We start from the raw sequence: 144179 nt of genomic DNA on the forward strand, positions 1-144179 counted from the left end.
TGAAATTGTCAGAGATACATATTTAGACTGCTCAACAAATTTTAATACCTGCAAAGGCTAGCCAATGCCACCTGCCTTTTGTATCCTTGAAAGTGCTGTTAAAAACAATTAATCAACTTTGCAAATTGTGCATTTTCTTTCTATTTAAGAGCAACGAAGTTAAAGGGTCCACACATATGGAGATTGAAGGTCTGAAGAGAGGATTGAATCACATTATTAATGATAATGGTTTGACCATTAAAGTCCTTGTTACAGATCGGCACAGAATGGTGTAGAAATATATGAGAGAGCAGCGAGCAGATATGAAACACTATTTTGATGTATGGCACTAGGCAAAAGGTACATAATTGAATTTAACTGAAAACATTGTCATTTTCTTACGGATGCTATTCTCATGCAAAATTATGCCTTTGTTTGAATGCATGCTTTTTCATTTTCAGGCATCTCCAAGAAGCTGGAGGCAGCTGCAAAAAAGGATGGTGAATTGATTCGACCGTGGATCAAGTCTACAGTGAACCATGCCTACTGGGTTGCAGCTTTTTGTGAGGACAATGGTAAACTTAAAGTTGCCAAATGGGAATCACTGATGAACCACATCACAAACGAGCACGCGGACCATTCTACCATCTTCTGCAAATGTGAACATGGTCCCATTTTGGAAGAAAGACAGTGGTTGAAGAATGGTATGTTTACAATTAGAATGTGTATAGAAAAGTATACATATGCTTACATTGCTCTATTTCAATATCCAGTTACTGATACTAGCTGTGTACACACGTGAGCTACCGGTATAACCAAACGAGAATGAGATTTGGCCATAATTTTATCACGATTTTTTATAATCAGAGATTTTTATGTGTGTGTGTGTGTGTGTGTATATATATATATATATATATATATATATATATATATATATATATATATATGGTTGGGAAACACAGTGCTATTTATATTGTGGGATTATTCTAAATTTGAATTTTTTCTGGTGCCCTTGTTGGGCTGGTGCCTTAAACATGCCCTTAGTGTGCTTAATGTGTAATCCAGCACTGCAAGTAATTAGAAGAAATAAAGTAATCTCTAGTAAAATCTGAAATGTAAATAAAATAATTAAATACATTTATAGTTCATGGAATAAATTTTATTAAAGTTCATTATGTTGGGACACAGGATATTCTATCGTTAGGAAAATATAACAGTTCAAAATTAAAAAAGTTTATTGATTTCATATCTTGGTGCATTTTTATTCTTTAAGGTTACATTGCACTCCTGAAGCAGGCATTGCTGGACTTGAGGCAGGACTTGCCTACATACACAGAAGCATACATGTTCATGAAAGGGGCATCTCAGTATCCACCACCACTCACAGCACCATACAAACAATTTTCAAAAGATGAACTCATCATGCAGCACAAATTACGCTTTATGAAATCCTAGAATTTTTATGGTGCAGCATATCTGAAGCCAACATATTCCTCTGAGGGAAAAGTTTCTCTGATTTTTGAAACAACACAGGATGGAAGCACTTTACAGCTGTGTCTGCCTAGTCGATGCCAAATCCATGTGACAAAATGCCGATATGCTATATGCCTGTATGTTCTGAAAATAAATATAGAATGCCTGTAAGAGTAAATTCATACAAGAGTTAGTTATTTCTTCTTTGGTAAATCATGCTGAATTGTACTTTTAGTACTTCAGGTGAATTACGCTTGATATGTTTATTTTTTTTCTTCAAATTATTAATCTTCTTTGAATACATATAGATTTGATACAAGACATCATACACGTGAAATGACTCATATCATTATAAAATTGTTCTATTTATTTGTTGTTTGTTTATTGTGTTCTTGAAGACTCATTAAACCTAGTTGATAAGCAAAAAATATTTGTTGTCATGATTGTTATTAGAATTTATAACAAACCTGCTATTCTTTTCTCAAAACAAGCGTATATATATATATATATATATATATATATATATATATATATATATATATATATATATATATATATAATCTTAATGGCACATGAGCACAATCCAGGCTGTATAATGTAAAAAAAAGTTTAGATATCATTCCAAAGAAAAGACAAGAGAAAATGGTAAAGTCTTTAAAGGAGAAAGCTACATTTTGTTCTTAAAAACTGCATTCTTTTCATAAGTTCAAGACCATCACAGCTTGAACATCATAATGGAATGCATCCCTCTGCAATAAATGTTGCCTCCATGAGTTGTAAGATGAAAACACTTTGAAGTAAGAAAATCTTGCAAATAGTTTGTTTTGTAAAATGTGTCCCAAACATTGTCACAAGTGTAGGAAAATCTGATTAAACAGGAACTTTGAAGAAATTTGTATAAGATTGGAAAAATTACTCATGTATTGGTTCATTATCATCCAAAGGTCCATGATGTTCCAGGTATTCATACAGGGATACTTCCAGCACATGTCTGTTTAAGCAGTTTGCAATGAAACTTTCATGGAGGGTTATACATGTCAGGTCACCCTTCTTTTTCTCAATTACCTCTACCTCTTCTCAGCATAAGCACTCAATTGCTGAGTTCATCATTTGGCAATATCCACAATCACACCTGTAAGGAAAGAGCACAACATAATTTTGACCATTCAAGAATGTTTAAAAATCACTTTCAACATTTTATAAGCATTGAAAAGGAAAGATGCGGATTAGAAATAGTGAAAAGGAAAGATGCGGATTAGAAATAGCATGTTGATTCTGCATTTGAAATAAAGTTTGACAAAACAACATTAGTTCTCAGTATGTTGCCTTTCAAAATTTAGAGTAAGCATGATCAAGTCAATGTGATATTATGAGTCGAATTGTATTTAATAGGTTAATATTCAGTGCAACTTATGATATCGTTTGACCTGTGATTTTTGTGTTTATAGATTACAGAAGGAGTTAATCTTTGGTGTGTACTGACATTCGTTATCATAGTCATGTATTCTGTGTGGGCTTTTGTTCTTTATTTGAAAAAGAAAACATATACTTCACTGTGTGAAGGAGTAAACGTAGTTGAAGTTTAAAATAATGAACAACAAAAAAATCTGTTTACAGTGTACAGCACATCATTATTTCCACTAGAATCAGTGCTCTGAAACAATGCAGCAATTATAAATTTACAAAATCTACATATGGCTTTCATTGCTTTAAAAATTATGAAAACTTTGCTACTTAATATCGAAAATGTTTTATTTAGCAAGACATAAACACTAGAATACAGCTTTACAAGCATCTACTTTGATAACTCGCACTATCGGTATAATTTAAAAGTTTCAGGCAATCGAGGGAGGATTATCGAAATTTGGGTCCACCAAAACTAACAGATTTATACACACAGGAGTTGACAAAGTTCCAGTTTCTTTTAATGAAATGTAACGTGCGTTCTGCTCATTTTTTTTAATATGAAATGCATGCTATAAATCGGTACAAACCATTGTGTGTTCTTGAGTCGTCCTTCTTCACTCGGCAAAATATCCTCATCATTCGAAGAACATGACGTGTCATCACTACCCTCTTCGTTGTTAGTCTTCAAAAGTGACTCAAACTGATACGGTAAAATGTCCACGCTTATTGAGAAGTCGGGGATGTCGTTCTCGCAATTTTCCAAGATGCAAAAGGGAAAAGAAATTATCTGAATCACGCTAGCAATCTTCGTAGCTAGCTCGGTTGGGTGGTAGCAATAGATCCTATGACGTCACTACCGGCCACGTGATACGTATCTAATTATCTTTCAAGGCACTTGCGCGGATAACCGAAATATTTCCTTGTAGTAACTAAAGGGCCTGAGAACGGTGTACGGGAATAAGATAAAATATAATTTTGCACTACAGGCAATCAAATAATATAAAACCAACATGTACGTTCCCTATTCCTTTAAGTGAGAGCGTTTCCTTTCAGTGTTGTCTCTGTTTCTCATCTGTCAATCACTGTCCGCCTGTTGTTTCTCTCTGGTACTTCCGGTACCCTTGGCTACGTGCTCTCCTGGTACTTCCAGATCCGTCCTTACGAAGCTTCCGGTACTCTCGATCACGTGCTCCTTCCGGCACTACGCCTCCACACAAACTGCTGATGTCACGATAACGCCTACCACGTGCTCTCCACGTGTCTTCCCTCTCTCCGATCCTCGGATGTTGACTCTAACACCCACCCAGAAAGCTTCCTGTGGAATTAGAAGAGACGTATATTCTTGTCTCCTTAATCTAATCTCAGGAGAATTAAACGCACTTTCACTGACCTTTCATCGGAATAACGGCGAATAAATTAACAGGTCAACTCACCCACTCACATCTACATATTCCATACACGCTTTATTCTATAATAATTGTTCTATAACAATAGCATTATTAACAAGATCTAACACAATCCTCTAATAAATTCATTTATGCATTACGATGCAACACAGTAGCCAATTACACTATCCACTTCGATTCCAGTCAAACAATCTACATACGTTAATCTTGCATGTTAATAATTCGCTATATGCTACGTTACGATATGTTGATAATTCAGATGCACATGGAAGATTCCATTTCTAATAAATTAGCTGTACATAATAATGTATCAATCTTACAACACCTGGTTATGAAAGTAAGACAAATTCGGGCGAAAATATGTCACCACAAGAAGCCTTTGTTTGCAAATCCAAACCCAGAATTTCACTAGAATTACTTTCCGCCTTTTAACAAGCGCACAGCTCGGAGTACAGTCGAATGCCTCTCAACTTCTCTATGATCCACTCCTGGCGAGGTTCACTCATGTACTGACTGAACTTGAAGAAAGGGGTCTTCTAAATATCACATATGCTAATGCTGAAGATTACAATAAACATTTCACTCTCAGAGAGCAACAAGACTCTCTTGACACTTCAGCAGGAGCAGATTGCATCCATCATAAACGTTTGAAACACTATACGTACACAGCTCTAAATACACATCTTAACACATTCAATCACATATGGAAAGCTGGTGCCTTCCTGCAGTCTTGGCGAAACACAAAGTTGATAACAGGACCCAAACCCTGACAGGAAAAATCCGATCCAACCAGTTATCGTGTCAAAACATTAACAGCCTGTATTTGTAAAACCATAGAATGTATGATGAATGAAGATTTGGCGAAACTTTCGTGCTGAGGTGTCGTAAAACACTACATACATACATACATACATACATACATACACCCCTACCCGAACCAAAAGTAATGGCTGGTTCATAACTCATAACGTGCGTGTGCCTGTTATGGTAGGTACAACTTTTAATTGAGCAAGCAATTAAATACATGCTACTTTCCATAAGCTTCAGCAAAAGTTGACCAAGTCCAAACAAATTACATCCAAATTTTAACTGATCCATTCAGCACCCATCCATCCATCCATCCATCCATCTTCTGTCCAGCTTTGCACCACATACATTACTACTTGAGATTGGGTAAAGGTCATTTGGATTGCGGAGTAAACGACATTTGACCGTCAACTAATTGCAGACAAGTGGAGCTTGGGGATGCGTTTATTAATCAAAACTTATCTAAAATCATGTCATAAAGTTATCCGCCTCTACTGTTTAAAGGACATACCTCTTCCGTGTGTGTGTGTGTGTGTGTGTGTGTGTTAGACAAGATTTATATGCTCACTTTTATATTCATTTTCTTAAGATAAGCAAAAACATTATCCCGGCAACCGTATCCCCCCCCCACCCCCATACAACAGAAATTATAGTTGGTTCCTAAGGTTCATGTGCCTACGTTGGACATTACATCAGGTATTTTGTGCATCTGACTTAAATTAGCGCATAAGAAGCCACAGAATAAGTTTAAACTGGTGCATTACATAATGATAAATTACTGTGATTACAAAATATGTACAAATATAAAAACCAACTACTGTTAGAACAAACAATTCATTATTTGAATTAATCCCTTAAACATGTGATTGTAAAGTTGATGTTGCGTTACTTTCCCGTAACATAAGGAATACAGTGTTTGAAAGACCTATACGCATGCGCCCTCGTATACCCATTGTTTCAAAGACGTCTGCGCATGTGCCCTCGCGTACGTATGGCTTCAAAGATGTGGGCGCATGTGTCCATGCGTAGGAGTTGTTTCAAAATCTCATTAAAATGCTTTAGACTTTCTTGTTTTCAGTGACGTATTGAATCATAAAAGAAAACTATATTGTTCGTCCTCGTGGCAGTTGCTTCTTATAATCAGAATAATGTAATTTAGATACGCATGTAAGTTATAATTAATTACAATGTAAAGTTACTGTAAGTATTCATCGAAGTTTCAATCAATTACAAAATATAGTTTCAGTTATGCGTGTTGTGCAGCCATAAGTTCCAAGTGCGTGATGTAATGACCGAAATAGTTACGTGCATCATAATGGGAACGTCATGTATTGGTACGTTTTATATTTTATAATGGAAATATTTTATCATAAAGAAAACGTCAAATATTGGTACGTTTTACATTTCACGATGGAAATATTTTAAACTGCGTTTTTTTAGATTTCAGAGAAAATATTAACAACAATTATCATATTTTCAATGAAAACTTTAAAATATATCTTCCATATTTTGCAGAGAGGTTGATAAAGTAAGCTTTTCAAATTTCGAATATAAATTTAAGAATATCAGTGTCAGTAAATTTGTCAAACTAATGGTCTATTTGTAGATTATTCATGTTATGATCAAGAACAACGCATGCGCTAGATGCATCATGTTTTTTGCTGACAGTACGACGTGAATATTTTAATAATTCAAAGTCCGAATATCATGAAGTACACAAAATGCCAATGTAGAATTATGCAAAATACCAATGTAGAATTCTGCTAAATATTGTTACATGATATATAAGTATGTCTGAAAAGGAATAAATCGCAACTGAAATTTCTTCTTACGTGTGTATAAAAAAAGGGTTACAAAATTACCATGACAGACACATATATTTTAAAGAATGCATATTTCACCTTTCTGTGACATTGATCTTTTCAATGAAGCATTGGAATGTGATACGCAACACAATAGATGCAGGACATGTACCTGATAAAATTCCGTGTAAGAAAATATCTTCGTCAGATAAATAAACACATAGCAAGCCATTAAAATGAAAACGAAATAAAGAAAGAAATAATGTTCCATGTTTGTTGTGATCTTAGCATCTTATCCACGGGTCTGACGTTTGTACGTTTCACGCCTCATTGGATCGCATGTGCCTGTTCAGATGTGTAACAATAACATAGATAATATGTTCGAATGTGTAACAATAACATAGATAATATGTTCGAATGTGTAACAATAACATAGATAATATGTTCAAACTTGTAACACTAGCATGGATAATATGTTCAAATGTGTAACAATAACATAGATAATATGTTCAAATGTGTAACAATAACATAGATAATATGTTCAAACTTGTAACAATAACATAGATAATATGCTCAAATGTGTAACAATAACATAGATAATATGTTTGAAATAATTGGTGTTTGGTACATAGCCAGTTGTTAGTATACATTACAGCACACTAAATTTCCCATTTTGATGGGACCAATACCATTTGTTGTAGCAAAACTATGTTGTCTGTCAATGTCAATAATCATTAAAGGCGACAACGTAACAATAAAATACATCCCCAGGGAGGCTCTACCTTACTGAACAATAGTACTCTCATGAAGACCTAAGCAGTGAGGTACCATATATAAGTACGGTAGTATGAAATAATCATTGTAACTTATGAAGGGTACATTGGACATGTCGTAATGAGACCTTGATATTACATCTGACTGCTGGAGAGCTTCCAAACTAATCCTATTCTTAAACCTTGCTCCAAATAGCAGGCTAGACCTGAACGATATAACTTGTTTTGCTTAATCTTACGTATCAGTAAGATGTAGGTAAATGAAGTGAAAATGTGCCAAATATGGAGATTTAAAAATTACATTAAGGGCGAAAGCACAGGGAGAGAAAAACAAAACATTCAACATGACACAGTGATAATCAAAAATGTGAAACTATATGCATGTTTTAAAGTGACCATTAATATTAAAAGCATATCAAGTTTCTAGTACGTTTTTTAGATTATCTTCAGCTATTTTACAAGCTAAATAACTGAAAAGGTAAACAGGGTATCATGAAGTTTAAGGTAAGGTAGGAATGGTTAGGTTTGATCATTGGTACAACAATTAGTACATTCCAGCATACAGGGAAGTGAAGAGACAAAGTACTAAATCAAAAACTAATACCATTAAGTAATAATAATAATAATAATAATGAGGACTTTGTATAGCGCCTAATCTTTAGAAGCTCTAAGCGCTTTACAACATTAGACAACACCTATAAGATAAAAAAATATATATAATGATATGATTACAAAAACAAACACCATGAAATTAGAAAACATTAAAAAAACATGCTGAGAATATTTCAGGTAGGAAACATTATTAGGTCTTTAAGTTTGTTTTTGCAGTCGAAATAAGTGAGTTTTGAGAGCCCTCTTGAATGTGATCACTGTGTCTTTTATGTCTAAGTTCAGTGGGCAATTCATTCCACGTTGCTGGGCCCTGGTATGCAAAAGAACGCTGTCCATATGACTTTGTTTTCATAGTGGGAATAATGAGTATAATATTGTCAGAAAAGGAGCGTAAGTATCTTGCTGGTGTGTACACATGGGTAAGGTCGGATAGGTATGTTGGACTAGAGTCCGACAGTGAAACGTAGCACAGAGAACAAATTTTGTGTTTGATTCTGGATCGAATGGATAGCCAGTGTAGGGTACAGAGCAGCGGGGATGTGCTGCTCTGATCGTGATACTCTAAGGATGATATGAGCAGATGTGTTTTGAACTTTTTGAAGTTTCTGGAGTAGATACTGAGACGAACCAGACATAATTGAGTTACAATAGTCCAGTCTTGAACGTACTAAAGAACACACAAGTATTTTAGTGACATAAACTGAAAGATATTTGCGAATTGAGCTGATGCGTCTCAGCTCAAGATATGCAGCCTTGCATATGTTCATGACATGTTGGTGCAATGTGAGAGTACTGTCCAGAGTAACACCTAGGTTTCCTACTGATTGTGTGAATTTAATGTTGGCGTTGCTGATATTTATTCTTTGAGGTAAAGGATGTGAATGAGAATGTCTTTGTGTTGTGATCAGAATGGCTTTAGTTTTATCATTATTCATCTGCAGCTTGTTACATGTCATCCATGATTTCACATCAGAAATGGACCTCTCTACACCTTGGATGGTAGCATCAACTTCAGTTGGGTGGCTAGATTTGTATATTTGGGTGTCATCAGCGTACAAATGGTGAGATACTGGATGATGATCTATAACACGTGAGAGCGACTGAGTGTAGAGAATGAAGAGCACAGGTCCAAGAACAGACCCCTTTTCTAAGATTTTTTATATGAATGGGAGATTAGAAACTGGGCGGTAGTTCTTTAAATCGTTATGGTCTAGTGTTTGTTTCTTCAGCAGAGGCTTTACCATGGCAGTTTTGAAAAATGATGGGAATTCCCCGATGAGAGAGATGTGTTAATAACATCAGTTAGTGAAGGCAATACTGGATCTAAGCACTCAAGCAGCAGTGATGTTGGAAATTGATCAAGTTCACATGACTTTGGTGCACTCTTCATCAAGACTGTACGTACGAAATCTATAGAGACAGGTTCAAATGCTGCTAATGGTTGCCGCTGAAATTATGTATCCCAACTGTATGGTGACGACGAGTCAATTGAAATTGTGATGTCAAACTTTACTATAATGGTTTGTACTTTGTCACGGAAGAAATTTGCAAACATGTCCAAAAGGGCGACTGGAGAGAAGGTAGTTGGAAGTGGTGGTGATTTGTTCCTTGACATTAGCTTGTTAGTAATCTCGAAGAGCTCTTTGCAGCTAGAACTTTCCATGATCTTAGTAGTGTAGTGGGTTGATGTCTTTAATTCATGATAAAAGTACATGTTTTGTTGATATTCCAAGCTTTTAAAGTCACGTATGTGCCTCACATATCAACTATAGGTGCCAAAATCATATAAACTAATTTTGAAATTCTAATCCCCAAAACAAGAATGGACATTGGCATAGTTTGGACAGGTACCATATACGTATTAAGATAAATTGTGAAAACTAAATTCAAATGATCAGTTTGATCATTTCTAGAGCAGTTTTAAGAGTGTCCGCTAACAATTATTATGTAGAATGGTTCATTCCGCTGTGACATGAGCTGATGTTACAAAACAGCACCCTGTCAAAGTACTAAATAAAAACATACTACCATACAAAAGCACATTCGTGATGGAAACAGCATTTTAGGATATGTCAAGTGCTTAGAGTCGATGATGTGTCAATTGATCAACCTATAGGTACATCTAAATTATATGTCATATACCTAATGTGAAATTCTGATCCCAAATATTGTAAATAATATGGATATTTGTTAATGTGGGACGTATAACCATGCAAGGATCAGTTGTACACAGTTAATTCAAATACTCTGTGATGTAATGTCTAGAGTATCAGTTAACAGTTGTTATTATTAGTAATGTATAATGCATGAAGTAAAATGGTTCATTAGAATGGGATATTAGCTCATTCCACGGTGCCGTACTGTGTCAGTCAATGTCAAACTTAACAATGCAACGGATTGCATTTTGAGTTGGACTTGTTTCCATTTTACCGTTTTCATGCATTAAAAGTAAACAGACCTGGAGAAAATACAATTTATCTGTTTGATCTCTATTTATTTTGACCTTTTGCATTCTCTGCCAGTTTAAAATGGCTTACTAGACAATGTGCTCAGTCTCTGCAGTAGAGTTTTCAACTCCATTATGTCATTACGAGCTATGTACCTATCTTTATAAGGAAATGCTGAAAACTACTTACAAGCATATATGACACACACCTATAATCATCGAATCATAAACACATAATCTTTTTGGACCAATAACAAATAGTGTACATGACATAAGAGCACAATATCAGCTAGAAAGATGTCTTTATGTGTTCTCCATATAGGACCCATAGCAGCAGGGAAGTTGTACAGACCAGACTGTCAGACCAAAATAAAGCCTCCTACGAGAACTTTCTCCGTAGAAGCCTCAGATTTCAAAAATAAGCCTTCCCACGAAAAATAATTTGCGTAAATTCGTCACCGATTGCAATTTTTTGTGTACAAAATCAATGATTCTGGACAAAGATTTGGGGGGGGGGGGAATTTATTCCGTCGACGAAGTTTGCGAAGATTTGGCTGCTGATCCTAATTTTACCTCGCATTAAACAATATAGTTGAAAATAATATGAGTCGGAAAGCTAGTAGAGTTGGAGAGCCTCATTCTGCAAGATTAGCGCGAGAGCAATTAGCGGCAGTGAAGAAACTTATCCCGGTAAAACAATTATTTAAGAAAAAAGTTCGTGATTACGAAGATTCTCAGTATGGAATTACCGAGATATCGTCAAAGTTGTTGAGTCCAGTCACTGGAGCAATCGAGCAAGTCGCATACGGCGATAAAAGGGAAGATAAGGAACTCAGGAAGAAGGGGCTTATTCCTATGACGAGAGACATTGAGCAACACACTCGATTATTGCCGGAGCGAATAGTACATACACAAACACGAGCACAAGCACAAGCACAAGCACGAGCACGAGCACAAGCACAAGCACAAGCACAAGCACAACAAGAACAAGCACAAGCACAAGCACGAGCACAAGCAGAATTGAGGACGGGGCAAATTCCTGAAGAATTAGATGAAGATCAAAAATTACGGCAAGAACAAGCGCAAGAAGAAGAACAAGCGCAAGAAGAAGAACAAGAGCAAGAGGAAGAAGAAGAAGAAAAAAAAGAGGAAGATAAAGATATTCAACCTCGAGATATAATAAAAAAAAAATTTACCAAGAGTGGTTGGGAAACAATGGAAAAACAATTTGACCTTTTTGGCAAAGATATTAAAATATTTGCTATATTTGCCGAAGATTCCTTTGACAATAGAAAAGTTTTTTTAACGGAAGACGGATTGAAAAAAATTAAATCGCGGGATGTTTGGTATAATAATTTATTTCGAGCCAAATATAATTTACCTGAGGCGAAGAAAACAAGCTTTCTTTACAGTGATTTTCTGGACTACACAAAAGCAAGAAAAGAGGAAAAAAAATCTTCGGGGATATCGCAAAAATCAACTCAACAAGAGAAAGAAACTGCGAAGTCCGACTATGAAAATCTTCATAAAGCTATCGGAAATGTTTTTACCCGTGATGTGCATGAACAAATCGCAAGGGGAGAAAATTTAGTAGATATCGCCGTGGATTATGATGATAGGGATAAATATTTTAACCCCAGTGTTCGTGGAAAACCTCTTGAAAAAAGCAAATATATCGAATGGATATATTTTGCTAGTAAAAAACCTCCTTACAAACGTGATGACGAATATTTTAAATTTATGGAAAAAAAAAACAAAAAGAAATAGAAAAGGAAGATAAGGACGTGTTAACGGAGTGGTTTAACGAACCATCAACACAAAAACCAAAGACAGGAAGCGGATATACCGTTTGCCCTGATAGTGTTGTCAACGACGTATCTCGCCTCGAGGTCTTAATCGGAGGAAAACGAGCCGGAAATAACTCTCGCGAAATAATCAACGAAGCCTCAGATATTTGTCAGCGATTATTCCGCGGTGGTGTCATCGACTCTCACATTTACAAGGAACTTGTCGATGAGCTCATCGATTAAAACAACACAATTGAAATAACATGATTGTTCACAAACATCAGCGCAGACCCAAACAGGTCCGCATAGTAAACTCTAGATTGCCCGTGTACAAATATATACACGGCAATGGATTCGGCGATATTATTGGAAGTCTTTTTACGCGAATAATACCTAAAATTGGACCCGTGATCAAACAGCTCGGGTTAAAAGCAATAGGAAAAATCGGCGAGACTGCCATTTCTGGTATCAGTAATTTGGCTAGTAAAGGCTTCAATGTTGTCAAAAATAAAATATTAAATTTAATGCGCAAAAAACAACCCGTCAAATTGCCTATCACCAGAGAAATGCCACCCGAAATCAGCAAAGTCATAAACGACGCGGCAAATAAAAAAATAAACGATCTAGCGCAGGAAGTTGCTAAGACAAATTTAGCGCAGGAAGTCGCTAAGACAAATTTAGCGCAGGAAGTCGCTAACACAAATCTAGCAAAGGAAATTGCTAAGACAAATCTAGCAAATACAAGCTTCATTTCAGGTAGCGGTCTTCGTTTTAGATGATATTCTTAATAATAAATGTTCGCACAAGTGTCAAATGAAGTGTTTGACATGGACGAGCCTGTAGGCAGAGACACATCCGTGCGGGATTTCCAGTATTTCTCGTACGAAGCAGTTGACCCAAATACATCTAATCGCTTGGAAATTCAAGTCCACGATACAACAAGATATTTTCTTCCATCTGAGGCATATATCGAGGTTGTTGGGAGAATTGTGAAAGAAGAAAATACTAACTATGCCGATGGTCTTGGTGTTGGGTTTGTCAACAACGGCATCATGGCATTATTCAAGAGCGCCACTTACATGATCGACGGAAGAGAGATCGAATCAATTACGGACAATGTTGATATAGCAACGACGATTATAGGCCTAGCGAGATACTCGGATGATTTTACCAGGTCAGCCGGTCCTAGTATGATGTTCGCCAAAGATAACTCCTATGACCCTGAACATTTACCGTATGATATCGGCAGACCGTTAAACCCCGCTGGTGATGCTCCCGCTGCAGTTCGTTCAGTGATGATCGCCCCAAATAACAATTACAATCTTGGATTTGCCACGAGAAGAGCTATGTTAAGGGGAGTTGAACGAAGATTTTCCTGTGCAATTCCGCTATCTCACATTTTTGGATTTTGCAGACATTTCAGGAAAGTTATTTACGGAGCAAAACACACGATAACTTTCGTTCGAGACGCTGCTGGCAGTGACAAAGCCATCTGGCGAAATCCTGGTGATGCAGGCAAGGTAATCCTAAACAAATTTACCTTGTGGATGCCAGCAATAGTTCCATCGATGCTCGAGGAAGAAAAATTATTATCATTCATGAATCAAGGCGGAAAATCCGTTATGTCCTGGTTGACAACGATGACCGACTCCTGCGATGTTAATATCAATGGAATATTTACCTGGCGAATTGCGTCACAACAGGGCGCTTCGGCACCTAGGCATATATTTGTTGCTCTTCAAGCCGCAAACAGATACGATCAACTTCACAGTCACATGATATTTGATCAATTCGATGCAACAAACGTTTCACTAAGGATAAACGGGCAGCAAGAACCATCGGAGGAAATATCGATTGATTTTGAAAATTTTTCGACGGCCCGCGCGTATCATCGCTTGCTAAGTTTCATGGGCCGCGATCAAAATATCGATACCGGATTGCAAATATCACAGCTAGATTTTAATACTCGCTATCCTATCTATTACTTTTCCCTGGAGCATCTCGATTTGGTAAAACAATCCGTTGTCGATATCCATTTCAAAGCCAGAATTAACACAGCCGGAGCAGCAAGAGCCATCGCGGTAATCCTCAGCGATAGAACAATGATCTTGGAAGGCATCAGCGGCAGAATGAGAGTCACCGATGCTCCTGTCGAGAACATGTGACAAATTCCAAATTTAGATTAAGCGATTATTAATATGCCATACGAACACGTCAGTGTAACTCTGACCCCAGGTCAGATGAAAAAGCTCCAATCAGCGATATCAAAGCGATGCGGTATGAAATTAACTTTGAAAAATGATCAAATTCACGGTGGACCTAACAAACTATCGCTAACTAGAGGTCAGCGTGAACGATTTTCCAAGGCCAAATCAGCGAATTCCGGTGTTCATGTGAGTCTCTCCATAGGCGCCATCAGAGACATGGTCAAAACGGGCGGCATTTTCCCGTTAGCTGCTCTTCCGGGACTGCTAGCTGGGATTCTTCCGACAGTAGCAAAAACAGTAGGATTAGGCGCGCTCTCAGGTGTAGGTTCCCAAATAGGTTCCACAATAACAAGAAAAATTACCGGAGGAAGATACCGTAAAAAAAAGGGAGGGTTACTTCCCGTCCTCTCTCCCTTAATCGCGAAAATGTTGCAAAAACAACAAAAAGGATCCGGCCTTTATCTAAGACGCCCCCCATACGGATCCGGTCTAAGATTAGCACGGCCTATTCAAATTTAGATCTAATCAACGAAGCAAAGAAAAAAAAAAAAAAATTTTTCAGAGGCGTATTTATGCGAGATCAACTACCAAACAAACCAAACCCTACCGAGACGGGAATAATTAATCTCGATAAAAATACCGGCCCTGGCACACACTGGGTTGCATACGCGATTAATCCTCGCGAAGTCGTTTATTTTGACTCTTATGGATTAGCACCGCCAAATGAATTTATCAGCTATGTGTCAAAACTAAATCTTCCGGTTTGGTATTCGACACTTCCAACGCAGACATTAGCGGATCCGCCAATATGCGGCCCTGAATCAATTAACGTCCTCGATGCAATTTCAAAATCATCCGGTCCGTATCACAAAATTGTATTTGAATACGCCGTAGATAAATATCATGGTTGATATTTACGGTAGATTTATCTACAGGAAGGAAAAGGCAGAAGTGACTGACGTCGATCTATCAAAGTTTGCAACCAAGAGCGATATTAACAATCTTCTATCGCTGTCAGAGGTGGACCCTGGCGAAGTTGCTGTTTTTCAAAATACCGAAGGAAGATTACAAACCAGCAACGTGAAAATAACTGATATAATCAAGCGAGACGAATACCGCGATCATATCAGTCAGTTTACTCGCCAATCGGAGATGGTATTAAAATCTATTGCTGATATTACCGATATTATCGCGGTATTACCACTAAAGGCCAATATCGCGGATGTGGAAAAATCCGACAAAGAGTTATCAGCAACGTTGCTTCTGAAGGCTGATAAAGCATTACACGACGATCTTCAGGACAGAGTGACAAAAAGATTTACCAAGCTAACTAACGATCTTAAAAAACTAGACGATACATCAAAAAATCTCAGTAAAAAACTCGACGAGGATATAAAAAAATTCATCGAAACTTCCTCAATTACACACGGCGATCTCATCGAGAAAACAAAGAAAATAAACGAAGATATCGCCCAAATCAACAGAGAGATTGAATCGGCACGTGCATTAATATTTCAAAAAGCCGATAGAACATCACATAACGATCTCAGCGAGAAAGTAAAATCCATCAACGAGGAAATTACCAAAATAAATACCGCGATGGGTCAGAAAATCGATAGAACATCACACAGCGATCTTACCGAGAAAACAAAGAAAATAAACGAAGATATCGCCCAAATCAACAAAGATATTGAAGCGGCACGTGCATTAATATTTCAAAAAGCCGATAGAACATCACATAACGATCTTTCCGAGAAAACAAGAAAAATCAACGAAGATATCGCCCAAATCAACAAAGATATTGAATCGGCACGTGCACTAATATTTCAAAAAACCGATAGAACATCACATAACGATCTCAGCGAGAAAACAAGAAAAATCAACGAGGATATTACTAAAATCAGCGTAGATATTGATGTGATGCGTGAATTAGTAAGTCAAAAAGTTGATAAAACATCACACGACGAGAAAACAAAATCCATCAACGATGATATTAATTCGGTACGCCAAATCGTAAATGAAAAAGTCGATAAAACATCATATGACGAAAACGTTATAGAAATTGACAATAGGGTTACCACGGTGGTTGGTCTAGTAAATCAAAAAGTCGATACAACAGTATACGACGGAGAAATTCAAAATATCAACACGAAACTTCTCGAAGCAACTACAAAAATTAACGATATTAACTTACAAATACACTGGACAACAAATTTTTACAAAAGTCATGTTACTGAAATAAAATTAGTCAATTCTTATCAATTTTTATGTGCTGAACACGAATATGACAGTCAAATTGCAAAATTGGCTCTAGTTTTTTTGTAATCTGCAAGAAATTAATGTTTACATAACGAAATGCATTCCAATAGTAAAAGGTCAACTGTAATAGCCTACCTATAAAAAATCAAGTCATTGACTACATCTTAGATTTCTTCGCCTGTCTCTTGTACAGCTGTTCGGGAGCATCTCTGAGGAGTGTCCAGCAGTAGTCAGCCAGCATTGTAGTGGACCATTTTCCCTGGTATCTTTGTTCCATTGTTGCGATATCTTGATGAAAACGTTCGCCGTGTTCATCACTAACAATACCACAGTTGCTAGGAAAGAAATCCAAATGGGAATGAAGGAAGTGAATCTTTAGAGACATATTGCAGCCAAGTTTCTTATACTTCATCAACATGTCTTCTACTAGTTCCTTATAGTTTTCTGCCCAAACATTTCCGAGGAAGTTTGTAGAAACTAGGCGAAAAGCATTCCATGCTTGTTTCGCGTCACCTTCCAGCAAGTTGTTGAACCGGTCATCTTTGAAAAGCTCTCGAATCTGAGGACCCACAAAAACTCCCTCTTTAATCTTTGCTTCGCTGAGTCGAGGGAATTTTTCATGCAGGTATCGGAATGCTGGCAAAGTCCGGTCAATGGCTTTCACGAAGTTCTTCATCAAACCTAGTTTGATGTGAAGGGGTGGTAGCAAGATTTTCTGAGCCTCAACCAGAGCTGGGTGTTGGATATTCTTCTCTCCAATGGCTACATTCTGCCTGTGAGTCCATTCCTTCCTCATGTAGTGCATTTCCCTTGCTCGGCTATCCCACTCGCATAAGAAACACATGTATTTTGTATATCCTTGCTGCAGTCCCATTAAAAGGGCAACTACCTTCAAATCACCACAGAGGTGCCAGCTGTACTTGTTATACTCAATGGAATTCAGTAGCTGCCTTAAGTTATCGTATGTCTCTTTCATGTGGACAGCATACGCTACTGGAATAGATGGAAGAATGTTTCCATTGTGCAAAAGCACAGCCTTGAGACTCAGTTTCGAAGAGTCCACAAATAGTCTCCATTCTTGTGGGTCATGAGTGATTTTTAAAGCATTCATGAGGCCCTCAATATCGGAACAGAATATCAGATTACTTTCCTTTCTGAAGAAAGGCTCCAATTGCTGGTGGCGCTTTCGATATGCAGTAATTGTGACATCTTCTTCTAGAAGATTCCATTGTTGGAGTCTTGATCCTAGCAATTCTGCCTTGTTCTTTGATAAGTCCAAATCACGAATCAGGTCATTTAGTTCTTCCTGTGTTATTCTGTGTGGGGTTGATGATGCACCACAGTGAAAATCTGGATCACTGCATGCTGATGGACCAGGAGAAGAACAGGTCGACTCACCTTTGTCTTCGTCAGATGAATCAAGAGAATATTCTGCTGGAGGTTCTGGAATAGGAAGTCCCTCACCATGTGGAACTGGTCTCAATGCAGACGGAATGTTTGGGTAGACTATTCTCGACTTCTTTCGCTTTGTTATTCCGCCGGAAAGAGGAGGAACCAAGCAGAAGTAACAGTCATTTAGGTGGTTGCTTGGCTCTCTCCACACCATTGGGACTGCAAACGGCATTGATGACCTTTTGCAATTCAACCACTGTGAAAGCTGTGTTGTACATGTAGCACAGCATATATGCGGAGCCCAAGGCTTGTCTTGGTCACCAACCTTGCATCCGAAGTAAAGATGATATGCCTTCTTCACTTGAGAATTGATACTTTTCTTCTGGTTGGCAAACGTCACTTCCCCACAAATATAGCAAAAATTGTCCGCGGTATTAACACACTTTCGAGGCATTACTGTTCTTTATTGTACGTAAATGGATAAAATAATAAGATTTATGTAACAGTAGCTTGAACTGTCTCGCACAACGTCTAAAATATTTTAAATGCTGAACCTATCTGATTGGGCTTTATATAGTACACTGCTTACGTCAGCTTCAGCAGCCGCCTGGCATTAGTATAATAGGCCTACACATGTATAGTACACTGCTGACGTCAACTTACTTCAGCAGCCGCATGGCATTAGTATTGCATTGCATCAGAAAATGATGCAATCAACTGTGGATGATGTGAGCATGATGGTATTATGCAATGTTACATCATTATTCCGGATGTTGCTGCAGTCCTACTGGAGAAATTTACACAGTGAAACATAGAAAATGAGGTATATGAATATCTTCAAAACGAGAGCCAATACAAATTTTTCACGGTTATATTCGTGTTCGGCACACCAAAATACTACAGATTAGGGCCTTTTCAAGTCAGTAATGATTTCACTGTTGACCAGTGATATCATTGTTGGATATTCCTGCGTTGACGCGTATTTTGATACCGGATGAGGCGGTAACAAATAATTTATACTGCTCTATGATACTTCTTGCTAGATCATTAAATCCCATTTGGACCCCCGATAATGATTCTTTTAAATTTACCGCGTCAATGTCTGGTATATATCGAGTTTATGTTATATCCAAGATAAAATTCAATATAAAATCGACTTTTTATGAAATTTATGAATTTTACCCGGGAATTTTCTTTATTATGTTAGATGATGGTAACATCGCAAATTTCACACTAGAACCGCTAGACAGAACCAACATGGGACCAGAGTATTATTTTGTAATTTTCGAATATTTACCCACTAGGGGTACAATCGGTCAACCCAAGCCGGTCGCAGTTGACGAGGAAGAGAATCACGAGTCAGTTTAAAACGGAAAACCTCGATTTTACAAAGAATTGGCTAGATAAATAACTAATAAATGACCGCATCGGATTACCGTTACAATCAGGCGCGATCATGGCAGGATTCGCTAAAAAAACTCCTCGACGAATATCAAACAAAAATAAAAAAATACCAGCGTAGATTAGTTACCATTGACGTCGCCGTGTACGCGGTATACGCGGTAGTCGCTGCTGCTGAAATAATTTTATCCGCGGTAACAACAATCGCGCCGATCGTAGCAACGATAATAATCTCGTCAACAACGACAATCGCTGGTGTTCTCAATATCGTAGCGAAAAAAATCTCCTCGTGCACGAGTGAAAAGTTATCATTGTACAAAAACAAACTAACTAAAATCAATGACGCGTATTCGAAATTATCATCGTTGCTTTCCGAGAGTCTCAATGACGGCGTTATCTCCGATCCAGAATTTTCGGTAATGATCAGTATTTACTCGGAGATTGAACAAATGAATATTAATAATGTCCGAACTAGCCCAGATCGTGACAAACACGACACCGCCGACAACAACGTTAATATCGTTAAGCTCAACTAAGCCAGAATTTAGCATCAATTTTCCAACACCAATCAGCGTCAAAGAAATTGCGTTAACACAATTGCGTGTCTACAACAGCTGGCCTAATGTTAGATCGAAATCATTTGGCAGATTATTATCAAATAATTCACTTGTTTTTGCCAACAAAAACAAACCCGATGGAACGCCTGATTGGATCGTCGTTGGCATACCAACAGGCAGTTACGAAATTGATCAGCTGGATAAGGAATTTACCACCAGAATATCAAATATAACCGGCGATGCTACTCCGGGAATAAAAATATCTGCACATGAACCAACACTGTCATCGATGATAGAAGTGAAATCGCCGTACATGGTAGATATTTACCAATCATCGATTAGGACCATATTAGGTTGGCCTGAAATCGCACCTCTAGCAAAACCAAAAAAATCAGATTTTATTATTCCAGGTTGGTACGAGGAAGCTCCTCCAGAACTACCGGAACCAAAAAAAGAAGATTTTACCACCGACGAAGGATGGTATGGAGATATCAAACACAAACCTCTGATCGATAGCGCCATCAACCTCATGAATAACCACAAAATTAACCTGGTAATATTCGCTTTTACTTTTATTAACGAAAGAATTCTCTCGTGGTTGCCTCTTCCTAAAATTCCCCCCGGTGTGAAAATCTTCGACGCTACCCACATTTACAGGATAATAGCCCCCATAGATGGTATCTTGGTAAGAAGAACCCTCGACGAATTTATTCAAGAACATACAATACAATTAAATTTATTGCGGGAATCCTTTCATGAATGCATCTTAAATAAATCAGGCTCATGTAGCGAAATTATCAAACGCGTGAAGATTTTAAATCAACTCGCGAATGATGTTGAATATTATCATGGTATGTTTATTCAGGCGATAGTCGACGATATATCAATTGCCGATTATGTTCTTCCTATTAGCAAATTCGAGTTGATCAAAAATTCAGGAGAAAAACAAAAATTCATGAGAGTATTTGGTTTAACCGAGGAAACGCTACCAAATTTCAAATTTCCCGATTATGATGTTGATAAAATGAGAAAATCCGTCACTGATACCATCGATGATTTATTTCCGAAGTTACATGCCGCGTGGACTAAAAAAGTACAATTGGAATTGATTCTCAAACACAATAACGATCCCGCCGGGCAAGGGCGGCATATCTCGCCAGGTATCGTTAATATAACGGAAGTTATCGCGATTTATCTTCACGCGGATGTTGTCGAAGGCAGCTACAATGTTGATTCGTCAGAGTCAAATCAAGCGCAGCAGGGTTTTATCTTGTATTCGTTTTCACCTAGCGCCTCTCCTGGTTATTTGATAATAAAGGAGCCAGTGAATCCGTTTTACCTAAGATGTCATAATCGATTGTTGTCAAGGATAAATTTCAAACTAACGGATCAGAAAGGAAATTTGCTTGATATACGCGGGGAAACGATAAGTATCAATCTGCTGGTAAAATCGTAAATCCATCCGCCATGGAAAAACAGGCCAAAAAAAATAAATAAAATCCAGGGAAATTTTCAAAATTAATATATTTTTTTAATTTTTGGTTTTTTTTTGTTGTTTGCGGAAAATATTCAGGAAAATTCAAGAGTCTGCGATTTCCTTGGCCTTGCTCTCATCGACAAGTTTTTTCAGCTGTCTGATGCGTGAACTTGTAATTTTTTTTGACTCGTATGCTTCTGATAAAATCAACCTAGCTTTTTCCACCAGCGTCGATAATTTAACAAAATCCTCGACGCGATCATCGCTGACTGTCGCAAGTGATTGATACATGGCAATTTGGATCTTTTTTATTAATTTGTATTCGGATGGTAGCGTGTATTTGTATTCGAGTTTCCCCTGAACAATCGCCTCGAATTCGGATCGGATTTTATTCGCGTCCAACTCCGAGGGAAGATTTATATTTTTATTTCTCAGGTCATCAATGGCTTCGATAATATTGCTTATGGTTTGTTCATTCATGTTATATTAATTTTGTAATATTCAATTATTCTTCGTCGAATATTATTGGGATATAGTAAAATTCGATCCATTCACCGAGGTCATATGAAAACGTCGCCCTGTATTTTTTTTCTGCTGCATGTCGTACCGATGCTGAATTAATTTTATAATATTTCGCAGCTGCGCTCATCGACGTGAATATCATCTCCTCGCCTGTTGCCTGATTTATCGATTTGACGGCCTTAGCTGATCGTGCGCCGCCGGTATTGCCGGATCTTAAATTTTCACTCTGAGACACTGCGCGTAGATTGGATAGTTTATTATTGAGTTTGTTTCCGTCGATGTGATCGATAACAAGTCCAATCTCTATTGGTCCGTGATAGCACTCGTATACAAACCTGTGATTGTAATAACTCGTTTTTCTCCTTTTTTTATTCTCGCCGACTGAAAATTTAAGATATCCACTGTTATCAACTCTACCAACAAGATTCTTCGTTCTAGCGTTTCTGACAACACCATCCGATGATGCCTCGTATCCCATGATCATAGGATGAGATTTATACTCGTATGTGATTGTCATTGCAGGAATCGTTGATTTCATTTCCATTATATAATAATTATCTGTCTAAATCATAATTTGCCTTGAATCGATTAATGTAATCCTCTTCGCATGTTATCACCGACGAGGATCTCTTTTCATAATATCGCCGTAATTCCCGATAATTTTTCCCTCCACAGGACAAACACAATCGGGTCTTTCCTCGCGTACCAACTTGGCAAACTAAACACCGTTGTGGTCCTTTACTGCCTCGTCGAATCGCATATATGTGAGCGCCACAATATTCGCCTCTGCAGGATTTGTCACATGATTTTGTTGATCCGATTGGTATCCACGAACATTTATTCATTATAATTTAAACATTTGTCTAAAATATAATAATGGATATTTTTGATCTTGATGAGGCAGAATATATCATTCCTGAGGTCGATCGCGCCAAAAAAGAATTTTTCGATGATGGGGGGATTCATGTTTGGTCGACATGGAAAACTAACGCTGTTGATGCTACGATGAATCTGGAACGGGCCAAGAAGATAATCGAGCATATAAAAAACTCGCATTCCGAGGAGCGATTTATCTTTGGAATAAAATTCATCGCACAAATGCCTGACGACACTTGGATTATTCGCGATAAACGAGATCCAATACGTGGCGGTAAGAAAAACGTCGTTCTTGATAAAAATTCGAAGCCAGGATTATTATTGGGAATTGACGGTCCTTATTATACCAGGGCATATCCATCTAGCGCTGTTGTTTATGGAATTTATCGGCTAAATAATAATCCTGACATGAAAAATCTACCTGCGATGAAAGAATCACCGATGATAAATTGCGCTGCCGAGCGCGTTATCGAGCATATGAAAAACGCCCGTCGTGGATCTGGATTGACTCAGTTGAGGTTGAATAAAATTAACGCGTGGGCGAAGACAGTTGTCGATGGCGCATCGATTGACGATGTTGCTGTGTTGAGCAAGAAACTTAAATTTCCTATCACGGTGAAAACGCTATCGGGAGAAATATTATACTCGTCGCCGTATAAATCTCGAGGAGTACCAATCGAGATTGTTGATCATAATTCACATGCGTGGTCGCAGTCGGTAATGATATTCCCGCGAGATCGCGCTGTTAAATTTTATCCCGTGGAAGACGCAAAAGACAATTCCGATGCCATGTTTCGATATATCAAAATATTAGCCGCATCTGATCCGATATCGGTTTGGTTATTCTCGAGCGAAGAAAAATATGATCAGTTTATCTTGCCTCGAGGGGATATTTATCGAGATGAAAAATTACATGAATCTATGAAAAATATCGCGGTGAAATATTCGTCAAATCCTGATCAATTACTGACAAATTGTTTTACTGTTCCATCTGTTGCCGCTCACGCTGCAAGAGAAAGAAACTCGTGGAAACCTACAAGGAACGAATTTCTCACTGATATTCAACTTAGCTGTATCGAATACGGCCATGGCGGATTGTGGAATACCAAATATTATTTCGAAGATATGATATCCGTTGACATGAGCGCGTGCTATCCTGGAAGTTTCCTCGGATACGGCGATTGTGCGGATTATTTTGCTAAATTTGGCCATCCCACCAGCGAGATGACGAGAGTTGCAATTAACGGACCGTTGCCAGATTTTATCATGACCGGATTCGCTTATGTTACTTCATTCGAGTTTGCTGAAAATTTACATAAAATTTGTTATATTTGGTTTGGTCGGCATTTATCGCAGCGTCGTTGGGTCCCTATAGTGTTGTTGAGGTATATGCTGGATTCATCAATGTTAGTATCGTTGACGGTGAGTGAGGCGATTATATCATACAGGAAACAAACTGAAGTGTGGTTGCCGACGGATTGTGAAAACGCGAAAGATATCGGAAGAAAAATAATTGGCAAATTTACTCAAGGAGGATCCGTTGATCATAAACACCGACACGCTAGGTTGTTTATCAACGATGCTGAGATGGACTTTATTATAGCCGATACGGTATCGCGAGGGATATTCTGCAACAGAGAGAATATTATTATTGACGGAGTAAAGTTAGGTACCGTAATTAGTTACCTTGACGGAGAATCAGCGCAGTATACGCATTTGAGATCATCGATGCTCGCTTATGTGAGCATAAATTTACTGTCGATGATAAATAAATTTTCTGATATCGCGGTAAGGGTCGCAACGGATTCGTTTTATCTCGATAAGAAATATCAGTATAGGCTGGATAATTTAATCGCTGATGGTTCTTGGGGCACTTGGAGGATAAAAAACGAAGATATCCTAGATTACTGTGAGGACGCCGATGTCGAAGATTGCGATAAATTTCATCGAGATAAATGCGAGGAAATATCGACGGCTGCATCCGCATTTGACCCGATTTCACGTAACAAATTTGTTTACCTAAATGGTCCTGGTGGTAGCGGTAAAACAACGCGAGCGATAAATTTATTTGCGAAATCTGATATGATAGTGTTGACTCCAACTCACAGATTAGCGCGAGAAATAAGGCAACGCGGCGTTGATTCTGGTACGTATCATAGTTATTTCAAATACAGCGGTGGATTGTGGGATTCGGCTCGTATGGGAAATAAATATATCAACAGAATTATAATATTCGATGAAATTTGCACAGTAAATTTAGTTGTATTAAAATCGTTCCTGATCTGGCTGGAGGGGAAAAATACCGCCGTGGTAATGTGCGGAGATCATGGCCAGCCTGATCCGATTGATGGTGAATCTCCTCACGAATGGCTCAGGAATTTCGTTGATTATTATGAGGAAATCGACGCCGATTATAGATCCGATGATATTTTACTGACTAAATTTAAGAAAATAATTCGATTACAACCGAATAAAATTCAATGCGATGTGATGAGAAGAATAATCGACGAGACTCCGATGGATATTTTTCTAAATTTGTGGCGTCCCGATCATCTGATTGTTGCTAGTAGGAAAATTGTTCGTGATGTTATTCAGGAAATGTTATTTAAGCTGCATTGCGAGAAATTTCCAACATTGCAGGTGCCGTTGTGTTACAGGCCCGCTGATACCAGAAAACAAAATATCAGTGTTACTTTACCCTGCGGAGAGGAAAAGATCCTGGTCTTGAACGATATTATTCTTGTTGATATTAATCTTGTTAATGACGCGATAAACGCAGAAAGATCGCCATGGAAATTAGGCTACGCAACAACGATACACTCATCGCAGGGATTGACCGTAGATGGTCAAGTTTGGATCGTCGATGATAGAATTTCCTGGTCAAATTTAGTTTATTTAGCCGTGTCGAGAGTAAGAAAATTATCTCAGTTAGGTAGAATTCGGTTTCACATTAATGACGCCGGCGGTAGTTGAGTATCTTTCGGTATTATTTGTAATTCCTCCTTGGTAAATCCGCGTTGTGGCGCTAGCGAATCTAGGAAATAAATTGCTGGTCTTCCCGATGATCTTGTTACGGCTGATATTTTGTGTGTTGTAACGCTCCAATTTGGATCAGTTGCTCTTTTTCTTCCTCCTTCGGCCTCGCCTTCTTTATATAAATACCTGACCGTGACGCTACCTAGCACAGGCGGAATTGTGGAATCTCGCTTTAGGGGTATATTTGGTTTTGTAATTGCAATTGCAGGTTTCATTGCTATTGTTCTCGTTGTCTCGTTATTTAGTGCGTTAATCACGTGAGGTAATCTTGTTACCCAATCATGAGATCGATTATCTTGAATAAATTCACGCGCGTATTGGTATCCGAATAATCGTTCCGCGAGAGTTTTATTGAATCTCTCAACGATAGCCTGATTGTGATGAACACCTACAATACCGCGACGGATTTTAACATTATTCTTTTTCATCAGTGAAGTAACCGCGCCAAGAAATTCTCGACCTGGATCAACCTGGAGAAGCTTCGGCCATGTTAATGGAGATCGTGAATAAATTTCGCTAAACGCCTTAGCGATCTCCGTTGCTGTTTTATTCGATAACGGTTCCGCTTCCTTGTATCTGCTAGCGATATCAACAATCGTCAACACATACTTGTATGTGACTCCGTCGACGGTATCGTAAGGAAGAAACATTAAATCAGCCTGATGGACTTCATTAGGGACACTGACGGTGAAACTTGCATATGGTATTTTCTTAGGCGGAGGAAGATATATTTGCCAGACTGCCTGTTTCGATAACCACGATTCAGCGGTGGATTGTTTTACTTTAGCGGCCTTGGCGAGTTTGGCTATTGCTGATTTTCCTCGCCAAAAACCTCGCGGAGAATAATATATCTGCTCCATTATTATTTACCAGCACCGAATACTAATTTACCTTTCATTGCGCCTTTTATCAACCAAGTTGCCAATTTTTCTTTGAAACTTTTGTCAGGAATCGCGTCTATTGCATGAATTAGCCTAATATCAGCGAGATGTCTTTGTTGTAAATCCCCGCTACGATACGCAAGATCGTGATAGTAACACGCGTTATCGATGGCGTTTACTGGATCTTCGCCGGGATTTGGTTGATTATTATCGTTGAGTCTTATATCGAGCCTTGTGCCGGGTCCGCAGTAATTGTATCCTGGCAGATGCTTTTCTCCGGGATATTTCGCCCAAGGCAACCCAGGTAGATTTTTCATGGAGGCGGTAATATCTCCTCCGGTTCTTCTATTTTTTTTTTTACAAATCTGAACTTGCGTGTCTTACAAACTTCGCATTCTCCTGCAATTGCGTTCCTGTTATTGCGTGTGACGATTTCGGTTGGATTTATCGTAGCTGTGCGCGTGCGACACTTAACACAATATAGATCCATGTATTCTAGTAACATGAATGTAATTGATTTTTCAGCCACGAAGCGACGCGAGCAAGTGAAACACAACGCGGTGTTACCGAATTCGATAAGGATGATAATTATTGGCCCGTCTGGTTCTGGAAAGACGCAGTTGTTGCTAAATTTGATAATGCGATGGCTAAAATGGGATAAGTTGTATTTGGTTGCGCCGTCCGTTGATGATCAGCGTTGTTATCAAGTGCTAAAGGAATTTAGCGACAATACTGACGAAGGCACAATCGAATTCATCACAGACATCAATGAAACTCCATCAGTGGAAAATTTAGACGGCGATGTTAATAATCTTGTTGTTTTCGATGATGTTATGCTGGATAAGCAAACTAATCCGGCTAGGATATTCTCGCGTGGCCGACACAAGAACACTGATGTGATTTACGTGACGCAGCGATATACACAAATTCCAAAGGTAATTAGGGACAATTGTAATATCTTATCAGTTTTCAATGGCGTCGATACTCACACGCTGAGAAATATTCATCAGACTTGGTGCAACGGCGATATGGACATAAACAAATTTAAAAATTTCTTCAGCCGCGCTCAGGCAATACCGCATGGTTTCATCACGATTAATCTTCATGATCCGCGTAGTAGATATCGAATCGGTCTTGATCAAATTTATTCATGAAAAGGCAGCCAAATCTTCGCAAACTTCGTCGACGGAATAAATTTCCCCCCCCCCTAAAATCTTTGTCCAGAATCATTGATTTTGTACACAAAAAATTGCAATCGGTGACGAATTTACGCAAATTATTTTTCGTGGGAAGGCTTATTTTTGAAATCTGAGGCTTCTACGGAGAAAGTTCTCGTAGGAGGCTTTATTTTGGTCTGACAGTCTGGTCTGTACAACTTCCCTGCTGCTGACCCATTCTAACTTTTCAAGACATGTTCCTTCAGAAAATTTGAACTTTATCCACATTCGAAACTGTATATGGTGTAGCAATACATGTATGATAATAATAATAATAATAATTATAATAATACCCCAAAGAGACTGTAAATATGAACATATTTGCAAAATTATAAAAATTAAAATTTTTTAGAGATAATTTTAAATGTGATGTTTAAACGTACCTTTCAAAAGAAACCAAAATAATATGCTAAGTGCCTTCATTTTCATACACTGCATGCCTATCAACCTTAGTTACAACAGTTACATGCTTTTACTTTTGGCATTCTTTCTTATTTTGCTTCTAGCGTAAAGAAATCGATTTAGTAACGCCAGCGTTCAGACTATTACTGATTTCCCAGATGATACGTTTGCGAGTATGGCGACCTCCTGTGTATAATGAAAGCCGTCGGAAAATGAAAGCGATAAATAAATCCCTACAATAGTTGTTAATGGTAAAACATATTTTAGATTTTCCAAAACCGGGTTGCCAGAAATGATTCATTTTCGCTTACTATCCTTTCAGGGTTTTTTTAATATGTATTTTAAATATCAAGCTTTTGTAATACTGAAAATTATCTGCGGTAAAACTCAATTTAAAATGTGTAATAATATCGCTAGAAATTAACAACATTCATTTTGATCAGTGTTTTAAGCAAATCTTGATAAATACCTCACCGATACGCTTAAAGGGTCTATATTTAGATACATTGATTATCTCCCTTTAGTGTATATAGACACCATTAATCTTTTCCGTGCCTTTGGAAATATGATTTTTTTTTATAGTTAGTAAAACTTTTGATAAATTTTCTGATAATAATTTAGCCCCCTGTTTATGTAGCTTTTGATAACTCTTGGGGTTTGGAAGTTTAGTTCATCTTCAACATCTACCAACTAATGTTTTTTTTTTTTTTCTTTCTAGGGTGTATTTTTGTACAGGAACCGGCGATATAACTGAATTACATTCATCAGCAGATGGTTAATTGGTTAAATATTTATTAAATATATTTGCTTTATCACGGTTAGAATGAACATATTGGGGATGTTGCTTTTATAAAGAAGTGGTAATCAGTGCTTTCATTCTGTCTGAGAAAGTCTTAGCACCGTGTGTCAGTACTGGATTGCATTTACCATTTTAATCTTGTTGAGTTCTTAGGTTTGCCTTTTCATAGCAATTGATAATATTGTAGCTGTAGAAATTAACTTTACTTTAATTTTCTACAGCCTCTGTTCTGGCCACGCTGTGACGGTCGAGAGTGGATTGTCTCTGGAATCGAGTAAAATCATACTTGTTCACTCCAAACACCCAAACGTTTCCGAAGTACAGTATAATAATTGTGAAAATTTGATAGCCGTAATGGTACGTTAAAGTAGAAAATAATACACTTTCAAACGGCGATATTGTTCAAGCACCAGATTATTTGTGTCAATTTATTTTCTTATTTGAAAAATATAACCTAAGCATAATATGGCGAAATTAACTGAATGGTATTTTTTCAGATTTAATATATCTTAAAATAGTACTATATATCTTAAAACAGTACTATATATCTTAAAACAGTACTTTATATCTTAAAACAGTACTTTTCTTTTGCTTTAAGAACTATGAGTGTATCTTTAAACTTTATTGACTTAGCAAACCGAAACAGGAATGACTAACTATATAGTTTGAAAATAGACATTTTAGAGGTAAAGGAAGGAAGAAAAAAAAAAGAAATTCCAATAGAATACGAATTACCAAAAATCAGGGTTACGACACATTTTGTAAAATATCTTGACACATAATTTTATTTTGGTGGAGGACATTTCAGCCGTCAGTAGTGGTTGTTCTTTCTTACGGCAAGACATTTTTCGTTATACTACAACAAAAAAATTCTTCTACTTGGGTTCCATAAAAGAAATTGTTTGGCTTCATGCCCTGAAGAATCATGGAATAAGAGAACATCTTTGCATGTGCCCTCGTGTTACAAAGACGTATGTGCAAGTGCCTTCACGTACCTGTGGTTTCAATAACATCTATGCGTGTGTCCATGTCTATGGGTTGTTTCAAAGATTATGTGCAAGTGCCCTCACGTACCTGTGGTTTCAATGACATCTGTGCGTGTGTCCATATCTAGGGGTTGTTTCAAAGACGTATGTGCAAGTGCCCTCACGTATCTGTAGTTTCAATGACAGCTGTACGTGTGTCCATGTCTATGGGTTGTTTCAAAGACGTATGTGCAAGTGCCCTCACGTACCTGTGGTTTCAATAACATCTGTGCTTGTGTCCATGTCTAGGGGTTGTTTCAAAGACGTATGTGCAAGTGCCCTCACGTACCTGTGGTTTCAATGACATCTGTGCTTGTGTCCATGTCTAGGGGTTGTTTCAAAGACGTATGTGCAAGTGCCTCACGTACCTGTGGTTTCAATGACATCTGTGCGTGTGTCCATGTCTAGGTGTTGTTTCAAAGACGTATGTGCAAGTGCCTCACGTACCTGTGGTTTCAATGACATCTGTGCGTGTGTCTATGTCTAGGGGTTGTTTCAAAGACGTATGTGCAAGTGCCCTCACATACCTGTGGTTTCAATGACATCTGTGCTTGTGTCCATGTCTAGGGGTTGTTTCAAAGACGTATGTGCAAGTGCCTCACGTACCTGTGGTTTCAATGACATCTGTGCGTGTGTCCATGTGTAAGGGTTGTTTCAAAGACGTATGTGCGAGTGCCCTCACGTACCTGTGGTTTCAATGACATCTGTGCGTGTGTCCATGTGTAAGGGTTGTTTCAAAGACGTATGTGCGAGTGCCCTCACGTACCTGTGGTTTCAATGACATCTGTGCGTGTGTCCATGTCTAGGGGTTGTTTCAAAGACGTATGTGCGAGTGCCCTCACGTACCTGTGGTTTCAATGACATCTGTACGTGTGTCTATGTCTAGGGGTTGTTTCAAAGACGTATGTGCAAGTGCCCTCACGTACCTGTGGTTTCAATGACATCTGTACGTGTGTCTATGTCTAGGGGTTGTTTCAAAGACGTATGTGCAAGTGCCCTCACGTACCTGTGGTTTCAATGACATCTGTACGTGTGTCTATGTCTAGGGGTTGTTTCAAAGACGTATGTGCAAGTGCCCTCACGTACCTATATATATATTATATGTTCAGTTGTGTACCTCCTTGTCTGTCTTTGATTTTCTTTTCCTTTTTTGTCTGTAATGCAAGGGTCGCAGGTTGGATATTGTCAAAGCCAGCTTCAATTGTGCCCCTGGGAAAAGCACATAGTTCCCATACGTGCGAAAGCCGATAATGTGTGAAAAGTGGCGATAAAACCAACAAAACAAAATAGCCCCGCCTTTTATCTTTGTTTTTTTTTGGGGGGGGGGAGGGCGGGAGGTCTAAGGCTCTCACCGTTACAGATTACTGACATCTCACCTCTGTTCGCATGCGTTCTTGTCTCGGTTCGGCCAACGTGGGTAGTTCTTTATCCACGAAACAAACTGGCCGTCATATATAGCCGATGATGTGCATTAAACCCACACAATCATCCACTGGTCTCTTTTTCTTGCCACTTTTCTCTCTCATACATTGTTATAATCTACGGGAAATCAAGACTAAAAAGTAGGTTATGAAACATTTATCGCCTGAAGCTATGTCTTTTGTCGTCTGGCTTGTAGGGCAACACGACCCACCCACCCCCAATGTATTAATATATATGTGTTCTGACACAGGCCTTTTGAAAAATATATCACTGCAGCAAGAACGTGTCAGAATACCTGCTAAAAAAGAGGATATAAACGCGCGCGTCTGTGTGTGTGTTTGTGTGTGAAAAATCACTGACAAACAGTGTAAAACTAGTGTGAAACCAGCCCAAGCGCTTTCAGAATCTACCTGTTCCTTTTGTTAAGAGAGCAAAGTCAGAAAATGCGATCAAACAAACGAAAGAAAGACAATGTACAAAAACGTAACGACAGATGATATACAACAAGATTTGTCCTCTGTTACCATGGAGATATGTACCGCCCTAAGAGCGGTTTATCATGATGCACCTTAAAAAGTTGCAGCGCTTAATCCCTTTATACCTTTCTCGGTTTATATATCATTTCATTATATCGTTTATGCAAATATATACAGCACATATCATCTAGATTCTGTATAGTAAGTACGTTTTTTTGTTCTTGTATATATATATATATATATATATATATATATATATATATATATATATATATATATATATATTCCTGATAAACTCAACCATTTCTGATCCAGTCTGTGGAAGTGATATGACTAAAATTGTTAAGGGTACGTTAAAAATCTAAAGCACACACACTCCTCTCTTCAAAGGCAAAGGCCTGTATTACAGATTAGTATCTACTTTCATCTGGCTGACCTAATGTATATGGGTGTTATATCATTGTTTTATCACTCGAGTTGACGCTACAGCACACTTAGAATACACCCCTCGGCTATATGTATATACATATGGTAGCTTAGCGGTGTGTCTTGGATATATACTGACTCTTTTACGTTTGGATAAAGCAAAACTTATTTCACTCAGCGTGTACACATGAGTCAGTCTTATTGTGTTTGACTTTATTTTCGATTTGAACTTCCTTGTGTCAATAATGGATCCGTTTTGCTAAATTTTTCAGTCACTTCATCCGGTACATACATTGTGATGTACTTTCCTGGTTCCATCTCCTGTATAACTGAGCTTACATATTGTTACATAAAGATGTTCACGAAAGTCACCAAAAGTATATAGTATTTTCCTTTACTTCTTTTTTTTAATATTCCTGGTACATCATACGTTTCGCTGTTACACCTTCCAAGGAAGCTCCCACTACTGCAGCTATTTTCTCTATCACCACTACTACTACTACAACAATGGCGACAACGACCACAGCAACTAGGTACATATACACTACTGCTGATGCTGTAATTACTTCTACTTGTTCTACTGCTACTACGACTACCTAACACTTCTACTACCACCAGCAACACCGCTCCTGCTGGTGTTTTTAAAATTATTTTGACTAATATTGCCACTACCATTACTGCTGATGTAACTACTGCTACTAGTACTACTACTTTGCTTCAGCCACAATCGCCATTACCACCACCCTGCTACAACTACGTCATTGAACCTAAACACTTTATATTTCATATAACTAATAGCCTTTCAGTCTTAAACTTCCTTCATCACACGAATCTAAAATAAATGTCCTGTTCCAGAACGTGTCCACAACTATTTATCCGTGTACACCGGTAAATTTTCGCCCTACCACTGGTCATTATCGCACTAACGCGCAGTTTATACTGTTTAAACACAAAGGTCCGAACCTAAGTCATAAATCTGGCAACTTTCACCTTAAGCTATGATGGGTATATAATCGCTCACCTTCGCGACAAGTGTGTCGGCTTCACAATTAACTCACCACAAAGAGAGGGACAGAGAGAGACAGAGACAGAGAGAGAAGTAGGATTCGGATTTCCTGCAACGGGGTGCCCATTATATAATTTCATGTGTGGGTTGGACATTCACTGGTAATTACTGCCATTGTTCCTCACCCAATGCATTTGACATCGACAATATACGTGAATATGTCTGCATCCATGCACACGTGCGTCTATACGCGTGTGCATACGTATATCATTGTTACTTACATACGTCTGATAAAATGAAGATAATCTCAGTTAGCTAGCTCCTAACTCCATGTATGACAGGAATATGTTAAATTACAATGTACATCGACAATATATCAAAATGTCAATTTACCTGTACCTATAACCTTCATATCATAAATAATTACATGTATTCTTTTTCCATTAAACGTTGAAACATTTTGTACTTTGCAAATTAATATACTTCGGTCTTGTGGACGAAAGTAATCGAAAAATGTTAAACCTTTGAACACTATATTTTCAATGAGGTGGCATAAGATTTTGCGGACGCGCTTTCCTCTCCCTGCCCTTTCGTTTTCTATTTCTTTTTGAGGGGAGGGGGTGGTTGGTGGTAAATTTAAAATACTGCATTTCATCCAATAGCACGATGTGTCTAATTGGAGCGAATCCTCTGGGAGACATCGTTAGCTCTCGTTGGTCGATCAAGAGCATAACGATTAAATTGCATGATCGCTTTTGAGGCTTTCCATTACGGCACCAGCGTATTCAGTTAACGACCATGTCGCATTTGCAGTAACTGTTCCTATCTGGATTGTTGATCTGATTTAAAAAGTAAATAATTGTTCACTGCTCAAAATGTACTTTTCTTAACGATCATTACTGACGGTAGTATAGGAACATAAATCTCATTCTACAGTGCATGCACAATAGCAAAGATGCTGGGATCGATTTCACTATCAAGATGAATCTACGGCTAGTTTTCATTATATATCTACTCTTGTCATTGTGAAACCAGCAACTTGATACAGTGTATTCGTACATATTCATGTACATTTGATGGCATTGTTACAGATACATAAATAGGAAATCCCTGCGATAAACCATGACGTCAGGACAATCATGTGATCTTCAAATACTACCTGTTGGTTGAACTTTACCTTACATATATGCACTTGGCACAGGTGTATACAATCAGTTACAGAGCGCCACGACCAGCTAAAAGGTAAAAGACCCGCATTTTCAGCCTCCGACCACGCTTGTTTAAAAGTGACTATCATCTTGAATGGATATTTATTGATATGACAGTATATCAAAAATAGGGGAATAAAGATAATTGTTTCTTTTCTTGGGCAATGATGCGTGACGCCAGTGAAATTGCAATGGATGACGATAAAAACGGACGAAGCAAGACAATTACATGTAGGAAAAGTGAACCCGATGATAATCCTCTTTTGCAAAGGTCAAAATCCGACTTTGCATTCCAGAATTTAACACGTATTGAAAAGAAATTTTCAAAGCTCGGTAACCAGGGATATAAGCAAAGAGATTTTTACGCGAGTGATGGACAGATAAATGGCATTCATATACAAGTCGAATCGTACGATGGACGGACGGACACCACGGCAGATAATGGGCTTGTTTTCTGTACAAATGGACATTCGGGCGAACCGTCAGGGAAACAGATTGTTAGCACCCGTGGGTCGATCCGAGGTATAAAGAATAGGGTGCGGGCATCTCTAGACGCATTCCTTGATTCCACCAACGGACAAACAGTACGTAATCAATGTTTTGCAATATTTATGGTCTCTTATTGATTTTTTTGCATCATCTTATAGGCATGTAATGTTAACCTTGATATTTTGCGTCTTCTTGAAGACATGTCATTTTGATATTTGACAGCTGTATGGATAGGTAGACAGTTGGTTGGGGTGGGGTAGATCCAGGACACAATTATCGTTTAAAGGTAGGGCGGGGAGGGGTATAAACAAGTATAAACAAATTTAGTTTTTCATAGAAATCATATTATTGCAGAAAGTGGTGCGAACTATTTTACATTTTTTTCCCCCACTTGCCAGGGTTTAAAAGATCTTTACACAGAATGACCATGTTCTCTCTCTCTCTCTCTCTCTCTCTCTCTCTCTCTCTCTCTCGCATACTTGATTGAACCAGATCTCTGCCTAACAGTATATATATATATGAATGTATGGATGGACAGACGTATGTAGATACACACACACGTGCGCATATATATATATATATATATATATATATATATATATATATATATATATATATATATATATAGATATATTGTGTGTTAACGAAACCAGAAGAAAACTACATAATACATATACACGTACACACAATGACTGATTTGCATTGTACTGCTATTTTGCATTAGGATAGGTACTCTGAGATAGAGGTTTCAACGATCTTCAAAAATTGAGTATATATATATATATATATATATATATATATATATATATATATATATATCTATTCTTCGTTGTGCCTAAGTCATAACCATAGTTCATTGGGTTATATGCATATTCTTCATTTTGCCAGAGTTATAACCATAGTTCATTGGACGTTATTTATATTTTCTTTCTCATGCTGGTATTCATCTATCAGATACTAAAACTTCCTTGTAAGATGACCTGGCTATGTGCGTGTTTTATGTTAGTCTGTATAATGTATCCGTATTCCATCCACCTTAGTATGTATGTATGTATGTATGCATGTATGTATGTATGTATGTGTGTGTGTATGTATGTATGTATGTATGTATGTATGTATGTATGTATGTGTGTGTGTGTGTGTGTGTGTGTGTGTGTGTGTGTGTGTGTATGTATGTGTGTGTGTGTGTATGTGACACAAGCTGCACAAGATGTCTGGTTTAATTCATGAGTTATGTGGTTATTTGCAAATTCACGGGAAAAAGAGAGTACCTGTATATTGTTATCTTTGTAATAAAAGGTTGCCCGTCTATTCCTCAAGGTTATAGGTATTCCCATGCTTTAGGATGCCTCTCCAGCCCCCGGAGAGCAGGTGTTTCATTCCCAGGGGGTAGACCTTTATCGTCCGCTTGTTTCTTGAAATATATTCAGTTTACGGGTTTCTTTTACATCAAATTAATCAAAATTCACCCTCGGCAAAATGATCCATTATGCTTCATAATAATATAGCGTGATTATGGCATAATCAACTGCCAATCAGTCTGTTTCACTACATGTCGGACAAAATACATTTGAATTGACAGTCTATTCTTTCCGGGGTCGTGTGTGTGTGTGTGAGAGAGAGAGAGAGAGAGAGAGAGACCCAAGGGAAAGCATTGGCAAGCTTTCTCAAATACTCAGCTGGCTGAACCGAGACTCAAATTCGGACAGAGGTGACATGTGCGAGTCGCCTGTCAAGGCGAACACCTTAGACTACTCAGCCGCCCCAATCCCTTAGTTGCTTATACCAATAGGGAACAATGAATATTTATTCTGTACTTACCTTCTACAACAATATAATGAATCGCGCTTGAGTGGAAAGTTTATTTTTTCTTCCTTTTTTTAAAAAAGAAAAGCAACAAAAATTGTTATGGTTACCAACATAATAACGTTTGATTTTGGGAAATGGAAGTGAATTAGAAAAGCAATATCAACACTATGACAAAGGACTTGGTTATATTTTCCACGACTTTGACATTTAAAGCAATATGTTAATCTTATCTTACCTACAAGGAAACAACGCAGCGATTTCGTGCTAGAGGGTATTTAGAAAACACAGACATTATGGTGGCATATGTATACAGTGTGTTTTAAGCATACAAGTTGTTTGTCCTGTGATATATCGTACCGTAACAAAACCAGACTAAACCAAACCATTTTGACGTGGTGTCTCGCACGCTGAAGCAAATATGGGAATAACTCCGCCGTATTTAAAGCGTAGGATACGTAAACCAACAATCGAGGGTTCGATACCTGCCCATAGCAGTCCTGATCGGCTACCTTATTGTGTCCTGGAAGGATACTGAGGTTCCTTTTCCTCGACAAGATTCAAAAAAGTGCCGTTAAAACCCGCAGCCAACCAGTCAACAAACCAACGGATCAGTCAACTACCATACATGTATTTACTTTGGTAGAAAAGGCACCCAACTTTTAAAAACGTTGATCAAGTCTGCCTAAAGTTAGTCACTAGGATAGGTCAGTCATACGATGGGAATCCCGTGCTGATGTAAACTTATCGTGTTTGAGACGATGCATCGTTTACAGAACTACGTTTAGCAATGAAGGCCATCGGACGGGCTCAGTGCAGGGCAGGAATTATTTCAGTGTGACATACTCGTTGAATTTTATCCATAAAAATGTGAAAACTTCACTCTGTAATGCAGACTTATTTATGTGAAAACTTCACTCTGTAATGCAGACTTATCTATTGATACGACTCTACCGATGGGAAGGAATGTGACGATTGTTCGTCCTTATCTTTACTTTATATAAAAATAGCGTATGATCAAGTAATTTTTTTATTTTATTGTAAAGGCTACCTAACGTCAATTTCCTGTGATTTTCAACTTCGACTTTTCAACGATTCTCTCGTGCCGACTCATAGTGTAAAGTGCGGGACTCTCGACCAGAACCGTACGGGTTCGAATCCTGTCTAGACCAGGCTGCAGTGAAAACTTCACCCAGAAATTGTTAGTTCCTCTCGAGTATACGCTGCATTTCTTACGCAGATTTCATTTGGAGGTAATTAGCATATAATTCACTCATTTCATAATCGGTCATCAAAGAATTACGATAATGTTGGGTTGGCTGTTCCCACCGTTTACCGATGCACACAGTAAAGACGTTTGAGCCTCGGGCTTAAATCCTTTCCAGCCCTCGTGCACCTGTAAATGTTTGTAGTCGCATTTTCATTATCAGATTCGTTTCTGTCCTAGCACGCATATCCATGATATTACATATTGTTCGTCATATGGTGTCATAGGTTTTAACGCCATTTTTCAGCACAAAAGAGGCTATACATTGCGAAATGTATAAATGGTGGAGGAAGAAGCCAGGAAAACCCCAGAAAGAACCACTGACCCACGAGAAGCTATTAGCAAGCTTTCTCACGTAACCACATTGTCCGAGCACGAGACTCGAACCCACGCAGACAGATGTGAAATGGCAGTGATCCGTAACGGTGAGCGCTTTAGACCACTTGGCCAGTCGGGGACCCTTTATAGAGAACTCGAACAGCGTAATATTACAGTTCCCTGGCATCTTTGAAAGATTTGAAAAGCAAGGAAACCGCATTTTGTAAGATTAGTTGCCCCCACCCCTAAAATTCCAAGGCTGGTGTGTTGCTTAAGCTTTCTCGTGTTTTCTCCCTCTTTATAAAATGATTCACGAGCCACCCGTATTCAGTTTCGAGTTGAAATTAATTACTAAAAATGTATAGGTAAAACGTTCATCTCAGGAAAAGGTGTGTAAATCGTAATTTCCTCGCTCGCACTGTGAAATACGAGACTATAATAAAAGCCCCAGTTTAAAAAAAAAAACAAAAAAACGCCTCCGCCTTTTATTTTGAAATTCGCCTAAAGTAACGAGGAAGAAAAAATAAATAAAAATAAAACATATTTCATGCTTATAGTAATTTATTTAGTCACATATGAACCAAACTGACAACAAACACATGGTGCAAGTGCAAACGTGTCATAGTAGTTTGGATACCTACGGTTCATTTCCTTACAGTTTAATCAAGACATATCAACCGTTTGGCACATTATATAACCCTTTCATGAATATATGATTTTACTTTTGTGCATTATTATTAAAACAAGATAAATGATATAAGATTGTGTATATTACGCTTGTTTTTCTTGTTGTTATTTTGTTGTAGGTTGCTTTGCTTGATTGTAATAGTTATTTTTTTGTGAGTATTGGCCTTTGACAAAGGAACCCATATGTCCATAAACGCAATGGCGAGTTTCATTAGTTTTGTAGTGTTTGTTGTCAGCTTGTCTCATATATGTAAATACTGTCTGGCAAACGTGATCTCCTGAGATCTAGTTCATCTGGAAGGACTGCTGTTTGCCGTACGATTTATTATTATTATTATTATTATTATTATTATTATTATTATTATTATTATTATTATTTCATTGAATTCATCAAAGTTTATGTAGGTATGGCTGTTAAATAAAAAAGTTATTGCAGTCCATCCTCAGTTTTTGATAAAAACCTTGCTTATTCTTTAAAGAGCAATACAAACAAAAACAACAACAAAAACAACAAAAGAAAAAAACACAAACAAACGAACAAAAACAAAGTATTGTCTTCCTGACCACCGTGAAAATTTAGGAATAGGGTGCTTTGGCACGACAAATCTTAGTTCTGTAAACGTCGTTCAATTAGCACCATGTATGGTACTTAAAGCTGGCCATGTAACCCCCATAAGGGAAACTCGACTAGGCTTAATCAGCTTAAGATCCGAAAAGACAGTCAAATATTAAGAGGTGCCAGCGTTAATAAACGTTGGGTCATATTTTTAAAAACTCTTTATAGCATGTGTTGAGCGAGAAGTTCATCTGTGGATTCTCACCGACTTAATCGTGACTTACGGACCCACTGGATAGCGCTTTGTCATCTCACCTCTGTCCGCGTTGGTTTGAATCTCAGGCTCGGCCAATGTGGGTATGTGAAAAAGCTTGCCAGTGGCTTACCGTGCGTGGATGCTTTATACCGGGATGTTCCTGGGTTCTTCTTCACCAGTTATAATGGACGCCATGCATGGCATATTGTGTGATGAACAATTGAGTTAAACTCAAAACAACAACAACAACTACTACTATTGCTACTTGCGGACTTGTGGCTTTACTTAAACCGTAAGTTGCCAAGTGTGATGAATATTTTTGCTGATTTGACTGAATCGTCAATGGATTGTTGCTCTAAGATACCATTCACAAGAACAAACGAGATAGCCGACCTGGACTGGCATCGAACCTGCGACCCTTGGAGTACAATTCCTATGATCTACCAGCTGAGCTTCCGCGCATACAAAGTAGCACTATAGTCAAAGACAGTCGGAGAATAGTATTCCTTGTAGGAGATTAATACTGCATATAACATGGGGTAGAAATTATCCACACACACACACACACACACATGTATATATATATATATATATATATATATATATATATATATATATATATATATATATATATATATATATATATATATATATTACCTCTGTCGCGCAAGATAGAGTCTCGGGCTCGGCCAGCTTGGGTACGTGAGTAAGCTTGCCAGTAGCTTCTCGTTGATTGGTGGTTCTTCCCGGGATTTTCAACACAACAACAACATTAGGTAGACGTTATTAGCAATATTACCTATTTTAGTTATTAAAGCTGTCACAGTAAGTTATTCCACATAACCTTCCTTATCCGAACGTTTCACAGAGAGCAGGTGACAAAAACAACTGCTGATGGCTAACTTCGGGATGAATGGTTGACTGGTATTAAGTTCAACTAGTTTATTGCTCGTGATTGTTGAGTTCCAGACAACCATTTCCCCGAGGGGAACGAAAACATATTTAACGCCATTCTTTGGAAAATTTGGAAGAGTTGTTCGTGTTTGAATAATTATTTATCTTAAAATACGGTTTTTCAGCTTGAGAAGAAATTAGTGGTGATTTTAATAATCGCCCAAGCACCCTCATTAACTGCATCGGGGGGGGGGGGCGTTGGGAACCATTCGTCGTGGAGGTCCAAACTTCTCATCAAAGAATTGTAGGTAAAAATCACATAGTACTTTTTTGTACAGTAACTTTTGTGAATTAAGACCAAATTTAAGCGTCCTTGTGAGAGATTTTCCTTCTATCTTACTTTGTAAAGAAGGCCGCTCCGGTGGTCTAGTGGTTAGAGCGTCCGCCTCGGAAGCGGGAGGTCGTGGGTTCGATCCCGGTCGAGTCATACCAAAGACTTACAACAATGGTACTAAACAGCTTCCTCGTTTGGCGCTGAGCATTAAGAGGTTAGTGTTAGTACTGGTCGGCCTGGTATCAGGATAATGTGAATGGGTGGGACATCATCATACACGTCTGCGGCATGATGCCCCCGTGATAGACATCACTATAAACTGCCACATTGCAGACATCGTAGCGATAGGACTATAGTTAAAAATCCTAATCACACACACACACACACACACACACACACACACACACACTCACACACACTTTGTAAAGATTGGTTTGTGTGATGGTTACATAGCCAGATTGAGAAGTTCAATGAAAGCCGGATTACAATTTCTCCCAGGCAATTAATTCACTTTGATTGAATGATATTACATGTATGTGATCTAACCCCATGTTTTTAATGTAAATTTTTTTAAATGTGGTTGAAAGCCTAAACATTGAACAACTATGAATAACGACAAAATAAGTTTGCTGTGTCAAGCAAGCTTTAGTATAAAGGTGTTGTATGCAAAGTCAGTACACAGCATAGTTATTGGACTTGTTTCACAATTACATCCTGGTATAGCGGGCAGACAGTGGATTAGTTTGCTTTGGCTTGTATGGGTTTAACGCCACATTTCAGTATATATGACGGCCAGTATATTTGGTGGAGGAAGAACAGGGCAAGAACTGGAAAGAACCAATGACCCATGGAAAGTTACTAGCAAGCTTTCTCACATACCCACGTCGAGACATGAACTCACATGGACAAAGGTGAGATGTCAGTGGTCTCTAAAGGCGAGCGCCGTAAACCACTCTGCCAGCAGAGGCCCCGACGTTAGGTAACACAAGGAAAATAAGGCCCTGTCTCAGCCATTAAAAAAATAATACATAATCATCCTCAGGTTGTCAAAGGTCGGGTGAGACTAATCATTCAACGCCATGAAAGCAGTTTAACGTCTCATTAAAGGGGGCTTCATTCTAAAGACAAGTTGTGTTTTCATTCAGGGTAGCATAATTAAATTGAGACATTGCAACAACCCTTGTATCTGTCCATCCGTGTGTTCGTCATCTAAAATCATGTAAAAGTTATACACAGTGTGTTGATAGAATTTAAACTATTATGCAAGTATAAAAGCACGCACATGCATACCTACTTCCCTACGTACGTACCTACCTAACTGCGTGCGTGCGTGCGTGCGTGCATGCATGCATGCATACATACATACATACATACATACAAGGGTTTGCTTGTTGTGATTGTCAATATATTGATGTGTCTATTGCATGATAATGCATTTCAGGATGATATATAATTAATCGTGTTTAAACTAAACTAATAAATGTTGAATGTATTCAGCTTTGATGTGGATTCGCGCATGAAGAACATTGTCCATTTTCTTTCTTTTTTACTCTTGCTTGACCAACTAAACTGCATATATAAGTCCATAGTCTGTACTTACAACCTTGCAAATGAAATTAGATCTCAAAGACAAATGTTAGCAAGGAATATTTATCAAAACCCGGACAACTGGAATATTCAGTAAAACATGGACAACTCGAGCATCAACCACTTAAACACTTAGAATTTCGTGAAATATTTATTCAGTCCATATGTAAAGTGGGCGTTTTTATTCTTTTTTTCTGTCACATCGGGGCCCCGAGTGGCCGAGTGGTCTAAAGCGCTCTCCGTTACGGATCACTGCCATCTCACCTCTGTCTGCGTGGGTTCGATCCTTCGGATTCGGCCAATGTGGGAATGTGAGAAAGCTTGCCAGTAGCTTCTCGTGGGTCGGTGGTTCTTTCCGGGGTTTACCCGGGTTCTTCCTCCACCAGTAATACTGGCCGCCATATATAGCCTATAGTGTGCTGAAAAGTGACGTTAAAACCCACAACAATTCTATCATATCGAAAACTCGAGCAATACGCCTCCTTGTGGATGTAATTATTCGTGATACGTTATTTATTGGATACTTGGCTGACAGGTGTCGCGTGTGTATCGTAGGACAATGACCCAATTATTAAAGTTCTAACAAGATGTAACTGTCAAAAGATGACCACAGTGTGTTTTGGCAGATGTTCTTATAATTTCATTAGACATTTCATTTCAAAACATAAAAAAATACACGACAACAGTAAATGACAAATTTTTGTTAAAAGAAAGTACCAGCAAGGAAAACTATCAAGGACATAGGTTACGTCCACATACATAAAACGGGCTGTCAGCAAGTTGAACTCGACAAAGCTATATCTTACATTCAATGTTCAGCATGAGATTTTATAGTGGGTATTGTGGTTGGACAACAAAACTTAATCGAAACCTCTTAGCAAACTATTATTTTGAAATTGATTCTTTAAGATCATTCGATGGTGATACATTTGAAGGGGTAAAATAGTGATTTCTTTTTTACTTGATAAATTTCACTGATACTTACTTTACTACTACAGTTCGAAGTACAAGCCGTTGTTCATTTATAATCTTTGTGTGAGAATATATATAGAGGATAAAATAATTTGTATGGTGGAGTTCGAGTTCGAAACTATGTTGGCAGATACGGAACCGATGCGTTAGTGATTGATTTACATGCAGCGAAAATTTGATAACTTTATGCCAGTGTATATCAGTCAGTCCGTGGCTCACCGTTTACACTAGCAGATTTTGCAGCGCAAAATCAATTACGTTTCTGTTGAGTATCCACGGTGACACCGCTTATACAAAGGCAGGACTATCTGCACCCGCCGCAGCGTGTTGACGGTGTTGTCTTCTACATTTCCAAAGAATTAGTGATTATATGATTATATTCCCAAAAATTAGTAATGGCTAGATCGTTTTACTCTAGCCGATTTTGCTACGCAAACTACTGGTAAAAATGAGTACAATCGTGGAGTATTGAACTAAATCAGCTACCGTAATCTAAATCGATCACCTGTTAGCTTTAGGCCCCATATAACTTTAATCCAGCCATGGTTAAAGGGACCATCTTTCCCATCATAAACTCTCTCATCAGCCATTGGCTGGATATAGTCAATTTTGTACGCTACAAATTACATAATATTATCTTTTTATCTGATGGGTTACAACAATTACCGTTGGTTAGAAAAGTATTGGCTCTTAGGCTATCAAGATCGAGTTTTTGCAAATTGTTTCATGCCGGTTTAGACAGAATTCGGTTAGTAATTTAATGACATTCATGCAGTTTTTATATTACTTGAAATTAAAATCAAACAGGAGACATTTAGAGCCTTTATAGCGTGATATATAGGCATAAGGATAAAATCGAAGAGTACACCAAATGCTACTTACTGGTTATATCGCTCTTTTTAAACATCACATCCAATGAACTGGTAAACTGACCGATCCTGCCCTTTAATAGAATAAAGGAATTTAAAGGACGTATTAAAAAGATACATCATGAAGTGTAGTAAAAGCAGGAGTTATCGTACATGTCACTGATATTCACAGTAATTTACGAACAATATTAATATTAATAAAATTTTAAAATTGCGTTAAATTTCCTTTCAGAGCACTACTAGCACACACACACACACACACACACACACACACACACATATATATATATATTGCTAACATTTCATAAAAAGGAAGAAATTTATTATGCTTGGATGGAATGCATAGGAAACAGAATGATTGCAACTTTACAAGTCAGTTGCTCCCACAATTCCTAAGTTATAAGGAACAGTACTACTACTGCTGCTGCTGCTAGTTCACTATGAAATAAGGTACCCTTTTGATCCTTTTTGGAGTTCAAAGCATCTTCTTTTGGAAGATAATTTCATGCCCTTTTTAGATCCTTGAGAAACACCAAGGAATAGAATTTGAAAGACTTGTGTTACGAATCTATGGTTATAAACTAAGTCACAAAATGAAGCAAAACCAGAAAGGTTGATAAATCTTTAAAATATTTTATGACAGTTATCAATGAAAATATTAAGAGAACTTACACTATTATGAAGTGAATCCAAAATAATCCTGAAAGAGTTCAATATAAGTTCAAAAGATCGGCAAATTTTGTATAAACTTAAAAAACTGGAAATGTACTGGTCTGCCAAAAATCGTGAGGTTGTCAAAATGGCGTTGTCCAGAACTCCTTTGAATAATTCACAGTAGTTCCAGAATAATATTATAGTCCAAAATACTGAATACTTTCTATTTCCACCGAGCAGTCCAACTTTTTTCCGCTCTCAAATAATATCTAAGTAGAGCATAAACACGTCTGCCGACTTCATGTTACACCAGGAACACAAGACATAAGAATGACTCCAAAATAGGGGTGAATTTTGATTGCTTGGTTCTCTTCTTATATACACCTATTACGATTCTATTTCACAACATTCTCCATCACGTGAGATATCATGATATTCAACAAATAGTTCGAAATGCCTTTATTTATGTGACCTTGCCCATCCAATGGGAAATTACTTAATTCTTTTAAAACCGTCCAGACTTCACTAGCCAATAAGAAATTAACTCGTCAACAAGTTTTATTAAGATTATTGTTAGTAATTTTCAACACACACGTAAACATCTAGTTATAGATCCTATGTGATTTTAAGTTCTTTATTTTCGTAAAACATACCCTGGTCACGTAGACTAAAGACAGTTACTACAATTTACAGCCATGAATAAAATGACAAAAAATTAGATAAAATCATGTACCAGAAGTTACACAAAATATTGATGTACATAACTCTTCAATCATGATAAACAGCTTTATCAATTGTTTTGCAATAATTGGTGATTCTATTTAAGGAATATTTTGTATGCAAGAAAATACGTATGGATAAAACATAAATTTTCGCAGTGTCGATATTGGTTTATTAGAATTCCCCTGCGTAGTTAGTACCCATATTCTACTAAGAACCAGATGTTTTCGATTTTGTCATTATGGTGTATGAAGGTTAAATCTAACGACTTTGTGTAGAACTATCTTCTTATGTAAAGAGGTACTTTTACTGATGATATTGTAGCAACCAAGTTATTCCTCTTTATTGTTAATGAATGTGAAAAGTATATATATTACGACACTACTTCTGTAAACCTGACTTCCATTAATGTGTTCTTACGACACAACTTCTTTAATCATGACTTCCATCATGTGTGCTACGACACGATTTCTGGTGTCATGACTTCAATTATGTGTGTTACAACACTGCTTCTCCAGTCCTGACTTCCGGTACCCGAGTAGCCTAGAACTGATTGTCAAACCGAAGATATCTGTCAAAGGCACGCAATGAACAAATGAACCCCAGAGGTCCGGATGAACCCCAAAGGTTTGGAGCTCACGGCGTTTCTTGCTATTTTTTGATGTTCATCAGTATTTTTTTTTTTTTTATGTGTCAGTGTCTCGATATAAATATGTTTACATTTATTTTACCTGCATAATGATCTCTGAAATACGGCATATAACTTCTTTGTTACGATGTCGTAGCCTCGACTTGGCTGAGGCTACAAAGTGATCCTATACCTTGCCAAGAAGCAGTTAGAGACAAGATGATATTGGTAAATCTCTGCTAGCTAAGTAGTGTTATGTTTTTCAGGAAGTTTGGCTAACGATAAAGTTTTTAAGCCTATATAAGGAAAAATGCACAGGTATGTTTACATTAACTGCTTTGACCACCGTGACAGATTATTCGAGATTTTCACAGTAATTCGCTCTCCTGATACAGCTTGTTAACCCATATTTTGATATAATACGATACGTTATTACATGCGCGCCATATTTACTTCGATCTGTTTTCATTTTCAAAGAAGAATGCACCGAAAGATGAGACTGAGAACGGAAATAGTTCTTAGATGAACTAATATGGCGGATGATCCAAAAGAGAATATAGTATGAAGAATAGAAATGCTATTTTATTCGTGTTTCTAAAGAGAAAATCCGCACTAGTGGTATTAAATAAGAAGACTACTTGATCTGTGTCAGGATATGTATGTATTAACGTCAAATTTTCTTGCGGTAGGCTGAATCACACTGCTCCATTGATACACATAGGATCATTATAGTACCCGTCCACAAAGTAGGGGTACTAATATAAGTACTAATAACTACTGGAAAAAAATCGAATGTTTACTGTTATTTATTTTAGTTGCTTCCTACTCAAACAAGGGTAAAAGGAGAATACAGTGTTTGTTTTCGGTAAAAGGAGAGTACAGTTCTTGTTTTCGGTAAATAGAGAGTACAGTGCTTGTTTTCGGAAAAAGGAGAGTACAGTGCTTGTTTTAGGTAAAATGAGAGTACAGTGCTTGCTTGCGGTAAAAGGTGAGTACAGTGCTTGCTTGCGGCAAAAGGAGAGTACAGTGCTTGTGTTAGGCAAAAAGAGAGTACAGTGCTTGCTTGCGGTAAAAGGAAAGTACAGTGCTTGTTTCCGGTAAATTGATGGTACAGTGCTTGAGCAGCAGAGGGGGCGAACAGACCGAAACTATTTTCACAATAAACCCCTCCAGGAAACTATTCCTCGATAGAAGGCTTATTTCGACGAAATAACCCTTCTATTCAGAATACAGGACAAAAAAAAATGTCCTTGAAAATGCTTTGTATTTCCGCTGATATAACGCGAGTTACTTCAATAAATCCGACTCCGCCGACATAATTTCCACGGTGAGGTATCATTGAAAATCAGGTGTAGTTTGCGCCCCCTCTGCTGCTCTACGAAATGAGTTTCCGAGCGCGTTAACGCGCCAAGAAAACATTTTTATGTTAACGGAATTAAATCATTGATAAATAAATAATGGCAAATATCGGAGAAGCATTCACAACTAGATTGGCACGACAACGACTAGCCGCGATTAAAAAATTTATTCCTGTCCGTGATTCCGTCAGAGAAAAATTAAAAGCAAGACAAGAAGCGCAGGTTGAGTTTGCAACATCTGCGGAGGAATTATTTAAGCCTATTACAGCAGCTACTGGTGAAGTTAAAACTGCAATTGTAGGAAAACCTGATCCTGCTGACCCTACCAAAACAAAACGAGGGTTACTTCAAGCAATAGAAGAACTTAAACAGCAACAGGCAGATGAAGGTGCTGTAGTTGATCCAGGTGCCGCCGGAGTAGTGACAGTTGCTAAGGAAACATTTATTAATAAATTTACCGAAGATGGTATTACTGATATAAAAAATATTCCACTTACTAACGTGGATGAACTTAAGGAATTTTCTGCTTGGATTGTTTTAAATTATCCTAACCGGCAAAATTTTCTAAAACCAGGAGCTGCTGCGGGCATAACCCAGGCTGATTGGAGGGATTATGTTTACAAAATAAACCGAGGTATTTCTCGAATATCTAGCACTGATGATACCTATAATTTTATAAAAACTGGCGTAATTGGGGTTAATAAGGAACTAAGAGACCAACGAATGAAGGCAAAGGAAAGGGAAAGACAGCTAAAAATACAGGAAAAGGAAATAAAAAAGCAGGAAGGGGATGAAAAAAAAAAAAAAATAAGTGAAATGAGGGAGAAATTAAAAATGGAAAGGGAGGAGGAAGAAGGGAAAAAAAAGGAAGATAAGGAAAAGAAAAAAAAGGAAGACACGGAAATGGAAAAAAAGACAAAAAGGTGGGAGAAGAAAGTATCAGATATTGGATCAGATCCGGTATTTGCATCGTCTGATCCAGTTGAAATCGAACGTGAGTTAGTAAAACAACTTCCACGTAGACCTCCCCATTTACGCCCTGCCTCTCCTTGGAGGGGGGAAGAATATTGGGATCGCCCTCCTACTCCTCCTCACCCTTCCCCTTCTTCGGTGGGAGCGGTGGAACACAAACTAGAAAAAATAAGAGATGGTATAAGAAAAAGATTGCAGGATTTAAAAAATAGAAGAGAGATATTAGAAGCGAGGACACAAGACTCGAAGACCATACGTGAGCTAGAAAAGATAGAAAAAGAGGAAAGAGACCTGGTTGGTGAATTTACTGAAGTAGTAAAAGAAATAGAGATAAGGAGAGAACAAAGGAAAAAAGAAGAAGAAGAGGAAGAAAGTCGCACTGGTAGCGGATATAACAACCACATTTGTCCTGATAATATCATTAATGATGTGTCCCGGTTAGAAGTTCTCATCGGAGGAAGACGTGCCGGAAACAACTCTCCGGAAATTATAAATGAAGCCGCAAATATCTGTCAGAGACTATTTCAGCGTGGCATCATGGATATCGGCGTTTACCGGGGACTCATTGATGAACTCGCAGACGGTTACCACAGCGACTAATAATTAAATTTGCTAGCAAATTCAGTTAGATAAACAATAATTAAATAAAATGATACTACACGATTCTTTTCGCAGACCAAGAAGTGTCAGAGTAGTAAACTCACGATTACCAGTATACGAGGTTGTTTACGGAGATGGAGTCGGTGATGTTGTTAGGGATTTAGTCACAAGAATCGCTCCGAAAGCTGGACCGTTAGTAAAACAATTCGCGATGAAAGCCGCTGATGTTGTCAAGGATAAAGCCATTGGCACTGTTGGTAGTCTTGCCGGGAAAGCATTTCAATCAATCAAGGATCGACTAGCACAGCTGATACGAAAAAAAAACCCAGTCGAGAGGTTGGTGCCAGTAAAACTACCATCCACTGAAGCTATGCCGGCAAATGTTAGTAGCGTAGTAAATAAGGCCGTAAATCAGAAATTAGCTGAGATCGCAACAGCAGGAATTACCTCCAAAGCGTTGCAAGATAGTGTAACTGCTAATTTGATAGCTGGTAGTGGTTTCCGGTGACGATAACATTTTAATTAGATCATCACGAATAATAATAATGTTTGTGCGAAAATCCAATGACGCGTTTGATATGTCTAAACCAATACTTAAAGATGATTCTGTACGTGATTTTCAATATTATTCTTATGAAGCACGTAATCCTAACCAACGGGGAAGAATTGAACTACAGGTCCAGGATACAAGTAGATACTTCTTGCCCGCTGAGGCCTTCATCGAAGTTGAAGGTAGGTTTTTAAAGAATGATAACACCGCCTACGGAATCGGCGACCGAGTTGGATTTGTTAACAACGGCATCATGGCGTTATTTAAATCCGCTATTTATATGATAGATGGAAAAGAAATTGAAACAATTCATGATAACGTCGACGTTGCCACAACAATTCTCGGGTTGGCGAGATACTCGGATGATTACACTAGATCAGCCGGACCATCAATGATGTTTGCAAAGGATATAACCGACCACCCCGAGAACAGGAATGTAACAATGAATGCTGGTGGTACCGAAGTTGCATCGATGAACGAAAATTTTAATTTGGGTTTTGCAACACGCAGATCGATGTTAAGTGGAGATGAAGAGTTCTCAGGTGTGATTCCATTATCTCACATTTTTGGATTCTGCAGAGATGTTCAAAAGGTTATATTCGGTGCCAAACACACAGTTATACTTGTGCGAAAACCTGATGATAATGACGCTATCTGGCGAGATGCTGCTGTTGCCGCTGGTCAGGTAATACTAACTAAACTGTGGTTGTGGATGCCAGTGTTGTCTCCGTCAATCACCGAAGAACAACGACTGTTGTCTTTTATGGACACGGGTGGTAAATCACTGCTATCCTGGAAAACAACAACCACAGACGTTATTCAAAGTGATCACGGCGGGTTGTTTACATGGCATATATCATCGCAACAAGGAGTATCAGCACCACGACATATTTTCATTGCATTTCAACTCCGTGCTAGAATAGATAATCAGGAAAGAAATCCAATGGTATTTGATACACTTGGAGTTTCTGAAGTTTCGTTGAGAATAAATGGGCATCAGGAGCCATCTGAGGATATATTAATAGATTTCGCACATCATCGTGTCGCACGCGCGTATCATCGTCTGATGTCATTTATGGGGCGCGACCTTAATGTAGACACTGGCCTGCAAATATCACAGCGAGACTTTATGAGTTTATATCCGATTTATTACTTTTCGCTGGAACATCTTGATCTGGTTAAACAATCTGTTGTCGACCTACATTTCCGAGCTCGTGTAGGTGCTCCTGCTGGTGGTTACAGAGCGATTGCTGTCATACTCTCCGATAAAGCAATGCTGCTTGAAGGTGTTGGCGGCCGAATGAGAGTTATTGACGCTCCAGTAGAAAACATGTAACAATTAGATTAGTTTCTGAAATATAATGTCATACAGTCATGTTAATGTCACCTTGACTTCCGGTCAAACGAAGAAATTGCAATCGAAGAACGCAAGCACATGCGGGACATCAATAACACTAAAACGAGATCAACTTGTTGGTGGTCCAAACAAATTGTCATTGACGGCCACTCAGCTTAAACATTTTAATAAGGCACTAACAGCAAAAACCGGTGTCCGACTTGATTTCTCTGCTGCAGCTATCAAGGACATGACTAAAACCGGTGGAATATTTCCTCTTCTCGCAGCAATACCGGCGTTGATTGCCGCGGCAGCACCAGCCGTAGCAAAAGCCGCAGCACTTGGTGCAGTTGGAACTGCAGCTGGAATGGCACTAAAGAAAGCAACCGGACACGGGTATAAGAAAAAAAAGGGGAGATCCACTCGCGGATCAGGGCTAAGACTACCAGGAACTCCACCATCATGGTATCCAAAAAAATTCTAACGCCGTTGAGCAATTTTGATTTACTCGATGCTGTTAAAAAATTGCGTATAAAACATTTCAGAGGAGTATTTATGCGAGATCAATTACCGACGCGGCCGAATAATCCAGAAACTGGCATTATCAATCTCGACAACAAAGATGGTCCGGGAACTCACTGGGTTGCTTACGCGATCGATCCACGTGGAATTATCTATTTCGATTCGTACGGTTTAGCACCGCCAGTTGAGTTTCTCAAGTATGTCCGCGGAGTGCCTCGCACTCTCAACAGCAGATTTTCTAAGAAATCCAAAGGATTTTCAATTCCAGTGTGGCAGTCGACGCTACCAACACAAACATTAATTGATCCGCCCATTTGTGGAAACGAGGTTTTAAATGTTCTTGATGCAATCTCAAGAAATCCAGCAACGTCTCCGCATCGAGTAGTGTATGAATATACCGCATCGAGAAATGCTTAGCATTTTCATGCTCGCATTTGAAAAACAGCAATAAGAATAATGGTGGATATTTACGGAAGACCTTTCACAAGAAAAGTCAAACCTGGCACAGATGCTGATCTCTCAAAATATGCGACCCGAGATGAAGTCGATAATCTTTTGAATATAGCTGGAGTTGACCCAGATGAAGTTGCTATTTTTCAGGACAAGCAGGGAAAACTAAGAACGAGCAACATTAGGTGGAATGATATAATTCGCAGAGTTCTTGGAGCTACCAAGGATAACTTCGCCGCATTTAGTGATGGCGGCCGGATCAAGGACTCGAATATATCAATCGCAAGCATCAAAGACAGTATTGATAAAGGTGTTGATAAATGTGTGAAAAAAGCCGGTGACACGATGACAGGCGAACTCAGCATGAATGGAAACAAAATAACCGTACTCAGAGATCCAGCCTCGAACGACGATGCAGCAAACAAACAATACGTCGACGCGCAGTACAAACTCGTTGTTGACCTAGTCAGCGATAAAGTAACAAAATCCGGCGACGTAATGACCGGCGGACTTGACATGAGCGGCAACAAAATAACCGCGTTAGCAAATCCCGAATCCGACCAGGATGCGTCAAACAAACAATACGTGGACATCGTCAACGGTAAACTAAATACGCTGCGTGCAGAGTATGATGTTCACGTGGGCGCGTTTACAAGACTTCGAAGAAACTTCTCAAAAACTGATGAGGCCGTGGATAAGTTCTTTGGGGATCCTCCAGTCGTCGACACGAAACTTTCTGAAATCATACCAAATCTTACTAATAACGCCAACGATATCAATAAGATTAATACCCGGTTAGGTGTAGTCAGAACGGAAAAAAGTTTTTCAGATCAAATTCAGATAATAGAAAATAACATTAACACGATCAAACAAACACAGCAGAATATAGTATCGGGTATTCCTGAGATCGTTAACAAAACCAGTTTGATTAAAGTCCCCACTGGAGTTACTTCCGGGCATATCACCAACATCGTATTCACGGTATCATCGGGATTCGCAACATGGTCACGACAAAATAACAACACTATCAAATATACAGCAACAGCCACCGGTGTTTACAGGTTGTCTGTGTTTTCAGCCGCTAAATTTGAAATCTTCACAACATATCCTTGGAGACATTCCACCGATAAGTATTCGGGGGTTTGCACTGTAATACTAAACAGCGGAACCGAGGAAACATTTATGCTTGAAGCCGCCGACGATACTTTAACAGCAACATCTTACTGGTGGTGTTTGGAATTCGTCGCTGCAACGCCTCAATTGGTTACCGCGTAATTGAAAATCGCCGGCGATTTTAAATAATAATGTCAACGTTGAAATCTGAAACATTTCCAGATGCTCAACAATATCGATATAATCAAGTCCGTGAGTGGCAATCTGAGTTAAAAACTGTCATCGAAGTAACCAGTCAAAAAGTAAAAAAATACCGCAGACGCATAACAGTGTTAGACGTTATGGTTTATTCAGTATCCGCCGTTGTTGCATCCGCGGGAGTAATACTATCAGCGGTCACTCCAGTGACTGCAGTAGTCGCTGCCACGATCTCTGTTTCCGCTGCTACAGCAACAGCAGGAGTTTTCGGCATCATAGCAAAAAAAATATCCTCGTGTGCTAACACAAAATTACACGATTACACGACAAAATTAAATACAGCCACGACCGCATATCAGAAATTATCATCGCTGATATCATCATCGTTAGACGCGCAATCCAGCGACGCTGCGTTGATATCAGATTCTGAATTCAAACTAATGTCAGATGTGTACAATGACTATTTGAAAACTAAACAAATAAATAATGTCACTGATGGCAACGCCACAGGAACTGCTTCAGCAAATAGTCACAAACACAACACCGGTAAGGACCACAATGATCTCAGTGTCCTCGACGACACCACAATTCAGCATTAATTTTCCAACTCCAATTGCCGTGAACGAAATCGCGTTGTCGAAGCTCAGTGCGTATCACAGCTGGCCTAATGTCAGAGCGGCATCATTTTCCGGTCAGCAGCCAAATAATTCGTTTGTGTTTTCGTGGAAAACCAAAGCCGACTCTGACGAATTCGACTGGGATACAATTACGCTACCCACTGGGAGTTATCAGATCGAAGAAATCAACAATGAGATACAACGCCAAATAAAACGAATCACCGGCAAGGAAGCCAAAATATCTATAGCCGCGCACGAACCAACGCTGTCTGCGGTCATTGAAATCTCAACACCGGGATACGCCGTGGATATTTATAGCAGCTCAATCCGAACAGTATTAGGATGGCCACAAAAACGACCCGAGGTCGAACCGGGTCCACCGCCACCATCGAAGTCGGATTTCGAGACCACGAAGGAAGAACTACACGACCTCGTGTACGGTGAGCATTTATTATTTCCAGATCAATTACGATCAGACCAAGCCCGGTTTTCAACATCAGATAGACTCCCCTTGGATATAATAGGGGTAGGTTTCGAAGACGGGAGATTCCGGAATTACCGGCCAGAAGACATAGAAGCTCATTTTTTTAATCCGATCAAACAAGCACATAAACAACAGCTAGACCTGTTGCGAGTATATTTTCAAGATTATATCTCTGATATAACAAAACCAGGAACTGCAAGCAGTTCTCGCACGAACATTATCACCACCATAGAAAAACTAAACAAACTCGCATCCACGATGGAATTTATGAATCAAAAAGTAATTCAACATCTACTGGATCTCAAGGGCGATTATGGAAACCGAAAAAGATCGAATTTTGCAACCCTATTTGGTATTCCCGTGAAGGATATTTCAGATTTTAAACTTCCTGGATATAACGTACACACACTAAGAAAATCAGTCTCTGATCTTATCGCGGAATCTTTCAAAGATATTCTTGCCGCGTATGCGAAAATAAAACCACAACCTGTTATTTTAAGACACGACAACAGTACAGCATCCGATGGCAGACACGTATCTCCGGGGATCGTAAATATCACAGATGTGGTCGCGGTCAATCTTGTATGTGACGTCATCGATGGCAGTTACAGCGCATCAGATACTACGACGGCGACGCAGGGGTTTATCCTGTATACGTTTACACCAAAAGACCCCCCTGGTTTTCTGATTGTGCAAGAACCAATCAATGTGGTCTATCTGCGGTGTAATAATCCGTGGTTGTCAACGATAAATTTTAAACTCACCGACCAACGGGGGGGGTTGTTGGACCTGCGTGGCGAGACAATCTCGGTGAACTTACTGGTGAAGTCCTGAAACTCTTCGAGGACAAGGACAAGTCAACGGATCCATAATAATAGTTTTTTTTCTGCAGTGGTCCACTTTCGTCATCGCGTGCAAATACCCCATCAAAACCGGCATCGTTGGAAATGCAAAGCATTTCTGGAAGAGTTTCTCTGGAAGTCCAAAGGACTTCTCATGCGAGTGCTTAGCACGCAGGCGCGCATTTAAAAAAAACGGTTGTGTATAATGTGTGAATACATTCACGCACGAGTTCATATTCATGATAAGCAAATTCTTCACGAGGCAATAAAAACCGCATTTCAAATACAGACATTCCCAGAACAGTATTTCCCCGTTAAAATAATCGTTGACGTGTACGGCGACGAAGACTTCTTGTTAACGTCGTCACAATTAACACAGCTACAGCAAAATCATATGATCACAGCTTGGTGTCAACGAGAACAGATTATGAACTATTCTCATTGTTGTATTGATGTTGAAACGCTTAAGCAAATCCTGGAAGTCTAAGGACTTCTCTGGAAATGCAAAGCATTTCTCATGTAAAACTCGAAGAGTTTCCACGCTCGGGCAAAAAAAATAATACACTTTTTTTTTACCGTGGAAATGTGCTTGTGAAATGCTCTGCATTTTCGCTTCCGCTTTGAGTTTCCACGCTAGCTCAGGTTCTACTTTCACTTTGTGCTGTGAGTCACACGCGGCGGTTTATACTTCCTTGTCGGCCTCGTAGTCACAAATACTAGTATTTTCAGGCATTTCCGTGTCCTTTATATAACCTTTTAACTGCCTCACCCTGGTGCTAATTAATTTTCGAGTCTCATACTCGCTTGACAATACAAGACGAATCTTCTCAACTGCACGGCACAGTGGAATAAATTCAGATACCTGATTTTCAGTTATCGTGGCAAGTGATCTGTAAATGCGATCTTGCAAACCCTTAATGAACCTATATCTCGCAGAGAGATTGTTCTTTCCCTGCCGTGATAGCTCATTCAAGGATTCAAAATCTGACATAATTGTTTCAGTGTCTAGTAAAATATTAAAACCTCGCTGTTGTAATTCTTTAATTTCAACAAGTATGGTATTTATATTTTCGTGATTCATATTATTATATATTTTCATATTTTTAAATGCATGAAAAATACTAGCATCGCCAAAAAACAAAACGAGACATCCTGGCTTCTAGGATCGAGTTTTCTAGCAAGCCCGGCAAACATTTATTTGACAACACAAACAACCTTTACCTCTGATTCGAGTGTCATAGCAGGCAAAGGCACAATGAACATGTAATCTTATCCTAACTTATCCTAACTTATCCTAAGACGACACAAACATGCAGGTGGGTCATTTTCTACGGTCAGCAGCAGAGCAAAACCATCCATTGAATCGACCATTGGATGGTGCACAAAAGACACCCGCCATTGGCGGATTAAATTTATGGTTTTGCTTGCGCTGCTGACTTTCGATCGACCCAAAGGTCTTAGGGAGCGATTTCGTATATAACCCAACTGTTACTTGCGAGATCCAAATTCGCTCTAGTAGTGGGCGGGACTTGTTTAAAATATTTTAATTGTATGTTTTCTTGAGCGCGGTCATATAACAAGCACAGAAGAGCAAAACAGTCGGATATATTCAGTAAAACGAGGATATTGTTTGTAAAAAAATATATATTCTACGGTAAATAAATGATTACATGTTATGAACTCGATAAAATATTTTATCAAGGTGGCTTTCTCAAGGGAGCAAATCCTCTGACGACGACAACTCTGCAGAGCGTTACACACTCGTGGAGGAGTTATCGTCGTTTGTGTCAGCGATAAGAGTTATATAGCAGAATGAAATCTTCTGTTTGAGCTTCTTTGAAAATGCTGTTTTGCGGATCCCATCTGCGACATACTGTACAGCAGGTGGAAAAATATCGAAATACCTACTGGCGGCGTTTATTGACTGGAATACAATTTCTTCACCGGTTGCGTTTATAGATTTAATAGCTCTTCTTGCAACTGTTTTACAACGCCCTGTGTTACCCAGTAGGCAGTTCTTGCTCTGAGTGACCACGCGAAGATTGTTTATAGAGTTATCAAGTATGTTACCGTTAATGTGATCAATGACAAAACCCTTAGGGATCACTCCAAAGAAACATTCGTAAATAAAACGATGACATAAATACCTCCCTTTGGTAACAGTAAATCTTAAATAACCAGCATTATCAACTGTACCAACTGGTCGTCTTCGCGTGCAGTGTCGTACTATGCCATCTCGGTTTGCCTCATAATTTGGAATAGTTGGATGTGCAACAAATTCTTGTTCGGGAACAAATTCTTGTTCGGGGACAAATTCTTGTTCGGGGACGAATTTTTGATTCATTATACTATAAGCAAATCATTTGTCTAATTCATAATTTGTCTGAAAACTTATTTATGTAATCACGCTCCGAGAACGTGTTCGAGTCTGGATTTTTTTTATCATAATACCGTTTTAGTTCTCGATAGCGTTTTCCCCCACACGCTGAACATAATTGAGTTTTTCCTCGTACTCCAATGCCGCATCTGATACACGGTATCGGTCCTAGACTCCCACCGCGGACCTGTTGAGCATGTTGTCCACAGTATTCGTGTCTGCATGGTTTGCTACACGGCGCTGATGAATTTAGTTTAATCCACTTGCATTGGTGCATATAATATATTTGTCTATTTAAATACTTGTCTTAATTATAATAATGAGTTTTGAAAGACTATCCAGAATAAAACCTGGAAATCTCCAATTTCCCCGAGGTCGATTCGATCTTGACCGGTTAACTTTTGATCGACGACGACGAGAACTCACACTCGTAATTGGTGTTATCAAGAACGCCAAAGAAGAGTTTCGTCGTGATGGTGCCGCACATGTGTGGTCTTCGTATAAAATCATTTCTGAAAATGCCATCATTGATGGTACCATCAACGATACAATCGCGTCGAACATAATTGGGTATCTCGATGATAAAAAATATTTCATTCAGATAAAATTTATCGTTGGCGTCGACGACACGGAAACAGGTGAAACAACATGGATTATCAGAGACAAACTAGACCCTATTCTTGATGCCCGACGGGGAAAAACCGTCGTCGTAACCAAAGACTCAAACCCGGGAGTACTTGTTGGGATTGATACACCGTATTATGCCAGAGCGTATCCTGTGACCGCAGTCATTTATGGAATTTATCCGATGAAGAAACCACGCGTTGATAAACTCGCCCCGATGAAGATGTCAGAGTCATTGATAAAATCCACAGGGTTGAATTGTGTAGCCGAGCGAGTAATGGAACATTTTAAAAATGCCGCGCGAGGAAACGGCCTAACACCGCTAAGACAGACTAAAATAGCAGCGTGGGCGGCAAAAGTAGTGGATGAAGGAGCGTCAATAAATGATGTTGCCGAGCTCGAACGATTACTAAAATTTCCTATAACGGTTTCATCGTTGACCGGTGAGGTATTGTACAAGAGTAAATATGATTCCCGTGGAGCACCAATAACTATTATCGATCATAACAGTCACGCCTGGACTGACTCGGTTAGGATATTTCCTCGAGATCGTGTTGTAAAGTATTATCCGGAATTGGAAAATGCTAGTGGTTCCACGAGCGGAAATGCCAGCATTGAAACTCGAAGAGTTTCCATGTTTGATTTTATTTATCAGATAAGTAAAACCGATCCAGTGTCGGTGTGGTTATTCCGAAGTGACCTCGAGGGAGAGTTTGATCAGTTTGTGAAACCCAACGGGGAGGTATACAGAACGGCGGCATTACATCACGAAATGAAAAAACTCGCAGAAAAATATCATGCGACGAACACTGATACGTTACTGACGCAGTGTTTTACTGTCCCGGGTGTTGTCACGCATATAGCCCGAGAACGAAATTCATGGAGACCAACCCCGAAGAGCTTTCTCGAGGATATTCAACAGAGCTGTATCGAATACGGGCACGGTGGTTTGTGGAATACCCAGTATGATCACCGCGATATGATATCCGTGGATATGACGGCGTGTTATCCAGGAAGTTTTCTTGGGCGTGGAGAATGCAGTGAGTATTTTGCGCGGTTTGGTCATCCTACAAGCTCGATGACAAGAGTATCCGTGAACGGACCATTACCTGATTTTGACCTGACCGGGTTTGCTTGTGTGTCGTCGTTTAAACTCGCTACGGGTTTACATCCTGTGTGTTATGCTTGGTTTGGTAAACATTTCGTTGAGAAGCGATGGGCCCCAATAGTGTTATTGCGATACATGCTTGACAGTCGAATACTGCTGTCGCTGACGGTCAGTGAAGCGATTATATGTTATTGTCGTCAAACCGAAGTTTGGTTGCCAACTCCGCAAGTCATCGAAGAAACTAATAATTTCCAGGAGTATCCAGAATCTTTTATCGACACTATCATCGAAAGAACTCCTAAAATTTCCCAAACTGATGAAAGCGCCGCAAAAGATCTAGGACGAAGAATAATAGGAAAATTTACTCAAGGTGGAGCGTATGATCATAAACTACATCATAGTCGATTAATCATGGACGAGGCCGAATTGGATCTTATTGTCGCTGATGCCGCCACGAATAATACGTTTTGTACCCGCGAAGATGTGTTTCTGTCAAACGGGGAAAAATTAGGAACTGTTTTTAGTTATATCGACGGAGAATCATCTCAGTACACACATTTGAGATCTTCGATGCTAGCTTATGTATCAATAAACCTATTGTCGATGATTAATAGGTTTCCCGTTGACGCAGTGAGAGTTGCAACGGATTCATTCTATATCGATAAAAAACACTTAGCGGCGTTGAATAAGGTTATACCGAATGATCCATCGTGGGGTTCATGGAGAATAAAAAATGAAATGTTGCATGGATATTGTGAATCGGCTGATGTTGAAATCGAGGATGAATATCGCGGCGCAGAAATATCTGGGAAATTTTCAATTTCTACGACAACTTCGCTGCCGCCGGTGCACGATCCTGTTGTGAGACATAGAACAGTTTATCTCAACGGGGCTGGTGGTTCCGGTAAGACAACTCGGGCGATTGAATTATTTCGCGGTTCTGACATGATTGTGCTGACTCCCACACACAGACTTGCCAGGGAGATGAGACAACGGAAAGTTAACGCGTGCACGTATCACAGTTTTTTCAAATACAGCGGCGGCACGTGGACACCTGAACGAATGGGTACGAAATATATCCCTGGAATAATAATCTGGGATGAGATAGACACTGTGCCGTTGGATACATTAAAACAGTTTCTGGATTGGTTGCTAAAGAAAAATACCGCAGTGGTGATGTGCGGCGATCATGGTCAACCACCACCATTTACAGGTGAATCTCCACACACGTGGTTGAAAACTTTTGTAGATTATTATGAGGAAATAACTAACGATGTTAGATCACTCGATGAAACGCTGAAAGAGTTTAAGGCGTTGATCAGGCTACAAACCAATAAAGTCCAATGTGAGATAATGCGTGAAATAATTCCAGAGACTTCGCTGAGCGACTTTTGGGAAACGTGGAAACCAGGTGATTTAATTGTGGCAAGTAGAAAGATAGTCAGGGACACACTTCAGCAGCGGTTATTTCAGTTACATCAGAAGAAATTTCCCATGTTGCCAGTGCCGTTGTGTTATAGACCAGCTGATACGCGATTGCAGAATACCGACGTTGATATACCTGGGAGATCGGAAAAACAGAATTTAGTATTAAATGATATTGTCACAGTTGATATTGATGCTGTTGAACAGGCACTGAAAATGAGCAAATCCCCGTGGACGCTAGGATACGCTATGACCATCCACAGTTCGCAGGGACTAACTATTTCAGATACAACAGTTTGGATTGTTGATGATCGCATCGAGTGGTCAAATTTAGTTTATTTAGCCGTGTCAAGAGTAAGAAGGATAGGTCAGTTACGAAGAATTGTATTAGATGATGTTATCAACGACAGCATCAACAGATCAATCGCTGATGATACAATAAGAAAGAAATTAGCCGGTTACAAACAGAGCGACAAAAAAAATGGCAACGAGTTTGATCTCGACGAAACATTTATTATACAATTACAACAACAGCAGAATAATCACTGCGCGAGTTGTAATTGTTTATTGCTGTGGCAGTATTCGAAAAATAATCCAAGGCAATTTACCGTAGATAGAATAGATAGTAATCGCGGTCATACGCGTGAAAATGTGATGTTGACCTGTCTTGAGTGTAATCGACGCAGAGGTGCTGCTGCAGTTATTTAAGTGATCGAGGTGGTAATTGTGTATCCGCGGGGATCACCTGAAGTTGCTCGCGTGTGAACCCACGCTGAGGAGCAGTTGAATCTAATCTGTAGATTGCGTTTCTCCCAGTTGATCTGGTTATGCTAGATATCTTGTGCGTGGTAACACTCCATGTGGGATCGGTTGCTCTTTTTTTTCCTCCTTCGAGTTCGCCGGGTTCGTATAAATACCTAACGGTGACATTACCCAGCAACGGGGACGCTAGCGTCGTTGGCTGCGTTGAAACACGTTCACTGACGCGGGGTATATATTTTTTTGTGATTGCATTTACAGGTCTCATGTTTGTTGTTCTGGTAATTTCATTATTCAGTGCGTGGATCACGTTTGGCAGTCTTGCAACCCATTCACGAGATCGTGTATCGTAAATGAATTCCCTCGCGTACTGGTATCCGAATAATCTCTCAGCGAGTGTTCTATTAAATCGCTCAACAATTGCCTGATCCCGATGAATTTCAGTATGTCCTCGTCGTATGGTAACGTTATGCTGCTTTGTCAGTGATGACACCGCGCCCTGAAATTCTTTACCAGGATCAACTTGTAATAATCGTGGCCAGTTTAGAGGTCCTCGCTGATAAATTCGCGAAAACGCAGAGGCGACTTCGGACGCTGTTTTAGTCGCTAACGGTTCTGCTTCTTTGTATCTACTAGCAACATCAACTACTGTTAGCGCGTATTTGTATATTTTTCTGCGGACAGTATCATGAGGCAGGAATAGTATGTCAGCCTGATGAACTTCATTGGGGGTACTAACATCAAAATGTGCAAAGTTGATTTGTCGAGGTGGTGGTAAGTAGATTTGCCATATTGCTTGTTTTGACAGCCATTTTTTGGCAACCTCGCGTGTTACTGATGCCGCGTTGGCGAGTTTATTAATTGCTGAGTTACCTCTCCAGTATCCGATTGGGGAATAATAAATCGCTTGCATGGAAACACTAGCGTTGGAAGTCCTTGGACTTGTCTGCATCGTTATTAATTATCCAGCGCCTAATGCTAATTTAGATTTCATCGCTGATCTTACTAACCAATTAGCGAGTGACTCCCTAAATGATTTATTTTTTATGGCGCTTAGTGCATGAATTAATTTCACATCCGCGATATGCCTGTCTTGTAGATCTTTACTTCGATAAGCAATATCATGTATGTGACACGCTGCGTCGATAGCGTTTATCGGATACTCGCCGGGTTTGGGCTGATCGTTGCTGTCAAGCCTGATATCTAGTCGTGTTCCCGGACCGCAGTAATTGTATCCTGGGAGATGTTTTTCTCCGGGATATTTAGCCCAAGGGGTACCTGGAAGTCGTCCGAGGGCGGCTGCAATGTCACCTCCGCTGACTTTGTCAGGCTTTTTTTTTGAAATCTAAATTTTTTTGTGCCACATCGCGCACACTTACCAGAAAGTGCTTGTCTGTTATTTTTTGTTGTAACCGTTGTTAGATCATTCGTAGGGGTTTGTGCCTTACACTTCACACAATATAGATCCATAATTATTATTCCTTATATACAAATGGAGATCACTGATTTTTCTGCGACGCGAAGGAAAGAACCAGTCAAGCATAATTCAGTGCTACCAAACTCTATTAGGATGATCATCATAGGACCGTCAGGATCAGGTAAAACACAGCTGTTGCTGAACCTGATTATGAAGTGGATGAAGTGGGATAAGCTGTATTTGGTAGCACCATCTGTAGACGATCAGCGATGCTATAATGTTATAAAAGATTTTAATGAGAGTGCAAAAACGCTGAGTGAAGACGGCGAGGATGTTGTTGAATTTATAACTGATATTGAAGAAGCTCCGTCCGTGGAAGACCTCGACGGGGGAATAAATAACCTAGTAGTGTACGATGATGTGATGCTGGACAAGCAAAAAAATCCTGCAAGAATATTTTCACGAGGTCGTCATAAAAACACCGATGTGATTTATGTTACTCAGCGTTACACACAAATTCCAAAAGTAATCAGGGATAACTGTAATCTTCTTGCTGTGTTTAATGGAGTTGATGTTCACACGCTGAGAAATATTCATCAGACATGGTGTAGCGGCGATATGGATATTAATAAGTTTAAGAATTTCTTTAGTCACGCTCGAAGAAACCAGCATGGATTTGTGACAATAAATTTACACGATCCCAGAACAAGATACCGTATCGGACTTGATACACTGTATGGTTAACATAAAAATGTTTTCTTGGCGCGTTAACGCGCTCGGAAACTCATTTCGTAGAGCAGCAGAGGGGGCGCAAACTACACCTGATTTTCAATGATACCTCACCGTGGAAATTATGTCGGCGGAGTCGGATTTATTGAAGTAACTCGCGTTATATCAGCGGAAATACAAAGCATTTTCAAGGACATTTTTTTTTGTCCTGTATTCTGAATAGAAGGGTTATTTCGTCGAAATAAGCCTTCTATCGAGGAATAGTTTCCTGGAGGGGTTTATTGTGAAAATAGTTTCGGTCTGTTCGCCCCCTCTGCTGCTGCTTGTTTTTGGTAAATAGAAAATACAGTGCTTGTTTGCAGTAAAAGGAGAGTACGGTGCTTGTTTTAGGTAAAAGGAGAGTACAGTGCGTGTTCACGGTAAATTTAGAGTACGGAGCTCGTTTACGGTTAAAGGAGAGTACAGTTTTTGTTTAGCTAAGTAGAGAGTACAGTGCTTGTTTAAGTAAAATGAGAGTACATTGCTTCTTTTAAGTAAGAAGACAGTACAGTGCTTGATTTCGGTAAAAAGAGAGTACAGTGCTTATTTGCTTAATAGGACAATTCTAATAACACTGTTAAACATTGAATCATTCGTTAGAAACGCTCTACATATATCTAAACATCTCTCTCTCTCTCTCTGAAAGAGCATAACAGGTCGAGACAGTATGGAATGAATTCCCTTGTCCCCGATGCGTTTCGTGAGCTGCAAAATGTTTCTCTTTTAAAATAGAAAAACGGATGTGTGCATTTCGATTGGTACATGTCAATTAAGCAGTCAGTACGTGTAGGGGAGCTGAGGAGGAGGGTATACTTGCGAACCATAGCGTATGGATATTCGACTGAACACACCGATAAACGCCATCAAACAAACTATCGTACCCTCTCAAATACATGTAACTGTACCATCATACACACACATACATATATACACGCCATCAAACAAACTATCGTACCCTCTCAAATACATGTAACTGTACCATCATAAACACATACATATATACACGCCATCAAACTATCATACCCTCTCAAATACATGTAACTGTACTATCACACACACACACACACACACACACACACACACACACACACATATATATATATATATATATATATATATATATATATATATATATATATATCTTACACACGGGAAGTCGACCTCTTTATATCTTTCATTTGGAGTTTACAAACGGGTTTTAGTTACGTGTAACACACACAATTTAAGTTTTACTTGTGTGTTACAAGTATATTAAGTGGAAAGAGAATTTATAAAAGGCAACAGGAGATAGAAGTTACGGAAAATGTCACTCGCCGTTATTACTTATGAGATGGGTACATTTGTTAATCACCCCAACCCATGACCGTTATGATAGGATCTTCTTTGTCATGTACTTACCTCATGAAACATGATACCTCTTTGTCAATCAGTGTAGACATAGCTAAGTGACAAGAAAAATAGATTACCTTTCAGACTGACGGAAGGACTGATGGATAGAAAGATACACGGGTGGATATGATTGGCCATATAGCGGAGAAAATGAAGCGCTTCACCATATATATATATATATATATATATATATATATATATATATATATATATATATATATATATATTGAACGTTAGCACTAATACCACCTTTAATCATTTCGCTAACATTGTCATAGTTTTGGTACGTCCTAATCAGACATAAACGGATCAGTATTCTAACCGTTCTATTCGCCTGCAATCCTAGAAGTTTACCTTTAAATATTACGGCATCCAGACACGTTAACAACGGGATGGTAATTAAAAATATACGTATTGATTCATCTTGAGCTATAACGTTTGAATCCGCCATACAGTTGAGACTGGACAGTATTGCGTCCTGTTCTTTGACTACAATAAAGTCACACGGATTACATGCACGAAATGAAGATCGTCATTGACTTACATGCTAGTTTGTGTTTGCAGGTCTTGTAAGTTATTTAAAGTATTTTCTTCGGGCAGCGATAATGAAAATGTTGAGCTAAGATCAAGATGCGTTTTGGCAGACTGATCAAACGACCCAGATTTTATGACTCAGGTTTATAAGGTAATTTTGCATCTGACTAGCTGAGCTTGTTACCACTCTGCAGAGAGAGTGTTGACAAGATTTTGTTCGAACTTGGTACCATTGTTTCAGATGGGCTTTGTACTAAGAGAGATCTATGCATATTAATGAGTGCAATCTGATTGTTTTGCCTCCTAGATGCAGAGACTTTGTTCCCCACACAATTTCGAGATTCGTACATGGCAGTATATGCGGATAAACAATTTCGAGAGTCGTACATGGCGGTATATGCTAATAAACAATTTCGAGAGTCGTACATGGCAGTATATGCCGATAAACAATTATAATCCAAACGAACGAATAATACATGGTTACGTCATCAAGATCTTGTATTAGCTGAATCAAGAGTAAGAAACTATGCCAATATCTATAAAATTATTTTTTTTAAAAAAAAAAAGATTATCGTAAATAGGTCAAATCAACTTGATACTTAGTTTTTACACCACCACATAATCCTGATTGGTAAAGTGTTGAACTGTTATGCCATACAGGTCAACAATATCAGATCCACCTGGGCCTCCTGTTTATTGTAAAAATTCATTTTGGTCATCATTTTCCAGAATATCCGCATGTTTAAATACGACAGGATTTCACCAGAGGAACCTTTGATGGCTATATTCGATACAAACCATATCTTTTTTGAGCAAATTTTTAACTGCACGAGCATGTTCATTCGACCAGCTAAAACAGAAAAAGGGGTGTATTGATCGGTTCTTACACTTCATCCTTCACCGCTCCAGTGGCCTAGTGGTTAGAGCGTCCGCCTCGGAAGTGGGAGTTCGTGGGTTCGAACCCCGGCCGAGTCATGCCAAAGATTACAAAAATGGTACTAACAGCTGCCTCGCTAGACGCTCAGCATTAAGAGGTTAGTGTTAGGACTGGTCGGCCTGGTGTCAGAATAATGTGACTGGGTGGGACATCATACTACATGTCTGCAGCATGATGCCCCAGTGCTAGACATCACTATAAACTGTCACACTGCAGACATCGTAGCGAAATGACTGAAACATTGTTAAAGCTACGTTAAAAATCCTAATCACACACACACACACACGTCATCCTTCTCTTTTTCATCAGCATGTACGATCATCATCATCATCATCTTTTTCTTCTTCTTTCTGGTGCTGAACACAATATATTTAATGACTGCATTTATATCTGCAGTGTATTTTACATATTCTAAGTGACAAGAACGCAACTGCAATTGCCAGGAAACTGTATTATGAAAGTAATCATATACCAAATTGCAAAAGAGATATCATTGTATTTATTGTATTTAACAAAGAGATAACATTCAAACGAGATACCGGGGCCCCGAGTGGCCGAGTGGTCTAAAGCGCTCTCCGTTACGGATCACTGCCATCTCACCTCTGTCTGCGTGGGTTCGAGTCTAGGATTCGGCCAATGTGGGTATGTGAGAAAGCTTGCCAGTAGCTTCTCGTGGGTCGGTGGTTCTTCCCGATGTTTTCCCGGGTTCTTCCTCCACCATTAATACTGGCCGCCATGTATAGCCTATCGTGTGCTGAAAAATGGCGTTAAACCCCACATCAGCATCAACATCAAAAGAGATACCATTGTGATTAACAAAGAGATGCTATTTAATTAACAAAGAGATACCATTGTGATTAACAAAGAGATACTATTTAATTAACAAAGAGATAACATTGTGATTAAGAAATACCATTGTGATTAACAAAGAGATAACATTTTAATTATCATAAAGAAATAGCAGTCACAATGCACACAAGTTTCTTATTGACAAAAGGAGAAAAACTGCAACAAGAAATATTTTTTTAACAAAACCCCGAAAATCATGACTGACTCTCGCTCTAGGAATCTTTACAACACCGGGGGGGGGGGGGGGGTCTAGCAAAACATTTGTCGTAGAAGGCTTCCTGCAGAGTAAATGAAGTCATGAAATACGTGTGAGACTGTACTTAATATCCATTTTCGTTGTCCAAGTAAAACATAATTGCACCTTTCAGGAAGTCATTTGCACGCGTTTTTAAGACCCCGTGTTAGTACATTTACCTGTGTGGAGGACAACCTGGTTCTATACTAGTAGACACAAAATAGGCACGATTTTCGACATAGCATATTGCGGTACAAACATTAATAAATCATTTATAAACAACCGAGGGAATGCTTGTTTCTCTTTGCAATGTTTGTTTTAGATTAAACGAATATAATTTCCCAATCATAAACTAGATCTAATCAATAAAAATATCTAACAGTTATAGTGCAGGTATGCCAAACGCGTCCTCGAAATGGGTATATGATAGATAATACATTGCATATTACGTTAGAGATTCGTCATTAATCTCTGTTGTGTTTTTTTAAAACACGAACATGCAGAATGTACAAGCATGTGAAATCTCTTGTTTGCACATCCATCTGATGGCTGGGACAAAGGAGGGATTGGTGTTTAAATGGTCTAATAAAGTACACTTGTTTGCACATTCGTCTTTTGGATGGGATAAAATAGGGATCAATATGGTCAAATCAAACACACTTCTGCTGTTTACTTCATGAAGTGTGTTCGTGCAGGAATGTGGTGACTTGGAAAGAATAGAATTGAAGATGTAGACAGAAAATTGTCGGTATAAATGCTCCATGAAGAGTTTCCTTTCCTGGAGATAGGTGTCGGTCACACACACACACACACACACACACAAACACACACGCACGCACGCACGAGGGTGTAGGCCGTATTTAATGATATCCGTCCTTGCTACGGATCTACTCAATACTGGTGGCCGACTCAATACATGACGCGTTTTGTGTATTTATGGCCCTGTTTACACTAGTCAAGAATCACACTTATTGAGCAGAGGTGGGAGCCTCCAAGATTTTTGTTTATTTCCAAAGATCAATAGTTGCATTCATCCATAGTACAATTAAGTGATCCCTAGTTCCATTAATCCATAGTACAATTAAGTGATCCCTAGTTTCATTAATCCATAGTACAATTAAGTTATCTATAATTGCATTACATTAATCCAATGTACAGGTAAGTAATCCATAGCTGCAATAATCCATAGTACAATTAAGTGATCCCTAGCTTCATTAATCCATAGGACAATTAAGTGATCTATAGTTGCATTCATCCATAGTACAATTAAGTGATCCCTAGCTTCATTAATCCATAGTACAATTAAGTGATCTATAGTTGCATTCATCCATAGTACAGTTAAGTGATCCCTAGTTTTATTAATCCATAGTAATATTAAGTGATCTATAGTTGCATTACATTAATCCAATCTACAGGTAAGTAATCTATAGCTGCAATAATCCATAGTACAATTAAGTGATCCCTAGCTTCATTAATCCATAGGACAATTAAGTGATCTATAGTTGCATTCATCCATAGTACAATTAAGTGATCCCTAGCTTCATTAATCCATAGTACAATTAAGTGATCTATAGTTGCATTCATCCATAGTACAGTTAAGTGATCCCTAGTTTCATTAATCCATAGTACAATTAAGTGATCTATAGTTGCATTCATCCATAGTACAGTTAAGTGATCCCTAGTTTTATTAATCCATAGCAATATTAAGTGATCTATAGTTGCATTACATTAATCCAATCTACAGGTAAGTAATCTGTAGCTGCAATAATCCATAGTACAATTAAGTGATCCCTAGCTTCATTAATCCATAGGACAATTAAGTGATCTATAGTTGCATTCATGCATAGTACAGTTAAGTGATCCCTAGTTTCATTAATCCATAGTACAATTAAGTGATCTATAGTTGCATTCATCCATAGTACAGTTAAGTGATCCCTAGTTTTATTAATCCATAGTAATATTAAGTGATCTATAGTTGCATTACATTAATCCAATCTACAGGTAAGTAATCTATAGCTGCAATAATCCATAGTACAATTAAGTGATCCCTAGCTTCATTAATCCATAGTACAATTAAGTGATCTATAGTTGCATTCATCCATAGTACAATTAAGTGATCCCTAGTTTCATTAATCCATAGTACAATTAAGTGATCTATAGTTGCATTCATCCATAGTACAGTTAAGTGATCCCTAGTTTCATTAATCCATAGTACAATTAAGTAATCTATAGTTGCATTAATCCATAGTACAATTAAGTAATCTGTAGTTGCATTCATCCATAGTATAATTAAGTGATCCCTAGTTTTAGTAACCCATAGTACAATTAAGTGATCAATAGTTGCATTACATTAATCCAATGTACAGGTAAGTAATCTATAGTTGTATTAATCCATAGTACAATTAAGTGATCCCTAGTTTCATTAATCCATAGTACAATTAAGTAATCTGTAGTTGCATTCATCCATAGTATAATTAAGTGATCCCTAGTTTTATTAATCCATAGTACAATTATGTGATCAATAATTGCATTACACTAATCCAATGTACAGGTAAGTAATCTATAGCTGCATTAATCCATAGTACGATTAAGTAAACTATAGTTGTATTAATCCATAGTACAATTAAGTGGCCTCCAGTTTCATTAATCCATAGTACAATTAAGTTATCTATAATTGCATTACATTAATCCAATGTACAGGTAAGTAATATATAGTTGCATTATTCCATAGTACAATTAAGTAATATAGTGTTGCATTAATCCATAGTATAATTAAAAAAGCCACATGAGGCTCTCCAGGTCAATAACTTTGAAAACAATATGATATTGGGGATATGTACCAGAGAGACACGCACCTTTTGCAAATTTACCAAATCTTATTTCTGTTGGTAAAGAGTTACAGCAGTTACTGCATTCCGTTAGTACTAGGGGCCCCGAGTGGCCGAGTGGTCTAAAGCGCTCTTCGTTACGGATCACTGCCATCTCACCTCTGTCTGCGGCGGTTCGAGTCTAAGATTCAGCCAATGTGGGTATGTGAGAAAGCTTGCCAGTAGCTTCTCGTGGGTCGGTGGTTCTTTCCGGGGTTTTCTCTGGTTCTTCCTCCACCATTAATACTGGCCGCCATGTATAGCCTATCATGTGCTGCAAAATGGCGTTAAACCCCTCAACAACAACAACAACCGTTAGTACTACATATACACAGAAGCAGTCTTAATATTCCTCCGTTTTGAAGTATATTTAGCATGACTACAATGCGCCTGCGGACTCGTTTCTTATGCGTGTATGTTTTTGTTTAATATAAATGCATCCTAGGGGAACCATAGGTTCTCATTTGAAGGTTCCATCAAAACTAATTGTGACAAATGAATCCTATGTAGACAGCGTTATTCAAGGACATCACTCCTCTCACAGACTACATTAACTGGGGGTCAACTTCGTTCAGCGTTGCTGTTTTTGTGATCAATAGTTGATCAATAGTCACACGGATTACATGCACGAAATGAAGACCGTCATTGACTTACATGCTAGTTTGTGTTTGCAGGTCTTGTAAGTTATTTAAAGTATTTTCTTCGGGCAGCGATAATGAAAATGTTGAGCTAAGATCAAGATGCGTTTTGGCAGACTGATCAAACGACCCAGATTTTATGACTCAGGTTTATAAGGTAATTTTGCATCTGACTAGCTGAGCTTGTTACCACTCTGCAGAGAGAGTGTTGACAAGATTTTGTTCGAACTAGGTACCATTGTTTCAGATGGGCTTTGTACTAAGAGAGATCTATGCATATTAATGAGTGCAATCTGATTGTTTTGCCTCCTAGATGCAGAGACTTTGTTCCCCACACAATTTCGAGATTCGTACATGGCAGTATATGCGGATAAACAATTTCGAGAGTCGTACATGGCGGTATATGCTAATAAACAATTTCGAGAGTCGTACATGGCAGTATATGCCGATAAACAATTATAATCCAAATAATACATGGTTACGTCATCAAGATCTTGTATTAGCTGAATCAAGAGTAACAAACTATGCCAATATCTTTAGAATTAATTTTTAAAAAAAAAGATTCTCGTAAATAGGTCAAATCAACTTGATACTTAATTTTTGCACCACCACATACTTCTGATTGGTAAAGTGTTAAACTGTTATGCCATACAGGTCAACAATATCAGATGCCACCTGGTCCTCCTGTTTATTGTACAATTTTATTTTGGTCATCATTTTCCAGAATATCCGAATGTTTAAATACGACAGGATTTCACCAGAGGAACCTTTGATGGCTATATTCGACACAAACCATATCTTTTTTGAGCAAATTTTTAACTTCACGAACATGTTCATTCGACCAGCTAAAACAGAAAAATGGGTGTATTGATCGGTTCTTACACTTCATCCTTCACCGCTCCAGTGGCCTAGTGGTTAGAGCGTCCGCCTTGGAAGTGGGAGGTCGTGGGTTCGAACCCCGGCCGAGTCATACCAAAGACTTACAAAAATGGTACTAACAGCTGCCTCGCTAGACGCTCAGCATTAAGAGGTTAGTGTTAGGACTGGTCGGCCTGGTGTCAGGATAATGTGACGGGTGGGACATCGTGCTACATGTCTGCAGCATGATGCCCCAGTGTTAGACATCACTATAAACTGTCACACTGCAGACATCGTAGCAATATGACTGAAACATTGTTAAAGCTACGTTAAAAGTCCTAATCACACACACACACAAACACACACACACACATCATCCTTCTCTTATTCATCAGCATGTACGATCATCATCATCATCATCTTTTTCTTCTTCTTTCTGGTGCTGAACACAATATATTTAATGATTGCATTTATATCTGCAGTGTATTTTACATATTCTAAGTGACAAGAACGCAACTGCAATTGCCAGGAAACTGTATTATGAAAGTAATCATACACCAAACTGCAAAAGAGATATCATTGTATTTATTGTATTTAACAAAGAGATAACATTCAAAAGAGATACCGTCGTGATTAAAAAAGAGATACTATTTAATTAACAAAGAGATAACATTGTGATTAAGAAAGACCATCGTGATTAACAAAGAGATAACATTTTAATTATCATAAAGAAATAGCAGCCACAATGCACACAAGTTTTCTTATTGACAAAAGAAGAAAAAGTGCAACAAGAAATATTTTTAAAAAAAACGAAAATAATGAATGACTCTCGCTCTAGGAATCTTTACAACACGGAGGGGGGGGAGGGCTAACAAAACATTTGTCGTAGAAGGCTTCTTGCAGAGTAAATGAAATACGTCATGAAATACGTGTGACACTGTACTTAATATGCATTTTCGTTGTCCAAGTAAAACATAATTGCACCTTTCAGGAAGTCATTTGCACGCGTTTTTAAGACCCCGTGTTAGTATATTTACCTTTGTGGTGGACAACCTGGTTCTATACTAGTAGACACAAAATAGGCACGATTTTCGACATAGCATATTGCGGTACAGACATTAATAAATCATTTATAAACAACCGAGGGAATGCTTGTTTCTCTTTGCAATGTTTGTTTTAGATTAAACGAATCTAATTTCCCAGTCATAAACTAGATCTAATCAATAAAAATATCTAACATTTATAGTGCAGGTATGCCAAACGCGTCCTCGAAATGGGTATATGATAGATAATACATTACATATTACGTTAGAGATTCGTCATCAATCTCTGTTGTGTTTTTTTAAAACACGAACATGCAGAATGTACAAGCATGTGAAATCTCTTGTTTGCACATCCATCTGATGGCTGGGACAAAGGAGGGATTGGTGTTTAAATGGTCTAATAAAGTACACTTGTTTGCACATTCGTCTTTTGGATGGGATAAAATAGGGATCAATATGGTCAAATCAAACACACTTCTGCTGTTTACTTCATGAAGTGTGTTCGTGCAGGAATGTGGTGACTTGGAAAGAATAGAATTGAAGATGTAGACAGAAAATTGTCGGTATAAATGCTCCATGAAGAGTTTCCTTTCCTGGAGATAGGTGTCGGTCACACACACACGCACGCACGCACGCACGCACGCACGAGGGTGTAGGCCGTATTTAATGATATCCGTCCTTGCTGCGGATCTACTCAATACTGGTGGCCGACTCAATACATGACGCGTTTTGTGTATTTATGGCCCTGTTTACACTAGTCAAGAATCACACTTACTGAGCAGAGGTGGGAGCCTCCAAGATTTTTGTTTATTTCCAAAGATCAATAGTAGCATATAATCCATAGTACAATTAAGTGATCTATAGTTACATTAATCGATAGTACAATTAAGTAATCTCTAGTTGCATTCATCCATAGTACAATTAAGTAATCTATAGTTTCATTAATCCATAGTACAATTAAGTAATCTATAGTTGCATTAATCCATAGTACAATTAAGTAATCTCTAGTTGCATTCATCCATAGTACAATTAAGTAATCTATAGTTGCATTAATCCATAGTACAATTAAGTAATCTATAGTTTCATTAATCCATAGTACAATTAAGTAATCTATAGTTGCATTAATCCATAGTACAATTAAGTGATCCCTAGTTTCATTAATCCATAGGACAATTAAGTGATCTATAGTTGCATTCATGCATAGTACAGTTAAGTGATCCCTAGTGTCATTAATCCATAGTACAATTAAGTGATCTATAGTTGCATTCATCCATAGTACAGTTAAGTGATCCCTAGTTTTATTAATCAATCCAATGTACAGGCAAGTAATCTATAGTTGCATTAATCCATAGTACAATTAAGTAATCTGTAATTGCATTCATCCATAGTATAATTAAGTGATCCCTAGTTTTATTAATCCATAGTACAATTAAGTAATCTGTAGTTGCATTCATCCATAGTATAATTAAGTGATCCCTAGTTTTATTAATCCATAGTACAATTAAGTGATCAATAGTTGCATTACATTAATCCAATGTACAGGTAAGTAATCTATAGCTGCATTAATCCATAGTACGATTAAGTAATCTATAGTTGTATTAATCCATAGTACAATTAAGTGATCCCTAGTTTCATTAATCAATAGTACAATTAAGTTATCTATAATTACATTACATTAATCCAATGTACAGGTAAGTAATATATAGTTGCATTAATCCATAGTACAATTAAGTAATCTATAGTTGCATTAATCCATAGTACAATTAAGTAATCTATAGTTACATTAATCCATAGTATAATTAAAAAAGCCACATGAGGCTCTCCAGGTCAATAACTTTGAAAACAATATGACATTGGGCATATGTACCAGAGAGACACGCACCTTTTGCAAATTTACCAAATCTTATTTCTGTTGGTAAAGAGTTACAGCAGTTACTGCATTCCATTAGTACTACATATACACAGAAGCAGTCTTAATATTCCTCCGTTTTGAAGTATATTTAGCATGACTACAATGCGCCTGCGGACTCATTTTTTATGCGTGTATGTTTTTGTTTAATATAAATGCATCCTAGGGGAACCATAAGTTCTCATTTGAAGGTTCCATCAAAACTAATTGTGACAAATGAATCCTATGTAGACAGCGTCATTCAAGGACATCACTCCTCTCACAGACTACATTAACTGGGGGTCAACTTCGTTCAGCGTTGCTATTTTTGTGATTAGTTTTAATGGACAAAAACAATGTGTATGTATCGAGAAAGAAGACAATGCTGTATATGTTGTTTTGAGAGGTAGATTCCGACTTTTATATGTTAGTTTAGCAACCACTTGAAAAACGCGGTGAAAAAGTTTTAGAAAAAAACGAGAAAGGGCATTTCTGTTTAGTTGGTTTTAACGACACTTCTAACACATCATTTGCTACATACATCATGCGGAGAAAATGGGATCTAAATGACTTTCTCAAGGACACCGAGTCTGCCGATCCAGGCTGACGACCTTAGATTAATAGCCAGACGCTCTAACAAGTGGGATGCCGCGGCTCCCGGGCATTTCTGCCAGATTCGTGAATAGAGTGTGGTGATCGTATCGTTTTTTTTTTTTTTAACAGGTTCATATTCGACAATTGACATTGAATTAACGAGTTTTTCACTCAGCCAAATCCTTATAAATACCGAATGTGCGAATGTCAAAACAATCTTCTTGAGCGCAAGATTAGAAGTGTGATATGAATCTTATAGGGAAAAAAATTGAAAACTTATTTTCTCGTCCTTTTTATGATAAAGTCGTATTGCATCATATTATGTTCAATTTCGTTCTTCAGTGTGAAGTATTGTCTGATACTAGCACCAGTAAATTACTCGTATGCCTGTTTTGTATTCCTTGTGTTTATTTAAGGAAGGGAAGAGACGTCCCTTTTATTGGTGAGACGGTATGTTATAATGCTCAGATATTTCTGTTTACTTCCTAGTTTGCAATTATTTACAGTGAAGAAATGGTACTCAGTCGAGTCCTGGGAACCTAAAGCTTTTCCATGTTATAGACGGTGTATATTAATTGACTTGACGGGCTACTGTTTTCACAAGAAGGCATCCACGAATGAGAGACGTATTAGACCACTTCTAAGTCTCTCAAGAAGTTTTATGTATCAGAGAAGAGTAAATATTACCGTCAAATGTTTACCTTCAGCCATATATATATATATATATATATATATATATATATATATATATATATATATATATATTTGTATTTGCCTTTTTTCAGATTAACAGTCGTATCTTTCCTTTTATAGAAATCACTGGTTAAAACACTTGAGTCTTTAAATCTAGAATCGATTGATTTAGAACTAATTACAGCACCAACTCTTTGAAAGATACCTGTAACGATATGTTAAATTCCTTATCAAAGACTATTATCATCTGTCTGTTGTATCAAAGACTCGGATAGGTTTACTCCATGGTATATATGTGTATGTATCATGCATGTATGATACGTTATTATACTATTGATGATACAGTATTATGATGTTGACGACTTGCATTATTTTGTTGTTGTTGTTGTTGTAGGGTTTAACGCCATTTTTCAGCACAAGATAGGCTATACATGGCAGCCAGTATTAATGGTGGAGGAAGAACCCGGAAAAAACCCGGAAAGAACCAACGACCCACGAGAAGCTATTGGCAAGCTTTCTCACATAACCACATTAGCCGAATCCGAGACTCGAACCGACGCAGACAGAGGTGAGATGGCAGTGATCCGTAACTGTGAGCGCTTTAGACCACTCGGCCACTCGGGGCCCCCGACTTGCATGAAAGGTGATGTATGTTCGTAAAGAGTTTAACGACACATCTGCACAAACCTGGCTATATAGTGCAGAATATATATTAAAAAACACCCTCACCCCAACAAGGCATGCAAAACAAAGGCAAATAAAGGGCCAAAGTCCCATTATTTTCGATGCAAACCGCTGTAGCTCAGTTGGTAAAGCGGAGAACTTGTTCTTCAAAGGGCCGCTGCTTCGGTGTATCTCTGGCAAGGGCACCAAGCTCCCATGTCATCGACATGATGTTGTTATTGTTGTAGTAGTAGGGTTTAACGCCATTTTCAGCACAAGATAGGTTACACATGGCAGCCAGTATAAATGGTGGAGGAAGAACCCGGGAAAACCCTAGAGAGAACCACCGACCCACGAGAAGCCACCGGCAAGCTTTCTCACATACCCACATTGGCTGAACCCGAGACTTGAACCCGCGCAGACAGGTGAGATGGCAACGGTGAGCGCTTTAGACCACTCGGCCACTCAGAGCCCCCTCGACGTAATGTAGCCAATTTTATATAAAAGTGTAGTTAAAAGTATCCAGCAACAATACAATCTATATAAAGTGTACTCTGTTATAAGTCCAAAATCTCACAGGACGCATCCCACCGCAAATATGAATTGCCCGCTACGACATATTGGAAACGCATTGAGTCTGTTCTGTATCTGTGAGCCATCAATGATCACCGTTAGCTTTGTACCAAGAAAAGTGTTTTATCTGTGTAGTGGTCTCCTTTATGTGCATGAAAAGACGTTTTTGTGTCTCTGTTGAGTGACATATGCAGTAGGAGAGATGATTAGAATTTTGGACCACTGTTTCAACAAGGGACATTCACTCCTCCTTTGAGATGTCTATGGCGAAAACAGGAAATACCAATAATTATTGCTTATAAGCAAAGCGACCTGCTAGGTGTACTGTCATAGCCATAGAAAATTATATTTTTATGTGGAGAAAAAGTGATGGAGGCCATTGACCACCAGATGAAGTCCAAGGCCGGTTACCATTGCCCTTTCCGTGGTGTGCGTATGCTTTATTTTTAGATGTACATTATAATTATGTAATTTCAAAATTTAATCAGATTAATATCAAATATTTATTGGATTTAAACCGAAATGGCAGGATTTCAATCAGAACTTTCTGACGTGGCGCTGAATTTTCAGCTTACGCCCCTGCTGCTATGTGAGGATCGTGCTCGAAAAACCAGAAGAGGAGGTCCACAAAGTGCAATCAGTAATGAGAGGAATACAAAAATACGGAAGACTTGTATTCGTGAACTTGCGTTTCGTCCCGAATGGATGTTAATTAGAGATATTCATTTCATTGTCATCAGTGATAATCAGATTAGTTATTTGCAAAAATGCTGAATTATTGGCCAAAACAATTGAATGCCTGGCCCATGCAATCACGCGTACAAAACTACGCGCAGAAGGAGTACGTAAGACTTAGGAAAGAGCTTGACGAATGAAGGCAGAGCAAAGATGAACACAGAAGATTTGACTACAGAGTAGAGTTAAATTAGAAGCAAATACTGTGACATTTTAGGGACATACGGACGCACATCAATCAAAAGCATATTGGATCAAAACGGCGTTACGTTTTAGATAGCTCATACAATGGCTTTTGCGAAAGGACAACCATGATGGAGCCAGGTGTTTACAGGACCAATATTGCGAAGATTCCAGATGCATTTAATGTGGCGTCTCTGTGGATAATCAAGCTTCTTGAAAAGTGCACAAATTTAAGTTCCGGATTAGTTGTTGGTCGCCTGGAGCTTCTTTGGCTGAATAGCTTTCGTTATCAGCCTCTATGCGATGGTTTATATATTAAAAAAATGGATAACCGGTACCTGTTCTGGGCAATGTGGTTAGCATTATTTCTGGCCGGGGACCACGTACACTTCGCAGGAAATTATCGCACCGATGACGGGTTAAATATTATAGGTAGTGGTAGGTACGCCCACTCCACTCGGATTGGTTGACAAAGTTGAGCAGTAGAATGGATATGCGCCCAACGAGTATGGATGGGAAAATATTGTCTACCATATTAGCAAAATGCACAACGATTTTCCACGCATCGACCTGCTACTTACTGATCATGAACAATGGCTAATGGCACTATTTTGAAGAAGAAGCCCAATGCTAACTCTAGACGAGAGCAACGCACACGCACAAAGGACACATCTCTACAAGGGCTACGATTGTTGATACTTTGTCTTGCGCTGTGGTGGCCATAGAAGGCCACGTGTGTTTATTTTGGGTATGATGCTGCGAAGACATTTCTTTACTGCTTGGCCAAGAAGGAAAATAAAATAAAACCTATCCATTACAGTAACGTGCGATGACATGCATGATCATTTCGCTACAAAATATCATGATGTCTGTAACAAACCATCTCATGGAGATAGTTTGCCGAACCACTTCCACATTTCAGGTAAGTATAGGAGCGCAGCTCACAGGTTCTGCAACGTAATGCTACCCGAAGACCACAACTATACCAGTCGCATTTCTAAACCTTCGCGGTTATGACACGCACCTGTTGATGCGGACTGTTGGCCAGACTGAAGGAAAAAATCATCTATTTTCCTAGTAACGTAGAAAAGTACTAGTATATCTCCTGCCTTATTCGCAAACTACAATTCATATATACCTTTCAGTTCATGTTATGCGCGCTTGGTATGTTTGTAGAAGCAAGCCTCAAGGGTGCCAAAGAGAACTTACACGTTAAAGAAAATGTTAAAGTCAGAAGAGCAAATGGTAAACTTTTCAGCTCTACTGCAAAAGAGCGTTTAGACGGGTTGGAAAGTTTTCAAGAGAGCCAGCTTTACTCTAATGATGGTTTTTATCACATATGGTGGCAGTTCCGATGCTGACTACGATCACGCACATACAGTGTGTTAAAGCTTTTGCTGACAAACTATGGGTGACTATTGCGACCTTTATCTGCGCAAACCGTCTGATGCTAACAGATGCATTTGAAACGATTCTTTCAACTTGTCTCAATCAGTACAACCTTGACCCAGCGCAGTGCTATACCAGCCTTGTTCTTGACTGCCTTGCACTGCTCAGAAAGACGCGGGTTGAGCTCAAGCTGCCTGAAAACTATAGCGTGTATAATGTTGTAAAGAAAGGCCTCCGAAGAGACATCTCAGTGGCGTCATGCCACTGTGCCAGTGCCAACAGTCCTTGCGTTGCAGGCAGTGATCCAGAAAAGCCATACAGCCATATTCTGCACCTCTTCCATCAACTTGCATTCTTGTGCGATGTCTCAATCACTTGCAACAGGCGGCTTTAAGTGGGTAGCTGTTCCAAATAAGGCGTAATATATAACTGCTCTCTCTCTCTCATTTATGAGGTTACATCTAATCCGGCAAACGCGAAAAATGACTACATTTTTGAAGTCGACCTCGAATATCCTCATGAAATAAAGAATATTCAAAATAATGTCTATTTGGAGCGTGTGCAAGTCCAGAAAGAGTGGACGTTTGATATTAAAAAAATATCTCTGAAGGAACCCTGCATCTGGACGAACACCTAGCTGTGAAAAAAGACCACAATATAAAAAGGTTGTTTCATTGCGGCCTTGACATGTTACGTAGCTTTGACCACCAGATTTATCAGAAAAGATGGATTTCGCCGGGTTGCATAGCAACGCTGGCATACGCAAATAAAGGAGGTTTTGGCTTGCAGATAGTTTGATGATATAATGGACGAATTGTTAGCGAAGCTAGAAAGCAGTGCATAGCGTATCGGTCATTCCAAATGTTTTAAACTCACTTTTTTCCTAGGATCAAAACTTAACAAAGAGCTTTGCAGAAGCATTAATCCCGTATGGACTTTAAAGACGCATCTGTTTTTGACTTATGAGCAGCTTGTTTTAACGCCTTTCCTTCAGTTTGTTCATGGCTGTGTTCACCGCCTTTCCTTCAGTTTGTTCACGGCTGTGTTCCACCGCCTTTCCAAGTGCGCTATACAGTACTTTTTAATACAGTTCTTTCCACACTTCTTTGAACTCCTCAGCTTCAGTTGAGGGGTGTATCTTTGTATTACCTCGTTGTATTCTATGCGGCAATGCACATTGCGTAAAGCAAATATATTTTTAGAAATGTGTCTTTTATAGCGGATTTTAATCGAAAGCTTTACAATAATACTGTATACTTTTTAGGATAGTTTAATCTTATAATTAAGTAGATAAAAGCTGTACAGTAAAAAAAATACATACACGACCCTTTCTGATCATGAAATTCGCTGAGGTATTGGAAACAACGGCTCCCGGTTGGCGTTAAACGGTCCCTGTTAACATCTGGATACCCTTGCCTATTCGAAATTGTAGGAATGTAACTCCCATTGGATGAATTGTGGTCACCTGAGTGTTATGTGTAGATTATAAATAGGGATGACTTGTTGAGGTACTGTCGGCAACATCAATAGGGCTGCCCTTTGTTCTTTGGCATTTATTGTGCACGTCATGAAGGCATTCCACCATGCACATGCTGTTCTTCACGTACTATTGGAGAGTTAGTGTGTCGTTATGACGCCAACGTTTATACTATTTAGGCAGCACCCTCGTGCAAGCCGACTTATGACTTTCCAGAACGTGGAGGTCCTTTTGTGATATTTAGTCGTCGCGAGTGCCACTTTACTCTAGCAGCCATTCTTCTGGGTGTCGTCTGTGCCGTTGTTTGCAACGACTGTAAAAAGCACGCGAACAAAGTCTGAAGAAACAAGTTCATAGAGAAATTGCCAGCCAAGTCATTGATAGTTGCATGCTGGATTGTTTGCTGTTGTTGTTGTTGTTCTAGGGTTTAACGCCATTTTCAGCACATGATAGGTTATACATGGCGGCCAGTATAACTGGTGGATGAACAACCCTGGAAAACCCAGGGAAGAACTACCGACCCACGAGAAGGTACTGGCAGGCTTTCCCACGTACCCACTCTAGCCGAGCCTTGGACTCGAACCCACGCAGACAGAGGTGAGATGGCAGTGATCCGGAACGGTGAGCTTTAGACCACTCGGCCCCCAGATTGTTTGCAAATGTTTTTATGTTGCGCCGATCCGCATATACTCTCTGTTCCGCAGGAGTGAGATATTTCAGCTCTTCTCAAGTTTATAAGGATTAGTATTGTTCTTGCATATGAATACATAGTGTTCATCCTCAGCATAAGATGCACAGTAAGTATTGCGCAAGTAATTCATCGCCGCACTTTGTGTACGGCCACGTGTCTGCACATTTCTTATCCGGAATGCATATCTTCTGCAGTTTTCTCTCGTACAGTTCCTGCAGATACAAAGCAATAGTCAAGCGCATTTATTTTTGCATCTGTATTTTGTATTTACAGATCAGTATAAAGATATAAATCACTACATTTAAAATTATAATGTGTACCCAAATAAACGTTTGAATGCATATATAAACACGAAACTTAACGGAACGCTGAACTTCATATCGTGGCAATGATAGCTGGCCAGGTCAGCTGTTGCGCTTTGCTTAATGGTATTTTCTGTTAGAAAAAGTAGTCCCGAACTTCCATCCTCTATATTATTAATGCATAAGTTTGTCAACTGAGTTGTGCTTGCTTGGACTACTGAGTATTATGATTATTAATCCTTAGATGGGTTACGTACGCTGCATTTTGCATTTGTCATTTGTTTAGGGCACGGGTCCTTACATATTCATTTTAAGTAGTATGCATGATCAGTCAAATGTGATGTCCAATTAGCGACCTTACCGGTTCTCGTGCCATGCGACAATCGTTAGATTATATATCCTGCTGACAGGCGTTCTATTAAGCTATGATATAAAGCATTAGTTGAGTGGCAGATTTATAAATGCAGTTCTTCTTTCATTACGGCAAATGTCAGCTGTTCATTAGGACGGTGTAAATTAAACTAAAGAATGTACAAAGCAGAAGAATCAATGTTTTATTTCAGCAAGTGCAAAATCATCGTGAATTAATATTGATGCGTGCATGTAAATAATACATTTTAAATACCCCTATTGGTTGCTTGTACGTGTGAGAATTCAATCTCTTTCTCTTAAAATCGGATGCAATTGAATGAGTTATATTTTACGCACAAACTGATAGTCATATGGTCAATACGGGTCACATTGTTTCATCATGAAATTCATATGGGTCACATTGTTTCATTATGAAGTTAATATGGGTAACATTGTTTCATCAAGTTAATGTGTGACATTGTTTCATCGTGCAGTTAATATTTGTCACATCGTTTCATCAAGTTAATATGGGCCACGTTGTTTCAATATCAGGTTAATATGGGTGACATCGTTTCATCATCACCTTAATATGGGTCACATTGTTTCATCGTCAGTATAATATGGGTCACATTGTTTCATCACCAAGTTAATATGGGTCACGTTGTTTCATCATGAAGTTAATATGGGTCACAGTTGCGTATATCTGATTTAATTTATATTTATTTTAATTTTATTGTTTGTGTTGTCAGCTTTAAATGTTTTATTCTATTACATGGTATTATAATATAATATTGCTTACGAGATTTGGAATTTTTTTCCATAAAATAGTTTGACCTTGACTGTTCATTTGTAAACACTTAAAGCTGACCTACTTCCCGACCTTAATTCAAAATTAGTAACAGCCACGTGAAAAAGTCTTTTTTTTAAAAAAATTATTTTTATTGTGGGAATAATATGCGTGAGATTGAGACTGTATTGGATATGTGACCCTGGACTTGTAAATAATTTTGTGAAGTAAACAACTTTTTAAAAATGTAGAGTAAAATGATTGGTTTTTGTCAGAGCCATGTTGAGAGTACGTGATGTAAACATGATCACGTGACCCTCATACGGGCACTTATTCTGCGTCTCAAAATTACTGTATTACCATTGTTTTAGAGAAATAATCTCAGGCTGGGCTCAAAACACTTGACGTCAAGTCGTTCTTCTGTTATGTTAATTTTCTTCAGATTATTTGGATTCTAAAAGATTAATTCGTTTATCTGGAAATATATGTGTGCTCATACAAAATTCTTGAACAATGACATTTCTTAAAAATTGTATTCGGATTTCCAACACCGGAGTGTTATTTTTTGTGTTTTTATAAGGAACAATAGACAACACCACTGTATCGGATACAACATACGTCATCGCCTTCCATCTTGGATTCTTCGTCGCGACTCGAACTTGAATTCATTAGAACATTTCATTATTAGGACTTCTAAAATTCAATTCGTGGATTATTCTTGGATTATTTTTTTGGGATTTGATTCTTAAAACCGTAAGTTCTTATTTTTTCATTTTTGCAGTATTTTTCCAGGGAAATTAATTATTTGTTAAATTTTTCAAAGCTTGTTGTTGTCAATCTTTCTTATGTTACTGTTTATTCGAGCCTAAACACGTAACATAAGAGTCACATTGTTTCATCAAGTTAATATGGGTCATGTTGCTTCATCATCAAGTTAACGTGGGTCACATTGTTTCATCATCAATATTAATATGGGTCACTTCGTTCCATCATCAGGTTATCATGGGTCACATTGTTTCATCATCAAGTTTATATAGGTTCGCATTGTTTTATCAAGTTAACACGGGTCACATTGTTTCATCACGAAGTTAATATGGGTCCATATTGTTTCATCATCACGTTTGTATGGGTCCGCATTGTGTTTTTCATTATTTTGTTAATATGGGCCCACGTTGTTTCATTATCAAGCTTGTATAGGTCTGCATTGTTTCATCTTCAAGTTAATATATACATTGTTTCATCTTCAAGCTGACGTAGGTTCACATCGTTTCGTCGTAGTTTGTATGGGTCACATTGAATAATGTTATCCTTCTTTTCTTTCTCGAGATGGAAAACAATCACGCAGCATTTAGTCTCATGGATCTGTCACAATTCATCTATTTGCTTAAGAATGTTTATTTTAATTGTGGCTATCTCGTTTTATGTGTGTGATCCTCATACGAACTTCGTGTAATTAAATAGTACAAGCAAAATGTTCGTTCACAGTACATTGTCGGTATTTGTATAGCAAATTTGTAACTCAGCGCCAGAATGGAGGCACACTATTGTTGGGAAAGGAAACTAATATTTGTCATGTTACTTGTACTAAAATGTAATATATAGACGCCCCAGACTCATTATTACGATTTCTTTTCCTTTACAACTACCGCTACAGTGGCCCAGTGGTTAGAGCGTCCGCCTTCGATGCGGGAGGTCGCGGGTTCGAACCTGGCTGAGTCATACCCAAGACTTACAGAAGTGGTACTAACAGCTGCCTCTTTATGCACTCAGCATTAAGAGCTTAATGTTAAGAGTGGTCAGCCTGGTGTCAGGATAACGTTACTGGGTGGAATATCTTGCTACATGTCTGCGGCATGATGTCCCAGTGCTAGACATCACCATAAACTGCCACACTGCAGACATCGTATCGATATGACTGAAAAATTGTTAAGGCTACGTTAAAAATCCGAATCTCACACACACACACACACACACACACACACAGACATATTATATATATTCCTTTAGAACTCGATAAATGCTTGTGTCGAATATACAGTGGATTGCTTTCATCATTCCATTATTATTATTATTATTATTATTATTATAGATTTTCGAGGAAGATGGAATATTGAAGGTGAGACGGCATGTTTGAGTGTTGTACAAATATCATTTACTTTTGTTGATATTAAATGTGCTGTGATTTGAAGCAAAATCTGTCAAAATCTTTCCCTGTGTCACGTTTTTAAAGTTATGATATATCATTATATGGATCATTTCTTATGTTTTGTTTTCCTTGTTTGCGGTACTTTTCGATTTTCCCTTAGTTTCGTCTTTTGTTCCGTTTACATTTCCGGAACAACTGTTTCCGTGTTTGTCCCGGTGCTCAATGTGTACATACTACCTTATTTCATTGTGCGGAAGGAACACATTATTTGACCTTTACTTAGGATATGTTGTTGTGTTAACACCAATTTTGAGCACACGATAGGCTATAAATGGCCTATATTAATGGTGGAGGAAGAACCCGGGAAAACCCCGGAAAAAAACACCGACCCACCAGAAGCTACTGGCAAGCTTTCTCACATACCCACATTGGCCGAGTCCGAAACTCAAACCCACGCAGACAGAGGTGAGATGGCAGTGATCCGTAACGGAGAGCGCTTTAGACCACTCGGCCACTCGGGGGACCTTCAGATTGATGTAACACCTGAATTAGGACAAGGCTGTTCACATTTACGTGCGCGTGGTTAGCTCATTTGATTGAATTGTGTCATCAGTACTGTCACTACAATATGCAAAAACTAATATAATGGATAAATACAAGGATGAAACCTGAAACCTTGTATAATACACACTTACCTAAACGTTCTAAAACATTTCAACATTAGCTCACCATTTGTTTATGATCTAACTATAGCTGTGCATCACATGCTTCGTCTCTCTACTATACATATCACGATTATTGGTCGGCGGTGCAATAAATATTACAATATCATACAGTTAGAAGGTGATACAGTACATATTGCGATACAGGAGTGACGATACTGTATGTATGAGGGTCCTCTATGGTCATGAACTAAGTTGTTGTTGTTGTTGTGGGGTTTAACGCCATTTTTCAGCACGATAGGCTATACATGGCGGCCAGTATTAATGGTGGAGGAAGAACCCGGAAAACCCCGGAAAGAACCACCGACCCACGAGAACATAAACTAAGTAAAAGAAATAAGCAGAACCATCAAGTTGTGCACAGCTTAACAAATAATTTATCTATCATAGTTATAAATGTTAATGTGAGAGGAACTTAGATATTATGAAGTGAATCCAAAATAATTATGAAAGAGTTACATGAAAGTCCAAAAGAATGAAACGTTCCGTATAAATTTCAGAACCGGAAATGTACTGGTCCACCAAGAATCGCGACGTCGTTAAAATGGTGTTGCCCAGTACTCCTTTGAATAATTTACAATAGTTCCGAAATAATGTCCAATTATCATTTTGTTTCCACTGAATAATCCAAACAACTGTTTATCCTCTCAAATAATATCTAAATACAGCGTAAAATACGTCTGCAAATTTGATGTTACAGCAAGAACACAAGAAATAACAATGACTCCAAAATAGGAATGATTCTGCCCAGTTTTCTACTTATATACACCTTCAGGAGTCTGTTACCACTACATGTGGCAATATATCCCACTTGAAAGATCTTACTACTCGATCTAATATTTCAAAATACCTATTCATGTGACGTAACTCATCCAATAGGAATGAACTGAATTCTTTTAAGATACCACGTGACCAACCTGTCTAGTGGGGGAAAAGCCTAATACTTGTAAATATACGTACTAATACTTCTATTATTAGTAACTGTCATGACTTACATACGCATCTGTTTATAGATCCTATGCAATTTTACGTTCTTGAATATCTTAAAATAGACCCTATGGACGTACACCAAAGATCAGCTATATACAATCACTACAGTTTACAGTCATGAATAAAAATTATACATAAAAATAGATAAAATCGTGTACCAGGAGTTACATAAAAACATAGATATACATCACAGATTTAACAGCTGAAAATAACAAGCACAATCGCGGTAATCAGATCTAGATTATCCAATTAATTTCGGTTTGCATTCAACACTTATCAATGTCCAAGTTCTCCATCGTTTACAAACACTATGGAGATGAGAGTTAAAATTGCTATTTAAACAATTTTATCATTATATTTTCTTAAAAATGAGTTTGACAGGTATACAATGCTGCATGGGTAACACTGGATAATGAATGGCAACATATCGTGCAAGTTCAGTCACGGGCAATTCGTATGGTTCATCGGAAATTAAGTATTAAAGAGAGAAAGAGAGAGAGAGAGAGAATGAATTAATGAATGAATGGCCATATTTTGATTATGAATATAAATATTTTGAAATACAAGTTAGAATATAATATAAAGGCAGATATATTTCCCAAATGGAAATGAGAAAGTAGTTCCAAAATTGGTTGCGCCATTGTGGCGTTATCATATTTATCTTATACTGATGGATTTCATTATATTGAATGGTATGTGAGAAAGCTTGCCAGTAGCTTCTCGTGGGTCGGTGGTTCTTTCCGGGGTTTTCCTGGTTCTTCCTCCACCATTAATACTGGCCGCCATGTATAGCCTATATTGTGCTGAAAAATTGGCGTTAAACCCTACAACAACAACAACATTATATTGAATGAAATATGTAGCAAACACGATTACGTCACTCAAACAAGTCAGAGTAAAACTACGCCACCAATCGATGTCATGCGATGTAATCGATGTCATGCGATGTAAGACTACCGTCATTGGATGCAGTAGACTATTGTCTACGAAAAGAATACGTATGCCACGAAGGATTCTGAATGAATTAAATGACGCTCATACGTTTAATCAAGAACTCAACGTGTTGTCCAAGTGCACACAAATCTTGGTATCGTTATATTGTCCTCGGTATGCATTCAAGAAGGTTATGGACTCAAAATGGCGAGCTTTCATTCAAATTAGATACAGTTCGCATCATAGATGTTCACATCATGAGCAATATCTTGTCTACGGTTAGTTTAGGGACTGTATTACTTTGTCTGAAAATTGATATGTATATAACAAAAATATAATTATCATTGTAGCTCCACCTTGATTGCTAAATCACGTCTTTTTGTCAGCATCAGGAAATCCGGATCATGGCTCAACGCTTTGTGCCTTGTAATGCTCAGTATTTTATTTTACTGACAACCAGACGTGATCTAGCAATCAACTTATGTCGCATTACTGTGATATTCCAGAATCATCAACTTTGCTGCTTGTTTATGGGGAAACATAAACCATTTGGAGTGTTTTTATATCGTCTCATTTGCATTTGTATGTTTTGTAGCCGACTTTCCAAAAGTTTCCTTTAAATGATTATCTTTTTTATATTCGAACTACCATGTCAGACTACCTTGTTTAGCTGTACCAATTCTTTGATCCGCGAGGAAAGGTATTTTTCTGGACAAAATGAATGAAATACAAACTTAAAGCTTCAATGGACTTTTTGTCTTAGTTCTGAACACTAAACTGTACAGATACACAAGTCAACACTAAACATATTCTTACAATAAGAATCGAGCGTATGCACGAAGAGACAAAAATTAAATCAGAAATAATATTCATTTCCACGTGTCGTCTTACTTTACATCAGTTGCATGTCAAAATACAGGACACTTTTTCTTGATTTATGCTTCATCATATCTTTGTTGTAATACGAGGACTCATTATACAATAAAGCGTCCCGAGTTTACGATTGTTACTTTGATAGGGGATAACCCTGACTATCATTGCATGTGGATAATTTTTCTCTTTTAAGAAGACTTTCGGTATTATACCTACGCATTTTCATGTTTGACATATTCTGATTTATATTGAAAGACTAAACTCTACAGCCATACAATACTAAGGTAACCTTTTGTGTTAACCCGATTACAATTTAAGAGTAAAAAAAAGACACGCTTCTCGAATGTCTATGCAAGAATATACTGCTGTTCAAGTCTACTCATTTTGTAACTGAAGTTAAAAGTTCACACAACAAAAACCACAGCGAATTGTTGTCCTATTTTACTTTTAGATATCACGCATAGCCGTTCTAATTTTTGCAGTCTTTTTTAGTAACAGTTTCGTTTTCATGGGAAGCTATTTACAAACTGGTTTCGTATTTTCTTTTCATATTTTTCATTAACATATGAAGCGTGCTATCTGTAGAATAATGGGAAAACCTATTTACGCAAATAGTATTTATCATCTGCATTGAACTCTAGAATTTTATGGAATTGCATCTTTGTTGTTGGAAATATCGGATCTTGCATGAATGATCATTTCATATGAAATTTACAAAACGATTATTGACGAGCAAAAGACTGAAATTTGGCCAGTTTCATAAATTTCACTTGAAATGGTCATAAATGTAAAATTCTAGTGCAGTGAACTGACGTAAATGATTTGGATGCCTCGTTAGTCATGCCTTTCCTTGACGTAGCGTTGTGATGTCATTTATGACGCCATGAGGTGATAGTACTTGTGTTTGATGTAGAGAAGATTTCAGATGGGTAATGCTTTTAATATTGAACTTATTAAACGAGTTGAATAATGTCCAGATTTTTCTAGCCTTGCCTTGGCGAGCAAAAGCTGGACATTATTCAACGTGTTTCCTAAATTCAGTATTAAATCATCACCCATTTGCGGTTATGTTTATCACATAGTTATTTATTTCAATGGAAATAGTTTGGAGAGAAGAAAAAATTATTTCGTTCATTCTGATTCAGACGCATCACCTTTCATTTTTTTTGCGCGTAAAACATATCCCTTGGCTCTAGTGGACTGTTTTGCAGTGCTACAACCATTAACATGTATAAGTAGAATTTATACGAAATATAATTCAAAGAGCAGATGTCAACCGAATAAATATATTTGACTCAGAAACAGAACACAGAGTTCACTTCCGGATTATCACAAAGGCCTTATTACTCACTGTGCACTGTCGCCGAAATACACAGGGATAACCACACCCTGAGCTCATATTCTCAAGAATAAACAATTACCTTTAAATCCCTACCAAACATGCATAAATAAAACTCTTCTATCACCACCAAAATGAGAGAGGAAAAATGTTCTAAAAATAGGTTAGAACTACATTCGTGGGTCCTGAACTGGAAGTGCTAATTGTGACCCGATTCCTTAAAAGGTGGATTTCATGTTGCAGGTATACCGCCCACCCCTCTCCCCACGCAATCGATTCTAAAAATGGCCGCCAAAATTTTGATAGTAATAGTAAAAACAAAAAGTTCTAGAATGTGGGGTATGGAAACTTTACACACGATTGTATCCAATCAGTATAGAGACTATTCCGCAAGAATTTCAAAGCTTATGTGGACCAATCAGAACCGCATCAAGTGATATTTTAACATGTTGTCACATCAAAAATATGAAACCTCACATACTATATGTAAAGTGTACCGACTATGTGATAAATAAAAATTATTATATGGATATGCTAACGCAGATAACACAGTAGCCATGTGTTTTGTGTACTGTGCGCTTGATCTTTGTCCGTAATTGAGGGTGGTGGTTTGGTCTACTTGACTGTTCTCATTTTGTGTCATGTTTGTAGGTTATAAACAAGTTGTTTACTGATGTTTGACTTCTAGGTCTAGCTTATTTACAAACTTAGAATGTTCTGGAACTGTCCTACATCTTGGTTATCTTATTGTGTCTTAGGCTTTATATAGGGTTGTTGTAAACAAATATTATCCATTCCCGTTTTAAGTTCAGTCTGTGGAATAATTTACCGTTGTGTTTCAGATATAGATTGACAGGAATCATTTATTGAAATTATTCATTCGAAGTACAAAGTGTACATTGATTCTTTGAACTAAAACCACTATTTGGGGATTATTGTGAATTCTTTCAAAGACATTCTGGATTATATCATTGTGAAACAGCAAGATTGTTGGTACATTAACCTATTCGAGACTATTAGCATATCAGCGCGTTCAATATTGGAATTAATTCGGAATATTCTATAATTTAGGACTTGCGATAGAACATTTAGGATTATTCGGGATTTAGTTCACAATTTTGAAAATTCCTCTGAAATATTCACTATTTAATTTAGAGAATTAAAACTTTTGTTGATCTTATTAAACTTATAGGTTTCGCTTCATTCTGCTACATAGTTTAAGACCGTAGAGTAGTAACTCGTGTGAAAAAAATTTTAATTACGTCTCGACATACTTTTTTTATTATACATTTTTAAAGAGTAATGCGACTTATGATTCTAACTACAGACGAACCTTACATTTGAAAGACCAAACGAAGAGGGAATATTTGAAGTCAAGTACAAACCCTCTTCCAAAACAGCACGATTCCTAAAGTGTATACCGACACTTTGATAAAGCAAGCAAGAAAAGAACTGAAATTTTGACAATTATAAAATGTTTTTGTTTTGTTTTGAGTAGAGTTGCAGGTGGTCAGTTTTTTTTTTTTTTGTTTTTTTTTTTGGTACTTTGACATCGAGTTGGAGTTCAATGCTCAAGAAGTATCGACAATACCAACTCCATATCTCCTTGTTTATTGTTCTTCTCATTGCAGAGGAATTACCGAGAGCTTGAGAAGGGAAAAGTGATTGTGTACACGACAACTATGACGGTGGTGCGCGAGACTGCTGACCGGTGTAACGCCATCAGGAAGATTTTACAGAATCATATGATACGATATGAAGAAAAGGATTTGTTTATGAGCAAAGAAAATCAAAAGGAATTAATGGAGAGACTAGGGCAACATGAAATCGGTGTGCCTCAAGTATTTCTCGACGGTATTCATCTAGGGGTAAGTATTGTAAACACGCATTGAAAATGTTTCCAAAATGTGAACGGTTAAGATTTGAATGGTAAAATTATAGCAATTAAAAATATTATTTTCACAAACTGACGACTCTTTAGGCTCCACAAGGTATATTGGCCGCCATGTGTATATCATGTGCTGAAAAATGTCCTGAAACCCCAATTAACACCAACGTATCAAATGATATATGTTTGTTTGATTACATGACCTTGACCAGATTTGCTATATAATGCTATTAACAAAATTCAAATTATTTTACTTTACTGTCGTTAAATCAGTTGTCGTGAAATTATCACTATGAACCAAAAATCACTCTTTAATAATGTTGTTCAATTTTATGAAGAAAATGTTTGAGTTTACAGAAAATGCTATCTTAATTAGTAGGCGTGGTTATCGATGCTGTCAATTCTACGATCGATGCTGTGTCAATTTGATGATCGATACTGTCAATTTTACGATCGACACTGTCAATTTTACTATCGACACGGTCAATTTGATGATCGATACTGTGTCAATTTGACGATTGATATTGTGTAAATTTGACGATTGATAGTGTCAATTTGACGATCAATACTGTGTCAGTTTGACGATTGATATTGAACAAAATGTGAATACGTGCAATTTAGGCTAACAAGATCAACCTCCTGGTTTTCCGCAGATCGACCACACATCAGCTTTACGCTTTTTTAAAAAAGAGACAACGAAACAAGAAAATAAAATGAAGCCATCATGTATAGACACCAATAAAGGCAACTTTTTTTAATAGATTCTGTTGAACAAAAAATATTTTGTACACAATATGATCATCCATTGAAGTATTTTTTAAGAAGACATCACAATTGTCAAAAACATGACTACGTCGAAACCATATACAGTGGTCAGTCCTATGGCTAGGATCAAACATGTCGCTTTGTAGCCAGATGTTTACACGTGCTCCAGTTATATTTTATCGTCTTCTAGCTTTTCGAAGAAAATTTGGAGACTTAGTAGCCGCGTTTCCGTTACCCGTCAAAACTATCGTTTTCGCTCTGTACCATTAAAGCCGTTTTAGATTAAGGATGAAACTTTGCCTACTGGTACCATCACTAAAAGGTGTGTCTCTTAGGACTATTGTTCCGTCAATGGTTATCATGGTAATTGGTACAGCCTTTCTTTTAACACATTAATGACCATATCATGGTTGGGAAATGCCTTTACGGAGCAGAGAGGTGAACTATCGTATCCAGTACCAGCCTTAGCAAACGCAAAGCCCGAATGGATCATTGTGGCGCCCCCCCCCCCACGGAAATAACGTGTGGCCCCGCCCCCTGTGTGTACGGCATTTTGAAATAAACTTTTAAAAGATTTTTTCAGTCGCTTTAAAGTTGCTTCTATCTATAGATAATAAAAAAAATTAAATTACTAACGCGCGGGGCTCCTGTGAGCGCGGTACAAATCGGTCCAATCGGCCTAAGGCCGGCCCTGATTGTATCCCACCTCCTCCGGCGTTGGAGTCCGCATAGATGAAAGCATTCATTTCTGTACGACCTCACTGAATGAAAAACTTTTTCCTAGGTCCTAGGCAGTAGGTTTTTTTTTGGGTAGGGGTCCATAGCACCAACCGTCTTAGAAAAGGGCAAACTTTATTAATTTAAGTACATTAGTTGTACATTCTTGTTTAAGTTTTTGCGTTTAGCTCCTTTTTTCACACCATATAAACACCGTTATACCTGGAGCCATGAAACTTGGTGAGGGAATGCATCCTGTTTATGCTACATCCTCATCATTACTGAGTTAGTTCAGATGATCTATATTTCACGAATCGCTGACTTGGTGAAATTGCATTTTAAGTTTACTGTTCAAGTTCTGTTCATGTTAGAATCAGTAAACTAATGAATGTATGCAGATCTATCAGTACCACATCATAACCACAAAGAAACGTCATTGTGACCTACATTTCCCATTTTAGTGGCCATTTATGATGAGGGGATGCATCTTGATTAGCACTACACCCTCACCACAAAAGCAGTCACTGTGGCCCGTATGTCATGCTTCACTGACGTTGGTTCGATCTCAAGCACTGTTCATGCTAGAATCATGAAACGCGATGACTGTATGCATTTCTAGTATTACCACAACCTTACACTAGAAGGTCATTTACATTTTACTGGATTACGTTTCTGCATTTAGCTCATGACCACAACCTTGAATCGTGACACTTGGTAAAAGGTTGCATCATGATAATTAGTACTAGACATACATAAAAGTGGTCACTGTGAACCATATTTCACATTTCACAGACTTCATCTCACTTTGATGTTTTACTGATCATGCTTTAAACATTACTCCCTCATTTCATTAGCAGGTCATTGTGACTCGTTTTGTTTTTGTTTCACTGACTTTGGCTTATTTTGCGTATAATGTTCAATTATCAAGCATTATTCATGGTAGAATAGTGAAATTTGATGATATGCATCCCTGTTACCATTCTTTGTAACAAACAGGCTTATCTTGACCAGCATTTAATCTTTTACCGACTTTACGCTTTTGCACTTAGCTCATGACCATGTGATTTGTTGACATGTTATACAGTGCTCAGCAACATAAAACCACGAAGCTTAATGATTCATCATGGTAAGTGTACATCCTTATTGCACAAAAAGAGGTCTCTGTGACCTATATTTCAATCGTTGGCGATGTTGTTGAAATTGAGTGTTTCAAGTTCATTTTTTGAATGCTATTCATGTTTTCTAATCAGGTGATAATTAGGTGCATCTAGGTCACTATTACACCCTTACAACTAATATGACCTACATTCTATACTTTACTAACAGGAATAATCATATGCATGTTTGATCACATGCATTGACCCATACTAGACCTATATGCATCATAGCCAGCTCTGAAGGTTCTACCGAACTAACGATGTTGCAAGTAGCTGTGTTTATTCAACAATAAATGCTTCTAATTACTGACTGTAAATTGTATATTGTGATGTTATCCTCAACAGGCTAACTCAGCATTATACATGTGAATGAATATATGAATTACATGTGGGGACTGCACTGATTCATGTGACCTTTCCTGTAGTGGTTAATCAAGGTAATTACTGATGCATGAACATTGTTTGTCCTGCTGGCTGTCACTCCAATGTTAATAAAATCATGTGACTTTAACCCAGTAAAATATGGCTTCTAGGTTTGTGATTTTGTGGATATAAGGCCATTTATCAGCCTCAGATGGACTATACATGGCGGTCAATATAGTTGGTGGAGGAAGAACCCAAGACAACCACCCTGAAGGACAGCTCCTGGCAAGCTTCCTCATATACCCACGCTGACAGACCCGAGACTCAAACCTACGCGGAAAGATTTGAGATGTCAGTTGTCAGTGATCTGTCAAGGCGTTCACCTTAGACCACTTGGCCAACCGAGGCTTCTCTGGTTTCTAGAGGTGGACAATGCTTCCCGGCAATATTTTTAGAACAACGATTTTTAAATCTGTGATACAAAACCGTCAGTCTCTGTCCTTTTTATTTTCATTATAATGCCTCTAATTTGATATCATAAGAGTTCCCTTTTCTTTTCTTTTATGTTGTTTAGGTTCTTTATGTTCAGGTACGGTAGGTAGGTAGTTAGGTAGTTGGGGGTGGGTGGATGGTTAGGTATAACATGTAAAGGGTAATACATACAACAGTGAAAGGGTAATTGCAAGGTTATTGAAGGTGTATTGGACTAAAACAAAACAAATGCAGGGATGCTGAATTTTTCGAAGCCCACAACGGACGAACACTGTTTAAGCAGCGTGAGGCAACAAATACAGCGCTAGTTGTTATGTGTCAGATTCGTTTTTCGATATCGCCTGTGGCATATACCTACGTTTGTGACGTTTTTAGGGTCTCTAACGTACTGGCTGAGACTAACGTGCATCACTGATAGTAAAAGATATACATTTCTTGAAATAATGCTGACTGGTCTTTGTTGTTGTTGTTGTAGGGTTTAACGCCATTTTTCAGCACACGATAGGCTATACATGGCGGCCAATATCTATACGCACACTGGAGTTTGTGTCATTTACAGCTTGATAAGTGTATTTTAAAATAATCGTTTTTGATGGTTTTAACATCACTTTTAACGCATGCTAATGAAATGAGAGCTAAGTGCTTTTCCCATGAACACATGTAGACACCCGAACCGTTCTGTCATGGCTGAGTATCCAACATGAAACGTAAAAAAAAAAAAAATCCCCATAAACTTTACCGAGCTTTGTTTCAGTTGTTATGTCTACAGTTAAGTTATATCTTTTTCCTATTCCGTTTGCGTAGAACGTTCTGGAATAGATCTAAAGGTAGGTCACCCATAAAGCGATCTGGTAATGAATTCCAGAGCATGGCTGTATACTATCTAAAAGCAATGAACCCATGCCTTGTTGTTCGCACCTGTGGAATAGTCACACTATTGCCATATCTAAAAGAATTAAACCCATTCCTTGTTGTTCGCACCAGTGGAATAGTCACACTGTTGCCATATCTAAAAGAATTAAACCCATTCCTTGTTGTTATGATATTGTCATGGAGATAATGTGGGGATTTCTAATGCAGAAGTCCTGATCATCCTTTAATGATGCGAAGGCAGACTTGTTTTGATTAAATGATCTTCGTGGGTATTGGAGACATCATTAAATGGAAATAAATGGCTTTTTAAAAACAAATTCTTAATTTTATTTTTATCGACCTCGCCACAAAAAGTGCCAAATTAATGGACAGTAATTGAAGTTGGAGATAAAAAAAAGTATTTTTATTTGTCCAATTTGTTGTGTTTTTCTTTAAAATTTAACATGTTAATAGCCACGATGTCGCAGAATAGAAACGAGTGGGTTTTTGGACTAAACGAATAAGACAAACACAATGTGAGGAAGATGGAAATTTATTAAATGAATTAAGAAAAATATATGATGTAAAAATACAATGATTCTTTCACGCTCTCCACAAACGATTGACTCTAATCACTCTACGTAACATTCACACATTGAAAATAAACCAAAAATATGAAATCAGTATGAAGTACAGATCCAAGAAACCTCATGGACTGCAGATACGCTTCAAACAGTATTTTACACTACAAGAGAGATTCACATAATCTCAAATATGAACTCCGATTAAGATTCAAAACAATCTTATGAACACAACTAAGATTCAAAATAATCTTATGAACACAACTAAGATTCAAAATAATCTTATGAACACAACTAAGATTCATAATAATCTTATGAACATAAAAATGCAATTAGAACAATAATTGAACCAAACGTATGCTTCTAAACCCCTTGTACAGTCGCACGATTCCTTGGGTTGGCCCACACTCTTATCGGCCGCTCACACCCTTTATGGATCCACCACATGTACAGTCATACGTATACACACATACAGACAGCATACAGTCCCCTTTTAAATTAGCCATGTCTACGTCCGTGGCTTAGACAAACGTACATACATACATACGTATCGACAGCACGCAGCCTTAAATACTCTGGAAACTCCAGACAGCTCTAAACAGCTTCAGATAGCTCTAGACATCTCTGGTAAACTCTAGCCAGCTCTAGTCTTAGTCACAGTCACAACCACAGTGACAGTCACAATCAGCTACAATAAAACCAAACTGGTCATAATAATAGTTTCTGTAAAATCTCTAGATATATGATAATACTTTAACCTCTAATAGTGACTTGTAATTCAAAGTTCAAATCTGCGTTGTAATAAATGCATTACTACGCGATAAGACATTACAAACCGAATAAGCTTCTCATATCAAATGAAATGTAAATTTAACACTTACCCCTATGGCTGGAGAACAATGGAGAGCGTACACTCCTTGACGTGATCAAAAACGACCAGTGTCGGTTTAGAAATCGATCTTACTTAAAGCCATAGGAGAGTGAGTAAAAGTCAGGGTAAAATACCCGTGCATATCATGTTATTGATGTCCCTTCGTCGCAAGTAATTTCCGGCGAGGTACATGTTAATACAGTCTCTTACCTGGAAAAACACTTATTCACCCTAGATAACGTTGTACGCATGTACAACGAGAAATAGTCAAAATAGTTCTAAAGCAAAACCAAGTTATTTTTTTGCCTAATTCTATGACACACGATACCTTTTGGCATATTTCAGATACATGTATATTGAATGTCATTGGGTAATCTACTGTTACACTTAAAAGTTGTGCATATGGCTAACGTTGTATTAGATTGATATTTAACGAACCACTCCGATAGCCTAGTGGTTAGAGCGTCCGCCTCGGATGCAGGAGGTCGCGGGTTCGAACCCCAGCTGAGTCATACCAAAGACTTATACAAATGGTACTAACAGCTGCCTCCCTATGCGCTCACCATTAAGAGCTTAATGTTAAGAGTGGACGGCCTGGTGTCAGGATAACGTTACTGGGTGGAACATCATGCTACATGTCTGCAGCATGATGCCCCAGTGCTAGACATCACTATAAACTGCCACACTGCAGCCATCGTAGCGATACGACTGAAAAATTGTTAAAGCTACGTTGAAAAATCTAGATCGCACACACACACACACACATTGAAATTAAAGGAAATATTTTTATCATTTTTTAATTCGAGAATAAGATCTTGGATGTTATCGGGACTGGCTTTTATCTGATTGATTTGAAAACCATTAAATTAAACATAAAACTTTTCCACAGTTTGACACACATATATATATATATATATATATATATATATATATATATATATATATATATATATATATATATATATAATAGAACTGGCCTAAAGATAGATCCTTGACGTACTACATTTAAAATATACTGATAAGTACTGCCATTGAAGGCATGCTGTATACATTGATTTCTATTGTTGAGGTAACTTTCTGAGTAGTAATGCCTCATCTGCGAGAGGGGCCCAGATGGCCAAGTTGGTGAGGCGCTCGCTTTCACAGATCGCTCAAAAAAAACCGTCCGCCTGAGTTCGCGACTCCTGTGGGTCGGTGGTTCTCCCCATGGTCTCTCCAGGTTCCTCCTCCGCCACAAATACTAACCGCCATGTATAGCCTATCTTGTGCTGAAAAATGGAGCTAAACTCCACAAAACCAAAACGAACATTTTCATGTGCGAGACAACAACGTTTCAGTTTTAGGAATGGCTTGTCATGGGTCAAGCCGAAGATATATGAGAATTGCAGCAGTGCATTTATATATCAACAGTTTCACGCCACTTTTCAGAATTCTTGGTAGAGCTGGTTGGAAGTCATTCCAGATCTAAATGTTATAATTATATTCATGAAACTCATACAGGGGATGCGCCGTAATTAGTACTACATTCTCAGCACGAAAGAATTTATGGAAATGTTGTTCAGAATCTCTACTAAGTGTTTCTGCTCGTGTTTCTATATACTTGATTAGGAGTCCAGCAATAGGTTTGACTGTGGCAGTCTTTGCTAGTTTTAAAAGTTTAGGAGGAATGCAGTCAGTTAATGTTGCCCGTTTGACACACGATTTACTTGTATGTCTGAATGTGTTACTTGATTTAAATTTTTGCCAATATCCCGATCTGTACAAAGAAATTATTAGACACTTCAAACTACCTATGTTTTATTCTCTGTCCCTCATTAGATAATGAGTGTCGAGCACATAATCGTTTATAAATACTAAAATATAACAGTAATGTATTTTTATGCATCATTCCATCTCTTGTTTACACAAACTGCTTTAACTCATTAGCTCAACGTGCCACGTTCACGTGTCATTAAGCTGAAACCTACTGCCGAGCTCTGTAACGTCACCATCATTTATAATACACCAAAGCGGGTGATATTACAAAAAAAAGGAAAGAGATATAGTTGTACAATAATATCAAATTAGGCAGATTTTCTAATCGCATCAAAAACACAGTTGTAAAACAGAATTTTTGAGACCCCATTTTTTTCCAGGCCCAAAACCACCGGCTTCGGAACCGGAATTTGAAACTGGATTTTAAACTCTGTGTGTGTGTGTGTGTGTGTGTGTGTGTGTGTGTGTGTGTGTGATTTGGATTTTTAACGTAGCTTTAGCAATTTTTCAGTCATATCGCTATGATGTCTGTTTTGTGTCAGTCTATAGTGTTGTCTAGCACAGGGACATATAGCAGACATGTAGTATGTCCCACCCAGTCACAAAATCCTGACATCAGGCCGACCAGTCCTTCCACTAACCTCTTAATGATGAGCACCTAGCGAGGCAGCTGTTAGTACCATTAGTGTAAGTCTTTAGTATGACTCGGCCAGGTTTCCAATCCGCGACCTCCCGCATCCGAGGCGGACGCTCTAACCACTAGGCTACCTGAGCGGTTTTTTTAAACTTGTTTGGTTTAGATCCAAATCAGACCGTTCTGAACTCCATAAAGAGAGATTAACCTATTCTGTAAAGTTTTTACTCTTATGCACATGCGCGGCCGAAATAGCCAATCGAAAACAATATCTTTTATACACATAAACATCCGGTTAGATGAAATTCTTCCGGAAACAGATGTGTTTGGATCCTTCAGAATAAGCCCCTATAGTTTTCCTACCCCCATTTCTGGAGAAAATCTAAAAGAATCTCCAGTGTGTGCGATAAGTCAAATATTCTTATAACTGAGGCAAAACCACACACACATATATATATATATATATATATATATATATATATATATATATATATATATATATATATATATATACAAACAATTTGACCGCTGTGCTACTTTACACGCGACACCTCGTGGCCAGGATAAAAGAGATCCTGACCTATTTATTACGGTATCTCAGACTGGCACCAGGTCAACTTCAAAGACTAATACTGGGATATTTTCTAGATACACTAAAATTAACTATCTCTGGAGAGTTTATGTTACTATAATATACTGTGTACATTACTACGAGCTATCATGGCAAACGTTTGCTCGAGTAGAATTATAATATATTAAGAATGAGCTGTGATCAAAAATTATTTTTCTTTTAAAGATTAGTTCTGTCAGTTCTTATACTTGAAATAATATAATGCAGAAGAATTAGGATATTTGGAGTTTTTATTATGTTCATGTAAATATAGGCCGAGTTTTATGTACAGGATTTGGGTTGTTGCGCCTTGTATTTCATACCATTTTTAAACTTTGATAAACAAACAGGAGTAAAATGTTATTATTGTTATATTGTAGCAGGTTATAAAGGAAAATTGCATTGGTTTATTTGTTTCAAAACCAAAGGATTTTGTGCAGCCATTTAAAGTCACTTTTGGAAGTAAGTGTTGCCTAAGTATAGACCTGGTATGTGGACAAGAGATATATGGACAAAATATCTCAATCATATATGTAGGTAGATATCTAAAACTAATAATATTGATCTCTTTAACAAAGAATAATGTCTATGTTGTACTTTACACAGATTATATTCGGTCGCCATCCTGGACACTGTTAGTTTAACCCGGAATCTTATTTATTTAAATTCTACCAAGGTGAGGCAATTTATCCAAACTAATCAAATAATAATTAAAATTTTGATTGACTTGCTTACTTTGCGCAATCCAAGTTATCTTGAATTTTAGCAGAAAACTCTAATATGTGTTTATCTATACGAAAAATAAGTATTTCAAAATCTTTACCGAAAGATATAGTTTCATTCATAAAACTTAAATATTTGAATTATAAAGAACTAAATCCATGCACACTAATGTAATACACCGAGGTCAACGCACCTCGTTTAAAACAATTTTCTTCCAGATGCGCATTATGCACGAATCTTGATAACAAAGAAACAAATGAATTAACGAACGCATGAAAATAATTGAATCGTTACAATTACATAGGGGATGCAGTCTTTAGTCTCCACTATTTGTATTTTGAAGCGTGGATTCATCTCGGAGCTAAAACAACTTAAACTAAACATGGATTACTTAAAAGTCCTTTGTACGAGAGTAATATCGATTACCTTTTTGGCGAAGTGTCTTCTGGCAAGAAAATAGCGTGATTTATTGCATTATAACCCTCCAAAATCCTCTTAAAACATGCTTCAGGTTTTCAAAGGTTTAGTAGAGTTGGGATCGGGATTATGTCAGTATCGCCGTTCCACGTTCTAATTGGAATATAGTCGCTTTTCTCCATAATTTTGGTTGAAACACCCGAATGTGTTTCGATAAGTGATCAGGCGGGAGTCTTAAATGCTCCCAGTGTGGCGCTCTCCCTTTTCCAAATCATTATGCCAGGCACAAATCTTGTAGAAACGTCTATTCTTGCTTTAAAGCTAATTTTCCTTCAAACTCCCAAATCGTAACGAAAAATTTAGAAATGTTAGGGAATGAAAAAGCCGTTCGAACACTAATTTTAATTTATCAACTTTTCTTATTCAACAGTCAGTGCAAAAGTGTCATTAGTGGACATTCAGAGGTGAAGCTGATGCTGTTTTAGAAACAAACAACAAAAAAACAATAACAAGCCCCCAACAAAACAAAACATATGGCATTATGTGCAACTTCACAGAGTAAGCGCTTTAGCTAGAATCAAGTCTGATCAGTGATATACTGAAAATAGAAAATAGGTGGTGATTACAGAAGATCCACATAGCTTCAGTCCAAATAACCCATATATGTCAGGTATTTTTCCTATGATGACTGCTACTCGAGCTGCCATTGACGTCAAATATTTATAGCTAACTTCAAAAGGGTTTTATCAGTTCTGTGTTAAGTTGTGCTTCTTGGGCATAATATACTGAACTTTTTTATTGAAAATTGCGAAGTCTGTGTAAATATCGTCAAAACTGTGTCAAGAAAGGCCCGTCGAATCGAGACTGAGATGTCATCGCTCAATTAAATGACGGAGTTAACCCGGTAAAAAAGCAATTACTTTCCACCTTATCATGTCATGAACACGATCTCATTTGACGTCACCTGGAACACTTACTCCTTGAAAGAATGATACTTTTGCTTTATTTGGTTTCCCAAAGAGAAAATTGCCCAAAAGTTAAGTTCGTGGTTTCATGCTTTGTAAAGTCAAAATTACACAATAGTAAAGTCCGTGTTTTCGTGCTGTGGAAAGTCAAAATTACCCAATAGTAAAGTCCGTTGCTCCACAGAATACAAGAAAGCCTTGGTGACTTAGTTGGTATTGCGTAGAACTCTAGATCCAAAGGTCGCGAGTTTGATACCAGCCCAGGCCAGATCAACCTGGCTTCCCCCGGGGAATGGCACACACCTCGCTTTTTATAGGCATGATTCAACCTATAATATGGCGCTAAAAACCAACCAAACTACCTTCTCGCCGTATATACGTAAACTTAACAAACGGTCAAAGTAACAGAAATAAAGATTAAATAAAACTAAATATACAGAAAGGTATTTGCATTTAGATGTCGTCTTCCCTGACCTTGAATTTGGTGCTGACGCAGAAATAAGAAGTTTCTATCGTTTATTTAGGGGAGATGCAATTGATGACCTCGATGAAAACGACAAATAACTAAGATAAACAAGGATAAAAAAACAAGATATACGCATCTATGAAATGACATTGTGCGAACAGATCTTCACATACTCGTATCACTAAATGCTGTGAGACGCGACCAATTCATTTCAGTGGTCGTAATAATTTCATAATATTGACAAATTTAATCCTTTTAAAATCCCAGCATGTTCCCATATTCATACACATGTGGTACAATGTTGACCATATGTTATTTTTAATAGTTTCGGTGTCAAAAAGCGAAGAAGAAAAAAAAAGAAGCGATGATGGCTGGATGGGGTAGGGTGGGGAATTTTATAAGGATCATATAGAAGATTGAAGTTGCAAGAACCGGGGTAACAGACACGAGATCTACTATTTGGATGCTTATTTCAGTTGGTTTATCAGTGAAGTTAAGCCTTTTGCAGTGCTGTCCAACCTGCGGCCCGCGGGCTGATTTTAAATGGCCCGCCAGGGCTCTAGCAGCTATATAGTCGTTGCTTTTCAGTTTTCTGCTGCGGCCCTCTGCGTCAAGAAAAACATTTTTCGGTGGCCCATGGTGTCAGAAAGGTTGGACAGCACTGAGTTAAGGCATAAACTGATGTGATTCACAGAAACAAGAGGGGGAAAAAAACATACTAGAGTCAGTTTTTTTTTCTCAAGATTAACGGGGGCTTTACAATGGGCACATTATATTACAACATTGTTTTTACATTCACTTCAGGGAGTTGAAGCTATAGAGGCATTAAATGAGAGCGGTGAACTTAGAGAAAGGCTCCAGAAGTTCTCGGTATGTTGTCTTTGTCATTCTTCCTTTCATAGCCTTGTAGTAAAATGTCAACTCATTAACCTGTTAAGAACGGTTCAGACTTTAAGCCTTGAATCTGATCACAATTATGGTTCAGGTCATAAATAAGTCTTTGAAAATGTTGCAGAAGAATTTTCCAACAGTTGTAAGTGACATTAAGTAAGAAGCAATGATTTGTTCGTTCAAAATACGGAAAATGTCAAGCCTTTCGCCTCCCAAATGAGCCATTCTTCTGTGAAAGGAAAATCAGTCTATTTTTCAGTGAAAATGCAGGAATTCAGAAAGTTAATGGAGGTGGTTTTTACTTATTCTGCTAAGTACCAACAGGAAAATCTATGACATTGAGAGGTTTAAAGGTTTGTATAACTGCAGCATTAACCTTAACCTGCGATATATATATATATATATATATATATATATATATATATATATATATATATTCTTGCCTTAAATTCGTTATTTATTTGTTTTGCAGAAGGTGATGGTACGTTCAAGCTGTGATAAATGTGGAGGCTATAGATTCATGCCCTGTCTTGTTTGCCACGGAAGTAAAAAGTCTTTACATAGGAATGACTTTACAGAGGAATTCTGCGCTTTACGTTGCATGCAGTGTGACGAAAATGGACTCATGCGCTGCGATATGTGTCTCGACCAACAAGAATAACGCTATATTTCAACTATCAGTCGAAATTTATCCTGTTATTGACTACCTTAATCTTATCAGAGTAATCTTACCAGATTAGATTTAAAAGAGGAATATCTCATGAGGCGCCGTAGCGGACAAAAGCTGGTCCAATGAGAAAGTTGCAGTTGAAATTTCGATGTCGCATGTCGAGAAATCCAATATCACGTGTTGGATCAAATTGCATGGCCCTAAAGTTCCATTTTCCAGATCGAAATTGAAGAGTTTATATGTTGAATTATACAGTGGTGGTTTAAACTTCTGTTTCCTATGTCGACGTTTTACAGTGTATATTTTGAATTACACAACGGTGGTTGAAATTTCAATATTATATGTCGAGAATCCCTAATTCACACGTTGTATGTAACTGTTTGTGATGAAAGTTCCATTTCATATCGCGATTATTTAGATTTCATCTGTTGAATTTCACAGCAACGAGAAGCAGCCTCCTTGTTTAGAAATAACACGGTCCATTCACGAGAGCGACCTCTAGCGAAGAAATTCATAGTAATTCTCGATGGAAACTTTCAAACTGTAAATGCATGGAATGTAATTGCGCCTCATAATTAAATACACGAATGATTTATCTTAATACTCGATATTATTTTGAATTGTTAAAGTGGACATTATGTAATGTTACTTTTAACACCAATACATCATTTCACCATATAAAAATAACAATTCTGACAAGCACAATAAAATGTCCAATCACCGCTGTGTAATTCAACAGATACAATCTAAAAACTCAACATACGAAATGGAACTTTCAGCACAAACAATGTGATTCAACAACAGCCGTGTAACTCAGAAGACACAATCTAAAATCTAGACATTGGGCATTGAATTTTCAACCAGCACTGTGTAGTTCAACAGATGAAATTTAAATACTCAGCATATCAAATGGAACTTTCAACATAAACGCTTTGAACCCATATGTAAATTAGGAATTCTCGACGTATGACATTGAAATTTCAGCCACCGCCATGTAATTCAAACTACACAATCTAAAACCTCGACATAGAAACTATATCTTTCAACCACTCCTGTATAATTCAACAGATGCAATCTAAATCTCTACCTAGAAAATGGAACTTTAAGGACAAACATTTTTGATACAACACGTGAAATTGGAATTCTGGACATATGACATTCAGATTTCAACGACAACGTTCTGATTGGACCAGCTTTTGTCCGCTGCGGCGCCTCATACATCTCTACAAAGGATGTTCCGATTTCAGACAACATAGTCCACGTGAGTTATTCGGAGGCAAACGGGTTGAGATCTTGTCTGCATTAGAAATGGGTAACAGAAAAACCGAAAGCTTGAAAGAAATGATTGAGATTAGTGTTTGATAAAACGTGATCCGACAACTTGTTGTTTAATTATTTTTTTGTAAGTTTCAGATATATTAGATCTTTTCGAAATATTGTAATGGAAGTGTAATTGGGTTATATATGCAGAGTTTTTCTGTGGTTGTATATTTTAAAATGTTATTTGTGGAAGCAAGAGTTGAGTGAATTCGTGTAGCTGCATATGAATTTTGATAAAGTCTGCAAGAAAACTTGATGTGTTCATTCTGTAAGCATGGTGCTGTGTCAAAAGTGTTTTCACAACACAGATGTTTTTATTGAAAACTTTTAGTAATGTTTTATGTGTAAGTTTCAATCAAAAAATTTGCAAGGCACAATCAGATTTAAGACTTATGAAAACTAGAGCACTGTTTATTCTAAGCTTGCAAGGAAGGCAATAGGAACAGGAAAAACAATCTCATTCCTAAAATCTTTAATTCCATAATAGTTTTCATTTTCTTTTATCTTTGAATTCTCGAATTATCAAAGATTTGTTTCTTTGCTGATTCTAACTTGGGAAACACATTTTTATTTAATTGGTTTTGATCATTTGATGTAAAAGGTCCACCATTTGTATGGTACCTGATTTCGTTGAGAAAATACACTTAACAAAATTCTGTGACGTTTTGTATCATCAAGATTACCTATATTTTCGTTTATGTGAAGAATCCCTTTCCAAATATGGTTGTAAGGTAAAAATATAAATTCTTCTACTAACGTTGCACCAACACAAACTTTGCACTTGAAACAATTGTTTTCATCATATAATCAGTTGATTTATTATGAATGTTTGTTTTATGAATATGTGATATTTACCATTGTTCAATAACGATATCAATTATACCAGTTTTAAAGCATGCTACTTTGTGATTACCGTGTCTGTTTAGTTCCTAATAATCTGAATGGCATTGATAGAACAAACTTAATGGTAGTAGCTGTCTTACTAATAATAATTCCGGGGACTTGCACAGTGAAAATTGTACTCATAATTACTGAAAAGCATGGGATATCTCACGTCAGAGAAAGAAAATTCGAAAATTCCCAAATCAATAGGATATGTTTTGAATAATCTCAAAGTTACAACTGTGCTACCTCCATTATGGTCATATCTCTCCTTTTTACCTCCCTTAAACATCCACATCCCTCGTCCATTCAGCAGCCAAATATGGTTTTCCATCCTAGAAATAATTGTTAAAGTGATTTTACTCTCTCTCTCTCTCTCTCTCTCTTGCGTCTGATGTAGACAGAACTATCTCACAGTTAAAACGTACAACTATCAACTGATCAATTAGTTTGTAAATAGATGTGCTTGACGGTTCCCTGCCATCAACAAACATTCAAGTGATCTGGACAAAAATGTAGTGCAGTTAAAATCTAAGTGATCTGGTATCAAATGTAGCTGGATGGAAATTATCAATCCGTTAACTTGCAACGGAAATGGATATGATAGTGTTTGCATAAAGTTGCAGACGGTTGATTAAAATGTATTTAAAGAAATCGTTTTCATCCAGATTTTAGCCATAATGTGCTTATATTGAGTTAAATGTAGATGTGGTACAGCATGTCCCAGAGAGAATTAAAGAGAAAGCTTGTATAAAAACTGATTTGTATGACAAAGAGCTGAGAGCTGGAACAAGTTGCTTGATTTCCACCATAGGTCACTGACACTGGGTTTTCCAAATATGCAATAAAAACTAAATGGACAAAATTTTTATACATTTTACTTCATGAATCGATTTTTTTATGTTTATCAGCATGTGTTAACATTTTATGCTTTTCAGGAATAATGACATGGTCAGTTGTACATTTGTTTGTAAAAAAAAACAGAAGTACAAATGGTGTTGTAAGTTGATTTTTAAATGATGAATTAATTGAATGTATATAAATTAAACCAAAGTTATTGTACTAAAATTAATCTCCACTGTTGTTGTAAGTGTTATTTTACATAAATTTCCGCAAGAGACATGACGATATGCGTTTTGTTACCAGTTCTTTTTCAGTAATGGATCAGATTAAATTCTAATAGTACACACATCAGTGTATGAAATAGGTCATGGTAATGGGAGGTAATGGGTCAGATTAGATAATCATATTACACACATCAAAATATAAAAAGTCATAGCGAGGAGGGTGTGGTGGTTAATGGGTCAGATTAAATTCCACTAGTACATCCATCAAATTATGAAAAAGTAATAGCAAGGGGAGCTAATTGGTCAGATTAAATTTTAATACTACACACATCCAAGTGTGAAAAGGGCATAGTAAGGGCAAAGTTACGATGATCAAAGGTTTGGTTTTCCTTCACATACGTCAGACCTGTGTATCAAACATGGGCACATTTCAAAAGACAGAAATGAGGAAAAAAGAAAGAAAGAAGGCAAAAGGAAGAAAGGATAAATGAAACAAAGGAAGAGAAAATTGGTGAACACTTGTGTGTAGTTAGTATAGCAGTCAGTAATAGGGTACCATTTTTAAGTTGTCCAAGTTGAAGATGATTTACGTAACATAAAAACTTGACTGGTACCATATCTTAATGCCATTAATTTTTTATATATACATACAACCTTTCACCATACGAAGTGCCTATTCTTTGAATTCGGATTATTGATACAGAAATTTCTTCCCAACAAATGTATATTTTAAAATATTTGAAGTCTTTTAGTTCCCATTACACTGTTTTTGTTTTTTTTAAATAAATGCCATGCTGTATTATGTTCACTAGCAAATAAATCATTCCAACTTGCTAAACGAGGTTGAATGTTCTCTTTCGACTATTTCAAACAGTACTTACGTTGCTCATCGACCATCTGCAACATTGAGAATAACTATCGTTTTGTACAGGGCGATTAAATATTACACATATAGCGCCCGCCGATTTTCGTTGATTTCGTGCTTTACGAAAACAACGAATTTAAGTAAAGAAATGAACAAGAATAAGTATGTTAAGAGAACAGGATACCAATCCACAATATTATGCATAAAAAAGCATTATGTTGCTTATAAATTGATAATAGACGCGACTTAAAAGCGAGTGTAGACGGTAGTCAAATGAACACGTTAAATTCACATAGATGTTCTCATATCAATCGATATATACATCTACTTTCAAAGAAAACTGAAAAAACACTAAGTAAGTTGAAAAGTTTGAAACAATTTAGATGCATGAGTAATTGAACATTTCTATAATGGCGACATAAAATAAAAAGGCAGCGCATTTCTATAAAGGTGACATAAAACAAAGGCAGTACATTTCACTAGATTTTTTGCGCAGCTGACCGTTAGTCAACTGAGCATATGGTATGACTGCATCCGTCCTCCATCCATCCGTCTTCCATCCATCCGTCTTCCATCCATCCGTCCTCCAGTCATACGTCTTCCATCCATCTGTCTTCCATCCATCCGTCCTCTATCCATCTGTCTTCCATCCATCCTTTTTCCATCCATCCGTCTTCCATCCATCCGTCCTCCATCCATCTGTCTTCCATCCATCCGTCCTCCATTGATACGTCTTCCATCCATCCGTCTTCCATTCATACGTCTTCCATCCATCCGTCTTCCATCCATCCGTCCTCCATCCATCTGTCTTCCATCCATCCGTCTTCCATCCATCCGTCCTCCATTCATACGTCTTCCATCCATCCGTCTTCCATCCCTCTGTCTTCCATCCATCCGTCCTCTATCCATGTCTTCCATCCATCCGTCCTCCATCCATCTGTCTTCCGTTCATCCGTCCTCCATTGATACGTCTTCCATCCATCCGTCTTCCATTCATACGTCTTCCATCCGTCCGTCTTCCATTCATTCGTCTTCCATCCATCCGTCCTCCACCCATCCGTCTTCCATCCGTCCGTACTCCATTCATACGTCTTCCATCCATCCGTCTTCCATCCATCTGTCTTCCATCCATCCGTCCTCCATCCATCTGTCTTCCATCCATCCGTCCTCTATCCATCTGTCTTCCATCCATCCGTCCTCCATTGATACGTCTTCCATCCATCCGTCTTCCATTCATACGTCTTCCATCCATCCGTCCTCCATCCATCCGTCTTCCATCCATCCGTCCTCCATCCATCCGTCCTCCATCCATCCGTCTTCCATCCATCCGTCCTCCATCCATCCGTCTTCCATTCATCCGTCCTCCATCCATTACGTATCATTCAGAAGGACGTACTTTGGATCTGATTATCGTCAGACATGGATTTTGGGCTAATATTATCGAGATCTCGGCAGAGTAAGATTACGAGTAAGATAACGCATATGAATGAGGTAATCTTGCGTTCTGATTGGCAGAAATATTTCTGATATGATTTTGATCAAAGATGGAATATCAACTTTTAATATCAAAATCTCGTTCCAGTTTGATAATGAGTGAAATATATGCATATTAATGAGGTAATCTTGTCCTTTATTGGTCTGGGATTCTTATTAAACGAGATGCGTAACTTCCGATAAACAAGCAAGTGTCATCAAGATTTTGGATGAGCCTTACTATCAGTGAGACCTGGGAGTATTTATGAGGTTACCGTGCATCTGATTAATAATACTTGGCATGAGTTTTGTTTACAGAAGTTTTGGACAGCTTGGAAAATTGGCTTATATTATTAAGCTCGCTGCTGGTTATGATTATAAGCGATATCCAAACGTTAATGACGTGATCGTGCACACGACTGATCGAGTTTGTCAACAGTCAGGCAACTTCATTTCGGATCCTATTGGATCAAATTAGGTAAATAGATTTATATCATCAAACTGCAGGACCGGTTTGGTTATGATCATCAATACACTGATTATGAGGAACATATACATTTATTAAAAATCTGATAAAAATCAGATCTCCACTGTCCTATATTTAGATCTGACAGCGACTGTTTAGGGGTTATGTTTTGGTGACCTATGTTATTACCATAACCGCAAATTTGTATCAGCCAATCAGATGAAGTCTCGTATCTTCGCGTTTGGGAGACGAGTTGTATGACTGAGGAGCATCATTGTGTGCCGATCGAGAGAAACACTCTGATATTTGACAGCTGCATTTCCATTGGATAATTCAAAGGTCACCAAAACATGATCCTAAGCGGTCGCTGTCACAGGCTCGTATCGTTGCTTATAATTTACCTATCATACATGTATTATATAATAACTACAAGGGAGGACACCTCTCCTTTCTCGCGTGACCTATTTAAGAATAAACGCTGATATTTCAAGCTACATTTGGCGTAGCGTAATAAATCTGGTACCGATGTTTAGCTCGGACATTCGACTTTGTATGCGTATCCGAAGTTTGGCTTATTATCATACCTTCAAGGAATGCCAGACCATTTTCCCACACTACTGCTCGATATACTCGACATTCTCTCTGCTTTGGATAGCGGAAAGATTACAGTCCTCACCCTCCTTGATTTGTCTGCAGCATTTGACACAATAGACCATGATATATTACTTCACCCGTCTCCAGCATTGTATTTGGCATTCATGATACAGCCTTACTGTGCTTCAAGTCCTACTTGGTCAACAGGACACAATTTGTGTCTGCAAAATGAATACACTCCAGCCCAGTTGATCTATGTTGTGTGTGATTTCGATTTTTAACGTAGCTTAAACAATTTTTCAGTCATATCGCTACGATGTCTGCATTGTGGCAGTTTATAGTGATGTCTAGCACTGGGGCAACATGCCGCAGACATGTAGCATTATGTCCCACCCAGTCACATTATCCTGACACCAGGCCGACCAGTCCTAACAGTAACCTCTTAATGCTGAACGCCAAGCGAGGCAGCTGTTAGTACCTTTTTGTAAGTCTCTCGTATGACTCGGCCGGGGATCGAACCCACGACCTCCCGCATCCGAGGCGGACGTTCTAACCACTAGGCCACCGGAGCGGTTGATCTATGTTGTGGTGTTCCACAGGGGTCTGTTCTTGGACCTGTTCTCTTCATTCTATACACTCAGCCGCTCTCAAGTGTTATAGATCATCATCCAGTGTCTCACCAATTGTACGCTGATGACACCCACATATACAAATCTTGCCACGCAACTGAAGTTGATGCTACCATCCAAGGTGTAGAGAGGTGCATTTCTGATGTGAAATCATGGATGACATGTAACAAGCTGCAGATGAATGATGATAAAACTGAGGCAATTCTGATTACAACACAATGACGTTCTCATTCACATCCTTTACCTCAAACAATAAATATCAGCAACACCAACATTAAATTCACACAATCAGTAGGAAACCTAGGTGTTACTTTGGACAGTACACTCACATTGCACCAACATGTCATGAACATATGCAAGGCTGCATATCTTGAGCTGAGACGCATCAGCTCCATTTGCAAATATCTTTCAGTTGATGCCACTAAAACACTTGTGTGTTCATTAGTACTTTCAAGACTGGACTATTGTAACTCAATTATGTCTGGTCCATCTCAATATCTAATTCAGAAACTTCAAAATGTTCAAAACACAGCTGCTCGGATCATACTTAGAGTACCACGATCAGAGCACACCTCCCCGCTGCTCTGTACCCTACACTGGCTATCCATTCGATCCAGAATCAAACACAAAATCTGTTCTCTGTGCTACGTTTCACTGACGGACTCTAGTCCAACATACCTATCCGACCTCACCCATGTGTACACACCAGCAAGATACTTGCGCTCCTCTACTGACAATCGTATACTCATTATTCCCACTATGAAAACAAAGTCATTTGGACAGCGTTTTTTTTTTTTTGCATACCAGGGCCCAGCAACGTGGAATGAATTGTCCACTGAACTTAGACACAAAGACACAATGATACCATTCAAGAGTGCTCTCAAAACTCACTTATTTCGACTGCAAGAACAAACTTAAAGACCTAATAATGTTTTCTACCTTAAATATTCTCAGCATGTTTTTTATGCTTTTCTAATTTCATGGTGTCTGTATTTGGAATCATATCATTATATATGTTTTTTATCTTATAGGTGTTGTTTAATGTTGTAAAGCACTTAGAGTTTCTAAAGATCAGGCGCTATACAAAGTCCTCATTATTATTATTATTATATGGCCATGGTCGCGCCCGCTTAATACGCAAGAACAACGCGCTGAATGGAATACTGCCTTCTCATTGGCCAACTGAACTGGAAATACGTTATTAACAAATGCAGGACGTCATTTGCTTTTAATCAATGAGAGGACAGTGTTCCATTCACCGGAATTTCACTTGCATAGTATGCGGGCGCGATGATTGCCACGTCGATCAGTAGCCTGGGAAAATGGTCTGACATTCCTTAAAGTTATTATAGTAAACCAAACTTCGGATACACATACAAAGTCGAATGCCTGAGCTAAATATCGGTACCATATTTATTACGCTACGCGAAATGTAGCTTGAAAAATCAGCATTTATTCTTAAATAGGTCACGCAAGAAAGGTGAGAAGTGTTCTCCCTTGTAATTATTATATAGTACATTATGACAGGTAAATTGTAAGCAATGATACAAGCCCCCGTGGTCGCCTTTAGATCTTCATGTAGGACAGTGGAGACATGATTTTAATCCGAGACTGCATATGTTAATGAACTAATCTTGTATCCGATTGACGGAGCTAGCTACCACTCTGGAGAGCGATTTCTTTATCATCACAGTCCCAAGTAAGTTCTTTAATAAATTAGATCCACGCATGTTTCTCCAGGGCCGACAAGGGGGGGGGGGGGCAACCAGGGATATATCCCCGGGGCCCAGGCCGAACAACACATTTTAATTTTATAAAAAATTTGTTTGGACAAGAACTAGGAGAGACACGGGTGTTTCTTGACCCATGACCGTGATTGCTCTCTATGGCCCTATATTTCTCCTACTTTTTCGATAACCCTTGGTCTCGTCAAGATATACGATAAGTTCTATTACGATCAGTGGATTATGCACATGGATTACACCTTTATCTTTGGAAAGAGTATTGATCGGACTTTAGCAAACATGTACTATCAACATGATGATAGGATTTTAGAGATAGTTACACAGTGTTGTCTACGTAAACTACCGTATACTGTATACACCTGTTTTGCGAAATCGGGAACTGTAAAAAAAAAAAGTTATGTAGGTAAGCCAGGTGAGATTGGACCTCTTGCAAAATGATTGGACCTCTTGCTCAATTAGGCGGCAAAAACTACAAATTACAAAGCAAAGACTCTCTCTCTCTCTCTCTCTCTCTCTCTCTCTCTCTCAAAGTTTACAATTTACTGAATTTACTGGTTGAAAGATGTACAAGATTTACCTTCACTCAAAGCGAGCAACTAGCGGACATCCAAGAATAGCAAAAACTGAGAAAAGAGCTGCAGCTTTGCGTCCATAGGGCATTGTTTGGTAACTCTGTTGATGAGATATAACTTTACTTAAAGAAGAGGAAGCGGTATTTAAATATGAAATCAGAATGTTGTCTGTTTTGCGCTGAATTAGCTCCCATACTGCCCACTGAGCAATTTATTTAATAAAAACAAACAAACTGTTTTCACAAAAGTAACAAGGATTTTTATCAATGATACTTGTTCAGTAAAGTTTTTTTTAAGGACTCAATAGCTGTGTGTGTGGTGTGTGTGTGTGTGTGTGTGTGTGCGCGCGCGCGCGCGCGCCAACCAATCATTATTTTTAATATAACTCCAATCCATACATTTATTTTCCTCCGAATACCGAATATGCCCCATAACAGGTTATAATATACGTGGCACGAATAAATATCGGGGCCGGTGAGAATCTTCTGCAAGTAATAAAGTATTCCTCACCTGAAAATCGGATGATGCTACATCTTACTATTCCCCGTAGAAAACTGATTTGCAGAACAGAAATGCAATAATGCTTTATATTCGGGCAGCAAATATATCTGCGTGACTTCGCTCACTTTCTGAAGAAAAAAACAGCAAATGAACTTCCATGTTTTATTTAAAACTACTACTTTAGTTATAGCGGAATTCTCTTTCGTAAAAGGATAATCCGTACTGCACAATTCAGGTTCATGAAGAGTACGTGGAATGATTATATAAAATGCGTAGAATACAACCGTCCAGGTTAATGACTAGTAAATGGAATAGTTATATTAAATGCGTAGAATAGAACAGTCCAGGTTCTTGACCAGTAAATAGAATGATTATATAAAATGCCTAGAATACAACCGTCCAGGTTCATAATGAGTATATATAATGATTATATAAAATCCGTTGATTACAAACGTCCAGGTTCGTGACGAGTGCATGTTATGATTATATAAAATGCGTAGATTACAACCGTATAGATTCATGCGTACATGGAATAATTATATAAAATGCGTAGATTACAACCGTATAGATTCATGCGTACATGGAATAATTATATAAAATGCGTAGATTACAACCGTATAGATTCATGCGTACATGGAATAATTATATAAAATGCGTAGATTACAACCGTATAGATTCATGCGTACATGGAATAATTATATAAAATGCGTAGATTACAACCGTCCTTGTAGTGTACTACTGGTGTTTCAGGAAAACAATCTGAACTAATGGTAATGTTTTTAGAAAATCTCCTATTTTGTATTTAAAGAAATTTTGGACAGTGTTGCTGATTTTGTCTTTGTCCATGATGTTGCTGCTGCATTATTCATAACAGCTTCAATAGCGTAGCAATAAATTATGCCTCCCCCACCCCCCGCCCAGCTAAACATAATCACGGGGCCTCTCACAACCAAAACTATTTCTTTGATGGAAATTGTGCACCCCCAGCTCAACCTGCAGTTGCGATGGTTGCTACTACTGTACAGCTATTATGAGGTGGCACGGCATAGTTTCGTAAATTGGCCTTGTAAAATTCCTTCACTTAAGGCTATGGTGTGACTTATTCAGCTATTTTTTGTTTAATAATTAAAGATATGGATATATTTGTGAAGTAGGTGGTTCGGACTTGTGTTGTTCTTGAAATTTATGTGAGGCAAGCACACCTCTCTTGGTTACTTTGTAGAATGTCGTCAGTGAAATATCAATAGTTGGCCAGGATGAAAAACTTGCCACCCATAGCAGTAGATATGTGGATTAAAGGCAAGCAGAATATCTCAAAAACTGCCCAGATATCTACAATTTTTAATTGCATCAAACTGTTTAGAACACTTTCTTCATAATTATCCCGTAGGGAAAGGGCTTTATATTCGCACCGTGAGCATCGCATGGTGTCAAAAATTATCTTCGGACGTAAAAAATAAATAATAACAGGTATACATTTTTGGCTGGGTGCATGTCTGGATTCAGATTTCGGTGGGTTATATGTAAACACGCATATCAAGCGTCTGCCACAAACAATGTCAAACGGACAAAACCTGTCACATCTGATGCAGCAGAAATTTCATTAACGTAACCTTTCACATCGCCATCGTTTTTTTGGTCGAATAGTTACTATATTCTAGACCGATGGCATACTAAGGGATAATTGGCGCCCGGGGCATATCTGAATGCATACATACTCCCTTGTTTATTTAAAATGATTGAGGTCTGATGGGCATAAGAAACATTGCGAAAGAAAATAAAATGCATTTCTATGTCAATAAAATGAACTTAAACCAAGATGTATACTCGCAGTTAACCTACGTGTTCGTCTGAAGATAGCTACCTGTATTTACACGGATCCAACCAATTAATAAACCCCAAATTATGCTGCCATAGACTGACATTTATGTCGTATAGACCGTTATTTATATAATTTCTTTTGCTTGATGACGCCACGCGTTAAGTAGACTAATGTCCTGTACAAAACTAACATTCCTCTTTATCCCCGTCATTACGCAGGTGCATGTCATTGTTTCGGGGTGGGGTGGGGGTCTACCAGGGGTGCATAATATATTCTTTTCATTAAATCAGAGAAGAGAGGTCATCACACAGTGGCTACAAAAAAGAAAAAGAAGAATTAGAACAGTAGAAAAACGTAAACAAAAATGTGGAGAATGAAAATGGAAAACGAGAAGCAGTAAAAAGACCTGCAGGAGGAAGAAGATGGAAGAGGAGAAATAGTAAAAGGACCGACAGGAGAGAGAGGACGAGGAATGAGAGAAGTATTAAAAGGACCGACAGGAGAGAGAGGACGAGGAATGAGAGAAATAGTAAAAGGACCGACAGGAGAGAGAGGACGAGGAATGAGAGAAGTATTAAAAGGACCGACAGGAGAGAGAGGACGAGGAATGAGAGAAGTATTAAAAGGACCGACAGAAGAGAGAGAACGAGGAATGAGAGAAGTATTAAAAGGACCGACAGGAGAGAGAGTACTAGGAATGAGAGAAATAGTAAAAGGACCGACAGGAGAGAGAGGACGAGGAATGAGAGAAGTATTAAAAGGACCGACAGGAGAGAGAGGACGAGGAATGAGAGAAGTATTAAAAGGACCGACAGGAGAGAGAGGACGAGGAATGAGAGAAATAGTAAAAGGACCGACAGGAGAGAGAGGACGAGGAATGAGAGAAATATTAAAAGGACCGGCAGGGGAGAGAGGACGAGGAATGAGAGAAGTATTAAAAGGACCGACAGGAGAGGGAGGACGAGGAATGAGAGAAGTATTAAAAGGACCGACAGGAGAGAGAGGACGAGGAATGAGAGAAATAGTAAAAGGACCGACAGGAGAGAGAGGACGAGGAATGAGAGAAATAGTAAAAGGACCGACAGGAGAGAGAGGACGAGGAATGAGAGAAATATTAAAAGGACCGGCAGGGGAGAGAGGACGAGGAATGAGAGAAGTATTAAAAGGACCGACAGGAGAGAGAGGACGAGGAATGAGAGAAATAGTAAAAGGACCGACAGGAGAGAGAGGACGAGGAATGAGAGAAGTATTAAAAGGACCGACAGGAGAGAGAGGACGAGAAATGAGAGAAATAGTAAAAGGACCGACAGGAGAGAGAGGACGAGGAATGAGAGAAGTATTAAAAGGACCGACAGGAGAGAGAGGACGAGGAATGAGAGAAATAGTAAAAGGACCGACAGGAGAGAGAGGACGAGGAATGAGAGAAATAGTAAAAGGACCGACAGGAGAGAGAGGACGAGGAATGAGAGAAATATTAAAAGGACCGGCAGGGGAGAGAGGACGAGGAATGAGAGAAGTATTAAAAGGACCGACAGGAGAGAGAGGACGAGGAATGAGAGAAATAGTAAAAGGACCGACAGGAGAGAGAGGACGAGGAATGAGAGAAATAGTAAAAGGACCGACAGGAGAGAGAGGACGAGGAATGAGAGAAATATTAAAAGGACCGGCAGGGGAGAGAGGACGAGGAATGAGAGAAGTATTAAAAGGACCGACAGGAGAGAGAGGACGAGGAATGAGAGAAATAGTAAAAGGACCGACAGGAGAGAGAGGACGAGGAATGAGAGAAGTATTAAAAGGACCGACAGGAGAGAGAGGACGAGAAATGAGAGAAATAGTAAAAGGACCGACAGGAGAGAGAGGACGAGGAATGAGAGAAGTATTAAAAGGACCGACAGGAGAGAGAGGACGAGGAATGAGAGAAATAGTAAAAGGACCGACAGGAGAGAGAGTACTAGAAATGAGAGAAATAGTAAAAGGACCGACAGGAGAGAGAGGACGAGGAATGAGAGAAATAGTAAAAGGACCGACAGGAGAGAGAGGACGAGGAATGAGAGAAATAGTAAAAGGACCGACATGAGAGAGAGGACGAGGAATGAGAGAAGTATTAAAAGGACCAACAGGAGAGAGAGGACGAGGAATGAGAGAAGTATTAAAAGGACCGACAGGAGAGAGAGGACGAGGAATGAGAGAAATAGTAAAAGGACCGACAGGAGAGAGAGGACGAGGAATGAGAGAAATAGTAAAAGGACCGACAGGAGAGAGAGGACGAGGAATGAGAGAAATAGTAAAAGGACCGACAGGAGAGAGAGGACGAGGAATGAGAGAAATAGTAAAAGGACCGACATGAGAGAGAGGACGAGGAATGAGAGAAGTATTAAAAGGACCGACAGGAGAGAGAGAGTACTAGAAATGAGAGAAATAGTAAAAGGACCGACAGGAGAGAGAGGACGAGGAATGAGAGAAGTATTAAAAGGACCGACAGGAGAGAGAGTACTAGAAATGAGAGAAATAGTAAAAGGACCGACAGGAGAGAGTGGACGAGGAATGAGAGAAATAGTTAAAGGACCGACAGGAGAGAGAGGACGAGGAATGAGAGAAATAGTAAAAGGACCGACATGAGAGAGAGGACGAGGAATGAGAGAAGTATTAAAAGGACCAACAGGAGAGAGAGGACGAGGAATGAGAGAAATAGTAAAAGGACCGACAGGAGAGAGAGGACGAGGAATGAGAGAAATAGTAAAAGGACCGACAGGAGAGAGAGGACGAGGAATGAGAGAAATAGTAAAAGGACCGACAGGAGAGAGAGGACGAGGAATAAGAGAAATAGTAAAAGGACCGACAGGAGAGAGAGTACTAGGAATGAGAGAAATAGTAAAAGGACCGACAGGAGAGAGAGTACTAGGAATGAGAGAAATAGTAAAAGGACCGACAGGAGAGAGAGGACGAGGAATGAGAGAAGTATTAAAAGGACCGGCAGGAGAGAGAGGACGAGGAATGAGAGAAATAGTAAAAGGACCGACATGAGAGAGAGGACGAGGAATGAGAGAAGTATTAAAAGGACCGACAGGAGAGAGAGGACGAGGAATGAGAGAAGTATTAAAAGGACCGACAGGAGAGAGAGGACGAGGAATGAGAGAAGTATTAAAAGGACCGACAGGAGAGAGAGGACGAGGAATGAGAGAAATAGTAAAACGACCGACAGGAGAGAGAGGACGAGGAATGAGAGAAGTATTAAAAGGACCGACAGGAGAGAGAGGACGAGGAATGAGAGAAATAGTAAAAGGACCGACAGGAGAGAGAGGACGAGGAATGAGAGAAGTATTGAAAGGACCGACAGGAGAGAGAGGACGAGGAATGAGAGAAATAGTAAAAGGACCGACAGGAGAGAGAGGACGAGGAATGAGAGAAGTATTAAAAGGACCGACAGGAGAGAGAGGACGAGGAATGAGAGAAGTATTAAAAGGACCGACAGAAGAGAGAGAACGAGGAATGAGAGAAGTATTAAAAGGACCGACAGGAGAGAGAGTACTAGAAATGAGAGAAATAGTAAAAGGACCGACAGGAGAGAGGACGAGGAATGAGAGAAATAGTAAAAGGACCGACAGGAGAGAGAGGACGAGGAATGAGAGAAATAGTAAAAGGACCGACAGGAGAGAGAGGACGAGGAATAAGAGAAATATTAAAAGGACCGACAGGAGAGAGAGTACTAGGAATGAGAGAAATAGTAAAAGGACCGACAGGAGAGAGAGTACTAGGAATGAGAGAAATAGTAAAAGGACCGACAGGAGAGAGAGGACGAGGAATGAGAGAAGTATTAAAAGGACCGACAGGAGAGAGAGGACGAGGAATGAGAGAAGTATTAAAAGGACCGGCAGGAGAGAGAGGACGAGGAATGAGAGAAATAGTAAAAGGACCGACATGAGAGAGAGGACGAGGAATGAGAGAAGTATTAAAAGGACCGACAGGAGAGAGAGGACGAGGAATGAGAGAAGTATTAAAAGGACCGACAGGAGAGAGAGGACGAGGAATGAGAGAAATAGTAAAAGGACCGACAGGAGAGAGAGGACGAGGAATGAGAGAAGTATTAAAAGGACCGACAGGAGAGAGAGGACGAGGAATGAGAGAAATAGTAAAAGGACCGACAGGAGAGAGAGGACGAGGAATGAGAGAAGTATTGAAAGGACCGACAGGAGAGAGAGGACGAGGAATGAGAGAAATAGTAAAAGGACCGACAGGAGAGAGAGGACGAGGAATGAGAGAAGTATTAAAAGGACCGACAGGAGAGAGAGGACGAGGAATGAGAGAAGTATTAAAAGGACCGACAGAAGAGAGAGAACGAGGAATGAGAGAAGTATTAAAAGGACCGACAGGAGAGAGAGTACTAGGAATGAGAGAAATAGTAAAAGGACCGACAGGAGAGAGAGGACGAGGAATGAGAGAAGTATTAAAAGGACCGACAGGAGAGAGAGGACGAGGAATGAGAGAAGTATTAAAAGGACCGACAGGAGAGAGAGTACTAGGAATGAGAGAAATAGTAAAAGGACCGACAAGAGAGAGAGTACTAGAAATGAGAGAAATAGTAAAAGGACCGACAGGAGAGAGAGGACGAGGAATGAGAGAAGTATTAAAAGGACCGACAGGAGAGAGAGGACGAGGAATGAGAGAAATAGTTAAAGGACCGACAGGAGAGAGAGGACGAGGAATGAGAGAAGTATTAAAAGGACCGACAGGAGAGAGAGGACGAGGAATGAGAGAAATAGTAAAAGGACCGACAGGAGAGAGAGGACGAGGAATGAGAGAAGTATTAAAAGGACCGACAGGAGAGAGAGGACGAGGAATGAGAGAAGTATTAAAAGGACCGACAGGAGAGAGAGGACGAGGAATGAGAGAAATAGTTAAAGGACCGACAGGAGAGAGAGGACGAGGAATGAGAGAAGTATTAAAAGGACCGGCAGGAGAGAGAGGACGAGGAATGAGAGAAGTATTAAAAGGACCGACAGGAGAGAGAGGACGAGGAATGAGAGAAATAGTAAAAGGACCGACAGGGGAGAGAGGACGAGGAATGAGAGAAATATTAAAAGGACCGACGGGAGAGAGAGTACTAGGAATGAGAGAAATAGTAAAAAGACCGACAGGAGAGAGAGGACGAGGAATGAGAGAAATAGTAAAAGGACCGACAGGAGAGAGAGGACTAGGAATGAGAGAAATAGTAAAAGGACCGACAGGAGAGAGAGTACTAGGAATGAGAGAAATAGTAAAAGGACCGACAGGAGAGAGAGGACGAGGAATGAGAGAAGTATTAAATGGACCGGCACGAGAATAAGACCCCCAATTCACTAATGAGGCACAAATCAATGTTGCCGACATGTTAACTCATTATATAAGTTTCTTCCCTTAATACATACCTTTTTGCTATATCAATATACGTCTATCATTCCCCCAAAAAATCAATGTAAACAATAAATAAAGCTTGGATCTAAAAATATCGCAACTTAAATGGTGTATATCAATACCTACGTTATTGTCGCTAGTGGAATTAGGAGCCAATTCTGTCATATAAAAAATAAAACTGAAGATTGAAATTAAAAGTCTCTGAATCAATCGTGTATACTCTTTGAGAAATCTAAAAGCAGATTTTGAATAATTATATCTGAACATTCTTTCACGGGACTTCAGAATGTAGGTCGCTATGGTCGTGATATATGCGTAACCCTTTTTATGCACGGCATTTTTTGTGTAAAACGAGGGTTTTGGGGAGTATAAAAGGCGCTCAAAATTCACTTGTACGTTTTTTCTTATATATAAATAAACAACAACCAAATAAATGGTTATTGTTGATACATAAAATTTTTTACGTGCCATATGTTGTGATGTTCATTGTTTATAAAATATAGGTTACTTACTTTACTTGGTTCAAATAATATGAAATCAAAATCAAAGGATTGAATAAACCCTTCGAAAATGTAATCATGTTTCATATATGTCTGAAAATAAAATCTTGATAAATCTATCAAGTAATATTTTGACAAATTTTAGCATAAATAATGCTTAATAATACGTACGTTACCGATACATACGTGACAAAGATATACTAAAGAACAGAACACGTGATGATAGCCGGCCAACTTTGCATGCTGAAAGGTGTCATGCCGCTATCTTTCAATTTTCAGTATATATAAAAAATAACAAAAAAAAAACATCAAGTACAATGAGGACAAGCAAGTAAAATTGTATTATACTCTATGTAATGAAGCCTACCTTTAGGTAAGCGATTACAATTCAAACTTTTGATTGACACTTACGTTTTTATTGGATAGGATTCAGTGAAAAAAGAGTAGATATTATACATTAAAATATAGTGACCTCTTTGTTTACAAGCGATGTAATCAGTGCGTATAAAGTACTGAAACATACGTTACAGAGCGTAACGTATATATTAAGACGTAATCCAGAGAAAAAATGAGTATCAGTGTAAATTATGAGTACAACTTAGATCTTCAGTTTAGCTCTACTATACAATTATTTTTAAAGTCACCATTAATATTGGATATTTTTTTTTTAAATTTAAAAGTGACTATGAATGACATGAGTATATTCGGTAACTAATGGTTAAAAGACTAGCATAAATTGCAAAGGTAAATTAGAAACAAACCATGAGTGTAAATATTTATAAAAAAAATAAATAAATTAATTTCAGCTATACTCAATGCTTCACATGATAATTTCGTAACGTATTATCGATACTTACATTATTAGTCCCCTACCGGTAAAACCGGGGTGTCTCTATGTTTGCACTGACTCGTTCTTGTTTTATGTTACGTGTTTAGGCTCTAATAAACAGTAATTAGAAAAACGTGAAGACAACAAGCTTTGTTAAATTGAACAAATAATTTATTTCCCTGGGGAGAAAACCAAGGTAAAAATGAAAAAAATGGATCTTAGGGTTTTAAGAATCAAATCCAAAAATAATCCAAGAATTAAAATTAGAAGTCCCAATAATATAATGTTATAAAGAAATCTGAGTTCGAGTCCCGACGAAAATCCAAAATGGAAGGCGATTACGTATATTATAGCTAGAATAGTGCTGTTGTGTCTACATGTTTTTGTTATTTCACAGACAATAATATTCCGGTGTTTGAATTCCGAATAAAATTGAAAGAAATGTCTTTGTCCAAGAATTCTGTATGAGCACTGCAATATTTCCAGGAAAATGAATTTATCTTTCAGAATCCAAATAATGTGAATAAAAAGTAAAATGTAACTCCAAACTGGTCACAACAAAACGAACACTTTGACATCAAGTGTTTTCAATCCCAAACTGACTAAATTCTCTATAAACATTGGTATTAAACATGACTATTGCACACTTCAGGTAAAACCAGATTTTCGAAATGGAGGCTGTTTACATCTAAAGTCACGTATTCCCAGTATGACCTTGACAAAAACCAATCATTTTACTCGAAGAATAAGATAAAAATAAAATATTGCTTACCTGACTCACTGGTTTCTCAATCAAGGTCGGGAACTAGGTCAGCTTTAGGTGTTTACGACAAAACATTTAGGTCTAACTAATTTCTGGATAATGCCAAATTCTAGTAAACAAAATTACATTACTTTAACATGTAATAATTATTTTATTTAAACTTACAGATATATCAATTAAATCAAATATAAATTAAATCAAATATACATAACACTTGTTTATTTAAGAATGGCCAAAACAAGAAAGGAAATACAAAAGTCCTACATGGAACGCCAAAAGGCTAAAGGTCCAGGGTTCCTCCAAAAAGAGAGAGCTATGCAAAGGCAATATTATGTGCCATCGTTACAAGTAAGTAAGAAGAATATGGAGGAGAGAAACATGAAAAATAAATTAAGAAACAGACTTTCACGACTTAGAAAAAGAAAGAGAAGAAAGCAGCGAAAGCATAAGTGAACAGACCAGTGGATATAACAGTGATATTGTACCAAGAAATGAAGCGTAGAATTATCACCTGATAGTAAGGATACCATTTTATACTAAACGTAACAGAGGAAAAGGTTTGCAGATGATCAGGAGAAGGGCTCTTGTGCGTTCCCACAAAAATATAGGTATTCTGAAATCGAACTTTTCAAACCTGAGACGTAATATAAAGACAAAAAAAATATAAGAAAACTGAACGACTAAGTAAAAGAAACACTCAGACTGTTGACAGCACCTAAGGAATTAATACCAAGTAAACGAGCCGTTGCAGATGTTGAAAATTTTATCTAACCCCAAGGAGACGGAATCTTGTAAGAAGAAAACTCCTTGTATGCAATGCAGTTTTGTCTGAAATAAAGGCGTCAAAACAGTTGTTTGAACTTTAAAATATTTCCGTGTTTTACACTACGACACATACGTTACCATTCGACGTTACGTAAACATTTTATAAAATACATTAGTTATTTTGTTTTATTTTTACAATTTCATGAATTTACTTAATTAAGCATACAAATTTTAATCATTTTATCTTCCTATAATATAAAATAAGTCATAATGATTATATCAGATCAATGATCATGTGAATAATAATGATGTTCAACTGTCATATGCAGAAGAAAAATACTAAAATGACGAATGTACGTGTTTAATAGGGTTAATTAAACATATTTGTAATAATTTCATGCCATATTTTCATGACCAAAAGTTAACCTAGAAAACTGAGTGAAAACAATTATAGATTTAATGAACAGTCCCTTGTGTGTTTCTGATACATACGTTATATTTTTGGAGTGACTGGAAAGGTATACACATTTTAAACTTTCGTGCTTATATTTTGAATCGGAAATGATTTGAATCAGTTATGATTAGCATGATATTCATTTAACAACTTATAACGTTTTTGGTGTTTCTAATATTCACTATTATCAATTTAAATGAAATTTAAAATACGAGAAATTTTGCTAAAGATGCATTTTACTAAATGCACATTTATCTGTCTTTTTCATAACTCATGATAGCAAAAAGCGATAATGTTTTCAATTACATTTATGTGAAATTATCGTAAAATACCTAATTATACAATTTTCAACCTTTTTCCCGGTATAATTTTATTTGTAAATCATAGAAAATACTTTCAAAATACGAGAAGAGCTCTTGTAACGTCTGTATTTCGCTTGAGAATTAAGGTTTTGAGACTATATTGGTGAGTAAACATGAACAAAATATCGGTCAATCGGTGTTGTTGAAATTTTTAGTTTAAATTTCAGATATTTCTCTGTAAAATAGGCGAATAAAGTTGTTGTTTTTAGATCACTTTTTTTCTTCCATTTTTATACGTTTAATTTCATTGGTGAATTTGAGTCATCTCCTTTCATCTCTCTTCAGTCGTTAAACTAGACGATATGCACAAGAGAATCAGTCTATAGTTTCCCTCACTAATATTTTTGTCTGTTATGTAAAACGATGAAATTATGTTCTTTTAAATATTTCAAACAGTAATGTAAAAGGTTTTTTTAATTTTTATATGGAATCAGCTTTCGAGGCGAAAGAATTATCCATGCAACACTAATTTACTTCTAACCTGACTCGATATTTTAAAAACAACTCGAAATCAAGTTTCGAATCAGAAACTTGACTCCAACTTTTCATGATCTGCAGATGAAAAAAAATATCAATCGGATGTATAAACTCAAGTTAAGAGCTAAAATTCGTCCTCTATTCACCTTCACGTCGTTTTTAAAATCTCAGGACCCGATCTGGCCTATTCATTAAGCCACGTAAGTTCGCACTTTAATGATGAGTCATTCTTGTATAGTGTTTACATTCATTCATATGTTACATGGAGTTGTACTATTAATCCAGGTAAACATCACGTGATCTGACTTCAGGACATGACAGGCAAGGCTAACCTAATTTCTGATTGGTTAACATCTGATCTTGTTTACGAGTTCTGATCATTCTAGATAGAATATGTCTTTCATTTGTTTCTGAAACTACGTCTTAGCTTTGTACATAAGAGTTGAATTACGAAGAACGAATTATTCCGAGTATTATTATCAGGCCTGGAAGATATTTAGTTACATTTGGTTGAGGGATTTAATTATTTAATTCAATCATTCATTGGAATTATTAAGTGCTCAAACTATTCAGACTATTTGGAATTATAGCTATAAAGGAATTACTGTGAATACATTTAAGACATTTTCGGATTATATCATCGCGATATTGCCAGTACTCTTAGCAAACCAGTACATTAGTGAACATCATTCAGAATACAGCTGGAACTTATTTGGAGTTATATGTTACTGAATTTTATGGAAAAATATGAACGATTTGTTTTTCGGATTAATACTGCACGACCAATGGGAATTTAGTATTCATCCAAGAAAACGATATCATATTTTCCCTTACAAATTTAGTAAATATACTCATTTTCTTATTCTACCTGAGGCTTAGTTATAAAACGATACACTACAAGAAACAAGATAATTGAATTGATGCTGCATTCCAAAATAAATACACAACCGTGGATTCATCAGTCCACAATAACAGTATTAATGCCCGGCGACCTTTGAACTTCGTCGCACGCTCAACATCAGTTTCAAAAAGAATTATCGTTTTGGCCTACGTGAAATTGAAATTTAGATTCAAATTGTGAATGAATGCGCATTGGAACAGCTTTTCCTGTTGGTCTGGAATGAAAAAGAATTTGTTGGGTCGATTCTATTCAACTCCGCTGATTATGGACTGGGTTTATTAGCTGTGTCAATTCCACACAAAGTACATGTGTTTGTGATTTGAGCAGGGAGGGACGTGTCTTGCCTCAGCTGCATGTGTGTTTCTGTTCTGTCATTGAATGTTTGGAATCAAATGTGGGTAAAATATGAACTCTTTCAATTGTAATGATCAAAAAGAGCTATGGAATATCACGTTGATTTCATTTTGAGTGCCGTAAGGAGAGTGTGATTGCAGTTGGAAATGTAGTCGAAATTACAGTACAATTCCGAAATGTGTAATCAAGCTTTAGAACACATGATATTGCGCATGTAATTCGGATTTGCAGACCTAAGAAAGTATATTTTAGGAAATTCAAGATGCATAAATGTAAGTCAAGTTTTGCCATTCTTATTACCTGCTAAAGAAGACATGTTTATGCCTAATCACTTGCATGCTTTTGTAGGGACCACAGCTATGTTACGACCAGTTTGGCGTCTATCGCTAGCCTACATCCGAAACATTGTATCAAAACATTTAACGCTGAAAATTGCAAAGAAGCTCATTTATGACGGTTCATTCAGCCAGCGGAAATAAGAAGTCTCTGTCGTCTTGGTTTATTGGCTCTAAAACCATTACTTTTCTACCAAAAACGTTCACTTGCATTTTTCCTACGAATTTCGTACTTTCAGATATAAAATGGTACGTGTCTGATAAATATGCGATAGCCCTTGGCCTCAGTATGCTTTTCTGTGCTATTTTATATACCCCAGAGAGCATTGGTCATAGTGTGATCCATTCCGTTAACGAAAAGTTACGAACCTTTCTCCTAAATATCTGTTTAAATTATTAGAATAGTATTTTCAATATTGCGTCTTTCACGTTTGTTGTGGACATTACGAATATCACGTTCATTCATTTACTTGTTTCAAAGTTTCAGTTGTGACTCAATAAACTTGTCCACGTTGTTCAATCATCACTACTTTCAAATAGACGAAACGACTGCTTTAGTTCATCCACAAAAATCTAATAAACTAAAACCTAAAGTCTGCTATATGAGTGTACATGGTTTGTTAACAAAGTTGTTTTTAATACATTTTACTATTATTAGGAACACGTCGTACACGTAAGTGCAATATCAAGGTGTTCAGTATCGTAAAATACTGCACGATTCTGACAATGTAAAGTTAATGGAGAAAAAAAAGAAGTTTATAATAATTATAGGTTACTGTATTTGTATGAGAAAGCATGAGCGAGTTTTTGGATGGATACTGGTGGATGTTGGTGTCGTCATGACGTCATTACTCTCCTCGTGGCGAAGTGCCAAGGACAATTGCAATGTATCTGCATTTCGACAAAACATTATAAATTTTGTTAAATTTAAGATAGTAGTCTTGTGTTTGATGACCTTGCTCTTTAACGCTGGCACGGTCTTCTTAAGTTATTATTGATATTTATGTACACGTTTGTCTAAATTTTCATGAACTTGAAGAATTGAATTACGATAAAGCATATCATGAACTGGCCCCAAGACTTTAAGTTTTGTCCTTAAATTTAACCATTGGTCGAATGTCTTTGTTCGATGTTAAACACTGTCGATGAGAAGGTTCAATTTCAATTTGCGAAGCTTTCTTCTGAAACAATTAAAGTTGTTCTTGAAGTAAGTTCTGAATCTTTCTCTGAATATCAATGTAGGAAATGCGTGAATGGGCTTCAGCATCAGAGGGGGCGAACAGACCGACCTTGGAAGCGTCCAAAAACCGAAATAAGGCTTCTAACTAAAAATATTTCGAGCTGAATATTTGCTTGAAATAAATGATTGAGGACTCCGATTAATTAGACCATTTTCTGAAAACTCGTGAAATTACAAAAAACGAACCAACTTGAGGTCATGCCCCCTCTGCTGCTATTAATTTATCCAAATATTTTATTGAGTCCGATTCGATATCTTGTTCTAGGATCGTGCAAATTTATTGTTATAAACCCGTGCGGAGTAGCTTGCGCTCGTGAAAAGAAGTTTCTGAATTTAATTATATCCATGTCACCGCTGCACCAGGTTTGATGAATATTTCGCGCGTGTGTGTATCAACTCCATTAAACACAACTAAAATATTACAGTTATCTCTGATCACTTTTGGTATTTGTGTGTATCGTTGAGTAACATAAATGACATCGGTGTTTTTATGTCTACCTCGAGAAAAAATCCTAGCTGGATTTGATTGTTTGTCCAGCATCACATCATCGTATACAACTAAATTATTAATAAATCCGTCTATGGAATCAACTGATGGTGCTTCATCAATATCGGTTATAAACTCGATAACATCGTTATCCGCGTTTTCATTAAAATCCTTAAGCACATTATAACATCGTTGATCATCAACTGACGGGGCTACCAAATGCAATTTATCCCACTTTAACCATCTCATTATAAGATTGAGTAACAACTATGTCTTTCCACTTCCAGATGGTCCTATTATTATATTCTGATGGAATTTGGTAACGCAGGATGGTGCTTGACAGGTTCTCGTTTTCTTGTCGCTGAGAAATCAATTATATCCATGCTGTATAAAATATCCATGGATTTATATTGTGTGAAGTGCAGGACGCGTACCCCGACGGATACACTAACAACTATTACCACAAAAAATAACACATCAGCGGTTACTGGTAAGTGTACGCGGTGTGGTACAAATAAATTTAAATTTATTCCCGGTGATAATTCAGGAACAAAGTCAGCGTTAAAAAAAACACAACGCAGATGTGATATTGCAGCAAAATTAACAAAATTACCCGGAACTCCGTGGGCCAAATACCCAGGAGAAAAACATCTACCAGGATATAATTATTGCGGTCCTGGTACTCGACTCGATATCAGGCTTGATAATCAGGATCAACCAAAACCAGGCGAGGAACCAATAAACGCTATTGATAAAGCATGTCATGCTCATGATGTTGCATATAAAAGCAATGATCTACAACATAGGCATATTGCAGATGTGAAATTAATTCATGCGCTAGATTCTATAAAAAATAAAGATATCAAAGAAAAATTAGCTAATTGGTTAGTAAGATCCGCGATGAAAGGTAAATTAGCACTAGGGGCTGGTAATATATAAATGGAATCGATTTATTATTCACCAATTGGATACAGGAAGGGTAAAGCAGCAATTAGTAAACTCGCTGATGCAGCAGCGGTTAAACATTCTACTGCTAAAGCGTGGTTATCCAAACAGGCAATATGGCAAATTTATCTACCACCACCTAAGCAAATTCGATTTGCACATTTCAGTGTCAGTGTTCCTAGTGAAGTTCATCAAGCTGATATTCTGTTTTTACCACATGATACTGTACGTAGAAAAACGTATAAATACGCGCTAACTGTTGTTGATGTTGCAAGTAGATATAAAGATGCAGAACCGTTAACGACTAAAACAGCAACTGAGGTAGCCGATGCTTTTAAACGAATTTATCAACGAGGTGGTCTGCGATGGCCACAGCTGTTACAAGTTGACCCTGGCAAGGAATTTCTTGGTCCAGTATCATCGTTGATGAAACAACATAATACTAAAATACGACGAGGACATACTGCAATTCATCGTGATCAGGCAATTGTTGAACGATTTAATCGAACACTTGCTGAGCGGTTATTTGGATATCAATACGCGAAGGAATTGATTCAGGATACGAGATCTCGTGAATGGGTTACAAGATTACCAAATGTGATAACTGCATTAAATAATGAGATTACTCGAACGACCAACATGAAACCTATTAATGCAATTACAAAACAAAATATACCTACACAACAACGTGATTTTTCAGCACAACCATTATTAGGCAATATCACTGTCAGGTATTTATACGAGCCCGGTGAACTTGAAGGCGGTAAAAAAGAGCGACTGATCCTATTTGAAGTGTTTCCACACATAAGATATCCACCGTGACAAGATCCTCAGGTAGACCCGCAATTTACAGACTGGATTCAACTGCTCCTCAACGTGGTTTTGCCAGAACCGCCAGGTCGGTTTAGATAAACCGTTTTGTGTCTAGTTATTGGATCGTATATCGATGGTAACAACGAAGTTGTCGACGATAGCTTTAATGTTTGATATTTTTTACAGTAAATATCTTTAACCGCAACATCAGCGGATTCGGAATAATCGAGCATATATTCCTTTTTTATTCTCCACGAACCCCACGATGCATAAGTGCCTATGCTTAATCTTTCTAACAGTATTGAATGTTTTTTACTTATATAAAACGAATCAGTGGCGACTCTGACAGCGAGTGTAGAAACCTTATTCATCATCGATAATAGATTTATTGAAACATACGCTAACATCGATGATCTTAAATGAGTATACTGAGGTGACTCACCGTCCATGTAGCTCACAATTGTACCTAGTTTATTTCCATTTGACAAGAAAGCTGTTTCTCGACTTATAAACGTGTTCTTGTTCGTTGTATCAGCGATTATGAAATCTAACTCAGCATCGTCCATGATCAATCTTGTACAATCTCGTCTGTGATCATATGCTCCTCCTTGGGTAAACTTGCCGATTATTTTTCTACCAAGATCTTTTGAATCAGTTTCATCCGAATACTCCTTTTGTTGTGGTGACCAAACTTCGGTTTGTTTCCGGTATGATATAATTGCTTCGCTGATAGTCAGCGATATTAATATCGCACAATCAAGCATATACCGTAATAGTACTATTGGTGTCCACATTTTTTCTGAAAAATGTTTTCCAAACCAAACATAACAAATTGGATGATGTCCTTTAGACATTTCGAATGACTCGATACGAGCGAATCCAATTAGGTCAAAATCCGGTAACGGTCCATTTATCGATACTCGCGTCATTTCTTGCGTCGGATGACCGAATCTTTTAAAGTATACAGAACAGTCTCCGTATCCTAGAAAACTTCCGGGATAACATGCAACCATATCAACTGAAATAACATCTATGTGATTGTATTTAGTATTCCACAATCCGCCGTGTCCATATTCGACACAACTCAGTATTATGTCATTGAGAAAATCAAACCGAGTTGGTTTCCACGAATTTTTCTTTCTAGCAATATGAGCCGCAACTGACGGAACAGTAAAACAGTTGCTCAATAGTTCGTCAGTATCATCAGTATATTGCAGTGCAAGATTTTTCATTTTCTCGTGAAGAAGATTTGTTCGATAAATAACGCTATTTGGTCTCACAAACTGATCAAATTGATTTTTTTCTTCCACGCAAGACTGAAATAACCATACTGACACAGGATCGTTTTTACTTATTTCGTTAATAAAATCAAACATGTCTCCGGGATACTATTTAACAGTTCGACCTCGTGGAAATATTGTTACTGCGTTAGTCCACGCGTGTGCGTTATGATCAATAATTTCGATCGAAGCTCCTTTTGATCTATATTTTGATTCATACAAAATCTCTCCTGTCATCGTCGCTACGGTTATTGGAAATTTTAATCTTTTTCCTAACTCAACGACATCTTTGATAGACGCACCGGTATCTTTAACCATTTCTCCCCACGTGTTTATTATTTACGTATTTTATCCGTTAGACCGTTTCCACGAGTCGAAACGGTAAAATGTTCTGTTACTCGTTCAGCCACACAATTTATTTTTGAAAATTTCATCGGCGCCAGTTTATCAACGCTGGGTTTTTCATTTATCACATAGATTCTATAAATAACCGCTGTCACAGGATATGCTCGTTCATAATACGGTTTGTCAATACCTGTCAATAGACCTGGTTTGGAATCTCTACTTAGTACGACAGTTTTTTTTTTATTACCGTGGACAAGATCATATTTGTCACGGATAATCCAATCATCTGTTTCTGTCAACACGACAAATTTTATTCTGAAAAGATATTTGCGATTATCAAGATAGTTGATGATAATTGCTGCTCGTTTGTCGTTCATCATAGCGTCGATGATATCTTTGTTGCGTGTAATCTTGAACGTTGACTGGACATGAGATGCACCATCTGTGCGAAATTCTTTCTTGGCGTCGTGAATTTTATTAATTAAACCCTTGTTTTTCGGATCAACCAGTTCTTGCATCGGTAGGTTAGGAGATATTCTGTCAAGATTAAATTTATCTCCGCTCAAGGGCTTTATTCGGGATAATCTATCGAGTTCGTTCATATTATATTTCAAGCAAATATTTAAATTAAAATATTATGTATGCAATGTCTCAATGCAAATGGTTCATGGTGGGTTCATTGACTCGTTGTAATAAATCCTGTAAAAAGGAATTCTGCGGACAACACATGCAAAACGTTCACCGTCGAAGCTTAGGACCAATACCATGTCTGCGATGTGGTGCTGGAGTGCGAGGAAAAACACAGTTGTATGCGTGTTGTGGTGGTAAACGATACAGAGAGCTTAAAAGATATTATGACAAAAAAAATAACGTCAATAGCAACGCTATAAAATCCGTGGAGGATTATCTAACTAAGTTTTCAGACAAATTATGATTTAAACAAATAATATTATTGTATAATGGAGCAAAATAAGTTTACAAAACATCCTACAATAACAAACTACGAATCAAATATTGATGGTATGATCAGAAATTGTCAGAAGAAAGTACCAGTTGGTTATATTTATAATCATGGTTATCTATTGTTTACTGTTAGGAAGAAACCTTATCTCTGTCATCGTTTCACATACGAGTGTCACAAGGGGTTGTTCAAAGACGGTCTTGTAATCGATCATATCAACGGGGTGAAAATTGACAATAGTTTATCCAATCTTCGAGCTGTTACACAGAGCGAGAATTCTGCACATGGTAATACTGGGAGATGTAAAACAATTGCAAGGAGGCCGGTAAAATCTACAAACATAGAAACTGGCGAAGAAATTATATTTCAATCAATGAACGCGGCTGTTAAATATTTTGATATTAATCCGCCTTCAGTACAATTTGTCACGAAAATATATATATAAATCCACTCTTTCCAGGAAATATAAACAGAAAATCACCTTCCAATATTCTTAATGAGATAAACTATCGTCATTACCTCGAATCATATTTATTAACCATTTTTTGACCATTTATCCTTTTTTTGTCAGAAAGCCTCATTGTTACACTACTGAATTTTTGATTATACAAAAGGGAGATTACTTCTGTAATATATAGTTTTCTAAGTAGATTTCAGATTGTTATGGTCGTAATTGGTTAATTAATCATCTACGTAGTAATTAATTAATACCAAAGAAAGATATTTATGGTTTCTAACTTACAAAATAGAAAAATAAACGTTTTTCCCATCATACAATATAACGAGCTATTTTTAGATCTGTTATGAGAAATCGAGGCACAACACGCTGTTTTTAATGCAGATATTTACAATCTGTTCAGAACTGCACAAGTATTTAAACCGATCTGTAGGTGGTAAAACGTTTAATGGTGCCGTGATAGTACAGAACACGCTGTTAGTGCAAGATCTTGGCAGAAACCGCTGTTTTTAATGCACAAGTATTTACAATCTATTCAGAACCACTGTTTATAATACAGAAATTTACAATCTATTCAGAACCGCTGTTTTATACAGAAATTTACAATCTATTCAGAACCACTGTTGTAATACACAAGTATTTACAATCTATTCAGAACCGCTGTTTTAATACAGAAATTTACAATCTATTCAGAAATACAGAAATATTTATGTAGCTATATAATAAACTTTGAAACATATATGGTTAGATGAATTCGATAGCTCACTTGGTAACGCATCTGGCCGTGATGCTCACGGTCCCAGGATCGAATCCCATGACTGACAACCGTCGGTGGTTACGCATATTAGCAATTTTTATAATGAATTGGGGCGCCACCCGCCCACCTCCGCTCAACAGAACCCTCCAACCACATATCACCGGTGGTTGATACATGTTTTGTATCACCCACATGCTGATTATTGGGGGGGGGGTGTTCTGTTGAGCGTAGAAAATGACCTCATTTCATTTCATTCATTCATTCATTTCATTTCATTCACTGCATATATTTCATTACATACTTACTGAACCTGCTAAAAGACTCGAATAGAGGTTCATTCATTGAATATATGTTTGTGCCGTCCTTAATTAAGATTGTCATTCATTGCATACTTACTGAATTTACTTAAACACTCGAATAGAGGTTCAATCATTCATTGTGTGCCCCTTCCTGAACTTGCTAAAAGACTCGAATAGATGTTCATAGGGGAAATATTTTTTATTTTAAATATATATGTACTAAATAATGAACTACGAAAATATTAATGATGTAATTGTTGCTATTAAAAAATTGAAAAAAGATGGAATTAATATATCCGATGAACTAAATCCTGAAAAAATAGTTTCTGATTTTGAAATTTTACAAGAACGTAAAAACCAAGGAATACACACACTATCATCTGAATACAAGTTCATGAAACGGATTCAGGCGGCGATGTTCCGGTCGCTAGCTACTGTAGAAGAAAATCAGGTGGAGAAATTCGTTCCTCTCTCCGCCGCAGTAGAAAAAATTAGATTGGAGTTATCCCACGAGTACGAGGCAAAAAAAAACAAAACAATTAGTACTCGCATAAGACTATTAAGAAAAATTATGTTAGCGAGTAACCTAGTTGGTGAAGTAGTATAAAATAATTCTGGTGAAAATGAAAATGAAAGTTTTGGTAATTGGACCTGACCACGTGTAGATCTTTGATCAGAAATATTATATTTATTCTGAAATTATATTTTTTCTGAGATTATATTTATTCTGAGATTATATTTATTCTGAAATTATATTTATTCTGAAACTATATTTATTCTGAAATTACATTTATTCTGAAATTATATTTATTCTGAGATTACATTTTTTCTGAAATTATATTTATTCTGAAATTATATTTATTCTGAAATTATATTTTTTCTGAGATTATATTTATTCTGAGATTATATTTATTCTGAAATTATATTTATTCTGAAATTATATTTTTTCTGAGATTATATTTATTCTGAGATTATATTTATTTGGAAATTATATTTATTCTGAAATTATATTTATTCTGAAATTATATTTATTCTGAAATTATATCTATTCTGAGATTATATTTATTCTGAAATTATATTTATTCTGAGATTATATTTATTCTGAGATTATATTTATTCTGAGATTATATTTATTTGGAAATTATATTTATTCTGAAATTATATTTATTCTGAGATTATATTTATTCTGAAATTATATTTATTCTGAAATTATATTTATTTATTCTGAAATTATATTTATTCTGAAATTATATTTATTCTGAAATTATATTTTATTTTTTCTGAAATATTTTATTTTTTCTGAAATATTATATATTTATTCTGAAATATTTTACTTTTTCTGAAATTGATGGGCTAGTTGGTACTCAGAATCATGCAAACCAATCAATTTCGTAATTTTGATGGGCTAGTTGGTACTCAGAATCACGCAAACCAATCAATTTCGTAACTTTGATGGGCTAGTTGGTACTTAGATCTATGTAAAATGATCAAATTTTCAGAAAAAATAAAATATTTCAACATTTGTTATTTTTAGTCGATTTGTCAAGGAAAATTGATGAATTTTCCAATATCATCAGGTCAAACCTCAAGCGGTTCTATCGAGAAATCATTAAAAATCAGTAAAACTAGCTCAAAAATGAGATTTTTCATGCGATTTTTGTTAATTTTTCTGGTAATTTTCGAAAAAAATGAGGATTTTTAACGATTTATCGAGAGAACAGCTTGAGGTTTGACCTGACGAAAAACTGTGATTTTACAAATTTTCCTTGACAAATCGACTAAAATAGCTGAAAAAATGACAAATTTGACTAAAAATGTTGAAATATTTCTGATAAAATAAAATAAAACAAAATATTTCTGATAAAATAAAATAAAATAAAATATTAAGATCAAAGATCTATGATAAAATAAAATAAAATATTTCTGATAAAAGACCTATGATCAAAAATCATTACGATAAAAGTCTTTCTACGATCAGAAATCTAAGACTTTACATGTAGATTGACAATCAATTCCTCCCCACGCAGGTCAATTAATTGTCCTATGTGGTCTGTGAGTTTGAAATTTATTCGTGATAAATACTGATTATGTGTACGTAGATAAACAGGATTGGTTGGTACTTGCACGATCAAATCGCCAGGGGGAACTTGTGGTGTGAACGTGTATAGGATGTATCGTTGTTGAGCCTGATTTGATTTTCCAAGATCTATTTGATAACTGCCTTCGATTACGTCACAAACTAGATTAACCGCGATTGTCGATGTTATATTAACGATTCCCGGAGATACGTGTCTGCCGCCGCCGTGTGGATCATTATTATATCTATGAACAGTTGCTGGTGGGGCTATTTTTCTCCACGCAGCTAGTATTTCAGGAAAGTTTTTGTTGATAATATCGTTGAGTGATCTTATCAATTCGCCGGTTTCAAATCCTGGTAGTGTAAAATTTAATAAATCTGATTCAGTTATTTTATAATGATCAATGTATGTTTGTTTGATACTATTTTTTCCTGTATCTGCATGATCATTAGCATTTATTACTTCAATAATAGTCTGATTAAAATATTTAAGATCTAATACAATTTGATTTAAATGTTGTATCGTTGCAATGATCTGATGTTTTAGATTGATATTGGGATACTCCAGGATATAGTTTTTAAATAAATATGCTAATGTCGTTAATGTAGTTGTGTATTCGGTTTTAACTTCGTTAGCCTGTGATCTAAGTTATCTTTCATAAACAATATTAATTAAAGTTTTTCTATCAACATCAATGATAGAAAACAGTGCCATAGGATATCTTTTACCATCTTTCAAAATGTAAGCATCCCTACCAGTCCATGGATACAAATTTCGGTATTTTGGAGTTATTATAAACTTGGCATCGTCAGTGAGAAATTCATTTAACCTTGGTTCTGGTGGTCCTTCATGCACTGGGAAACATCAGGCCAACCTAGCACGGATCTTATCGTGGACTGATGAATATCAACTACGTAATCAGGAGAGTTTATTTCGATTGCAGAAGATAGCGTCGGCTCATGAACATTAATTGATATTTGTGCTTCTTTTCCGTTATTGATTTTATTCTACGCGCAAATTCATCATTGATTTGTTCGATCTCATAACTGCCAGTTGGTATTCCAACAACAACCCAGTCAGATGTTCCATCGGGTTTGTTTTTATTAGCAAATACAAGCGAATTATTTGCTGGTGTACCATTAAATGATCTCGATCTGATGTTTGGTCAACTATGGTATACTCGTAATTGCGCTAGTGCAATTTCATTTGCGCGAATTGCAGTTGGAAAATTGATGCTAAATTCAGGATTAATCGAGCTTACCGAGATCATCGTGGTCTTGTGCGGGGTTGTGTTCGTCACGATCTGCTGGAGTAATTCCGTCATTATTAATACTCGTACCTTTAATACCAGCGCAGTTGTATATTTTAATCATCTCTGAAAACTCAAAATCGGATATAATTCCATCACTGAGACTCGCTGATAACAACGATGATAACTTCGAGTATGCGACAGTTGCTATGTGTAATTTTATCATGTAATCGGATAATTTTTCATTCGTGCAAGTACATATTTTTTTTGCAATGATATTAAGCACACCTGCAATCGTTGTTGCAGCTGAAATACAAATAGTCACAACTACTGGTGCCATCATTGTTACCGCGGATAATATTATTCCAGCTCTAGCAACAACAGCGGAAACTGAATAAACAACAACGTCGATGATAACTAATCGTCGTTGATACTTTTTTATTTTTACTGTATATTGTTCGACTCTATCCTTCAACGCTGTCTGCCATTCACGCGCTTGATTGTACCTAAATTTTTGAACGTCGATTGAGGTACTCATTATATTTTATGCAGTAACCAATTGATGTGTTTCAGTTACAAATTCCAAACACCACCAGAAAGATGTTGCGGTTAATTTCTTATCAGCTGCTTTTAGAATAAATATTTCCTCGTTTCCGCTATTTAATATAACAGATACAACCCCGGAAAACTTATCAGTTGAATGACGCCATGGATACGTTGTAAATATTTCAAATTTTGCAGCACTAAACACAGACAACCTGTACACGCCAGTGACTGTTGCGGTATATTTGATACTTTTATTTTGCTGCGACCATGTTGCGAATCCCGATGATACCGTGTATACGATGTTGGTAATATGTCCGGGAGTTATTCCGGGTGGGATTTTAATCAGACTGGTTTTATTAACGATCTCAGGAATCTCCGCTACAACATCTTCGAGTGTTTTTTAGTTGTGTCTAGGTTAGTTTTGATATCAAGGAGTTTTATGTCAATGGCGTGCGGAGTGCCGAAGAATTTATCTATGGATTCATCGGTTTTTTTAAAATTTCTTCGAAATCTTCCAAAAGCGCCCACGTGAACGTCATACTCGGCCCGCAACGTGGATAATTTACCATCTACGGTGTTGTAGTTGACGTCGACGTATTTTTTTGTTGCTGCGTCTTCGTCGGATGTTGGATCTCTTAAAACTACTATCTTATTCCCGTTCATGCTGAGTTCTCCCGTCATTGTGTCACCGGTATTTTTCACGCGATTAGCAACACTTGCTGTAATTTGATCTCTGATGGTTATAAACGATATACTTGAATCCCTGATTTTGCCGCTGTCAGTAAACACGGGTATATTATCCGTAACTGCGCCAAGTACTCGTCGAACTATATCATTCCATTTGATATTGCTCGTTTTTAGTTTTCCGTATCGGTCCTGAAAAATAACAACCTCATCTGGGTCAACTCCAGCAAGATTCATAATATCAGCGAGGTCATCCTTAGTCGCGTACTTCGACAGAGCAACGTCGCCGGACTTTTTCTTAACGCGTGAAGAAGATCTTCTTCCGTAAATATCAACCATTATATTTTAAGATCTGTTTAAAACTCTTTACGCGCAACGAAGCGGTTGCTTGTATAATCATGCACGACTTTATGTGGCGGTTTGGATGATTTTGATATAGCGTTAAGTACATTAATTACTTCACGGCCGCATATTGGCGGATCTGTCATTGTTTCTATGGGTAGCGTTGAATACCAAACTTGCGCGTGAAGTGGTGCAACATACTTGATAAATTCAACAGGTGGAGCTAACCCGTATGAATCAAAATAAACGATTCCACGTGGATCAACCGCGTATGATACCCAATGAGTACCAGGTCCTGAATTCGAGTCGAGATTAATAATACCTGTTTCGAGTTTGTTTGGTTGTTTTGGTAATTGATCTCGCATAAAAACACCTCTGAAGTTTTTTATTTTTAATCGTTTAGCAGCATCAAGTAAATCAAAATTTGATGCTGGAGCATCTAACGAATTGATCCTGGAAGCCTTAGACCTCTTCCCCAACGAGATCCTGGCAATCTTAATCCGCGTCCCTTTTTTATATCCATTTCCTGTTGCTTTCTTTAGAGCCATTCCAGCAGCTGTTCCAACAGCACCTAACGTGGCTGCTTTTGCTACGGCTGGAGCGGCAGCAGCTATTAACGCTGGAATATCCGCGAGAAGTGGAAAAATACCTCCGGTTTTAGCTGAGTCCTTAATCGCACCCGCAGAGAGATTAAGTTTGACGCCTGTTTTTGATTGTTTAGCGCTGTTGAAATGTTGAAGCTGGCGTTCTGATAATGATAGTTTATTTTGACCACCCGTGATCTGATCTCGCTTTAGTGATATTTTCATTCCGCAGTTTTTTGCTGAATTTGATTGAATGTTTTAAATCTGACCAGGAGTGAGACTGACACTAACGTGATGATATGGCATTTTATGATAAATACTTGCCACGCTCCAAATAATGATTAAAGATTTTCCACTGGTGCATCAACGACCCTCATTCGACCACTACCACCTTCAAGTAACATGGCTTTATCACTGAGTATAACCGCGATTGCTCTGTAATCAACACCACCTGTATTTAATTCTGCTTTAAGATGTATATCAACGACAGATTGTTTTGATAGATCAAGATGATCCAGTGAAAAATAATAAATCGGATACAAAGTTCTGAAATCATATTGTGATATTTGCAACCCAGTATCTACATTTTGATCATGTCCCATGAATGACATCAAACGATGATATACACGTCCTATATGATTTTGTGTATAATTTAGTTGTATATTCTCTGTTGGTTCTTGTTGTCCGTTTATCCGTAAGGAAATATTTGTGAGACCTAGTTGGTCAAATATCATATAAGTACGTTCTTGATTACCTAAACGACCGCGGTTCTGAAACGCAATAAAAATATGCCGTGGTGCAGAAACACCTTGTTGTGATGCTATATGCCATGTAAACTGACCGTTAACGTTAGTTTTCATACTATCTGTGCTTGTTGTTAACCATGACAACAAGGATTTACCACCTGTGTCCATGAAAGAGATCAACTTTTGTTCTTCTGCGATCGTTGGAGTCATTACCGGCATCCACAGTGAAAGTTTCGATAATACTACTTTACCAGCATCACCAGCGGGTCTCCACAGAGCATCGTTATCATCACCCTTTCTTACAAGAAGAATCATGTGTCTAGCTCCAAAAATAACTTTTTTAACATTCCTACAAAATCCAAAAATATGCGATAGTGGAATTGTACATGAAAAACTTCTATTGTCTCCTAGCAACATATTTCTACGCGCTGCAAATCCCAAGTTGAAATGTTCATTAGGACCAATAACTACTGGCGCCACATCAGCATCAGCGTTATTGGCATTGTTTCTTGGTCGTCTTATATTATACTGATCGCTTTCAGGGTTATTAGAATTATCTTTCACAAACATCATTGTGGGACCTGCTGATCTTGTATAATCATCAAAATATCTTGCTAGACCAATTATTGTTGTAGCAACGTCGACATCTTTCTGAATTGATTCAATATTTTTTCCATCGATCATATATGTGGCGCTATCAAATAATGCCATGATCCCGTTGTTGACAAAACCAACTTTTACTACATCTGCGTAATTAGTATTATCCTTTTTTATAATTGTACCTTCTACCTCAATAAAAGCGTCAGCGGGTAGAAAATATCTACTTGTGTCATGAACTTGTAGTTCAATTCTTCCACGTTGATCTGGTGTTCGTGCGTCATAAGAATAAAACTGATAATCACGTACCGATTCATCTTTAAGGACAGGTGCTTCCATGTCAAATGCTGTGTCGGACATGCGCTTGAACATTTTATTGTAATTATTTTCGTCTAACACGTTGATTACCGCGTTCGGAAAATTCCACCTCGGGAAGTTCCACTTCCTGATATTAAACTTGAAATATTATTTCCCGATTCACCGAGTCAACGATCTGCTAACGCTGCTAGTTTTTGATTTGCAGCTTGATTTATTATTTTACTGACATCTGCGGGCATAATTTCAGTAC

General features: G+C 37.8%; 1 protein-coding gene and 2 pseudogenes across 3 annotated transcripts in view; 2 read left to right on the forward strand and 1 right to left on the reverse strand.

Annotated features, from left to right (window-relative positions):
• Positions 1 to 1434, forward strand: part of LOC149796749 (uncharacterized) — a 3911-nt pseudogene extending 2477 nt beyond the window's left edge. The window contains exons 3-5 of the transcript XR_016421631.1: positions 150 to 339; positions 441 to 767; positions 1253 to 1434. The product of XR_016421631.1 is annotated as an uncharacterized LOC149796749 (transcript). The remainder of the gene's footprint in view (positions 1 to 149; positions 340 to 440; positions 768 to 1252) is intronic.
• On the reverse strand, positions 1143 to 4771 carry LOC149796750 (P2X purinoceptor 7-like; annotated as a pseudogene). The gene is made up of 3 exons (XR_016421632.1): positions 4707 to 4771; positions 2369 to 2584; positions 1143 to 1596 (listed from the first exon to the last, which is right to left on the reverse strand). The product of XR_016421632.1 is annotated as a P2X purinoceptor 7-like (transcript).
• A 29899-nt stretch (positions 4772 to 34670) lies between these two features.
• On the forward strand, positions 34671 to 110241 carry LOC149796751 (glutaredoxin domain-containing cysteine-rich protein CG12206-like). The gene is made up of 4 exons (XM_089961399.1): positions 34671 to 35665; positions 92949 to 93185; positions 105378 to 105443; positions 105937 to 110241. Exons 1-4 carry the CDS (start codon positions 35246 to 35248, stop codon positions 106123 to 106125), a joined length of 912 nt encoding a protein of 303 aa, XP_089817525.1. The 5' UTR covers positions 34671 to 35245; the 3' UTR covers positions 106126 to 110241.
• Positions 110242 to 144179: the final 33938 nt, after the last annotated feature.

The sequence above is a fragment of the Sinohyriopsis cumingii genome, chromosome 6, assembly GCF_028554795.1.
Source record: "Sinohyriopsis cumingii isolate HCF-2022 chromosome 6, ASM2855479v2, whole genome shotgun sequence".
NCBI classification, from domain to species: domain Eukaryota; kingdom Metazoa; phylum Mollusca; class Bivalvia; order Unionida; family Unionidae; genus Sinohyriopsis; species Sinohyriopsis cumingii.

What these genes read in the sequence shown, in the direction of transcription:
- LOC149796751 (XM_089961399.1), top strand. Translation starts at nt 35,246, where the DNA reads ATGATGCGTGACGCCAGTGAAATTGCAATGGATGACGATAAAAACGGA. An exon ending in TCGACGGTATTCATCTAGGG is followed by an intron (nt 93,186 to 105,377) that starts GTAAGTATTGTA and finishes CATTCACTTCAG; the next exon opens with GGAGTTGAAGCTATAGAGGC. An exon ending in AAAGGCTCCAGAAGTTCTCG is followed by an intron (nt 105,444 to 105,936) that starts GTATGTTGTCTT and finishes TTTGTTTTGCAG; the next exon opens with AAGGTGATGGTACGTTCAAG.